This window comes from Symphodus melops (genome assembly GCF_947650265.1).
Source record: "Symphodus melops genome assembly, chromosome: 10".
Taxonomy (NCBI): Eukaryota; Metazoa; Chordata; class Actinopteri; order Labriformes; family Labridae; genus Symphodus; species Symphodus melops.
The window spans coordinates 15,742,437-15,886,615 of record NC_136700.1 but is presented as its reverse complement, the minus strand read 5'-3'; the positions used below and the strand labels follow the sequence as shown (position 1 = coordinate 15,886,615).

At 40.0% G+C, this 144,179-nt stretch overlaps 2 protein-coding genes and 1 long non-coding RNA gene across 3 annotated transcripts; 1 reads left to right on the top strand and 2 right to left on the bottom strand.

The window, feature by feature from the left end:
- The first annotated feature begins 6,705 nt into the window (after positions 1 to 6,705).
- Positions 6,706 to 8,769, top strand: LOC306830758. Its single transcript, XR_013780005.1, has 3 exons — positions 6,706 to 6,950; positions 7,224 to 7,533; positions 8,279 to 8,769. It is a non-coding gene; the product is annotated as an uncharacterized lncRNA (long non-coding RNA).
- Positions 8,770 to 38,695: 29,926 nt separating this feature from the next.
- Positions 38,696 to 117,950, bottom strand: si (sucrase-isomaltase). The gene is given in 49 exon segments (XM_079354665.1): positions 38,696 to 39,094; positions 42,726 to 42,899; positions 45,360 to 45,409; positions 47,452 to 47,540; positions 47,893 to 48,017; positions 49,319 to 49,375; positions 49,596 to 49,680; positions 50,446 to 50,594; positions 56,284 to 56,400; positions 56,948 to 56,982; positions 57,376 to 57,509; positions 58,788 to 58,926; positions 59,057 to 59,147; positions 59,241 to 59,357; positions 59,526 to 59,588; positions 59,714 to 59,827; positions 60,003 to 60,131; positions 61,330 to 61,455; positions 61,783 to 61,895; positions 62,481 to 62,577; positions 65,502 to 65,670; positions 68,623 to 68,777; positions 68,881 to 69,084; positions 69,175 to 69,324; positions 71,573 to 71,764; positions 72,262 to 72,311; positions 72,485 to 72,573; positions 72,840 to 72,964; positions 75,830 to 75,886; positions 79,263 to 79,347; positions 79,968 to 80,122; positions 82,514 to 82,630; positions 84,042 to 84,213; positions 86,315 to 86,432; positions 87,704 to 87,788; positions 88,419 to 88,532; positions 92,087 to 92,206; positions 92,464 to 92,595; positions 94,673 to 94,798; positions 94,951 to 95,063; positions 95,557 to 95,656; positions 96,022 to 96,193; positions 100,080 to 100,231; positions 100,505 to 100,584; positions 100,587 to 100,613; positions 102,222 to 102,342; positions 102,452 to 102,537; positions 102,992 to 103,115; positions 117,349 to 117,950. Coding segments are annotated over 49 exon segments (5,556 nt in total). The 5' UTR covers positions 117,433 to 117,950; the 3' UTR covers positions 38,696 to 39,016.
- Positions 117,951 to 129,014: 11,064 nt separating this feature from the next.
- Positions 129,015 to 135,758, bottom strand: slitrk3a (SLIT and NTRK-like family, member 3a). The gene is made up of 3 exons (XM_079354459.1): positions 134,919 to 135,758; positions 134,198 to 134,285; positions 129,015 to 132,420 (listed from the first exon to the last, which is right to left on the bottom strand). Exon 3 carries the CDS (start codon positions 132,360 to 132,362, stop codon positions 129,648 to 129,650), a length of 2,715 nt encoding a protein of 904 aa, XP_079210585.1. The 5' UTR covers positions 132,363 to 132,420; positions 134,198 to 134,285; positions 134,919 to 135,758; the 3' UTR covers positions 129,015 to 129,647.
- Between the last annotated feature and the right edge of the window lie 8,421 nt (positions 135,759 to 144,179).

Genomic DNA, 144,179 nt, shown 5'->3' with positions numbered 1-144,179 from the left:
GACTCATTTCAAGTTGTTGAAATGGAGTATAATATGTGACCTTTAATAGCAGCAGTCTTCTCGTCGTACCACATCACTGATGAAAGGGTTCTAAAGTCAGTCTTACCAGACAAAGTTGCACAATCAGATGCAAACTATACATAGCATAAAGAGCCCATTGTATTCATTTATTTGGCTTTATTTCCAGGGGATTGGGGTTAACTTTCTTTAATCTTATCTGATACAGGGGTTAAGGTGTTATTACTGCGGGCACTAGTTATCCTGTGTGCTTGCATGAATTGGTATTGGTTTAAGGCAACATTTATTCTCCAAGTCAAGTGTATTGATTTCTGGCAAATGTAATAGTTGTGACTCTAAAATGATACCTCAAAATCTTTCTTTATTGGGGTTAAGTCTCTGGTGATCCTTCTCCAGACAACCATATAGATTTTCTGATAAATGCAGCTTTTTCATCTTGCTTTCTTTTTCTATTCCCCCCACAGTTATTCTTTTTAGGTTGTGTTGGTTTCCACAGCCAGCTCAGACCACATTTCTCTGCATAGAGTGTTCGTTTATGATTATCTTTTCTTTTTTATATTCACTTGCCTCCTTGGTTAATAATTTACAAACTTGAGGAAATAAAAACTTTCTCAGCTTTCCTGACCAGACTCTGAAAGAGCAGTGCAGTGTGTATCAGCAACTTTTAAATCCTAACCAACGTTCAATTAAATTAGCTGAACTGGAGCCAGCTATTATTTTCTTTGAGAAAATGTTTCGCGTATTTCTTCGATGCAAACCTCAGTTTTGTTCCCAAATTAACTGTATTTCATCAGAGGAAAAAGGAGCTGAGTAAGGAGTGGGAAAGGGGAGGGATCATTGTAAAGAAAACAATGAAATGGAAACTGCAGACTCTGAAACAACATACGCACATGGACACACACACACACATACTTACACACACACACCACCTGTCTGAGTGTTTGGAGAACTATTTAGGCAAGTCAAGCAACGATCTGTCTCATTCATCTCCAGCGTAAACAAGTGCATTTGCTGACGGTCTGTTGGCTTGAGCTCTGGAGACTTTCAGTGTGTGATCAGTTGTTTTGCGTGTGTGTGTGTGTGTGTGTGTGTGACCTGTAGAAATGAGAGACAACAATGTGAAAGGAGAGGGAGAGAAGGAGACAAGAAAATATCAGTCTACTGATAGCAGGTGGCTAATTAGACCAAGGGGCACTCATGCCTACACTCCAGCATCTAAATACAGGCATGTGCAACTGGGACACATGGCCACAAAATACTGCAGCCATTTAGCGTTGAAAAACCAGAGTCTCTGATATGGATTGGATATGGATTTAGAGACGCTTTCCACACTAAGGCATTTTAAACACAGACACACAAATCAATCCGCCACATTCATACAGAAATCAATCCTCCGAATCGGTTTCTGGCTGTCTCTTCCTCTCCAACTCTGTCGCTTTCTCACACTCCCAAAGACTGACAAACACACACACACACACACCTGTCTTTAGTCCCAATAGGGACGGTACAGGAAGCCATGAAGCCAAACCGCAGCCAAGCGTAAACAGTCAATATGGTACAAGATTTCCAAACAAAACTTGCCAGCGTATATGTATCAGCTAATAAAATGTGTTTTATTTCTTCAGATCATCTAGGGTAGGATTTGATGGGAGCATTTTAACTGCCAATATGTGTCTAAATATAGGAATCATGAGTGAAAATTACAATGAGGACAATGAAGAATGAAGAAGCCAATTTGGAAAAAAAAAAAAAGATAAATGGTATGCAACCTCTTAGAAGTACCTCTCTGGCAGAAACAAAGCCTCAGTCTATCCTCTGTGACAAGACGACCTTCATTCTGTAATAATTGTCATTTGTCGCAGGTTTCCTTCGATGGAATTCACCCATGATTTATCTTTCTCAAACCCATACAAGCACACACACACAAGAACAAGTTACTGAGCAAATAAACAAAGAGGTTAGAGGCAGACAAAAACTGCGGGGTGAGGTCACGGAAACAAATTAAGATTAATATAGCAGATAGATGAATGGACTTGCAGAAATATTAGTTGTATTGATCAGTGTGCCTGAGGTCGCTGAAGGCAATGGCTCCCTCTCTGATTAATTCCTACCCAGACCCACTTTCACCTCCATGTATTCTTCTTGCACAGCTCCCCACATTTATTCTTATCTTTAACCTCAATTGCTTCACACCTAACCCCATATCTATCTATAACCTGCCTATTCCTCGTTCCCTCGACTTCCATCTAAAGCCCCATTAGTGTGATGCAAGCATCAGTTACACCTCACATATAAGGGGCAAGATGCACGTTCAGGGAGGAAAGGAATGAGTGAGAGGTATTGCTAAAGTTTGAGAGATTTATGCGTGCAAAAGTTTCTATCCGCAGTACTTTGTCTTAGAGTAAGCTGACCTTTTTTGGGATAAGTTTGCACCTTTTCACAATAGTTTGTTCCATGGAGTACAGGAAAAGCAGAACAACCTCCTGACCAACATTTGTGTTGGATGTGGGTGTTTGTTTGTAGTCAGGATGAATGAATGAGAATGTGCATTATTATGTGAGTGATATAGCTTTGGTAAATTAATGGAATCTGACAGTGGACAGGGTAAACCAATAGTAGATGAGGTACTTTGTTTCGTGACGTAAATAATCATAATTTCCAAAAGCTGTTGACCCTGATGAGGGTTAGTATGAAGATTGACTGACAGAGAACTGCCCCAAGCAAAGGAATCAGTTCCCGGTTTTCTGTTTGAGAACCAAGGCTTCAAACTTGGAGATGCTGACTCATATCCGTGACCTTCACACTTGGCTGCAGATTGACCCAGAGCATGTTGAAGGTTATGGCTTGATGATGCCAACAGAAATACGTCATCTGCATCAAGTTAAGAAGTGTTTAGGTCACTCTCCTGCACCAGGCTCCACCTTTTGAGATACTGTCCATAGAATACATATTGACAATGACTTGTGACAAGCGGAAATCCTTAACATTGGAAGACATGTTTCATTTTGTACTGAGAGCAAGATTTACACGTCACATTCACTCTCTCAAGCACATGTAGTAAAGTGCCCATCATCTACACATTGATGCCATGAAAGCAATTTGGGGTTCAGTGACTGGCACATGAGCTGGGATCGATGCACCAACTTAACAGTTAAGAACTAGCGAATGTACCACTGAGCCTCTCAGTAGACATACTGTAGCTTTCAATTCAGTTTTCAGTGACCAGATGGATCACAGCAGCCCTCTGTCATATGTATTGCCTGGTTTGCAGCTTGTTGTAACAGTTTAAGCCTTTTCCATGTACATACTTCATGTGCAGAATGCGTTTTTAAAATCTTCTGAACCCTACAACAACCGTTCAAGGATTATGGGCTGGTCCACTGTGACTGAATTTATTTTAATTCCAACTAAGTCTGTGGTTATGGAGTTAGTCAAGGTCCTTTTGTAGCACTTTGGAATAAAGTTCTGAGAGGTGGAATACCCCGATAATTGGATGTCTACCCTTATCCTCTCTTCTTGATAGTGAGAACCCACAAGCCAGTCTGAGAATCAAGCGCTTTACAAGCTATGAAACTATAAGTCAACTGAACTTAAGAAACAAATGACAAATCAATTCATTACAATGTGTGAACATACTGTATAATGAAATAACCTTCACATTTATAAGCACACTTAACTAAAAATATGAACCTTTCCTCAATCAGGTGGTTTAGCGCTCTGGCTCGGCCACTCTCTAACGCTATATGTGCCATGTGATAAGGCAGCATCGTGTTGATGCAAGCTTAGCGCTGTGTGAATCTTAGGGCAGTAGGTGCTTGGTTTAACAATTTTAAGATCACTATAACACGTATAATAGGAAGTGAAACACAAAAACTAAATGACAACCCCCTGTCAGGATCCAGCAGAAAGTCTTTCCCTTGCTTACTCAATAAATGGCAGAAAAATAATTACACAAAAGTTAGGTAATTTTCTGGCGAAAAAAAAAAAAAAATCCAGATAATTGAATTGAATTGGTAAAAGCAGTAATTATTGACAGTTTCAATTCATTAATACATGCAGAAACAATACCTGTATCAACTGGATACTGTACAACAGGCATATTCCATCTTTCAACTGTCTGAAAACTGTTTTGTCGTGAAACTATGTTCTTCTTACTGTCATTGTTGTTAACACATATTTCACATGAAGGAACATATTTCTTGTTTTTGAAGTCACAGGTTTGTTGAACAGAAAGTCTACATGTCACAATTTCTTTAGGAGCTGAGCTCCCCTAAAGGTCTGATCCTAAAATGAACCCTGGTCCCTGTATAGCTTTAACCAGATGAACACTAAAGCAAACACAAAAGCATTTTACAGATGGCTTTCAAATTAGCCACCATTGATTCAGAAAACACTCACAATTAGCTCTCTGCAGTTCCAGTTCAATTCCTGTGCTTACAGACATGCACTAACATGTAGAGCATTCCCACAAGTCCCAATGGATCCTATAAAACACAATAAATCCACCTTTAACAAACATATCTGTGGCTTTGTTCTGAGCATCTGCTTTAAACTTTAATGTGTTTTGGTTGCTGGTGGCTGTGTTCTGGCCTTTAGATTGCCTCAGACTCTACTGTTGTCACACTACAGAGTTCAGTCCAATATCTTTCCTCCCCTGGGCTGAAATACAAAAACCGTGTCAGGCCAATTACACACACTAAGACGCAAACACATAGGCGTGGAGACAGACACGGACTCTGATGCTCACAAAGTTGCACAACCCTACATTGAACAAAAATTACCGTACATCGAGGGCCAGGGTACTTCTAAATGAGATTCTAATTCTTAATGAGGTTTTTCTGGTCAAATAAAACAGAAAATCCATCAGAACTGACTCCACATGTCATTTGTGCACCCACGCACATAAACGCATGCTATTTTACTCACAGACTCTATTCAGTTAAGTGTCTCTAATGGCCTCCCTTTTTGGTTCATATCAATTAGCAACGCTTTGTGCAAGTGTTTGCCCTGACCTTTCATACTGAAACTCAGTGAGGCATGTGACTGTATGACCTGTCTGACAGCTTCAGTGGAACATAATGCATTTTTAAGTGTTCAACTCCACATGCTATGATTAAAGACATCTTTTCACTTAAAAAAAAAAAAAAAAAAACATCTATACATTCACACATTCAGACCAGTCATTACATTCATGAATACCTCACAAGTTGTTTTAAGGTTATGATATACAATTGCTTAAAAAAGGGTATAATGAAATCTAAACACAGACGCACAAGCACACTTATCTTTGGAGAACCATTATAATCCAAGTCAAAACGAGTTAGTAAAATATAATCATGAAATCATTGACTGGTTAATGTCCTATTAGCAAACTCAGTCGTAAAACTTTATCATACACATAGAGCACATAGATTTTTAAGACTCTTACACATACATGTTGAACACAAACAGAATGCAGTTTTTTTTTTTTTAACCAATAAGGATGTCTCACAGTAGCATTTAACTGCATGCTGTTTAAGAACAACGATATAGTCAGAGCTTTGACAAGGATTTAATGGAATCTGGAGAACTCCTTCTACAAAATACCTCAAAACAAAACTTTTTGCAGAACTTCCTTGTTAACCTTTGGAAAATAAAGGTAAATGGTAAACTCAAAGCCAACGCACCTACATTCCAACAAGTATTAGCCATTTTACTTCAAACTGGTCATAATTGAATTAAATAATGAACACGACTGCCCGATGCAGCAGCGTTTAGCTTTTTTTTAAAATAAATCTCATTATGTCTAATGCCACTCTGTGATGTTTGGATGTACTTATTGTAATTTGAATTAGTGATTTTGAACCTAGTTCAGGGGCGTTTCCTAAATTAGCGGCCCTACCGGCAAACGGAGAAATGCCAGTAAATCATCCCCCTGCACCGTCACACTGCTTGATGCGCTTACCAAGGTAAGTGGTAATTAACTATTTGTTTGGGAAAAAGTTAGCTAGCTTGGACTTGGGTTAGGGTTAGGGGTCAAATGTCATTTGATGACGAACACACATTCACCAGATCAAAGTTATTTATACGTCCGCAAGAGGTCACTTGACTGTAAAACATAAATATGGGTCATAATTTGACGCTTGCACAAACGACCAGTGGAGTCGTTTTTTGGTGTGGGACAGCCCACTCACAAACTGATGGCAGAGGCTGCTATGGAAAGTGTCCATCAGTATTAATCCATTCACACGCAGCTCAATTAACAAAGTAGCAGGAACAACCAAAACCTTCTGGTTAAAAGACTTGACCACAGATCCAGAGCCAGACCATGGACATTTCCTCCTTCAGATCTTTAGTTGTCCAACATTCTCAAAAGTGACCATTGAGTGTGTTTACATGGACTTAAGTATCACGGTTATGAGCCTTAGCCCGGTTTTGATCATACTCAGGATATTACGTTTTCACGCTCACAGAGAAACCTGGTTATTTATATTCCTGTATACATGATCAATGATAGTATCTCAGTTTCTGATTACTGCATCTTATTTTGCGCACGTTTTTTTTTTTTACAACACAACACCGCGGACATGTAGAAATAGAAAATACATGAGAACACAATGGCTTCCCTATATAGTGTTCTTTCCCTATATAGTCCACTCAATGTATCCCACAATGCATTTTTAAAAGTAGTGGAAAAGCGATGGTCACTAGCCGAGCCACATATACCATCATGCATTGCGGTTTTACGAGCGGAGAGTTTGACAGGGCTGCTCTCAGAGGATGTGACGAGTAGTGTCCAAAATGAGCTGCACGTTTGTAAAAACTACAGGGAGGAGAGGGTGAAGCAGCTGGAGACAAAAGTGTACTATAAGACGCAGCGAGCCGATGCTCTGCTGATACTGTTCAGGAAGTATAGTGAAGAAGAGGAACGTGATGATGACTGAGCAACAAATGTCAGTAACTTCACTTTTTTTGAGCATTTTTCAACTTGGGATGTCCGTTTTATAGGTGTATTAGTAATGTTATTATTTGTTTATCAAAGGTATAAATACAATACAATACAATAAACAGCTACTGGTGACCCTGCTAGCTGACATTAGCCTTCAGCCTTCTTATAACCGTAGCCACTGTTAGCATTGAAAGCTAACGTTTGCAGTAAATTGCATTGGCGTGTCACTGTAGTATTGAAGCAAAAAATGATTGTCACTTTACTTTATCCTGTTCAGGGACAGACGACAATGTAGCTCAGCTCATCCGTCTGAGGAGGGAGAAAGATCACCTCTTCAGCGGGAGGAGGTTTGCTGAAGCTGCAGGATGGGAGTGAGACATTTCATGTCATGTATTATTACATTGGAAGTAAAATGTTCTTGATTTGTAGCTGTCTAGTATGCTACAGTTATTAATGATTTTGATACACTTTGTGTAATATATTTTATTTTTTTCTGAAGAGTTTTGATAAAAGACATGGGCTTGGCCTACCAAGTAAGTCCTGCCCGGGCGGCTAAAAAATGGTAGAACCTCAAGAAGACCTACAAGGTTTGTATTTGTTGTATTTACCTGTAGCTCTGGATAATTGAATTAATGGCACTGTCTGTGGTATCAGAATGCATGGCTTATAGTTGATGTGTGTGACTGTGTGCAGGTGCTCAAAAAGCCACCGACAGGCAGTGGCACTGAGTCAGGGGAGGCCACTGCTGGGACATGGAAGTGGTTCTCCCGCATGGATGAGGCTATAGGTGGGAGGCCATCCATAAGACCTCCATGCCTCTGCATGGGGGAGACCATTTCCACGTCCCAGCCAGAATCCCCCGACCTCAGTGCCATCCGACACCGTCAGAGAGAGAGGGTCAGATGAGGCAGGGCCGGTGCCGAAGAGGCAGAGGCGGGACCTCCTGCAGTTTCTAGAGTGGAAAGGGTGGAAGAGAGTGAGGAGAGATGCGGCCAGGGTGGAGAGGTTAATTAGCGTACTCGAAAAATTTTAGAAAAAAATGTAAAATAAAAGAAATGCTTAATTGATTCAGTTTTGTCCTTCATCATTGCAACCTTGTTTGGGTCCGTCTATTATTATAATAACTAATAATAACATTATATATATATATATATATATATATATATATATATATATATATATATATATATATATATATATATACATATACATACATACATACACATACATGAATTCAACTGATAACAAAATATTGAATTAAATTATATTCATGAATTCAGCTGATAACAAAAATAAGGGGATTTTAATTAAATTGTTTTTTCTCAATCATAGCCATGATCGTTAAGTGCTGGAGGACTGTCATTTGGGGCTGACAGTGCAGCAGCCATGCGTTCCCGCAGCTGCTCCCCAGCCTGCGAGTCGAGCTGAAGCTGTCCCTCTCCATCGTCTGGTCCCAGTGGCTCTTCAGTTGGCTCTATGGTGTCGCCATCCCTCAGGCAGAAGTTGTGGAGAATGGCACAACAAGCAACCACCTCCACAGAGAACATAGGGCTCACTTCCACAGCCTTAAAAAATATGGATCGCCACCTAGTTTTCATTATGCCAAAGGCCCGCCCGATAACGGAATGGGCCTTTGCATGGTGCCTGTTAAATCTGGCCGGCACAAATTTGTTGGAGGTCATCTTGAGGTGGAAAGAAGATGACCCTGTTTTTGAGCCTGATTATGTTCTTTGAAACCCTGTGCACTATGTTGTGCACAGTGGACCGTGGAATTGCAAAGGCTCTGGAAACCACAAGAGGAGGTAGGAGGTGGCACTTGCAAACCAAAACAAAAAAACAAGGACCTCCAGATCAAATCCCCAACTGTGGTCAGATGGTGAGCGCAGCATGTCAATGAGATGGAGTATTGTGGGTCTGGAGAGGTGGAAGTCTGGGCGGAGGTCACTTTGGCCATCAAAATACATGGCCAAAACTGGGACATGGCGGTTCAGTCTGCAGTACTGTCTAAACTGTAAATAAAGATATTATAATAATATGATGTATTGAACTTTTATGTTGCAAAAAGGTACTTAGATATTACTCAATAGAACATTACTTGATGTGAGTTCTGTGGCTACAATACTGTGACATGTCTGAGTTTCCCCAGAAGGGGGTGTTGTCTGACACGACAACATTACATACTGAAAATCAGGATATGACGTTTATACCTAATAAATGCGAAGGACTAGTATCTTTTCACTTAGTTTGATTACGTCTTGCTAGTACAGAAACGGCAGCCAGTGTTGCCAGATCAGATTGACAGATTCCAGCTTGTGTTAACCACAGACCTTATTTCAGGCGTCTAACCACAAACCCATTCAAAATCCCCATTGACTTTTAGAGTTAGGAACCCATGGCGCTAAAATGCTAACTCACTTCCTGGTTTTTGGACTCAAAACTAAGCCAGTCTATATCCCAGGAATCTGTAATCAAAATCTGCAATATTCAGTGATGATACTATGCAACAAATCTTCAAGCCATGGCAATACACTGAAAGTAGAAATGCAATTTGTAGAAATTCGAACTGAATGAACTATGCATAGCTCAAATTTAAAAATGTAAGTAATGCAAACTCATATTTAAGGTTTTCTCAATAAATAACTATTTTTTACAGTAGTTCAAAGAACACATGGCTGTGCATTACACCAAATTGCTTCTCACATAAAATGTAAAAAAACAATCTGCACAGTAAGGTATACAGAAGGGCTTGGCCCTGCCTTCAAAACAGGGCCCGAAGTCTTTAGCTGGACTGGAGGAATAAAAAGCCCCGCTTCCAACAAGTCGTCTGGTATGGATCCCCAACAGAAGGGTACAAAACAATTGGAAGGTACGGGTCAGTAATTTGGGGATCTCTCCCGGCTTTAGTCTTTTTTAGACGCCACAAAATGTGTGCCATACCAAACTCAACCACTAAATACAAAACTCCAGAACCCTTTTATCCTTAAGAAAATAGACCCCTCTCTTTCGTAACCACCAATGTCCTAAATGACAATGATGATGCTAATGATACTGATGATAATGTTATTGACTTTGGTTTTGATGTTGATTAAAATATTCATGAGAAGCTGTCGATGTTGTTGTAGATGATGATACAAAAGAGAACGCACTGTGCACTGCCTGTCAGCAACTGTATCTAATCAAACTTAAAAATAGTTCTTACTTGATATTTGTTTCCCGCTTTCTTGATCCTTGCTTTTGTTGTACTGTCAAAAATGTAGATATTATTGAAATTAGTGAATTGTATAATTTCCTAGAAACAGCAGACACATAAGCTGATCCCTTCCACAGTGATCCTCCTCTTGCCACCTTGCTGTGTGCAAGAGGTTGCCAGTGGTAAGATAGCCGCCGTGTAGCTACGAATCCTGCATGCGTCATCTAGTGTTTGTATATATCTTGGTTGACTTCTCTTGTTGCATAGCTTCTGCTGTCTGAACTGTGACCTCCTACAACCCATGACACCTACGGCAACCCCAAAGGCGCAAAATATGTCAACACCTATGAGCAGATTTCTGTCAAACTGACACCAAAACACTGGAACATCACAACATGAGTTAAGACATGAATACACTTGATATCACCTACAGAAAATTTTCTGACTTATCAACTAACGGAGAGCATTCAGGATTGCATCTTTGAAATATGCAAGACAACATGCATTGTCCATTGCGTTTGCCATAATTACTATGCCCTACCCTATTTGTGCAAAATAGGAGAAAATGCAATGAAGTAAATTAGGAGCATTGCGATTTTACCAAGCCGGATAAAAATGCAGTTTTTCTGTATTTAACACCCTTGAAAGGAAGGCGTTAATCCAGATGCCCAGTGTTGTTTACCTGCAAAGCCCACACCAACCAAACTTGCAATAAATGAGGCCCTTTGAGTGGAATGACGCAAAATGTCATTTATAGAACCGAAGATTCTACAACTTACTTCACATTCCTGAAGAGACAGTGATGGGTCTGATCCATTGGTATGAACATGAGGAGGTTACTTCAAAGAAGGCCAATTGCTGCATCAAATACAGTCTGGTCAGTTCTAAAAAGACAGATTGTCAAGCACTGATGCACATAAAAGAACCGCTACATGCATCAAAGAAACGCAATTCAGTTAGACTGTCATCTGCTGTAGCAGACGGAAAGTGGCTGAGGAATAGATTGATCTTTGTCCAGCTTCTGCCGGTTTAAATAGACTCTGACACACAAGTCACATACAGACACATTTTCACCATTCATAGAGGTCAAGTCTTAAAAGGGCTGTTAAAGGAACCAGCTTGTGTGAAATAAAACATATGAGGACTTGAGGACTCAATCTTCAAAAAACTGGTACACAGTGTAAACACTATGCATGTAAGTTTGCCTGTCAATGTGTAGGCATGGTGTGTGGACACATGGCATTGTTATAATTGCTTTTCAGGTTAAATATACCGTATATACCATCACTGCCATTTATGTATTACAATTCTTGTCTCAGCTGTCTTGACTGTTGACTGTTGAGTGCAGTCATTCAGTGTATGTTAGCTCTCTTAGACGCTATCAAACATTCACACAAAATACAGTGTTGTTACAGCTGTTGGGGAGAAGGCACAGTAATGAGAAGGGCCCAAGGAAGAGAAACGTCTGCATTTCAATACATTGAGGAGCCACTATCATGAAAGTCGCACTTTGTGATCAAAGGTTTTGCTGAAAGAGAGGACTCTCAAGGGCTGTGTGCTGAATATACTCAAAGCACCTGCTTTTAGGTCACAAATAAACAAACACACACGCATACATAAAGTACAAAACGTGTATCTCATGTATCTGTGCACATTTGAAAATAAAATCAGAAAGAAAGATTGGCGAACTTTGAAGGTACATAGAAGTTCACCAGAATATATTCTACACGATGAAGACCTTGAAGAAAAGAAATTGTCAACAAGATGACTGCAAATACCTTTGAACAGGATATTCATCTTCAGAAAGCAAGCAGTGATTTCAAAAACACCACCTCCTAACTGTCAGTGATAAATAAGAGAAGCCGAATGTGACACCAAAGTCAGGTGAAACCATATTTTAGCCCTTCTTTTTAATAAGACAAAGACATTTTTTGTGTGGATGATAATTCATTAAAATACAAATACTGTTGTTAGATTTACTACTGCAAGGATGGCTGAGGTGCTGACAGGTCACTTACAGGTGACTCTGTTTTATCAAATCCAGATTAAAGCAGCCCTTTGACAATGCAACATAGCAGATATGTTTGGGCAGTAGAGCAGTCTGTAGAGAATGGGTTTGGAGCCTGAGGGTCGCTGGTTCAAGTCTTGGTGAGGACCAAAATATGGAAGTTGGATATGTAGCTGGAAAGGTGCCAGGGCACTTCACATGTACTACTGAGCAAGGCACCGTACCGCAACAGCTCTGACACCTATGTGTAGCAACACCACTCCGACTTCTGAAGTCAGTGTGGGGTTGCCACTCTGAACAGCATAAATATACGGAAAATTATCAGCAAGAAAAATAAATACGTTTAAGATACAGAAATATTTTGAAGTCTTTGTGTAAAATGTTGCACATTCTACCTTTTAACGGAACCTCTTGTTCTGTTTTTGTTTTTGTTTTTTTTGTTTATTGAGACAACCTATACCAACAGCAACTTCATGGTCTAAGTGATCCACTTTATGATGCTTTTAAATATATTTTGTATTATCTTTTTTTAAGTTTGTATTAGTGTCATTAGTGAATATTCCGTTGGAGCAGTTTGAATATACAATTGCAGTTTAGTTCACCCTGAACTTGCTTCTTCTTAGCACCGTCATGGTGGAGTAAGAGTTCATAGAATGTGTTACCTCCATCTTTTGAAAAATCTCAGATTCTTCCCAAAACATCCATGAAAGAGCTGAGGAGAAAACGTGTGCCTCTTCCCATTGTCAATCCAACCAGTGAAGAAATACTTCTGACTGCACTGGCTGGTAGAATCACGTCATTTCATTGAAACATAAACTTTGTTGAGATATGCATTTCTACTTTTATTCATGGGGGTGAAGTTGCTCCATATGTATTAAGAGTGAATGTTTTTCCTATTTCTTCCCTTCCAAACTTTTTATTCCTTCATATGAAATCACCCTAAACAAGGCATTTCCATCTGTTTGATGTGAGCGCGTCTCCCCGGCTCCCTCCCACTTCTTGCATCTTCTTTCCATATTAACAGTGACTCTATTCGTCAGTCTACCTTTCTGTGGAGCGAGCTATTCCTGAGGGAAAGCATGGCGCTTCAACACCTTGCTCTATCTAAGTTAAAAATAGTGCTCTTCAGCAAATGAAAAGGTTATCCAATTAAAAGTAATTGCCCAGGAAGAGGCATGGAAGCACTAGTTTTGCAGCAAAATAAATAAATAATGATGGCAAGTAGCCCATGGCATGTTATTGCATTATGCGGCATGATGTCCCCTCAATAAACACCCCCCTCCCCTGTCCTCCAAGTCCTCAGCCTCTGTTTTCTCATATTTTAGCATAAAATTGACACATCAAAGATGTTTCACTCTTAATTTAAAGGATGGTGTAATCATAACAAAAAGAAAGAAAAAAGACACCGTTAGAAGAAAGTTGAAGGCACATTTACAGACCCAAAACATCTAACAACAGTCATCAACATTGTTCATATCACTACCTTTCATTTATTTAAAAAAAAGCACTCTTTGGGAGTATTCTATTGTGTATGGGACTACAACACTTTTTGTTTGAACCAATTTCAATGTTAAAATCTTTTTTAACGTGTTTTTTTCTGAAGTAATCCAGCCAGTCCTTTAATTTATTCCTCTGAGCTGAACAATGCAAATCTTACAGGGGAGGTGGTAGGAATGAGTCGAGTGTTCCCTCCCCCACCACCCATGGGGTGTCTCAAAATGACAACAAACAAAACAGAGGGCTGTGATGAAGAAAGAGTTAGGCAGGGCAGCATGACTCCCATCTGTCTGTCGCTCCCCAACGATCTTCTGCTCCCGTTCATGACTGTGAGCGACTTCCCCACTTCTTAAACACACTGCGTTAACTTTGTGTTACAACCTGCTCGGCTGTCCAGTGTGCTTGACTCTGCTGACAGTGCTGTCAGCAGCCCAGCAGGAGGGACACCCCATGGTGCCCTGTGATTTTATGTGTGGTTCAGATAGCCTGTGCCCTGTGATTTTTAAAATTGAGGAGGGGGTACTCTTTGTTTCTGCTCTTTGTCACTGTGATGTTCTCACATCAAACACTAACAAAAAAGGGATTGTGAGGTAATAGACTAATAGGGGCTTATACAGGATTTAATGTGACACGGATGAAATTATAAAAGGGAAAAGATGGAAAAGTTGCAACAGCTTCGAAACAACAATATCATCGTGGATGGCTCCATGGTGAATGATTTATAGATGGAAAACTTTTGCATGGACACCATAAACTTATAAAGTCCCTGCAGCTCCAGTCATATTTATCTGCTCTTCCCTCTGAATTCATTTACTGAGACTGTGGCTACAATTCAGTCAAACCTAATCAACGTACAATCTGTCAATAAAGCGGAATGTGTTAACATCCTCCATTTAAAAAAAAACAACAAAAAAACCCATGATTGTTTCACATTATGGATTAGATTACGGTATGAGGTGGTAAAAATGTTTCCGAATTAAGATAAGAATCCTTTATTTGTCTCACAAACAGAAAACTTGCAGTGTTGCGGCAGCAAAGCAGGACAGGATAAAATTACACAAAATTAAATGAGATGGAAATATAAAAATGTAAAAAAAAAAAAAAGCATTAAAAATAGGTTTTATATCCGGATGCAGATCCAGATAATGACATCTGTGCACACTTCATAATCTATCTTCAGTGAAATCGTGGATGTTAGGTTTTTGATTGATTGAAGGATGTGCAGTTTCCAATGCTTTACCTTTTTCTGGAATTTTCTAAACACCCCAACACTTTCACATCTTGCCACCCTGCATGCAATCTCAAAAGGATGGTTCAATTCAATACAACAACACACTTTGAAACATTGTGTTTCTTGTCAATGTCGTACCTTTTACAGTACTCAAAATAAAGCAGACTAAATACAGTATAATCACTGTTCAAATCTGCATTAAGCATCAACTGAATTTACATCTTTATTGATATTTCACCTGACCCTGAACTGTGTTGTTAATGTGCAAGGCTGCCTCATGCTGCCATTTTCATTCGACAACTTTGGATGCTTTTATGGCCAACACTGTGTTTGCTTTGTTATATTGCCATGGCTTCTGAAAAGTGACAGATGGCTCAAAACAAACAATAGAGTGTGAAAGCACACACACATGCAGAACAGTCAGAGACAGTCACACTCCTATTTTCTCTCCCTCTCGCTGACACGCAGCATGATAAACAGGAAAAAAAAAAACAGCACTTAAAAAGTCTGGATCAATGTAGGTCCCATAATTTAGTTATGAAACAAAAACAGTGCATGGATCGAGTAAGAATGGAAATCTGTGAGACACGAAGACAGCCTTCTAATGTAAGGGATGCCAACGGCGAGCAGGCTGGTGGAATATGTGCGACTGAAAAGCCACAAACAATTGAAGAGCCACAAAAAAGCAAGGCACATCAAGAATAACAAGAAGCTACACCGAGAAAAGAAGAGGACATGGCAACGAGAAGAAAGGAATATCAATGGTGTCCTCTGTTCGTTCTCTGTGCGGAAGTGTTGTTGCCAAAAGTGGAACAGAGTTGTCTCCTCCCAGGTTCTCTGCTTCCCCCCCTTTTTGTTTCTCTCTTCCACTCCCACCATTAGTCTTCCTTTCTCCCTCTTGCCCTTATTCCTTTCATTTATCTTACTTCTTTACACACGCTGTTTAACTCTTTGATACTACCTTAACCCCCCACAATCCTCCTCCACTATTCCTATGCTACTTTCTTTATTCTCTTCGTCTCTCTGTTCTTTCTTATGTCTCTCCCACTCCTTTTTTTGAGTTACGTTTGCATTGTTTCCATCTTTCCCAACCTTCCGTCAATCATCTTTCTATCTGCCTCTCTTTCCACCCTACTGTTTCTTACCCACTCCATCAAGCCTGTTGCATTATTCAGATCTGCATGTTTCAATTCTTTTTCTCCCCTCAGCAGCTCGAATTCTGCTATAGGAGCCTTTAGGAAAGTTTATGGACTGTGGAAGCGTGCCATTTGTCCTGATTTGCCGTCAAACATCTGAGTGATGCCTATTCATAGTGACAGAGTGGGGTTGATGGGATTGTGAAAGGGAGAATAGAGGGGAGGAAACGCAGGGGGTCAGGAGGTCAGTAGATGTGTTGTTTGTATCACTCCCCATCAGTTACCTGTGCTTTTGCTTCTGTGTCTTTTCAACAGAGGATTTGCCCTTTAAATCAATGTGTGGGCTTCAAGATACATCTCTGGGATGTGTTGCGATGCGTCGTCATTGACTCTCTTGAGGTTATTGGGCATTTGTGTTCTTTCGACAGTAGACCTACTCACCCGGGTGACCCACGAAATCCCAGGTTGCATCCCAGCAGCAGCAATCCACTATGGAAACCCCTGAGTGGTTTCTCTGCAGCTTCAGTGATGCTATGTATGTCCCCCACCTTCAAAGTTTCAATTACACAATGATCTGCCAGAGCTTTACAAATAGAGCTCGCAGCAAAGCCTACCAGCCCACTGGATACGTTTGAACTGGAAGGATTTTTCTCATTTGTATACATGTGCAAAGGTTGAAAAAGTCCTATTCTGTTTCTCTCTTTCTGGTCTAACTGTTTGCGATTTGTAGGGGTGAAAGGGGGCACTTGTGACCTGAAATCACCACCTCACTGGATTGGCACATACCTGTTTCAAAATCTGCTTTCCACACACGCACATAAACACACTCACTGGTACACTAACATACCTTGCCACTTCAGCACCGTGGCCAGTGGCAGCTTCAGTGATATGGCAAATGCCAAGAGAGGAGCTTAACTCTCAGCACCTTGGACAGCGCTCACTTAAAGCTTACAGGGCATGTCCATGGTGTGTGTGTGTGAGAGAGAGAGAGAGAGAGAGAGAGAGAGAGACATGGGCCAAGTCATTTTCCTATAAGCTGCTGTGGCAGACGTGTTTTATCCTACAATACATGCTTCACGTTAGCTTTGTGCCTGGCTCTATGAGGCTGCTCCCTGCCGTGAAATGACATCTGGATGTTCTCAAACCGAAATGAGCAGTTGAAAGCTTAAATAAAAAGACCTGGATGTTGGCACTTTGTAGTTCCTTCACCTCCTCCTTTTGCATTCTTTGTTGTTTTACTGTGTGTGTATTGCATGTACTTTTACTACTGTAAATTTAGTTTTTCTGTCCACCTTGGGGCCAAACACTTTGCAGTTCTTTTTTGTGCTGCAGGGCACAATAGAATAATGAATGGATCATGAATTTTAGAGGCTGGGCTTCTTGGAAATTGATGTCTTCGTAGAATTTTAAGTCTCCCTAGTTCATGTCCTCTGGAGCTTCCCTGGTATGCTGAGATGTCCAATATGACAAAGAATATCACCAGTGGCCAGTTTAGGGTCCACTTTTAGCAGCTGTAGGCAATCGCAAGCTTCTCCATGTTGTCCACCTGCTTAACGGGCTCGTCCTGCTGCTCGTCTTTGCTTTAGAAATAACTGATGCTCAATCTCATCCTCTTCTTCAAATTCACAGTCAAACTCTCTTTTGTCACATTCTGAAACCTCTTCATCTACTGTATATCAGGGGTCTCCAACCTTTCTTTATCTGAGAGCAACTTTGAAAAAACTGAAAGTGGCGGTCACAACCTGGCTTGCTGGAAATGACAAACAACGGATGAAGACGAGGTTTACAAAAACAAAACGTGTTAATTAACAAATGACCAAAGTTATGAGGTGTGTTAATCTGTATAATCATTAGTGAGAGTTTGGGTGTGTGAAAGCATTCAACACCAACAAAAAGAATTAAATCGTAAGCAAGCATCGGTCCAGCTGAGCGATCATAGAGAGGGTGAATGAGGGCTGCAGCAGCTCTTTGTAGGTCCAGGTGCACCAGACCCAGGTGCCTCTGATCCTGCTGATGAGGAATGCCAGCACACCTGCAACAATCAGCAGCCAGACAAAGACTAGTGGCCATGGCCACAGGGTCGTCACAGTGGCCAAGAGCTATATGAATAGTGGGAAGAGGTGCTTTTAATGTCGTCAGATTTTTTAAATTCACACAGTCGGTCAACCTTCAGGCGAGCGACTAAGAAAAGCTGTCCACAAGCTACAGGTAGGGAAATTGTGGTTGACTAGTTGTGATAAGTTGTGATTTCCACACATTAACCCTAGGTCTGGTGCACCCGGACATCCTGTAAGTAATGTAACTGTGGAGGGGTGTACAGTTTGTATACATACATGTATGTTCTCCACAGAAAATGAGCCAAGGCCAATAACTCTGAGTTATCCGTTTTCTTTTGATAAAAAATGAAATGCATCCCACAGACCCAAACATATTAACCAAAGAAAAAAAAAAAAAAAAAAACACTAACCAACAAGTTAGGCTACAAATGTATCACTGTGATGAATCACAGAAGGAGAATGGTCATATGGTGCAGTTGGAAAAAGGAAAGGCTGGAATAGCTGTACTCTTAAGTCTGTTGTTAATACATGTGGTTAGCACAGCCTTCAAACCAGCACATGGGTTGTGATTCCTTTTTTGACTGTGTTTTCATAAAAGTCTGATTTTGTTGCTTATGTATTTTTAATAACGTTTTCTGTTCATCTTGTGCTTGCACTTGATGTTCCAAGGTTAGGTTTCGGCTGATACCAAATCAACAAGGGCTGTTGGAGTGCTATTGAGTCATATCCCTCAACATCAAAACCTTGTGTGGGAAAAAAGTCTGTATTTTGATTAAATCTGCATTGTGTGGGCCTGTAGCATAGTGGTTACTTATTTATGGAGGCTTTAGTCCTCCAAGCAGGCGGCCCGAGTTTGAATCTGCCCTGTGGCTCTTTTCCTGACCGTCATTCTCCACTGTCTCTCTCCCTAATTTCTGACTCTATCAACCTACTGTATCTCTAAACAAATTGCATTGGTATTTGCTCATCAACTCAATAAAACTCACAAATTAGCTTGTGTCTTGCATATACCACAGTCCCAAGAATAGCAAAGCCTTTATGGTCAATATTTCACAAACAAGATCAGCTTGTCAATTTGCCACCTTTATGATCAAAGTACCAAAGATTATTTTTTCTGACTTTAATTCAAAAAAGTATCTCAGAGTTCCTAAAAAGGGAATCAAAATATTGCCTTTTATGAACCACATCTATGGGGAGAATCCTGGGGAGCCCCGAGAGATCTGGTCTATAGGACCTGAAAATTGCTATAATGTTAAAAATGTTATCACATTGTACTAATTTAACTTGTCAACATATCCAATAATTAACTCTCTGTTGGATGTTTGTATTGCATAATGGCATGAACAATTATACAGTATTACTTCAAGTCTTAGACCTTGTCTTAGTCATGAGTTTATTTATACATTTACATTTGAACCTCTCTGTAGCGGCATCAATAGTTATTCCAGGCACATACTAATTACATTTCTCGAAAGAATGCCCTTTTGGGAATTTGGGCCCCTGCCCCACTGAAATCCTGGAAATGTTGACTCATCGATTTTTCTATGCAGTAACACATGATCATACTCAACAAATCAACCTTGATACACAAACCTTCTTCCCTGTTTTTTACCCTGCAGCTAATTAATGCTCAATATAGCAAAGCGCTATTCAATCAGTCTAGAACTCGTGAATGGAGTTCACTGGATTCCCACGCTTCACTTGCATCAACAGAAATTAGGTTTATTGGGCAGATTGTAAAAGCATGGTGAGTGATATTGACAGCAGACAAGTAAACAAAAGACAACAGTCCTAGAAGCTGAGAATATGATAGATTTTCCAAATTGTGAATCACGCAGATAAAACAGTCACTTCACTTTGATTGTTACACAGTGCTATGTTGTTTGTAGATCTGAAGACCAAATAGAGAATTAAATAAAGTCAAATACCTGGAAAGAATAGACCACAAATCTATACAGCAAAGGATCAAGGTATGTGGTTTCCTGTTCCAAACCTCCATACATCAGATAGATTTTAGTATCCTTTCATTTTCCTTAAATTCATTTTATGACAATGACCTGTAAATGTCACAGTTTAGCTAGTAGGCTAGCTGCTGCAAGTAAAAGATAGAGGTGTGTTATTCCAATGAAATGAAGTGAGCCAGCATAGCTAGTGTAAAAGAAATTATATATATATATATATAAAAATATATATCAGCAAGCTCCAACAAACTGATGCACACTTCTACAGCTCTAAAAAAAAAACGTTTAAGAAGTAGATAGTTTTGCTTATATGATGCTCTTTGCAGGCACTTTGTCACACACAGTTACACAGCCAGATCATATTATTCAAATTCACAGCTTGGCAAATACTAACATCTGTTAAGGCGTTTTGGAATCTCAGTATGACGCACAAATGTAATGTTAGTGTCTGTTAAAGGCCAACAAATTGGGCTCCTCGCCACCACGCCATCTGCAGGGATAGCGTGTATGATTGCTGCTTGTTCTATGCTTTATCCGCTTTGCATTGCACCTCACTATGATTATATTTTCTCTAATTTGCTGCTATAAGTCCAAGTTTGCAATTTCTTAACCTTCTTTAGGGTAATAATTAGTTGACAATAATGCTTGGATGAGTCATTTTTAAAGCCCATAATTATGTAGCTTAGGTGTTAGATTGTAATTTTCAAATCATGTTATTAGAGGGACTCTTTGCAATATAATATTTGTAATGAAGAGTACAGTAAATAGAAAACATGAACAAAATACACCCTGTCATTTTTTTAAAGTAAATATTAGAGAATTATAGACCTAATTGTTAATGTTTCGACAAACATGAAAGGACTTTCCTTTGTTTGACGATGATGTTTTTCACAACAGTACAGCTTGTGGAAAATGTAGAATTAACTCCTTAACAAATTGTCTCACTCTTCTTGCGCCTCATTCTTGTTTCTTCCTCCTTGTGTCTTTCCTCTACCGTCTCTATCACTGCCCATCTCCAGCATTATGCTAACAAGTTTAAAGGCTGCCTCCTGCTGTGCACAGTAATCCTTCACTGAAGCTGCACTCTGGTAATATGACTGCAGGGCCTGCGATTCCTCCAAAACCCATCTATAGAGCCCTGGGGTTAAACCAGGGTCACATAGTAGCTGTATGCACTTAAAGTGGTATGCAAGAGCAAGAGCATACCACATACCTACACGCAGATATCAAAAAAGCGCACAAAAACCTTTGTCTTATTGATAAAAAGTTGAGATTTGAAGCCGGACTCTTAAGCGTTTATTTTTATAATATAGTATTCAATTTACACACCCTCACAGCCATATATAGAAATAAAGCCATGCGCCACTAGCATTACAAATGACGCATGAAATAAACACACGTGTGTGTGTGTGTGTGTGTGTGTGTGTGTGTGTGTGTGTGTACAAGTTTTAATAACAAGAATAATAAGAGTGGCTTGAGCCCCACCAGATTTTTGACCAGATTTATTTTTAAACATCTTAATTTTATATTTAAACTATCATTTTGAATAATGCAATATTATGAACAATATATCACAGGTAATAGGAAATTAAACAATTAATTTCAAAATGCCTATCCACTGACACGACATTGAGGAACATTTTTCCTCCTCACTAAATAAATGGTAGATAAACCCATAGAATAATGATGTATAAGGTATGTCCTTTTTGGTGAGAAAATATAATGTTAAGGGTTATTTTAGCTTCAAGAAAAGTGAGTTGGTAAGGAGTTTGAATTATACATGGTGTTAAGGAGCATTACTACATGTGAAAGCAATGCATTCAAAATTCTGATATAATAACGTAAAAAAATGGCTTAACAAGCTGAATGATCTAATGTGCAGAATCTCTTCCAAAGTAACATACAAATAACAATTCATTATTAGTATGACCATCAGTAATACTACAATTACTCTTCATAGGTATTTCCTGTACGAATGGAATAGTATTGCAAAACAGGACGTTACATTTTCACCATGTGAACTATTCAGTGGTGTACTGTCGCTGTTATTGTCCTTTATAACATGTATGTATTTCACACATGTGAAAATGATTGTTTATGAAGTGAGTGGTTTAGTAGAAAGATTGAATAGGAACTCTTCATGTTGCACGTGGAAGGCTCAGTCAGTAGAGTCGGCCGCCTCTTAACTGTCCGGGCGTTCAGTCCATGTCCAATGTTTTCTTGGGCAAGAAACTTGAACCGGAATAGTTCCTGCTGCTTCGGTAGCTGTGTATGAATGGGTGTTGTTACTTCTGATGGTCACTTTACTTTGAAACCACCGCCATCAGTGTGTGACATGTGATGTGTCTTCATGAAGACTAGAAAAGTGCTATACAGTATAAGCTTTACCTTTTACCATGTGATTTCTTGAGCTCTCCTAAAGGTGGGATTCCTCAAATCACCCCTGCCATAAACAATCAAGGGTGACGATTGTCACAAAGTCAAGCCTATTTAACTCAATATACCTGAATCACTGTCCTTGAAAACAAACAACACTACAGTACTTAACACTACACATAACATTGTGTTCCAACATTCTTTTTCTTTTTCATAATAGAATTGTCTATTATCAGCTTTCAATATAACAATGACACATATTATACGTAAGGTTAGCAGCCAAAGTCATAATAAATCCATTCAAAAGGCTGATTTCTAAATGTGTGACCTCCTGTGGAACGGTCACAAGTTTTTGCTTAAACTTAAATACAAGCTCTCGTTCCAATTGTGTGGTCCTGTGACTTCAAGGGGCTGTTGAGGAAGGATTTGGTCACCATCCCCATCTCTAGCTAGCGTGGCTCTTATTTTCATCTGCAGCTGAGACAGAGGGGTTTATGTGATATGGGTGTTATTAGACTCCCCGTTTGAGGGAATGGAGGTGAAGGAAAGCAGATCCTGCAAGGAACAATTCTAAGTGTAAGTACAGAAGGCAAAGGCACCTTATGTAATGTACACAGACAGGCAATAAAGAAAGTAAAGGGCCACCACTTTAGCCTGCTAGCATTGATGGTTGTTATGAAATAAGAGTGTTCTTGTCTCTGTGATTCTGCCTCATACCTATATGACTCATCACGCGTCACCATTGGCATCTTGCCAGCTATGAGCTTCACATGAACATAACAGTTCATCTTTTTCACATATTTCACGCTCCACTATGTGGGTACGCATGCCAACTGATAAAACTCAAGAACACAGCGTCAAGGATGATTGCTTCCCATCCTGGGAGAGTGTAGGCGTGAAAGTCAGTACAGTTACACGTTCCTTCCGTATGTATATATGTAACGTATGTACACACATGAACAGGAACTCTTCAGACATTTTCGCAAAATTAGATGAAGTAATCCATAACTGGTGTCTAATTGGAGTCTCACAGCAGCAGTTCTATATATATATATATATATATTTTTTTTTTTAAATTATGATTTTCCAGGTCCATACCGGGGGCGTCGCCAGGTCATTTTTTTTTACCGGGGCTCGAGCCCCGAATGTTTTGAGGATAGCCCCGAAAATATATTTTGTTACAAAAGTCTTGGTTACATAACAGTCAGTCAAAATTGGAAAAGGTCTCTGTTAGGTCTGTGTCCGCGTGCATGCGTATGTGCGTGCGTACGTACGCGTGTGTGTCTGTATGCATGCGCGGAGCAAGGTCTGATTGTCAGTGCTGAGTGATTAAAGTTACGTCAGTGTATCAGACGGTGACTCAAATTTCAGCGGGAGATGGGAGTAATATTTACAAGCTTTGGAGATGGCAGACAGGGGACAAGCAAAACAATTATCTTTTCGGATTTTTCCGAAAGAGACGAAACGATAAGCAAAAGCTGTGAGCCTGTGTGGTAACGTCTCAGAGCTGATTAAACCTCCCTGTTGATTTGTATTAAGAATCATATTCGACTGTCAGTCTTTATGAGGATTTGAATGGAGGTGCGTTTAAGCTAGAGGTCGTCTGATCCAACAGCAATCTTCCTTTGTCTTTTAGCAGAATTTTTCACTTAAATCAGATATTCATAATATAAGTTGAAACTCACTAATTTTACCATAAAGTGTGTAGGCATTGTGAACTTGTTGCTCCTAAAAATAGGCAGATGCTCTACTACAAGAGTAATAATCCATCTGAATTTTAAACTGGATAAACTACTGGGTAGCCGATAGATCATTGAAAACGCCTCATATCAAGAAGATATTACATCTTTTATATACGATTAACTTTACAACCTGTAATAAGTTCTACTTTAAGCCTTCACGATTTCACTACATTTATAAATGCATGTTTTATGCTATTTCAGATATTAAGGCTTTAATCTTAGTAATGTTTTTACAGATTGATGACAAGTCAGTAAATATAATTTCAGCATCTTGCTGAAATACAAATAACACAAAAAGGAATCTTTGTTTATCTGAGAAATAAAAAAAAAAAGTCTAGCATTTTCTACTTTTTGAAAATAACACATCACTGCCCCCATTTCAGTTAAATTGGGCATTTGTTACTATTAAAGGAAACACTGTGCTCAAAACATAGGACAGGCTGGATGTTATTTACGACAGAATGAACACAAGATGCAACAACACAGGAGAGAAGCTGGGGCCTGAACTATAGTGAGTTTAACATATCCAGGGTCTCTTTGGGTGATCTGACTTCACGAACCCTCACATTAGAGATCGTGCTTCAACTTAAATGCTCTGGCACTTTTCCAGGATGAAAGATATCAGTAAACAATAATCATTAACTTAACAGACTATAGCTTAATGCTAAATCATGCAGGACTCATGAAGGGTCCTCCCCTCTCTTGATCAGCTCCTGGAGCTCCACGATCTAAAGATCTGATTGGTCAGTGGGTGGAGATTTTCACAGGTTGATCTCTTATCTCCATCATAACCTGCTCCGGAGCAGGTTATAATTGATCATGCAGCATCAGTTACTGTGGTGATATACCCAGATAACAAGTGAACGACCATCGTAAGACTGAAAACCCAGAGTTAACCTTGAAGTGACCTCGCTGACCTCAAATCCTGCTTCGTTGTCCAGGCCCAAGAACAGAGAAGAACAACACAAGATACTTAGATTGCAAATAAGGTGCCAATGTTTATAAAAGAAATTATCAAAATTGAGCATAGTTTTTGTTTGTTTTTTTTATTCGAGGGACATTTATTCATGTCTGGGCTAAGCCCCCAATCTCCTCAAACTCTTGAAACGCCTCTGGTCCATACAGTCAATGATAATACACGTCATATTTCTCATTTAGCTATATGTAATTGTAGCCTACGGTGAAGTATAACAGACTCAGTAAGCAGTACAAGAGCGCTTAAGGACCCATTAGGCATTCACACATCCAGTAACATATTACCATTTTTTAAATGATAGTAAATAAGAACAAGAACCTAATCAATAAACAAACATGTTGGGGTAAACCTCAATGACACACAAAAGCCGTCTACAGCGAGAATATAAAAGACCATTCTGTACTATTGTATAGATGTTTCCTTCATGAACTTATCACAGGAAAAACACAGCCACAGACAAATATATTTGAAGTCAAAGCAGGAGAGTATAGATGCCTTAGTTTTTTTCCAATAAAAAAACATCATCAATTGGACCCATTGCACATAATGACATGTTCCTTAACTGAAAGCCAAATGTCATCCGAAACCATCTATTGGCCTATAAATACATAATTTCATGCTATATGTATTTAGAATGTGGAGTTTCGGGGCAAGTGTATGACTAGGGCTTACTATCTATTTGGACAGCAACACAGGATGATGCAGAATTTTGGCCTGGGAGCTCGCTTCATCTAATGTCTTGAGTATAGCCCTGACAATAATGCCATTGCAAACTTTTCAATTTGGTTTATAACATAACCTAACAATTAGGAAACAGTGGCTGTGGCTCAGTGAGCTCAAGGTTTGAGGTTCAAATGTTTTTATTTGTCAAATACTCATACAGGATGCACAGTGAAATGTTTTTGTGACATGTACTGCACTACTGAGCTCAATTGAAGTAATGATAAAAACAGATAAAATACAGTGCAACAGAATTAAATACAATAAAGGCTATGGCTAATTTACACGTGCAATAGTTATGAGATCAGTGTGCAATAGTTATGAAGGAAGAGTATTAAAATAGATATAAGTTAAAACGAGATTGACAAGCAGATGTGCAAATGTTGAAGTTCAATATGGCCAGGTTTAAAGTGTTCAGAGTGCAGACTTCAGGGCTCTGATTGCCGCGGGGAAAAAACACTCAAAACACTCAGTCATCGTATCTCAATCGGAAGGACATGGGTTTGATCCGCAGCTCCTGCACTAACATGTCCGAAGTGCCCTTGGGCAAGACACTTCAGCCCGAATTGCTCCTGCTGCTTTAGCAGGGTGTATAAATATGCATGAATGGGATTAGTTACTTCTGATGGGCACTTTACATAGCACTCCCTGCCATTCAGTACGGGTGTGACATGCAGTGCAACATTGCTTTGAGTAGTCAGAAGACTAGATATAGAGCTATAGCCATACAAGCTCAAGTCCATTCACCATTTAACCCCAACCACTAATTCCTGCCCAGGGGACGTACATAGTGAGATTTGGCACTGAGTAGTGCCTTTTCTTGAATTTCCCGTTATCAATAAAGTATCTATCTATCTATCTATCTATCTATCTATCTATCTATCTATCTATCTATCTATCTATCTATCTATCTATCTATCTATCTATCTATCTATCTATCTATCTATCTATCTATCTATCTATCTATCTATCTATCTATCTATCTATCTATCTATCTATCTATCTATCTATCTATCTATCTATCTATCTATCTATCTATCTATCTATCTAGAAATGCTGGTTGCTTTTAGAAAGGATTTTGTAAGACCTTCACAATACTTACTATGTTGGTCAAGGAACAATTTCTCAATACTTCTTTCAAAGTTAAGTTAGGGACTTAATGACTCATATGCCACAAGTTAGTCCGTATTCTGTTCTTGCAACTGAGTCATTATTTCAAGTGCTGAATGTAGCCATGAACAACAAAGAAGCAACAGTTCTTTGAGCCTGAAGTTGGTGTTGGTGCAGAACTTTAGAGAACAGGCTGTCCTGCAAATTAATCGCGTTTCTTTGTACTTGCTTAATCTTGCTCATATTCTCTCTGAATATACAAAGAATTGTGTTTTTCAGATGAAAGCTTGTGAACCTTAACTTCTCTGCTTTTTATGTTGACATGTGTGAGATCCTGCATATGTGTGCACAGTGCCACCACTCTTATCATTCACGACGTGTGCCTCCTGTTCAAGCTCAGTGTGCAATTTTGAATCAAAGCTAAGCAGGTGTCATTCTGGCTACAGACAGATGGGAGACCTCATGCTGAATCCAGAATCCTATCGTCTCATCTGTTCCTCTCTGATCTCTCTCTCTGTTTGCCTTTCTATCCATTCTCATCCATGCATCAGAACGGGCTGGTGGTTCACTTCAGGGGCTTTTAATTTGACAATTAGGAATCTTGGGGGGTGGGGTATCCGAAACTAAAACAACTAAAACATTGTTTTATGGTATGAATTTATTTCCTAATCCAAAAGGAGAACAATAGCCAAAACTGTTGATTTAAATGCAGCTGTCTGAAATTAGTTGCAGGCCCCCTGTTGTGCAGGTAGGTGCATTTTGACTACCAAAAACAAAAAAAAAGAACCAACATTTGCTTCCAGTAAATTTGCAGCCATTGAAACCAAAATAATGAACAAATAATCCAGGCAACTGAGGGATGAAGCAAAATTTGGCACTCGCTCTCTCTGACCCATTAACATTTCATCTAGTCTTCCCTCATTTACACAATTAAAATAATTACATTATATCAATTCATGCAATGTAAAGTGAAATAAATGAATGACTAAAATATTTGCTTGCATTTAAAATGTTACACATTTACATGTACTTTTATTTCAAAAGAGAAAGTCGCTGATGCAGACAGCAATGTGACATAGTGGCTAAGACTGCCCCCTTTAAACCAAGAGCTTGAGTGATTGAATCTTAGTTCAGGCTTAACTGTGGGGGGAGGACACTTAATGTGTGTCCCGCATGCTTTTACATTATAGTCTGTTGAGTTAATCATTATTTTTTTAATGATATCCTTCACACTTCAGCAGAGACTGGAAAAAGCGCTGGAGCATTTAAGTTGGGTTTTTCAAAGAGCTTCTTATGGCTTTGGATTATTTTTTCATATGAAGCTACGTCTCCATGCCGCTCTGTTTGTAATAGTCAAAGTAGTAGCTAAAATATAGCTTCTCTATAACTGTTATACTCGCCACATGAACGAGTGAGAGCAACGCATTCAGCTCAGAGAAGAAACAGAAGTAATTAAAGTTGGTTCTAAGGTGAACCAACGACAACTTTAGTCTTTGAGAGCCTGTTTGTCTTGAACACATGCATTTTGATCAGAGTTTGTAGATATGACAAACTGTTGACGACAGACGCAGACAGCTTGTGATAGGTTAAATGAAGCTAACTCCGCCCTTTTACGTGAACGCTTTCGGAAACTCTGGGTTTACCTATCAGGTTGATAACCAGCTTCATATGACTGCTAAGCACGATCTATATGTCAGAGTTAGTGAGGGAGGATAACCCTGGGTATATGGAACTTGCTTCATAGTAAAGGCCCCCTGGAGTGAGCTGGGTTGCTGCACTATTTGCTGGCTATTGGGAGAGGTTCATCGTTCACATTCCCGGTTGGACAGGAGCCTCTCTGTGTAGAGTTTGCATGTTCTCCCTATGAATGCGTGGGCTCTCTCTCTCTCTCTCTCCTCTGGCTTCCTCCCAAAATCCAAAGACATGCTCGTTAGGTTAATTGGTAACTCTACAATGCCCGTGTGAATGTGAGTCTGGGTGGTTTTCTCTCTCTATACGTCTGTCCTGTGATTTACTGGTGAACAGTTCAGAGTGTATCCCACAGCTGCACCAAACATTAGGCAGTCCTCATTCATGTGTTGTGTCAGGGGAAGTGGCTGAAATGCTACACTCAGATTTTCAGCCAGCAACACATCCTAGAAAGAGTGCAAACTTGCACCAAGGAATAAGGAAATCATTCATCAGAGATATGGTAAAGAAGAGTGGAAAAGCAGGCTGGTTGGGTTATACACATAAAGCAGATCATTGAACTTTAGTTTTAACTCAAACTGCCTTTCTTATCCAGCTCTTCCTCTTAGTATACCTTCCTGCCGTTTCTTTTTTTCTGTTCTTTTCTCTTAATTGTCTTCTTCTTGTGCACACAAACTATAAATCTTTTCATTTTGGCTTACCACTGGCGGATTTCTTTCAGCTAGCATTCAGTTCTATACCTCACCTTTTATAATGCTAAAGCTTTTGTTCAATCTGTTAAAAAAACAAGTTAAACATTTCCCGTTCTTATTGTTCCTCGTGTGATCTGCACCCTTTCGTTGTTACTGTTTGAGTTCAGCTTTGTGTAGGTGTTGCTTTTTCTTGCAGCCTCGACCACACTTTCTAGAATGCTTCCCTTCCATCTCTGTTTATATTTTGAAAGTCTCTCTCTTTGGAAATGTTCTCTTTTTTTTTTTTTTTTTATATGTCTGTCTCTCTCTCACTCTCTCTCTCAGCACTGTCTCTCTTCTCCGCCTGATGAGGCCAGCCCCTCCATGGTGATGAGACCAACAGAGGGTGATTAAAGTGGCGTCTCATCTGGTGGGAAAACTGACCTCAATCAGCTCTATTCTAGCAAGAGGATGCTACCCTCCTCTCTTGTTTCCCTCCGTCCCTCATACTCAGTATATTCCTGACTCTCCTCCACCATCTTTTATTCTCCCTGACCTGCTCCCTCACCATGTCAGTGCTCCCCATCTCTCATCTCCTATCTCTAGCTTTCTACTCACATTTCTCATCTTCGACCATCCGCTTTCCCTGATCACTCTCCATTTGTCATCATCGCCACTATTGTTCTGTGATGGTAATCTGTCTGTCAAAGGAACTCTAACATTTTACATTATAAAGTATATGAAAGAATGTCTGCATAATTACTGTACACTGTATATCATTCACACAAAGGCTACTTGAAAAAAGTACATTAAACTAAAAGCACTAAACTACACTAAACTACATTCAGCAAGGCCAGAAGAGTCCTGAAACACTGTGTTTAAATGAGTAGTCAGATGAATGTGTTCTTCATCAAGAGAACTTGTGTGTAATAAAGGAGATTTAAAGATGGCACATACACACAAAAAAAGAAAAAAATCAAAATTATAAAGTTGTGAAAACACACCAAATACTGAATAACAATCAATCTGAATGCAGGAAAAGAATTTTTTAGAGCTTAAGCTTGAGTTAGCATCCAGACAGTGTATGAAGGTTTAGTTAAAAATAATAGCAATGAGCTAGCAAAAGCTTAAAAAAACAAAAACAAAAAACACTTCTGGTATAAACCACGAGCACTTTTGACTTTATATCTGAATACATATAATATTTTGGTTTAACAGGTACAGGTGAGGATATATCTGCAGACCTCTATTACCTGTTCTGTGCCTGTACAGCAATCTGTTTTTGTTTTTTTTTTCATTTTAAAATCTTTTTTAGGCTGACTTAACTCCAGGTGTAATTCTCTGATCTTGATGTTAATCTATTCCTGAACACGATATAAAGAAGAGCAACCCAGCATCTGTGTTTTTAAGTGTTGGATGGTTTAGCACATAAGCTTGATTATACTAAAAACATTTTCCACTGACTCTGTGAACCATGCACTTGAACACACAGAGAAGTAGCATTCTCTACTTCTTAGAATGGGAGCAGGTGAACATGATGGCCACCTTGTTCAAGTCCACAAAAAAGAACCAGAGAACCAGGGTCAGGACAGAAAGTAGTATTGTCTGTGGCTCAGTTGGAAGAAGCTTTGTCTTTCGACTGGAGGGTCTGGGATTCGATCCCCAGCTCCTGCAGCAACATGCCCTTGGGCAAGACACAACCCTGAATTGTTCCGCTACTACGTGTATGAATGAGATTAGTTACTTATGATCGTCTCACTACATTGCAACCCCTGCCATCAGTTTGTGAACACATGCGTAGTCAGGAGACTAGAAAAGTGCTACACAAGCTCAAGTCAATTTAGTGACATCTTGTTGGAGGTAGTACTGTTTTAAAAGGGGTGCTGAACATCCACAGACAAAATGTCTTTAAGTGTCAATTCTGTGGAAAGGTATGTCTCGGCAAAGTTGCAGTTTTCAGTCTTTGCAAATGTTTTGACGTTATACATGTATATTTTGTGGATGTGCTACACGTATGTATGATTATATTGTAGTGGTTGTACTTTAGGGTTATAAGGTCAGCTTCCTGAGGGCTCTCCTCTGTCCTCCTACCTGCCAGTCAGCACATATAGCTGGAGGATAACAACGATCTTTTGTTTATTTGTTTTAACTGTGCTGACATAACAGAAGCTGTGCAACCAAGGGGCTTGTTTGCTGATACACTACAAGGTTGGACGCTCCTATTGTCTGTTGCTCTTTGGGGTTATTGGGTCAGCTACCTGGGGGCTCTCCTCTGTCCACCATAACAAGTTGGTCTGATACTATGTTCGAACAAACGTCATTTCTACTGGAAGTGCATGACTAGCAGACATGCATTGACATCACTAACTGCATGTGGGTATCAAATAGCGTTTTTTGGTTTACTTTTTTTTTTTTTTTTTTTATACATTAGAGTTATAAGGTTGGTTTATTTGATCTAGTTTCCTTTTTTTCCATGTGTTTTGTTGCAGCACAAACCAATGTTCAGACTTCCCGTAGTCCAGTGAGCAGCAGCTGTGGTGGAGTTTCAGAGAAGGAGGAACATCGTCAGCAGGTCCTATAGAAATGTCAGCATGTCGAAACGTGTGCTGCCATAGCAACATTTATCGACCACATTAACAAAACACGTTTTCCCTTTTTTTTTTAGCTGTGCATTTACCAAGCATTAGGACTGTCTGCCTTTGCAGCGTAGTTGTGCATGTGCTTTAACGGTTACGTGTGTATTTTTACTCAAACATTAGCTCGCGCTCACAGTTGTGTGTGAAGCGTGTGAATGAATCATGTATTTGTCATTTTGCGGGGTTGATGATAATCTTAAGTGAAGCCAGGTGGCTGCTTTAGCCCTCTTGTTTCTGTGGTTGTGCTTTAAATACACACAGAGGACAAAAAGGGGAGGAACCTGAAACAAACAGACTTCACTGCTTTCCCTGTGTTCATAATTGGAAGGGATTATTTGTTCGTTTGTGTTCTTGCTTTTTGTCCTGTCCCCATTTTATCAGCTGACAGCGACAGAGTGCAGCTGTCACATGTCCCCTTTCATCGTCGGATGAGGCAAGCTCAGATGCAAAAATTGTAATCCTGGAGTCAGGGGCAGTGAGTTACACTCTTTATATAATTCATGTATAATGAGCCAGAAGTTTTGGTATAGTCTAGACAGTCAGGGTTAGAATGCATTTAGTGTAACAGCATATACTCACAAGGTCACTACTGGGAGAGCTTGATTTGAATCTTCAATTTCCTGGTGATGCCTCGTGTAGTGTGATTTGTGACATTATGCATACTATCTGGGGTATTGAATTACTTGGCCACCAGAGGCATTTGACTGGCTCTGCTGAACCGGAAATGATGCAATCACACTGGCCCCATATTCAGTGATATTTAAATCCTTTTCTGCGTGGATGGTCTAGCCAATTGGCAAATCGCTTTTCCTCCGTGCGTGCCCTTGTTTTGATTTGATTTGTAAGGAATCTTTTCTGTGAGTGTGTGGGTGTGCCGTTGTGCCATTTGATGTGATTTGTGTAGATGTGTGTGTGTGGCCATCCTTTGGTGTTTAATCCACAATCTGCTGTCTGCCAGAAAGAAATTATTATTTTTTTCCCTTTGACACTCTTTCAAGAAATAAAGCGTTTGCTCTCAAATGTCTATGTTTCATAAGTAGCCTTAAAACTTCTCCCAGTAAAGACATCTGATACAGCATTGTGTCCATTTTCCAGTTCCACCTTGTTGCTAACGTTGGGTAATGGGATGGTAAAGACTGTAATTGTAAAGCAAGAAAAGAAGCTCCTCTTTTTCACTTTACATCAGGTTATACGTTAAACATGTTACTGTTAATGTTATAGCTAATATAAATGATTTTTGGAGAGAAAATTCAATGTCAAATCAAAGAAGAAAATGACACAAATTAGGCAATGCAGTACTAAAACTGCCCATTTTAAGTTTTGTAATAGAAGTGTCATTCAAAATATTTTTTTCTGGTTTTGCAAACAAATGTAGTTTTATTGGGCTGCACGGTGGTTTAGTGGTTGGCACTGTTGCTGGATCAAATCCCTGTCAGACAGGGACCTTGGCATTTGCTTGTTCTCCCTCAGCATTCCTGGGTTCTCTCCAGATACACCGGCTTCCTACCACAGTCCAAAGACATGCTCGCTTGGTTAACTGGTGACTCTAAATTTTCCGTAGGTGTGAATGTGTGTGTGGCTGGTTGTCTGTTTCTAAATGTCAGCCCTGTGATTGACTGGCGAACAGTCCAGTGTCCACCCCGCCCCTCGTCCAATGACAGCTGGGATCAGCTTCAGCCCCATGCAACCCCAAACGAAGAAGTTTAATAAATAAATGGATGGATCTGCTTGTGTTTCTCTGTGACTCTACTTGGTGAGGTAATGTGTTTTATCTCTCCTGAGGCATTTTAAGAATGATAGCATAGATGATCATTATGATGATGAGTATGATGATGGTTATGTCGCAGTTACGATTTTCATGCCACCTGAAGGGGAAGCTTGAGTGTCGACAGATGTGTGTTAATGGTATTTTTTTTTAATTATCCCTTCTTTAATAAAAAGCTGTCAGGCTGCTTGCTGATTTGACTCTTTGGCCCTAACCTTTGATGTTGATCAGAGTACAAAAAAAAATAATTGCACACTTTTATATCTGCTTTCAACAGTCATTTACTTTCATGTCTTAATTAACTGTATTTGATGCACATTGCATTGTTGTTCTCAGTTTACACAGCCAATTATAATTCTGTTTAGCGTTGGTGGAAAGTAACCAAGTCCATGGATTTAAATAATGTATAGTATATAACTGAAGGGACAAAACATTTCTCAAAATCCATGCAAATTTAATTTCTAATGTCACGGTTAAAAGCCTTGTGTTTCCAGATGGATGCATCATGTGATTGATTTGTGAACGCAAGTACAACCTGGTGGTAAGAATCCATCCAACCATCAATCCATTTGCTTATCTGAGGTCCGGCCACTCCTCCCAGTCAGGCATGCCAGGAAAACATCCAACGGCATCCTAATCAGATGCCTGACCCACCTCAACTGGATCATGTCGATGCAAAGGAGTAACAGCTCTCAATCCAACCTCCCCCTGAATGTCTGAGCTCTTAGCCATATATCTAAGGCTGAGCTTGGCTGCTGCAATCATATTCTTTCGGTCAATACCCACAGTACATAGCCCTAGGTGAGGTTTAAAATGAAGATATACCAGTAAATCGAGAGCTTTTCATTCAGGCTCTTCACCCTCTTCACCAAGACGGTCCAACAAAACTGACCCAATCCGTCTGTCAATCTCATGGTCCATCTTGCCATCAATTATGAACAAGACCCCAAGATCTCCAGGAAAATAATCTCTCTCCACATGAAGGGAGCAATCCACCTTTTCACAGCAGCCCATGAAGGTGCTGATCCTCGTCCTCGTCCATCTGCTATGCAGTCAGCTGCAAACCGCCCCAATGTCTGCCAGATGTCCCAGTATGAGGAAATTAACAAACTACATCATCTGCAACAAGCTGAGATGATACCTTGATGTTCCCCAAACAGGAAACATGTCTGACTATGCGTTAGAGATGCCGACACAGCTTTTAATTTGGTCATAAAGTGATCAGATAGCTCATAGCAATGGCCCCAGGACCCCATAATCCTGCCCCCCCCCCCCCCCCCCCCCCCCCCCCCCCACACACACACACACACACACACACACACACACACACACTTCCCCCCTAGAGATATGTTTGTAGGCCTCCTCAAAGTCCAATTAACACAAGAAGCCCGCAAGGGTAAAGAGCCAGTCAACCAACTTACAGCCAGGGGGAACTCGCTAGTTGTAATGTGAAATTGTAATAACCTCAATGTGATTTGACTCAAATGAAATTGTGGAATGATATTTCCTCAATTACAACATGATGCAGGTGTTGTTATCTCTACAGTTTATTTTTAAGACCTCTATTTGGAACCTTTTAACAAAGGGTTAGAGGTGTATTTTCCAAACAGAAATGTTGCGTGAAATTAAAGTAGTTAGCTAAAAACAGAAATCTAATATTGACTTTAAGGGTACTGTTGCAGCCAGGTAAGAAATAAAATAAATGGCATGACAATAACCACAGGATTTTTCAACAACCAAGGAAAGAAAGAAGAAAATAAGTTCTACTCAAACTGCCAGAGGGGGAATATTTTCTTTTTCAATTACCTCCACTAAGGTCTCTTACATTGTATTTCTTTTCCCTCATCATCGTAGGATTCTTTCAAGATTTTCATTTTTTTCTTGGTCGAGGTCAGTAAAACTGATGTCCCTTTGATGCAATGCAGGAACACAAATTGGTGTAGACTCTCAGCGGGTTGGTGTCATTGGCTGCCCTAAATGAGCGTCAGATTAGAGGAGGTGAAAGGAAAATTGCATTGTTGAGGTATGGTTTCAAACTTTTGTCTGTGTGAGTGAGAGTGTGCGTGGGAGTGTTATTAAGATGTATTTAGGAGAACAAGGAGAAAAGACAGACAAGAAAACATTTATATTCACAAAATGCTTGATGATTTTCTTGCATGCCCTGAATCCTGCTCCCATCAAAAGGAAAGTGCTGCACATAGGAACAAAAATGACATGTTCTACTGGGAGTCTAAACAGGAAGGTCTAAGACGCAACTATACCAGTTAGCAGTACTTCCTGGACATACAAGCTAAACAATAGCAGTTACTGTTGGGAAATTAACTCTTTCATTTTATTTTTAGTCATAAAATAATCTCTGTGATTATGGCTCAGGGGATTCTGAGAAACCTTTTAGTGTTGCACAAGGAAGCTGTCGAATATCCAAAGTTATGCTAATGACACATCATTTTAAATTAAATAATTTCCATACCACCTTCCGCCTTTTTTGAGTGTACACCTAATAATTATTGTGTACTTTAAAACCTAGGATATAATACCGTTTATTCCATTCTCAGACTGTGGGAGAAAGCTGGAGTCGCTGAGACTCAACAATGTTTTTCACTTCTTTCACTTAATAATCTAATAATCTATAATAATTATTATTATAGATGTTTAGCATGTGACTGTTAAATTACGATAGGCTGCACACACATGCACAAAGCCAAGAATCTTGTAATTTTTGTAAAAGCACAATGCAAGGTAACACACACACACACACACAGCAGTCCCATCTGAGTCTTTGAAGTTGTCAACGCTTCCATCTCTCTCTCTCTCTCACACACACTTTGTTTTATCTCTTTTTTTCCCCCTTTATCTGTGACAGACTTGTATCTGTCAGTCAACTGAGCAACAAAGGCACATTGTTTCTTCAACTCATTTGAACAAGCATATTGTTATGGGTGCTCTTTGAGAAAGTTAGAAAGAAACACATTGATGTATCGACAATAAAATAGGAACGAGAATGTCTTTGAAAAGTGTCGCACAACATCAGTCACAAAAAGAGAATAGAGCATTTTGAAGAATTTTAAAATGATTGGAAGTTTGTGCCATCACTAAAGTGTTACCTGAACTTTTTTGGACACTAGATGTCATTATGTCTGAGTGATGCTGTTCCTTTGAGTCAGACTTCAATATCAATAACAAGATTACTATCTCCATGACCGTTTGTGGTTCTATTTTCCACATAAAACAATGTATAATGTCAATGTGGATCCCTTACATTGTGATGTATTTGGCAGATTACTCTCATATACTATTATATTGAAACCATGGACGACTGAATAGTGCATGCATCAAGTCATTTTGCACTTTTAAGTTAAGACATGAACACATTTGATGTCTTCTTGTTGTCTCAGAAGAAAGCTGGATTTGATTTTCCCCATGGTGTTGTGTGTTGAGGTGGTTGAAAGTCATTTTGACAGGAAAAAAAAAACAAACAAACAGGCAATAGAATTTATTTTCAACAACAACCAGCTTTAGACTGTAAAGTCAGAGGGCATTCTGCATCAAGCTTATCTCAAGAGCAAGATCAGGGATGTAATATTTTTATACTTGAATACACGTCCAGAAATCACAAGTGTGGAAGAACAAAAAAAGGCCTTGATTGTTTCACTGTTTTCTCTTCTCTTTTAATATCTTCAAGTGGCAGTGTTATGACTTCAGTATGATTCCACGCCCAGGAACGCTGTGTCATATCACCAGCTCAATTAGTCCTGCTGCCTTTGTTTTTTTAAAGTCAAAACAGAAAACGTTGCCTTTCAAAATAAAATATTACCTAAACAATGGGGCTGGAATAAACCATCACAAATCCTTTTTTTGTGTGTGGAATAAAATCCCAGTAACACGCAGAGAAAAAACACCAACATCAGGCATTCAAATCGTGGAATGGCGATTAGCGTGGGAATCAATCTGAGGTGCCCCTGGCTGGATTGATATCATTACATTCACTGCAGGCTGAATTATGAATGACTGTATCATAATGGGGTGGTAATGGGATGAGACAAAGCACAGGTAGACGACCTGCCGCAGGTGAGAGCTATTATTAGTCTCTAGTCTCTGGCTCGGCTACACGCACATATACATGCGCACATAACTGCTTGCATATGTGCAGCTTTGGGATCACTGAGAGCAGTGGCACTAATTTTGTTTAACAATTTTAAGCTGCACTAAATAATTCCACTTAGGTCTTTGTCACTGTGACTGAAAGGAATCTATCAAAGTGTCCTGTATCTCTTAAATCAAAGTATTCCCAATGATCAAAAGCACAATTCTGGAGATGCTGCATGCAGTTTCCTTCCACAGGTCATTAGTTCTGGGTGTTTGTTATTTTATTCAGGACACCTGTTCACTCTGTGCACAGCAGTTGGTTTGCCGCTGATGCCTCTGTGCGCTGGAATAAAAGGCCACAACAATCTCATAAAATGTCTCACTCTGCAGGTAATGTGTTTCAGACACAAATTAGGTTAACAGTTCTTTCCTCTCCTGTTAAATGGATTATGGAGCAATGACAGCAAACCTAAAACCGTAAAGTCAACTTGCATGTATTAAAATGTGCGCTACAAAACAGGGCACTCTATGAAACCCACAATTTTATTTCTCTGTAAGGTGACCTTGCATGTCATGAAAGGCGTCCTTAAATAAAATGTATTATTAGTGTCTTAATTCTTAACAGTTGTATTTTGAACGTTTGTCTTCAAAAATGTAAATTAATTAAGTGAATGAAAGTTAGAACATGATACTTGTCTCCGGTTGCCTGTTGTTTCGACTGACTTCCAAACCCTGTAAATTTCATGCTGTAAAATGTCAAATAGATATTTTTAACCAATATTTAAATCGCAGCTCCTGCCATCAATACGGGAATGGGAATAACGTCATTTGAAATAAAGAAACGATAAAGAATTAATACTTTAAAAAAAAAAAAAAAAAAAACAAGCTCTTAATTAAGTCATTGTTTTATACTGTTTTTATTCCAAACAAGAAAACAAACAACCCAATTAGTTGTCTAAAACTCAAAATATAATTGACTGTACTCGTCTTTATGGAGTGTTACATCAGGTTAAATTGCAAAGTGATGCGCAAAAACAAACTGTTTCTACTAGTGCTGTGACATACAACCCCAAGAATAACAACATGCAGCTGTAAGGCTCATCTTTTGAAGTTCCAAACAAAGCAGTTCATTTATTTTACATCATCATTTCTTGAAAAAGATCATTATGTACAGGTATAACAATTATTCACCAGGAGAGAACCTGAACTACTCATTTGATCAGCCGCTGGTGCTCCATGTCATGGAAAAGGGTTGATACACGGGGACAAACTTTGAAGTAGCATCCACAATCAGCTCCTACGGACACAGGGAGAATACAATGTATGTTGGCAGTGTTTCCTTTATAGTCCACAAAGTTCCACACATATAGTTTTAACATTCATACAAGACTGAAAGTGATCTGAGCTGCCTAAACAGGCCTCAAATACAAGATTCAGATTAAGGCGACTTTATTGATCCCAGAAGGACGATTCAGTTTCACAGCCTACTGAAGGAAGAATGTGAAAAGTATTTCCTCTGTAAATATCCCTGAGTCATATCTGTCTACAATGAGTGAGACTCATGATACCCACTGTGACTTGATTTACAGCATGTATAAACATGGCCAGCTCATCACCTTGTGTATAAAAGCTGAACAAGTGAGGGACTAGAGAAAAGAGGAATAACATCTACTCTACATGTAAAGTCAAGCACAAACTACCGTTAGCCTGCTGACACAACAACACAGCTCGAGACATGAGATGTGCTGTTGTCGCGTACACTCAGTTGCTTACACTCAGTCGCTTAATTATGGTCGTTCCAATTTGACAACAACGCGAGGGGGCGAGGGAGTTTGAGGTTTGTTTCGGTGTCACGCTGGTGCTCAAGGGCGACATCTACTAGATCCAAAAGTCACGCATTCTTTCTTTTAAAGGAAGTGAAGACAATATTAAGGAAACAAACACAGTCACAGCAGCATTCTATTACATTCACATGCCAGTAGCAACAGATCAATGGGGGGACAATGGAGGCCAAATGAGAAGCCAGGTATTGCTTCTTTTTTCTTCTTCTTTTTCTTTTTTTTTTTACATAAATACACGGCAAAAAATGATTCAGTGAATTGACTCATCAATAAATAAGCCTCATATGTTGCTTAAAGAACTGACCATAATCAAATCAAGTTATTCAAGTTGTTCAGCATGCAACAGCCTGATAGCTAAAGGTTAGAAAGAGTTGGCGTATCTGCTGGTTCTCCTTTGAAGGGCAAGATAGTTTCAAGTCATAGCAAAACGCCAAATTATCAACGGGTCTGAATGTGAGTGTGGCTAACAGGCCATGTTCTGCATCATGCAGGTCTTTGTTTGTTTGTTAGGAGCTGTACCCTAGAGCTCAGCTATTCTTCCTATAGGGTCCACATGTTATAATTCTTGCAACGCTTGTCCCTGACTTTTCCCCTATATAAACCTGAAGGATGAAAAGGATGTACATAGACGTGTTTTGTAACTTCCTTCAAGAGTCATGTCTTCCAAATATGAGACACGTGGAAAAGTACTGAACCTTTCCCTCAGCTATTTTATGTTTCTTGAATCCAATTCAAAAGGGACTAATCCTATTTCTCCTCCTGCCATATAAACAGCATGGGTCCCTGGTAAAGTTAAACAAGTCTGCGCTTATTCATTTGATGAGATATTGTAAATGACAGCTTGAAGAGGCCTATATAGGTTCAGAATAAAACATTGTGTGCTGCGCTCGACAGAAATAGCTCTCCTACCTCACTGTATTTAAATGACACAGCACCAGCTGCTTACTGCTCCTTTCAACTTGTTACCTTATCAGACAATACTTAAGGAGATGAATGGATTGTCTCACACTGAAACACCACTTATTACCATGCCCACACTGTGTCATCCCCTCGTTCTCCTTCTCTATGCCCTTCTTCCCTCCCTCTACCCATCTTTCATTCTCCCTGTTTCTCTTTCACCTCTCCTTTCCTCTCTCCGTCTGTTTTCTGTGTCCTTCCTTTCCTCCTTTCTAAAGATGGACTGCCTGTCTTTCATTATTCTCTGGCCAATGCCCAACACAGACACTCTCGAAACCCCCCCACAACCCCCCACTTTATTCTGACATTCTTCATCTGCAATTCTTAGCGTCTCTGCTCTGTCTGTCTTCTCCGAGAACAGCATAAATCAAAAGCTTCTCGGCTTTTTTTTTTTCAGCTACGATTATTTATGGAGCTGCTGCCGCAATCATTTTCATGCTCCCGATAAGTGCGCTGAGTACAGTACACAGCCTAGGCAGGAATATTTTATCACAGGCCAAATGAGAAAACAAGAACACATGCTATCTTCTTAAACTTGGCCCTTTATTCTGCTTAACACTTGTTGTAGCAAACGTGTGCAGCACCCATCCTCAATATAAAATATGTAGTTCACTGTCAGATAGCTTCTACCAGCCCTCCTCCCCCCCACCAACTTTATCCTGGTGTGACCTTAACTCTAATACTTTTAACCTTGTCAAGATTTTAAAGCTATCTCTCTCTGCGACCTCACAAAAAACGTCAGCTGTCTGACCTCAGCTAAGTCCTCTGCCCGCCTGAAGACGAAAATGCCTTTATATGTATGTGTGTATATATATATATATACAGACGTGTGTGTGTCCATCCAGCCCAAAAAATGTGTGTGACTTTTGGAAGCCAGGAGCTATTTTAGACAAATGTATCATCATGTAGCAAGTGCTATAAAAGGCCACATGGCATAGCCTTGTGTATATCCCAAACCATTTGCTATCATTTTTCCCCCGCTTAACCATTGGAGGAGATGATTGAGAGCGAGCAACAGGAAAGTGACGATCATTTTACACGAGCAGCTTTCAAACTGCTGTCCTGAGTAGAGTCTTTATTACAAAACAACCCTGTCAGGGGGATGCAGAGTTGATTACAGCTATTAGATGACAGAGTGCGGCACAGCAGGGGCCGGGTTGTGAACCTGATGGTACTTATTTTTTTATATATATATCAAAGTGACAGTTTTTGACTGGCAGGGAAATGCTCCATCAACCTGAATGCTGTGTTGTTTTAATGAAATGTGTGCATGCAGCGATGAATGAGGCTCACTGAGCTTCTGTATGATGTGAATGTGCAAAGTGAAGTGTTATATGCAATGATTTCATGCATGTGAGACAGTTATTGATATTTTTTTTCAGCATGCTAAAGCAAACGTCATGTATGATGGGATGCAGCATGTACACTGTCCAGTTTTTTTTTTTTTTTTGTTCTAGGACACTCCTCAGTCTATTATTTATGATATAAATGATCAGTGAGTGGGGCGCCAGTTCCCTAGTGGTTAGTGCGTATGCCCCATGTCCGGAGGCTGTAGTCCTCCTAGTGGGCGGTCCAGGTTTCGAAACCATTCCCACATGTCATTCCCCAGCATCTCTCTCCCTGATTTCTGACTCTATCCACTGTCCTATCTCTTCAAAAAAGGCACAACCAGCTTTATGAAAAAAAAAACAAGAAATGATCAGTGAGTAATACATTGCAGAAAAAAAGTTATAATTGCATAACAGTGTCTATGAATCTAAAGTTTTCTTGTACTTTATATGCTGTATTGAAGATAATGCATGATGTAGTTGGTTTAATTTTAAATAAAACATGATACATGAATAGGCACACTATTTCAGTATGCTAAACACCATCAGTCAGACTGTGGCATTTCATTTACGTTAAGAACTTTTACTGTCATGGACCATTTCCTGCAGAGACCATTAAAAACACGATTCTATCCCTGTTAGAAATGTAGTGTAAGATAAGATGGACATGACCATTTTATGCTGTAATGGATTAAAGCTTTACTGCACACAACATTGATCAAAAAAAAAAAAGTTTGTCTTCAAATCAATGGCAACAATGGACTATTCATGACTGAATGGTGACATCAAAAGCTCATCTCACCTGAGTGTCGAGGTTGTGCGTTGGGGTCAGTGAATGCACAGTTCCTGCTCCGTCTGTGAGTTCCACCTTTGTAATTTTAGCAGTGCTCACTCCCCACACCTTCACCACGCCCAGGGTCAGCTTGTCACCAGCTGCAACTAAGCCATTGTGCTCAACCGTATTGTTTAGATTGTTCTGGAAGAGAGAAAGTGACGCAGAGGTGAGGGTGACACAAACAGTTAAATTTAAGTTAAAACAGAAAAGTTCAAACTATGTGAACGTGGCCTTGCCCTAAATGTCCAACTCTCTTACAGAGATACACCCAGACAAGCACGTGCACAAACACACACACACACACACACACACACTATTCAGATAGTTATCCAAAATGGCATACGATCCGCTAATCTGCCAGACAGCACTAGCCTCATTGCCCAACTTATCCTCATCGTCTCACATCTGTCTGTTCACACATACACACACTCAAACGTGTGTGCACACAGGCACACACACACACACACACACACACACACACACACACACACACACACAGACACTCTCAGGCTCTCTTTCTCACTCTCACCCCCTTTGGCTGTCAGATAGTGTGCCTGTTTTATAGCTGTGTGAAATTGCTTTGGAATGAACCTGATGGTAGGCAGAGGACAGCCACAGATGTTTGGCCATGCTAGCATTTAGTGGGTACGTGTGTTCTTTGGATGTGTGCATGTACGCATGCGTATGTGTGTTTGTTTGAATGGAAGCTAAATAATGTGTGACTGTGTGTTTTTTTGTGGGCTTTTACTCGCCTAAAAAGCATATAGGGCTGGCTTAGTTCCATTAGTGCCAGTGATTAGAGTGCCTGCCATGACTGACTCAAAATGTGATCAAACTATGGTCTGGTACAAACTCACTTGGAAATTATCCAGAGGATTAATGCACATAGCATAAAGGGCCCCTCTTTTAGTTAAACATTGTCAGCAGCGGAGCAAAGTACAGCACATTGTATATTGAGTTTTTTATATACTGTATATAACATTCTAATGTAATATCAATACAGCACTACTGATTTGGTGGCTTGCTGTCCAAATTTTCAAAATGTCAACCTCATGTCTGCCATTTAGAACACATTCAATACTGAATTATAGTGGATTATAAACACTGATATTCAATCTACAGGGTAGTCTTACTGATCCCAAAGTCTTTGCTTTCTACTTAATATAAATTGTATTTTCATTTACATTCAAAGCCAAAGCTTAGGTTGTTTTGTATGTTATTTTGTAATCTGTTTTCCTCCCTACACAACTGCACAAAAGCTACACAACTGCTTGTTTTGTTCTTGTGTTTGAGAAAAGAGCTTGTCAGTGTAGACAGCACATTAAGTGATACTGTGTGCCAAAACAAGCACCAGAGATGCACTCTGATCTCCATAAACACTACCACAGCTGCTCCACTCCAATCACCTCGATGCGAGAGTGTTCTTTTGGAACCATAGAAACATTAAACAGGTGTGTGCAAAACAAAAAGCGTCACACCTGGTGGTTATGACATTGTGACTTCATTAGGGATCTTTGCTTGGCAATGGCATTATACAAAAGGATTTTTATTTTTACTTTTACAACTGGGGATTTCGTTGTTAGTATCAAATTCTACATATGAACTTGGCAACATCTAACATAATGTGCCTACTTTGTCACATCGCTTCTTGAATAATTATGTCACCATGATATGGCGTTGTACACTAGATGAAATTGAAAATACCAGACAATGTTAAGAACGCTCTCCCCTGCATCACTTTTCATGTTGCCTTTAGAGCTGAGAAAGTGTCATTGTTAAAGGTCACATACTATGCAACATTTACTTGACCATGTTTTGCTAACACTAATATGTGTACTTAATCTGTCTATAAATCTCCCGTGTATAAGAAACTATAAGAAAAGTCCATACCCTCCATCTTTTGCCTGTTTCAGTTTTCAGTAAATTTGTGCTCAAACAGGCCGTTTCCCTTCATGACATCACAAAAAGCAGTAATACCTCCGCCAGGTGGGTGACACCCCTACAGCTAGCTATTTGTTCCACCCTGAGTCTGACTTCTCACCATAAACAATAGGACATGGAGCAAGAAAAGCTATAAGGCACATCCCCTTCTAAAGAGGGGCTTGGTCAGACACAGCTATTTAGCATTTAAAGGTACAGACACAGAAATGGCCTGTTATGAGCAGGGCTAAAATAGAGGGGGTCAAATGCTTGTGTGGATTTTTGGCACGAAACCTCACACTCATGTTTTTAGGAGTTCTGAGACTTATTTAAACTTGTTGAAAAGGAAAACAATATGTGACCTTTAAAGCCATTTTATGGTAGTTACAACTGTCTGAAACTAAGTTACTTTTAGGTTCTTATAACAGTGATGTTCCTTTCTTGTTGGAAACCACAACTGATTTTAACTTTGCTAACAACAACTAACATACAGTTTTTGAACTGAAGATTTTGTAAAAAAGAGAAATCTTTGAAGTTCTTACTTTTTTTTTTTTACTAACTCACTAGTTTCAAACGATAATGACAATGAAATGCCATCATTCTCTAGTCATTCTGCATTAATAACAATAATGGTAGGGAAGATGCAATGACACAAGGCATGCATTTAGCCCTTGAACTCACCTCTGCTGCTTTAAAGGTGGTCAGAAGATGTTGTTTTCTCTCAACTGTGTCTGAGGAGAGAAAATAACAGTAAATTAAACACAGGGTGAGAGAAAGAAGATGGAGGAGAGATAATAGGTGTGTAATGACTAACAGAGAAATAATGGAGAAGTAAATAAAGTAGAGGCCTCGCGGTGATTATATCTCAACCTGTAATATAAATAATCACTTGACTTGAATGAGTTAACAAGGTTGCATTGTTGAGTGAACACTGGATAGTTGCATGAATAAACAGAAAGAAAGAAAAAACAGTCTAATGAGTGACAGCTAGACTCCCCCCACACTTTGACTGATCACACAGCATAACTTCGACTTATCTGTCCTCTTGTAAATGAGCAAATAATAGAATCAGGGGAGTTTGAGCAAAGGACTGGTTAAAGGAATGAAGTTAAATGAATGAGAGGATAACTGATGAATGAGTGACTAATGCACAGTGTGACTGACAGCAAAGGGAAACCATCTGAAGTGAAACTCAAACATGCAGGAACAGCAGATAATGCAGGTAAGCAGGAGAGGCAAAGCAAACAAGAAAGACACAGCGAGGCTCGGCTGCAGACAGGCAGGGAGACGCAGACAGGAGAAGCAAGCAAGCAGATAAAAGAGGAGTGATGGAGAGCGTATCTCCAGGCAGCGACACGGAGAATTACTGTAATACTTTCTGTCACTCCCCTTCTCTGTCATCCCTCGTTCTCTCTCTATCTCTCCTTTCCTCTTTGTCCCAACACAAACACGCCTTTCATAGAGGAGTGCATCTCTCTCAGAGGCACTTCAGAGGCCGATTCTGTTCGTATCTCAGTGCACGAGAGGGAGGGAGAGACAGAGAGAGGGAGAGCGAGTGAGACAGTGCAGAAGGAGCTTTGATGTCATTTTCTGTCTGTCTGATAAAATCAATGAAGAATTACATATTCAGTGGAAAAAAAACCCCAATGTGCTTTCTCTGATTGTACATTTGTTTAGGATATACTGGGATAAAAATAATCAATGGATCTTAGTTACCTAAACTAAAAAATCTCTAAAGTAAAGCCAATTCATTATTTTTTTTGACACAAAGTTAGTAAGCACCAACTTTCACATTGGTTTTGGTGGGGATTTCCAAAAACCCAAATCCTGAAAACATTTTTAGAGGAAGAATGTGCAACTTGACACATAAAAGAAAGTTGTTTCCTATTAAGATTTCTGTAAGTCATGATTGTCGACAATGAGTAAGAAGCACAAGTCCCACTGGCTGTGTTGTTGTCAGAGCCGTGTTTACATGGATGAGAGCCGGCTATTCCCCGTACGTTTGAAAGCCGTTTAAGTCAAGGACCAGAGGAAAGAAGAATAACGTACTAACTGCTTATTTGAATGTCACATGATCATTTTTAGATAATGGTCATTCTTTGTAAATTTAAATGCAATGTGACACTACATGCTAACTAAAGAGAGCAGGCATTAGCCAACAATGCGGTCTGCAGGCAATTACAGCTTGAGCCAGCGACTACTTTGCCAATTGCACATGCTCGACCTCTTATGGAAAAAGCAATACTACAATTCCTCCCCCGAGGCGAGTGGGTCTGGAGCTATGTCGTGGAGGAGGGTGGAGGCTTCAGTATGGCAGAGGCGTCCCCAAAAAGCAGTTTGTTTTGGTTTTAATGCTGGTGCTCAAAGGCAATCATCTGCTGGATCCAAAGTGGCACATTCTCCCTTCAAAAACGACTTACGGCACTCGATGTAAAGCTTAGGGTTTGTATTGTATTGTCATTTTTATCATTACAATTTTGATTGTGATCGTTGAGTTTAGATGAAAGGGGTTCACCAACAGACCATATAGTTTTACATTGCTCGCAAGGCAACCATGCTATCTACCGTCAATGATTTTCATGAAGAAATAAACCTATACTAACTAAAGCTAACAGATGTTCACCAAACTCTCTCTTCCAACAAACTCAGAATTGCATTTAATGATCAGTACCTAAATACACATGTTAAAACCTTTACGTTATAAACATTGCATGAAGAACCTTCTTTCGGTATGTGTTTTGGATGTTCATATGCTGTATGACCCTACACTTACCTATTCCTTCTCCGTCGTCCCAGAAGAAAGAACCATGGGCAGTTCCAGAGTCGCTCAGGGCGACGATCAGTTCTAGAGGATTCCTCCGACTGAAACAGGAGGGGTAAAGAGGGTTATAGCAGATTGCTAAAGGACAACATCTATTTATACCCACTGCTGAGGACAAATACATTAACATTCCTGCTGGGAGCATCCACCTGATCTCACTGCTACAGGAGCACTCATCACCCTCTAACTGTCTTTCTCTCTCATTCTCACTTTGTCTTTCTTTAGCACCCACACCCTAACAACCATAGGTGACATTCATTTGGATTGGAGTTGGTGACACATGGCAACACACCGCTGCTGAAGCTTTGAGGCAGAAAAGGCAGATAACACAAACTAAAAACACAGGTTTCTGTCCTGTGGTTGTCGGGATTTGTCAAATGTGTGTACACTTACCTTTCAAATGTATTTTTCACTCCTTTTTGCATGGGTAAAATGTATCCCCCTCTGATGTGAAGATTAATGTGATCCAAAGGTGTGGGCATTGTGACCACTTGACCCCGCACTCCCACATATTTGGCCTGATGAAAGCAAAGATAATTATAAAAGGATAGCAATAATACTGGGCCATTTGACTTTTAGTCCTTTCATTCAACAGTTCCTTTGTGAGATATTGGCATTTTAGGATGGTAAATCACAAAGCACGCAGTAAAAAATGCCACATCTATAAAGGCTGCTTGTGAGACATTTCAGTGATTTATGAAACATCCAAAGAGTTCTTTGCAAACTTCTTTTTTCAAATCCAGTATTTTCCACTCTGTTCTTGGACCTTCCTTGAACAGCTTGCACATTTCTGTGCTGAAAAGACAAGTTAAATGGAGATAACCACTCCTCTCCTCCTTCCCTTGCCAACATTTATACTGTTGTTTCCGTTGTTTTGTTTGGCTTTATGATGCTGTCAGGTGGATGGGGAGTCCCTTAGCTAGAAGGAGATAAAGCAATTGGATGGTTGTTTTTGTAAGTGTCTGCTGTTGTTAAGCTGAAGTTTTGGTTTAATCATCTAAAGCCTACCAATACTGTACCTTTTTTTTTTTAAATAAATCGTCAACATAAAGCATATATTGTAAATTCAGTGTTTAGAATCATCCAAAAATAATGAACTAATGAAGCTTTATAATAACTACAAACAATGTCTGTTTATGTTTGAATCAAGCTGCAACCTCAGGAGTTGAAAAATGAAGCTATTTTTTTAAGTATAAAAAAACCTGCATTTCCTTAAGTGTCCACTTGAGGCTGCTTCCAAAGGCCAAAGATTCCCTATAAACCCCCTGTTAGAATGCCATTTAATAAAGGAAACATAACCATGTTTAGAGTCTGATACTCAGAACTTTAACAATTTCAATAGATATTTACTTTATTCGATTGACAGAGTTGGATTGTTTTTTTTAAATTATGGCCACCATCATTGCTATGTTTTAACACAACTGTCCCTGACACATCCATATTTTATACAATACATTATATCTTATCAGTAAGTCCAATTATGTTACTCTTTCAATCATATAAAATGGTATAACTGTAAGTGCTTTTGGGTTGAATATGTAGCAGCACTATTGTTAAATATCTGACACAAGTTCTCCTGAGAGACAACAATAATGTTCACTTAAGATAATTTATACTGCATTTAAAATACTATTGATTTTTTCATAATTATTATTCTTTTTAAGAGATTTTAACAATATGAAAATTAATTATTTTACAGTTGTTTTTTTGTTAATGTGTGTTTGATTTCAATCTTGTTGCCAAAACAAATACCTAAGAGCCAATTTATGAGGCACTTTTGTTTTCATGTGTTCTTTGGTGGTTTTGTACATGGACTCACCGTGTGGTAGTCATACCAGCGTGCATCAGGAACATAGGCATCCACATGTCTGGCTCCCTGTTGATTACAACGTCAGTTTAAAAAAAGTTTAGTTTATTGATTTAGTGGTCAGGGATCATGTACAAAAAAAACATTAATCTCACAGAGAGAAAAAAAAGTTGCTTTGTACCAAATTATAGCAGTTTGTTAATTTCCATCTGCAGTCCCCGGGCAGGTCGACTTTACTGTATAAATTGCATCTGTGATATTTTAGAATGATGCTTGAGTGTGTGTTTACCTGGTCGAGGGCAGGAGAGATAAGCAGGGCAGGTCCCCACAGGAACTGCTTGTAGATATCCCATGTGGTTTTATCTTTCACAAACCTACAACACATCAGAACAGACACCGTTAAGTCTAATTGAAAATGTGTTACTGACACTGACACTCTATCTCCTGTGTCCTCAGCAAAGACGACAATTCAAGTACACATTTAGAATTCAGTGGTTTGAAGATGCAGCCACACTCAGCCTGCCAGGTACTTAATTACCATCTGTGACTTTATAGGACTCTTTTAAAATGAAGAAATATGTCTTCTTTTGCATTCAGTAGCACATATTTACATGTTGGAGCTGTCAAGTTCAGCCAAAAGTAATCGGTGGTTGGTCTCCAGTCTCAGGAGACAAGTGCCTTGCCCAAGGGCACATTCTTTTTTTTTTTCCTTTTGGAATGCAGCAGCACTGCCAGGGTAGGCATTTAGATTTTTTCTTAGCTTGTAAAAATAATTCAAAATGAGCAAATAAAAGTGTTTTCTCACATCAAACCTAACAGCTGTAGCTAAGAGAAATTGTAACATTTTGACAACTTGCTGGAAATGAGTAGGGTGTTTAAAGATAGATGCTGCAAATGTGCTGATGCAATTAAATGAAAGCGCTACCTATTTGCTTTTTTTTTTTTTCTAGAAGCATCCACATGAGGTTTTCTGCATACAAATGAGAATCAATGTAGTATAATATCAGTGTATCCCTCCAGGAAATCAAAAGAAGAAAAAATAGATAAATGATTTGATTAAATGATTACATATAAAGCTTGGAACATGATGTTAGGCTAAAAGATAAGCTGTGTTTGTGTGTGTGTGTGAGTGCATTTACTCGTGCAGGAGAGGTCTGACGACTGTGTTTCCGTTGGTGTGAGCCTCAAACATCAGTGTGTAGAGGTAGGGCAGCAGGTTGTAACGGATTTCCAGCACTTTCTTGGATGCCTCTGCGAAGACGGGACCCCAAGCAACGGGATCTTGTCTCTAATGGGAAAGAATAAAATACAAATTATTAGGTTATTGTCATGTAACATACATGTTTTTTAGAACGCTTCAGTCTGGAGTAGAAACAACTGTGGCTCACAGAATTTGGTTCTTAGGTTACATTGTCATTTTGGCTTGATCTATTCTTTGGGGTTTTTAATGGCTACAGCTTAGTCCGGTGTTCAAGTTCATATAACAATATTTTGCTAATTTGACTGAAGGTCACGCTGTTTCTTTAAGAGTAGAATGTCAAACAAAACAGCATCATTCTTGAACTGTAATGTGGTGGCTGAGACTGAGAATCGGTCATCTTTCAGCTCAATGAATCTTGAAACACGGGACATGATGGAAAACTTTCCATTGTGCCAATGGGTGTTCATATTACATGCTGTGTAAAAGCGCTTTGATTCTTATGAAGACCAGTAAAGCACGATTTGTCATTTAATGTGTTACAAAAAAAACATATCCCACTGTAATTTAGTTCTTACGGAACCTAATTTATCAAACCCGACTTTTTGAAACTGAAAAAAATTATTGATCGTGGCCTGAGTGGGTCGTGCGAGCTTCTCCAAATCCAATCTAGAACATGGCAGTGCCACACTAAAGTTATCCATAACTCTCTCTGAACTGTGCTTACAGCTACTACATAAGGTCATTTATTTTTAAAGGCTATAAAGCTGGACTTTGCTGTCATCAAAACATTTGCCGTGGAGTGCAGTGCATTTTTTTTTTTTTTAATTTGAAATTACATAATTTTTTTTTTTTTCTTCCACACCAGTAAGAGTTTGGAGCAATATTCCCTGAATTATTCATTTGAAAAGGTTACTCTCTATTCCAGCAGAAAGGTTGCTTGGAGTTGTTTGAGGGGGTGCAACAGCAAAAAGCACAAATTCATGAACTGTATCCACGGGCTGGGCTGGCTTACACGTACGAAGAGACAAGTGTGTAGTGTTTGAGTGAACAGATTCACTGTTTTAGAAGATATACATTTCAAAAGCCCCGTCTATGGTTCATTTCCCCCGCTACAAGTTCAGAGAATTTCAGACATGCGGAGGAGAAGTCAGTCGAGTATGAATGCATTACATTTAGACCTGTCTGTGAATAAATGTACACTTACACACAGCTGCGTTTTTCTTATCTTGGCAGCGTGTCTGCGCTGTTGACTGTTTCCTGTCTGGTTTTCAACAACATGCTGAAAATGAATAACTTTGAAACTGATAACAGGCAGGAAGGCAAAAGTGACAACAACACTAACTAGCTTGTAGCATGTCTTCCAATGGCCCATGTGCTGTATTTATACTGATGGATGAAGCCATAAACTCCTCTTTCCCACAATGTTCTGACATTAATTTTAATTAGCAAAAAAGTGTTGCATCCCTTTGAGGGACAAGGGCAGAAAAAGAGGACATGGTGTACTGTCATTTTCTAGATATGGGCCAATCTAAATGAATGAGCTCATTTCCTGAAACTGTGGTGAAAACAGCAATCAGTCTGTTAGTGAGCACACACACAAACATCCACATGAGCACTGCGGATCATGAATATTTTCAATTGAAGCGTGTCATCACCATATGCTCCTCCCTATGATGGTGTGTGTGTGTGTGTGTGTGTTTTGGGGTGTACCTTATTTGCATAAGATTGCGTGTGTGTGTGTGTGTGTGTGTGTGTGTGTGTGTGTGTGTGTTTGTGTGTGTGTATGTGGTTGTGTTTTGGGGTAAACTTCTGCAGTACTGCAAGTCTATGAACCTTGTACATTTTTAAAAGAGACCATGAGATATAATCTTTGTAACGGTCACAGAAACCAAAGAAAGGACATTATTTTCACAGCTGCAGTTTAACTGGGTCAAAATTGATAATAGTTATTAACAGTAGCCCAGTGGTTACTAAGTGCAGGCCTAACAGCACATGATTGAATACCTAACATTTCCATTATCTTATGACCCCATGAGTTTACCAGATTATCATTTAATTTTCTGAGGAAATTTACAAGCAGTAATTATCTAGAAACCCAGGAGTTCTTCTACCTTCCTCATTTTTTTTTAGTTACCCTCCTTTCGCACCTTCATGGTTCCCAATCAGCTGTGTTCACCGGAAAGTAATTACCATGCTAAGTTGTGAAAGTTGATTGGAGTGGAGGATATATAAAGAGAGTGGGAGTGAACAAGATGAATCTCAATGAGTGAGTATGAGCCTGTTTTACGTTCACAGTGAGTCATTTTAATTTAAAGAAATGAATTTAAAGAACAGCTAACGTGGGTTGGCACAAAGGACCCGGTATCGGAAAAGTCCAGCCATATTTTTGTGTTGACTTTAGGTCGCTTTGCTGCCTAATTCTAGTTTGGTTCATTTGAATATGTTTAAATGTATCAATTTGTGCCGCAAGTACAATGAAATGAAGAATACGAAACAAATAGGAAGTGTATGATTTTTTTCTTGATGAGTTCATTGTTAACCTTTACTGGACATCAAAAGATTTTGTTTACTCAAATAAACCGCATTCTTCTTTTGGGCTCAGTTGTCAAAGGTTAAATTCGAACCCCAGCTCCTGCTGCCACATGTCCAATGAGTCCTTGGGCAAGACACATAACCCTAAGTTGCTCCCGCTGCGTCAATAGTGGTGAATTAATGTCTGTAATTGGGATCAGTTGCTTCGAATAGTTAACTTGAGTCAGAATAAGATATGAGCGCTACAGAAGCTCAAGTCCGTTTACCATTCTGGCTTCTCCCCTAATTGTCTTGGAAATGTCATAACGATGAAACCTCTCATTATCACTTTTGTTCTTCAGCAGGGTTTACATCTTTTAGCTTGGCTATAATCACAGGAACTTTTGAGCATTTAGTAGTATCTTGTAAAATGTAAAACTCTGAACAGAATAGTGTCCTCAAAACTAACTCTATACTTTTAAATATTCCTACCAACAAATCTTGCATGACTTGACAGTTATACCACTGTCTGTCAGGCCCTCCAGGTAGACTTTTCATCAGCGGAAAAACCGGAGGAGGGATTGATGAAGATGTGCAAGCAGGGAGCGCCGAAGACTGAGAAGCAGACGCAGAATCCATCTTATGAATCCATCTTAGTTTATTGGCACATTTATGGTGGCGAAAAGGCCTTGTGACACTCACTGATGGCAGCCAGATATGTATGTGCATGCATCCTCGCACGCGCACGCAGGCGTGCAGGAAAAACAAGGTTATCTGCCAGTGTCAGCCCCTCTCATCTTTTCCATCTTCTACTCGGTTTTTCCTCTTCATTTATCTGTCTGAAATCGACTCCCTCTCCCGATCTCATAAACCTTTGAGCTTCTGTTTTGCAATGCAGAGCTAATATTATAAAACAGGAAATATGTTTGGATGACAAATATGTTCCTTTGGGTGAGGAACAATATGAGTGAGCTGAATAAGACTACTCTGCTGAACCAGCTTTTGGTGGAGGAAATATCCTATTGTTTAATTAATTTTGCATTGTTCAGATTTTACTGGAGACACTGCAGTATATTGCTGTGGCAGTGAAATTGTCTCAAGGTCAACACAGAGAGTTGTCTGAGGGCAAAGAGACACTCGGCGTGACGGAGCTCTGGGAATGACTCTGCAAAAAAACTCTCCCCTTTCTCTCTCTCTCTCTCTCTCTCTCTCTCTCTCTCTCATTCTCATTCTCATTCTCGCTCTCTCTTTTTCCACTGTCTCTGACCTTGCACACCTTCCATTCTGGTTCGGGGTGTTAATACTTTGGTGTCAAACGCCTTGTTAAGCAGACTGGAGGTTACAGTCACTAACTGTCAGATGATTGGGGAATTTTATATGGCTGACTGGAAAAAATAACACAGTTTTTACAGTAGACTACACAAATAGCTGACCTTGAGTCCCCTCTCTCCCATCCTTCAGACCTCTTGTGTATTCCCATAACTCTCTCACATTACCTTCCTGACTCGCACACAGGTGTTTCAAAATTGGTAGATAGTTTTTTTAGCCTTGTCCCAGCTCTGACTTACTTATGATTACTGTGTCAATGGTGTTTGACTTGCGAAACGGGTGTCTTGTTTTATTCCCCACCAATTTTATGCATCATAATTCGTTCCTTTTTCTTTCATTGCGCCAATGAACTTCTCTCCTTTAAGTGTATTGTCTTGTCAATATTTCATTTGTCAGTCTCTCCTGTGGATATCTTTACTTTTCTCCTGCCAATTTGCCCTTCGATCCTGGTTTCTTTTCAAGTCCCCGACTTTTTCTTTGCAACTCAAACTGTCATTCTGAACCACCCTCGCCCGCCCTGTGTGTGTTTTTTTCTGTCAATTCCGCCCAATGTTTAACCACCCATTTAAAAGCCATTATTAAATTATTGGAATCATGGTGTGTGTGTGTGTGTGTGTGTGTGTGTGTGTGTGTGTGTGTGTGTGTGTGTGTGTGTGTGTGTGTGTGTGTGTGTGTGTGTGTGTGTGTGTGTGTGTGTGTGTGTGTGTGTGTGTGTGTGTGTGTGTGTGTGTGTGTGTGTGTGTGTTTGTTTGTTCAGGAGGGTTGTTAGGTGCTGTGCATTGGTGCCCAGATCACCTTGAGAATTCAATTATATCCCCACTCCATGCGTTTAAACACACACACGCACACACACACACACACACACACACACACACACACACACACACACACACACATATTTGTGTCGTGTCTAGTGCTGCAGACTCCAGTGCAGCAAAAGTTCGCCCGGTGGGATCGATCTCCGGACTGACATTATTGGATTTCTCAGATGTGTTCCAATGCTGGAAAAGGTCACCGCTGGAATGAATGCAACCAACACCGTAGCAGCAAACAGGTCTATCTTTTTGTGTTTGTGTATATCAGACACAGATTGAAGAGAGCCAGGTAGGGACAGCAGCTTATTGTAGGTTGTCATTTTTGTTTTGTAAAGTAAATGAAACCCAAGAACATGCCGAGCTTGCGGTCATTTGAAAGTACATGTAAAATGGTATTTAATTTTTTTTCTTAAATATTTAGAGTAATTACACATTTACTAAAGCTATTTTGGTTGAGTACTTAAATTACGTGAATTGTTTCCAACAGATATAAAAGTCAGATAAGTCCATAATTATAGGTTCCTAACAAGGTGTCTTATTGTGAAAGCCTCCACGACAGAGCTGGCATTATTGGCATGTTTAATATTGCCATGGAAAGACCTGAAGTTATGTCAAAGTCTACGACATAAGGAAGAGGGAAATGCTACTGAAAGCTGTTGCTATATATAAAGTTGCTATATATGCTGCTGTGATAAAAAACAAAAGAGTTTCTTATTGTTCAACCAATTCCAGTTTTAAAATAGCGAGGTTGTAATAGGAGAGCTCATTTCTATCTCTGTTTCAATCTGAGGTTATACTGAAACCATCTGAGGTAGTCAGAAATCTGATGCTTGCAGCCAGTTTTGTATGTCGCTGATGTGTTCTGAGGAACGACAGAAGCAAGAATGTTCTTTGACCTGTAGGTGCACCTGAAGCTATTTCCTGGAAATATCTCGTACGCATGAATGAACAAAAGACACTGTGGATTTATTATTATTATTTTTTTTGATGAAGCTGAATTTGCCGTCTGCAACAAACAAAAAATAGCTTCAACGAAGAGCAAAAGTGAATTTAAGTTGATTTACACACCAGTACGTCACCATATGTTTTTTTTTATTTCTAAAAGTTTTGAATCCACTCACCGGGAAACCCTTGCCATTGTGGTTGCGTGCATATGGATAGAAGGCACCCAGCTGCATCCAGCGCAGACACATCTCATACTCAGCTGGGTTAAAGAACCCACAGATGTCTGCCCCGGTCTGGAAGAAAGGCATAAGCAAAACGTGTGTGACACAGAGAGAAGACGGTGGCTACATTACACCTGGCTGGGAATTATGATACTGTAACACTTCTCTTGCAGCAAGGCAGAAGTGTCCTTCAGCATGACACTGCAAGAGTGAGGGATGCTTATCTGACCCTGTGGCTCCACTAAGGGCATTTAAATACTTTATAACACAAGGATCGATCATGGGTATTATTAGCCGGCTTAGGGAAGAAACATGACAGTATGTAAATGAGGATGAGCTGACATAAAGTGAAAAAATGAGCCAAGGCACTTCAAAAGTTACATTTAATAACTACTCAGTTCATTAGATTCTCTTTTTGATCACGATGTGCTTATGCTGGGCCTCTCGGTTGGGTCGGGCCTTGTAATGACATGCCTCACATTGTATCTGGAGATGTCCTCTGATCAAAGGGTCTTACAAACAAAATAACATCACTCAGACTGCTGTAATCTACTTAGCGAGGACAAGGTCACATCAATAAGATTATGTGTTGTCAAAACTGAGATCAGATGTTACTTACGTAAGGAATGCCAAACAGACTGAACTCCATCATGCCTGCAGAACAAAGAGAGATTGCGTATTACGCCAGATTAAAGATTCCTTTCTAAATGACATAACAACCTTCTTTTTGTTTTTAATGACCCGTATGTTATGAGATTACTGGTCTCTGTGCAGACTGGCATCAGGAAACATCGGAATCCAGTTGTATCTCATATTTATCTGTGTAATAAGTGTCAAGTCAAGTCAAGTCAAACTGATTTGAATAGCGTATTTAGATTTTTTTTTTTTTTTTTTTACCAAAGTCTAGGAAACCAATAGAGAAAGACGTTTAGATAACAAAAGGGAAACAGGAGTTGAGAAACATGTGTATACAGTATATCTATATGAACGTTCATACACATGCCCACATTTGCATTATATACAAATACACACAAAATCTAAATCTACCTATAATTGATTTGTAAAGCTGGTCCCAGCCGGAATAGTTGTCTCCAAGCCAATGTCCGGACCATTTGCCGCTGGAGGGGTAAGTGGACCTGGTCACCACAATGCCTCTTTTACCCGTCACATCCAGCAGGGCGCTGCACAAGAGTAGGTAATGGATTTATGATGCTATGTAGAAACGACACAATGGCGTACACAAACCAGCATCATGTAGAATGTAAAAGTATATCCTCTCCCTTAAATTCAGTGCATTCATTTTAGATGTGGACAAGCTGATCAATTGGGATTGTTAAATTCAGCCCCGGTGCTAAAATGAAACAATTCCTCAGACAAAGCACCTAGGCACAAGGCCCAAAGGTGCAAAGCGTTCCCAGGCTTTTCTCTTAGTGCACTCTGCAATCTGTCCTCCCTGTGGTGAGAGAAAAAAATGTCCCACAAGGACCAATGTACTCTAACATTGGTGATTATTTATTGAAAGTTTTAATGATACCATATTTCTGTGGATAGCTGGAATGTATCTGTTATTTATTCCACATGGCTGTATTTTCCCTACAAATGCATTTGCAATCATAGTTTCTGTGCTTCCTGTTCTATTTTCTCTTCACCTACAGTACATCTTATTTGACTGTGTTCTGAAAATGTAAGGCTGTGATTATCATGCTAATTAGTCTTTGTATTGCCTCCTGCACCACACTAAATTTGGACGATGCGTATCTGCCTGTTTATAGCTATTGTTCGGTGTATTATTTTTTTAACACCAACAACCACTACATCTGTGTATGTTCCAAGCAGCAACCTCCATTCTTGAAAAATGAAGCCAATGCTTTTAAGTAAAAACAAACATCCTGCAGTTGTTTGAGTGTACTCTCGAGGCTGGCTCCAGGAACACTAGAAGTCATATACTGTACACATAACTGGCAAAAAAGCTATTTTTACGACATAATAAACATGTTAACAGCCAGGTACAAAAATAAAATAGGTCTGGTTAATTATTGTCTTCATCGGCACGCAGTGTACAGGGGTTGCATTTTTTAAAAGTGGCTAAGTTTTGATTTTGAAACTGATAAATGTTAGCCGTAGTTAGGTGCATAGCTGACATGATTGACAGGTGGGCATGATGTAACAGTTTGTCAAAAGGCTTTTTATGCTCCTCAGCCTGTCGTTAAGTTGACTGAAAGTTATCGAATGAAACAGGATTTCCAGAATAGTGACAGTGGAGCTTCGGAGGGGTGTCCATTAGTATTTACAGTCTATGGTTGGTTTCTATTTGCGAATGTTAAAATAAAGTGAATACCTGCTCTTTTGATGGTGATATAAATATGTATTTAAGTTTAAAATACCAGTGTCTACAGTTTAGATTTTTAAAAAAAAATATATAAAGCAGGTTAGTACAAACAACAGTCATAATCCCTTACTCGTATGTGGGCTTGGTGTGTGACCAGCCGTAGAGGTTGTGGACGTCATAGTGTCTGACTCTCTTTCCATCACTGAGAATCTGCTCGCTGTTCATGCACAGAGTCTTGTGCTTTAAGCCAAGATGTTTAGACTCCAGGGCTTTTGGACAAAAGCACAATAAACAGTCACAATGAATTATTTTAAAGCACACTCCTACTGTTGGCATCATAGCTTTATCATCGTATTACACAATAAGGAGGACAAACAAGAGGAATAGCGTGTGTCTTACGTGGCATATACGGAGGGAACTCGAGGAGTTGATTGCCAAGGCACTCCCCGCCAACTGTGCCGTGGACAAAGCTGGCAGGCTCATTCATGTCCTACAGACAAACACGGGGAACAGGAAATGAAAGTAAGGCAACGTGGAAACAAAGTTCACCTTTCATGTTGTTATTTGCATTTGGTTCACTCACAATCCAGATGCCATCAAATTTGGTGACGTTATTATAGAAATCCTTGATCTCTCTGTGCCACCACTCTGCTGTTGTATTGCGGAAGAAGTCGGGGAATGCAGTGTATGCCCTGTATTTCTAAAAAAAAGCAAAGGTCATAACATTTTTTAAAGGTTAACAACTCAAACAAGACCTAAAGGGGCCACACATATATACATGTATTTTCTTCAATGCTGGTTCTGTTCATTAACAGCTATATTTGGGAATACTTTATTATATGTAACGGTACTAAAAAATATATTTTACCTCTACTTGGCTATCCCAGTCCAGAGAATCGTCCACTGTGACATTGGGAAAATCTGGCCACACCTGCAAACATATAGAAATGATCATAACAACAAAAGTCAGATTTTACACTCTTATTTTGAGGTCTCAATGCCAAAACATTTTTAAGCATTTTTACATGTGTTCTCCAATATCTGTGCTCACTTTACCTTCCCCCACACAATTTCATCACTGAGCTCTTTGGGCCATTTGATGAAGACATCCGCAGCTTGACCTCTCTCAAAGGCAGGGTAATATGTCTCATTGCCGGAGATGGCTGGATCCTGGAATATTTAATGACATCTTATGCAGTTATTGCATATGGAGTAGTAAAAAGTGGTAGTGATGTAACGTTTTGCCCGTGTAATATTTCTCTGGCATTGGTTGGGAGTCATCGAGTTTCAAATCACCGGACAGTGTGTGTATATGTGTGAATAGTTTATGGTAAAGTAGCATTACCAGGATGAAGATGAACCTCATGCCTTCGCTCCTCATGGTGTTGACGAGGCCAGGCAGTTCTTCAAACTCTGGGTCCAGAACAAAGTCAAGCTGGCGGTCCATGTAGTCAATGTCTGCATACTGCACATCCTATAGCAGACATGTTAAAGACATATTTAATACTTATAGACAATAAACACCAGACGCAAACACGATTTAACCCACACGTTGAAGTAGTCCCAATGAAACAGAAACACAATACTTGTATAGGTCCTCTATTTGTGCTATACCTATGACAAGGTCACGGTAAGACAACTTTTTTATATTTCCATCCATTGTGCATTTGACCTTGGATAACCCTGACTCATACACAGTGTGAAAGTAATTAAGTTCATCTGAATGAATGGTTTCTCAGGGAGAAAAAAAAGATCAGTTCAACAACATGGGAAATAAGAATGACTATTTTTTTTTGTTCAATGTCAAATGATTATGGACATGGAAATCAAAACTGTTTGTCTCAAGATATGACATTTACAGAACTTTATCTTTGCTTTGTGTGTCTGCATAAGTTTATGTTATGCTAGCTGATCGGAAGGCTTGGTAAGTCGATGCACATTGTGCTTTTTTATTTGTGTCAGTAATGCACAAAACCTTTTGGCTTTAATTTGATTATTGTTGGAAACGTGTATGTTCTACTCTATTATTATGCATGGTGCACTTCTGTAGACTCTGGTTCCACATGAAGCATGGTGCCATGATCAGATATATAATTTTGTGTGTGACTCAACACAAACCTCAGATTTTCCAGACAGAGAGCTGTATTGTTTTGTACAGCTGGAAATGTCTAGAGGCCGCAAAACAATGGAATGGATCTAAAATGGAATTATAGGTCACATTGCATTTGGATAAACTGAATGTATCCGGCACAATCCTTGAACTAATGTTTCTGTTTTGCTTCATCCCAATAACTTCCTTTATTTGATTTTGATTCATGAAGTTACTGTCCGGATACAACAAATCATATTATTATGAATACGGGCAGATACTGGAAAATGTCAGTTTCACTGAGTGCATTTAAAGAACATAAGGAATATTTGTTCAAATAAATGCAAAATGGTAATAGATACATGAAGAACAAATCTGATGTGTAAGCAGTGCCAACATTACTTCCTGTAATATGTGTTATGTTGGGACACATTTGTGAGTTTCTTGATATTTTATTACAAAAGACTAACTGTTTTTACAAAAATGATCTTTACAACAAAATGGGAAAACTTGAGATGTAAAAAAAGTACGCAAAGAGTAAATAAAAGTATTTATCACGAGTCCTGATATTTAAAAAACTTACATAGGGGATTCCGGCTGCAACCATATCTCTGTATAGATCTGATATCTCTTGGGCATTGGCATAACCATAGCGACAAAGCTGGAACCCAAGGGACCAATAGGCAGGTAAAACAGGTCGTCCAATCAGCTGTTAAGAAGAAAAACAAACAAGGAAGTCAAAACTGTTGAGCACAGAAAAAGTTGTTCTGCCAAAAAAAGGGGACAGCGTCCATAAAGTGTTTGTTGGATTGCATGTGTGTGTGCGTGTGTGTGTGTGTGTGTGTGTGTGTGTGTGTGTGTGTGTGTGTGTGTGTGTGTGGGGTGTGTGTTTGGATAGGCTAAATGAGAGAGCGCAATGAAGCGAGGAACTCCCAGCTGCTGCAGTCCATCAACAGCGGCCCAGGGCCAGAGACAAAACACACACGAATGCATGCAGTTGCACACACAAACAGATCAAAAGTCCAAAGAAACTTACCGCAGTGTACTGTTGCACCACAACCTCAGGCGTAGGTCCGAGGACCATGTAGAAATCCAGGATCCCTCCAAGAGTCCTGTAAGTTAAGGCTGGAGTCGGCTGGAAAGTCACATCTGGACACACGGAAAATATGATGTTTATGACAATTAGTGGTTTATGTAAGGTGGTGTGCATGTGTGTCTATGTTTCCTTAAACTGGGAGGGAGGAAAATAACTACTTAAACATTTATTTTTTATTTTTTCACAAAAAAAACTAAAACGGCAAAATAACACCAAAGTAGTTTGGACGCTTTATTTGTACATCTGGTAGTGAAATAGCTTTTTTGAGGGATACCGGCATCAGTATTTCTGCTCATGAAAAAAGAGAATATACCAGTATGTTTATAGATGTGTACACAGTTTGTATTGATGTTCATTATGCAAACATAAAAACATGATGATGAGCAGAGTGTTCTTATTGCAATGTCTTGACCTTACATAAGACTCTCTATCAAAGCACATGTGCTCAGAACATGCAGAGTGGCCCTGTTCATTAATACATAAGAGCTTTCTGTTTACGTGTGTGTATTTGTTTGCGTGAGGATTGTTGGTTTCATTTGAATAATGGGGTATGTGCATCAACTGGCAATCCATGTTTACGTCTCAGCATGAAGTGGGTGCCCTTATGCTTTGCTTGCTTGAATGTGTGTCTCGCTTACCCATGGCATTGCTGTTTAGGAGCAGCACACCGTGAGCATCGGCAGTGTTCTCAAGGCCCATGTAGAAGGGATGCACTCCATAGCAATTCATTTTGTACTGTAGCAGAGAGACAGGGAGCAGGAGTAACAGAGGATCAGTGACTGTTGGTTAGATGACTGATTTGTTCTGAGATTTCGTCTGTTTGTTCTGGATTTCCTTAACACCTGAAAAGGAATTTCTCATCAGGGTTTTTGGGATATGACAACAACGCAGCCACACTGCGCTTGTTCCCAATACTGTCAACATAACACGACAGTTCTCCAAAAACAGGAAACATTTTTCCTGCAAGCATCCTCTGTGCAAGTAAATGTGCACTGACTTCTTACAAATTAATAAAAAATGTCCCAGCTTTGGTTTGAAGAGCTCAATAAAGAACTGGGACGTTATTTTGACATAAGTTGCTTCTGGATACTATGATATAATCGGAAAGTTTCTGCATGTTCCAACAGAGCATTAACATAAACGGCAGCTCTGCTTTGTTGTGGTTACCAGCCTAAGATTTGATCTCATATTTAAAGTCCTTTCTATTTTTGCTGACAGTCTATCAAAGGTTAATAAAAACCTTTTCCTGTAGAGATGCTAGTTTTTAATTGCTTTGATTGATGTTTTGCATACACAGCTGTATAGTTAGGTAACGCGTCCTGTTGTTGGTTGAACGATCAGAAAGCTGTTGTTGTAGATTTTTGTCATGGATTGGATCAGACAGAAAAAATTGTATATAGTTCTAACATAACATTTCTATTGAGTCTTTCTGATATGTGCACCCTCATTTCCTCTCCTGGTAGACTATACATTGCTCCATATTATATAATATTTATACAAACAGTTAGATAAACCTGAACTCCCTTTTTATAAAAGTACAACACTGTAATATTAGCATAATAATAACAGTCTTTGATTGCCCACATGATGGAAAATAAGGTAAAACACACAAAACCTTATTTTTTCTGTAAATAATAGGTTTGCTGTATTCGTCAGACAACTGACACCGGGGTTTTGATCCAAACAGATCAGAACTTCTGCCTTTGTAACAATATGTTGCCCTTTTGTGAGAAGCTTGAGCATGTGCACTTTATGATTGTCCTTTTGCAAAGTGAGGGTCCCATTGTGTCCTTCAGTGTTTAGACGTATATGGAACACGACAGACTGGGCTACGAGGAACAGATAGAAAGGTGGCGGGGGACAGGAGACCTGCCACTTTCACATGTCAAGGCCCTGTAAAGAAAACTCACGGGCACGTCACACTCCATCAGCCTCTTCCTCTTCTGGTTCATGAGAAGTGGTTAAACTATAATACAATAGCTCTGAGGAGTCGCTTGGGATGTTGGAATGCGTGCTTTTCGTTCTGAGTGCATATGTCCTTGTGGCCTCGGATGCATGGTGTTATGGCCTAACTTGAGAAGAAGAAAGGTCATTGTCTCGTCCACAAACACAGAGTGACAGCCACTGAGCGTTCTCTGGGTCTCTCTCTAAGGCTCATAATAAACGCACATGGACTGTCGCAGCCCAATTACGCACTCTTACACATGACACACAACACGGTTGATGACAAAAAATTATCGCCTCCATTGTGTACAACAGAGTAACATTTTTCTCAATGCTTGCATTGTACCAGAGTTGGCTTTGAGCTGGCTTACAATGGCAGTCCCTCGATCATCATTCCAATAGAAGTCATCCATTCATGTCTAGGTGAACTGTATGGCTTTGCTTGAACTCCTCATTGCCTTGAGAAGTTATTGATAGAACTGTCAGGGCCTTTATCTATTAAAGGGATACTTCACCCATTTGCATGAAGCTTAGTATCATTAGAAACATGGTAGTAGTGTTGAATGGTCGTGAATCCAACCCTCATTTTGCCCTGAGACGAGAAAAACGTTTTTTCTTGCATCACATGAAGAAAACTTTCAAGCAAAGAAAAACACATTTTTCTCGTCTCAGGGCAAAATGAGGGTTGGATTCACGACCATTCAACACTACTACCATGTTTCTAATGAAACACAGTTTCATGCAAATGGGTGAAGTATCCCTTTAAGTCTCTGCCTCCAGTGACCTCTGAAGACAGCTGTTCAGATATGTTTGAACAGTGATCTTAGCCTAGCTTATAAAAAAATATATTTATTTTACCAATACTCTCATTAGCACATGCTAATACTTATGGGTAATGATTATCCACAAGTATGTGCAACATACAACTCCATTCTGCTGCCTCAAAGTGCTGGTGGGTGATGTGGTATACACTTAATGGAATTTATTCCAAATTTATTTTACAAGAAATGCAAAACCTATGACGGCGTTAGTTTTTGAACAAAGTCACTTTGCGTTTTTTTGCTCGTCTCTGTTGAGGTTTCGATAAACCAATCACACAATATACATCCTGAACATCCTGTGATCCATCTGCTCTTTATTTTTTTAACTAATTTTCCTCCACTTTTCCCTATATTGCACCCTCGCTCTAATTCCCTTGCTCTCCGAGGGGCCCCATAACACTTGTCTGAACCCTGTGGAGCATTCTTGACAGCTCAGCAATTAGGCTTAATAATGCTGATGCAGGTGGAAACATCATCCTGTCTGGCCTTGACACCAGCAGGGAAAACATGATGACACTCCATAACTGCCGCTCACATCAAGAGCAACACATCAAAGTGACACCAATGTGAGAAAGACAAGTTCCCATACTGAGCAGAGAGGTTGTTTACAAGTCACCTCTGCAGTCTCTGGAGGGTCTGACGTTAAAGACATCCACTGCAGGCTGCTGTGGTTCATGCTCCGTAACAAGCTCAATACTAGGTTTGATGGAACATGCCAATGCTTTCAAAGGAAGCTCTGCTGTAAACAATAATTTAGTTCGAAGTCAAGTTTTTTCTATTGAGATCCTTACCAGTCAAACATCTTTTCAAACCGATAAGATGCCAGTAATCTGTGTGTTGACAGTGTGAAGTGTTTTTGTGAAGTCTCAGTATGCGCTTAAGTGTGATACTTACACCAGGAGGCTGGTCCTTGGAGAACATGCCCCAGGTGTGATAGTTCAGGTTGTGCTTGTAGGTGGGATGCTCTGTCTCTCCAAAGCCGTAGACAAACTCCGATGACAGTCGAGTTGACACTTGGATGAACATGTCTGAGAATGTGAAACCTGGCACAGACGAGTCCCAACTGTGGAAAGCAACGGGGGATTAAATCAGTGAGAGATGAAGGGGGGGGGGGGGGGGGGGGGGGGGGGGAATTATTGTCAAAGAAGGTTATTCAGTACATGTTTGACACAAATAAGCATAATAGCCAGTGCAGGCAGGAACTGCAGGCATCCCTTCAATATACTTCATACATTTTAATTAGCAACATTTCAAATGACACTTCTAAAAAGAAAAGCTTAACAACAAAATAATGTCAGCCTGGCTTGAAGATATGCTTTTAAAAGACTCAGACTCCCAGCTGCCTCATGTGACATCATCGTGACTGCTGAACAAGAGGAAGCTACTTTAGGCGCTAATACATGGGGTGAATTTTTTCTCAGCATTTCTAACAGTGCCAGAGGAGTGGCGTTTTCATCTTCCTGTGAGATTAAATAAACAATGGTATCTTGCATGGTAATCATTGAAGAGAACGTTTATTCCGGGTCTTATGTTATTGTTTGTTAATGGGAGCATTTATTTTTTCCAAAATGCACTTGAAGTTGTTGCCCTATAGGGGAGGATTTTGCATTGTGCTTATGGGAAAATAAGCATGGCTGCGTGGAACAGACATTAATTTCACTTATCAATTAGGACATATCTATGTGCTGTTTAACCCATCTTTTATTGTTTAGGTTAGTTTGACCCCAAATCAATGTGTAATGTCTTGACATCATTTTAATTTAAAGGAGATAATTTAAAGAAGACCATTTTTGTTGTTAAACTCTGTAGCACTTTGAGATTCACAAATGTAAACTGCTTTACAAAAAAACAGTATTATTGTTATTCTTATTCTTATTATTCTTATTATTACCACTGGGTAAATGTAAAATTAACATGATATGTTTTCAATGTCCTGTACAGATATTATACACGTTGGTGTTCTTTCAGGATCTTTAGCTGTATAACCCTTGTGTAGTGTTAGAGCTAGGTTTCTTGTAAATAAAGAACTGTCATGTGTTCTTTACTGATGTTCTGATGATGATGATGTGCTGTATTACTTTTAAAATCCCTCTCAATCTTTGAAATTGTGATTGTTTTGAACAAACCGACCCCAAACACACAGTTCTATATGTTACCTTTCTTGATAACAGAAATGTTTTTTTTTTTTTTTCATTCTAAATCTAAAGGGCTATAAATTCAACGAACAAACGTAAAGTACCTGACACATAAACATGGATACCATTTTAATTTTCTGGAGGTTTAAATTGCTGTGGTCAAATTGACGTCAAGGGTAAAAGGTGTTCGTAAAATGTGCATGCAAAAGGAGGGTTAGATGTTTTTTTTATCAGGCAAATGGAAGCAACAGAAAAAAACTAATTAAAACAAAGATGCCCATGTTATAATTAAATGACATAACCTGTGGTTAATATGATTACCTTAAGGATTTTTTTGGTTTATTTTATTGTTTGGATTTATCTTTCTCCCTTTGTGTCAATTGTTTCCAGGTTAAGTTTTTAGCATTTCCTGTTTTATTTTGTCATTTCTTATCTTCTTTTTTGTCGCTGCGCACATTGTCAAGGTTACATTTCCCGTTTTATTTTGTAGCTCTTGACCCTAGTTTTTCCTGTCTTGTCTTACTTCCTCTGTTTGTCTGGTTTCCCTCCCTTTTGATTGCCTTGATTGTCTTCACCTGTGTCTTTAGTCTCAGCTGTGTCTGATTACCTCTGTCTCCATATAGTGTCAGTCTCCCTTTTCCTCTGCTTGCCAGTTTGTCAGTTTGCCAACCACTTACCTCCCAGTGATTTCTCGTGCCTCTTTTGGGACTTCAGAAAAGTAAGCCATAATTTCAAACTGTTAGTTTGACAGAATATTTCAGTTTTTGTCATCTGCAATTTAATATTCATGGGTTGAAGTTTCCTTTATTGGTACCTTGATAGGTACATTTGTTGTGCAGACAGCAGATTGAGTTTTTTCAATAAGTACACTACATACTGTAGAATGCAAAACTATACAAATTTAAGGTTAAAAAGACCAGACAGGGGAAACCCCCCCCCCCCCCCCAAAAAAAACCCAGCATTGTGGATTACATCAGGTCATGGCACAGTCCTTACAGACACCCACTCGAAGGTCTAGAATATCCTGGTGTAGTTAAGTGCATCATCCTATGCTAGCTTTTTTACGTAGCGCTGTAGCTGCTGGTACAAAAGTGTTTTGTTCTCCCCTTGCTAGCAACAAGCCGAAACTTCACATTTAAGAGGTGAGAATGATTGGCTCCAGTCGCTTATTTTATTTCATAACCTGACAAGAATACTGAACTGGTCCATAAAACTACAAATAGTCCCATTCATAAAATCTATTTTTCTAATTATTTTTTAAAATTTCTGTTGCATTCTTTTCTCAAGCTTTTGTTTTAATATATTTCTGTTTTTATGTCTGTAAAGCACTGAGAATTGCCTTGTCTGAACAGTGCTATATAAATAAACTTGCCTTGCCTAATTTCCAGAATGTTTCAAAAGTCCCTTAACCTATTTAAAACAATTACATCTGTTTTGTATGATTGTGTATGACACATGTAACATAATGGGAGATATAATTATTTAGGGCTGGCAAATTAATTACAGCTACAGTATTGACTTGTTGATATTCAATGAGGAAGGAACGTTTCCGGAAAGATAACTGTTTTTTTTTTTTTTTTTAAACATTTATTTTGTGGGTCATTCAAAGGCAGATTGAGCGCAAGAGCAGTGACCCGCATACACATTAATACGCTCCTGACACAGCAGGAGGAGCAATCGTCTAGCCCAAGGACACATCGCACATGTTGCTCGCAGGAGTTGGGGATCAAACCCTCGACCTTCCGGATGAGAGACGACAACTCTACCAACGGAGCCGTGGACACCCCTAATAGCATCAATGAACCCCAAACTCATTGAACTGAATAAAAATAATGCAGAAAACAAAAACAAAAAAACACTTGTACTGTACAAGTACTCACATTTTAGTTCCTGTACTTTTCCGAATGACCTCAATGCCAAATGGGTTGTTGATAACTCGGACCTTATACAGCCTCCTGGTCTCAACAGTTTCAGGTACTGGAGGTACTGAAAGCGGCACTGGAACCTCAAAACGATCTGTGGTTGGGTCCCATATCTGGAAAGGGAGGAGATGCAAGTGTGTGACTTTATTCATATCTATACAGACAACAAAAAGTCTGAAGAAAGACACTGACACGCATAAACCAACAAAAACACACCTTGAACTGCAACATGTGACTGCTGTGGTAACGGATCTCAACGCGGAGTGTGTTGACGTCTGGGGAGCCTGGGTAACTGCTTCTGTACTTGTTGTTCCGAGTGATATCGACTGTAATTCCTGAGTCAGTTTCGTCGGATTTTGTAATGCTGTATCCGTAGTCATTTGGATAGAAGCACCATGGAACTTTTCCAATGGTGCTTTGCTGAGTGGATATAGAGAGAGAAAAGCAACATTTGGTATGGTTGAATGATAGAATGAAGAAATACTGCACGCACGTGCATATGAAAGTTACCTTCCAGATGCACCCTCTGGCCTTGCACTTAGCCTCATCAGCATCATCCTCTGGATGGCAATCAAAGCGTTGATACTCCTCCGCCACCAGTTCCCAACGCACCAGATATGATTCCCCCAGAGTCAGGTTGAGGCCACGCAGGAATAAAACCTGTGTGCATAAAGGGAAAGATGGGGGGGAAGTAAAAAATGTCGAAATCCAAAGATGCCAATGTGAAAAAATTCTTCTCAAGTTGCAGCCTTTTTTTTTTTTTTTTTTAAAGATTTGTTTTTGGCCTTTTTTGTAGAGGGAGAACAGTGGATAGAGTCGGAAAGGGGGAGAGAGAGTGGGGAGAGACATGCGGGAAATGGGCCACAGGCCGGACGCGATCCCGAACCCGGGCCACCCGCGCGCGAGGACTGAGCCTCAATACGTGGGGTCGCGCGCACTGCCGCTGCGCCACCGGCGACCCCAAGTTGCAGCCTTTTATGCAAGTAAGCCCAGACACACTTCCTTGAAAAGGAACTTGGGCTTGGTGTTGCGTGTGCTATCAATTAAGACACAGCTGTTAACTTCCCTCGCTGTTTCAACAGCCTCTGTTGGGAATTATGACTCATTCTCACAACAAATCTCGGGGAGCCCCCTTCACTCTAGACACTACAGTCACCATCTGAACCATCCTCAGCTGTTGAGGGGACTCCTGAGATTTTTGTCAGTGTCTTTTTTTCCCTTTTCTTTTTTTTTTTTTTTTTTTCGAAACTATGCTTCAGTAATTCTATTGTGGGAAAAAAGCATCTTGCACAACACACAGTTTTGGATAAAAAGAAGGAAATGCTGCAAATGGAATGGGCAATGGTATATTTACAGGCTTTGAAGGGAAGAGGAGGAGAAAAATGAGGTCAGAATAAAAAGCACAAGGAAATAGAGGCATAAAATACTGGCAGCGTATAGTGTTCTATACAGAACTAATCGTATTTGGCGTCTGTGAACTACATTCAAGGCCCAGGCCCGACAAGACTTACAAAGACTGATGGACATGACAAGCCAGTGTTTAGGTTTAACAGCACATTTACCCTTCACCCCCAGGAAATGATTAACTCTCCGACTGATTTGATAGATGCATGCTTGTGTGTGTGTGTGTGTGTGTGTGTGTGTGTGTGTGCGAGACCAGTGAGACCTTGAGAATCTACACAGGCATATAACCACAACCACACACACAAAGCAAATCTTTCAACTATTAGTTAACTAAACCTCCTGACACTTTATAGACTCTCGCCTCTTTGCTCATAACCTTGTGTGGAATGGTTTCTCTCGGCCCTCCTCTTCATTCTTATTTTTTATCTGTCCTCACGCACACTTACACACTCACAAAGAGCGCTCACTGTTCTCGGCTAACATTGTTATCATTTCTTACACTTAGAGGCTAACCTTGAAATTTACAGTAATGGTTTCACGTTTGGTTTTATTGAAACAAATGGCAGATGCCAACATGAATAAGCAGGAGTGAAGTCATCCAGCCTGAGTCTGTCCTGCATCTGTGCAGGAAGGTTTTGCTGTCAGAGTGGCGTTGAATGAAGTATGCATATTCTACACAAATCCCAACTTTGCTTTATTTTTTTATCTTTTATTAATTAACTACCAACACTTGAACAATTGATCATATTCTATTTTGAAATTTAGAATTCTCGTCTAAATTTTAACAAACAAAATCATGCATATAAATCACATAAAAGTCACACAAAAAGTAAAGAAATTGTTGAGTATTTTGGTATTTGGAATTTCTTTGTTGAAAATGTTTCTTGGCAATAAATCGTATATCGTATATGTTTCAGGTTTTGTAAGAAACATGCATTTGTGCAATGAGCATCCAAGATGGTTGTGAGTTGTGCCCATGAAAAACTTTCCAAATTGTCTTAATTTGTGTGTAATATTGTTTGTCCATATACATTTAGCAGAGCATCATTTATCCCCATCTGATGTATGGAAGATCAATTTCAAAGATATATTTGGGTCTCTTTAAACCTCCAGAAGGAAATCAAGAGTCCCCAGATGCTCAATTCTTTAAGTTCATTGGCATGTAACAACCTTTGTTAGTTTTTCCATGTTGGGTGGAAAGGGTCCATTACAATTTATTTTTTTTCATTCACATCTGCTGCTGCTGGATTGTGAAAAACTGAGATTGAATTGTAACACCAAAGTTATGATCTGATCAAGTTGTTGATTTTACCCTCTATTTGAATCCAGTCCTGGTGTAAGTCGTTCATCGCAAAAAAAAATCCTTTATGAAGTCATTCTACATTGTTGTGAGTGATGCAACTCTTTCATTTCTTAAATTACTTCCCTTCATATTAAGTAATGAATGATTGCTCTACTTCATTTTTTCATTTGAACTGAAATAGTTAGAACTGTGTGTGTCTACCTTCTTGTTTACGTCATACTGGATGCTGCTGCTTGGCAATTCGGTGGTAGTGTTTCCATGCGATCCAGTGCCAACATGAGTCACAGAGACGGATGTGGGTGGATCAGTCACACCGAGGACAGTGATGTTCGTGAACTTAATGTTTGCTGGGTCTTTGTAGCCAGCGTGTGTCACCTGCATCGTCAGTACCCCCTGTGGATGACACAGAATTAATATGCTTAACTCAACCTTCAGAAACCGCAAGTTCTTTTAAGTGGTGACAGACTGACATGTTAAAACATCTGAGAGATGAAGCCCATAGCAATGCACACCAGTTACAGCTTCAGTCACTTGCTTCTATCAGATATACTGCTAAAGCAACTAGCTTATCAACTCCCAAAGCTCTAGTCCATGAGTCAAACAGCTGTTCCAATGGATTTTCTGTCACTCCACTGCGATGCTAGCATACAGAAGAAAAAAAAAAAAACATCAGCATTCTTACATGCATGCAATCCTGAGTGCTGTGGAACATGCAGTACTTGATCTAACAAAGCTTCCGGCGTGCACCATGGATCAATCATGCTTGGTGCTCTGAACTGGGGGAAGTCTGAAGCCTCTGGTGGTTTTGAACTATAAACTTGAGTTTGGATCAGAAGAAATATGTTGGCTCGGTTTAAAAGATGGTTGTACATTCGTGCAGGGAAACTTACATAAACAACGGAGAACTGGTAGTGGATGTGGTTGCCGGTTTTAACTGTGTCTGTAAAAAGAGTAAATGTGAATGTCATTAGTAAGACAGTGTGCGCAGAACAACAGTGCTACAATGCAATACTCATTAAAAAGCCTGTGATGACTCGTCATAACATAAAAAAAACCCTTCATTCCGACACACACGCACACACACACACACCAATGTTTGCACACACACATTACCTCTGGAATCTCCGTCATCCCAGAATAGCTCCCCAGACGCCTGGTTGTTGTCATCAAGAGCAATGATCAAACCCATGGGTTTAAGGCGACTATACCGACACACAAACAAACGCAAAAGCAGAAACACCATATGCACATGTAAGCAGTACTCAGTGCATCAAGGAGGTACATGTGTGAAGAAGACTCAAACATAACAGGATATAAATATGCTTAGATAAGTGAGCATGAGTTAATCCTTGGCTGTGCCTTTGAGTGTCTGCATGATAATATGAATGTAGATCACATGCAATTACTGCATATGAAAGATTGATATGATTCACACTATTCAAGCCTATATTTGTGTGTATGTGTATACCTGTAGGTGGTGGTGACATCAGGTGTCTGTGTTGGAAGGATTGCCCCTCCTCTGATGTGTAGGCCAAGCTTGTCAGCAGGCAGATGCATATCAACAAGTGTGTTGCGCTGTTCGACCCGTTGCATCTGATTTGGTAGGACAACAAAATCTATTATTGCAACACAACACAATCCTCTCGTCACCCAATTGGATATAAGGACAGAAGGCTTAATTTTGCACAAGCCTGAAGTGGAAAATACTAGTATTTGTTCTTGAATGAAATTGCAGTTTTTAAAAGAAGGTAGATGTTGTTCGAGTCCCCTTCAGTTTAAGAAGACAGTGTGTTTACTGTTGTTGTTCATGAATCCATTACAAGTCGGGGCCTCTAGTCGAACTAATACGCCAGATGTTTTCAAAGCGGCTTTACAATCTAACACAAAAACAATTGAATAACGACTTTGATTTTTGGTTGACTTTACCTTCACAAGTGGCATCAATGGTACTGCAGCATTTTTTTGTATCATACTAACTATATGTACATTTTTCTGCCAGTGGCCTTTAAATTAAAACAATAACTAAAGATGAGATCAAACCAGTGGGGAATCATGGTTTTGTTTCCTGTTACTCCACCTCACCCCAACCCCAATGAAAACAATCTACACTAAGTTGTAGAAAATAATAGCAGATCCACGTATACATATATTTATGGAAAAACAGTGGATTGCATGTTGTATATGGATGGATTGTAAATGAAAAACAGAATATGGGGAATTTAATTTAATATAAATTGATTGTTAAACTATGGAAAAGGGGTGGGATTAAATCATTTTGAAACTTCTTCCTACTCCTTTTCAGGCATATCCTTGTTCATCCATTTTAATTAATTAAGATATTTTGGTGCAGTAATTTCACATAATATACCTTTAAGTTGGAACTACTTTTATGAGGAACAAAGTTTGTGGACAGAGTAAAGTGGACACTGAGATTTCTAAGGTGTACTAATAAATAAAGCATAATTTGTCTTTTCATATCGAGGTTTGCAGCTGACATGAAACAAAGGTTTATTCATAGGTGCAACACGGAATGCAAAGTTACAAGAGATGAATGAGAAGTCTTGTTTTGTAAATTGGGTAAAGAAACCATTTAAATAGGTTATTTTTCTGCTTCGTGTTCTGGTGGATTTGATGTAGCGTAACACATTTTTTACAAGTTCATTTAACTAAAGTGTTGAGGATGCAGTGACTCATTCACTTGATGAATGACAAAAAAAGTGTTGCTTTTGACAAGTTTACAATAAGATCTCTGACTGTGCTGTTTTGCAAAGCAGCGCTTCAGATGAGAAAGACAGAAACACAAATTCCCCCCCCCCCCGCTCCATCACTCATTTCTCTGAGGGCTCTGATAGAGAGCACAGTTAATTCCAGACCCCCTGAGGACAGACTCCTCAGACCAGCCTCAAACAATTTCAAAGTCTCTCCCTCCATCTTCTCTCATTCTCTCTCCACCTACTTCCTTCTCCTGTTATTCTCTCTAGTGGTGATCTAATTATTTTTTTTTATCCCATTTCCATCCTCACCCATAGAAGTGCGTGTGCATGTACCATTTTTATATAGTGCAGCAGAGTATCGCCGAGTGTGTGGGCTAGAGTTAATGGAGCGTCTACAAGCAATTTCAGATCTTATCACGCCCTCATTGTCTGCCTTAAGGAGGTCTTCAACAGCCTTGTCTTCTCTTCTTCTCCTGATTGCTGTTGGCCAATCCTCCCATCTATTCACTCCTCCACATATGGTACATGCCCCCCCCTTTTTTTTCCTTCTTTTTTTCCGTCCATCTTCCCTCTCTATATGTCATGGACTGTCCATTCCCACTTTCTCTTCCTTCATCTCCAATCTATTTTGTTTTGCTCTATCATCCCACCATCCTCCATAACTACCTCCCTATGTAACCTGTTTTTCATGGTCATTTACACTACATCAATACACCCCACTATCCTTTCAACCATCCTACCCAGAAAATCCCTGGGGACCAACCAGGACAAGGGGCCGGCAGCAAGACAGCCAATCTAATCGTTCATCTGATCAGTGGGCACTTTACATCACCACTGTGATGCCCAAATAAGGTCCCAAAGGAGCTCAACACCTCTTTTATCTCTCTGTCAGGGAGATAGTCTCTCTCCTCTCTTCCCACTCCCCTCTTCCACTCTATCTTTGTCCTGACTCTCGCTCTTTCTTATCTCGTGTCTGAGTCTCAAACAAAGAACTCCGGGCAAAGACTTTCATGTGATACATGTGATCCTTTGTGTGTGTGTGTGTGTGTGTGTGTGTTTGTGTGTGTGTTAATTCCCCTGATGTCACATAACACTTTTAAGCCTGTTTGCGACATTTCTGCTTAAACAGTGGGCATTGATGTTGCAAATCAATTAGAGACACCTGTACAATCAATGTATTCAAACGCAGTAACGCTGCAATTAATCCTGTTTTGTTTACTTATCATCCCATTTTCTAGTTTTCAATGCAATTGGCTTTGGACGTATACTTTCTAAAAACTGTGTCGTAGATGTTGAGTCAACTCTACATTTTGTTTCATGCCTTGTGCTGACGAATCAGATTATATAACATTAAGACATGTTGTTTATACATCATCTGCCTTCCTCATAAATGTAAATGGGCTGAGGAAAAGAAACGCCCACACTGTTCTGTTTAATAAAAAGATACAGCAAGCGTTCCTATATTGTCTGGTAGAATTGTATGGCCACCATACAGTATAAACAAAAACAATTATGATGTTTACTTCATTGGGAGAACAATAAGCATCTGGAGTTTAATCTAAAACATGTAGGCATGTATTGTGCCTGCTGTAAGATTATGAATTATCCTCCATGTATTGTAAAACAACAGTTTTACTTGATGCAGTTCTCATTTCAATGTTATATTGATATTTTGTATTTTTGAGTATTGTATTTGGTAACTTCTTTTGTTGTCACACATTTAAAAGGAGCTCAACAGTCTTACCGTGTCATAGTCGTACCACGCGGCGTCTGGGATGTACGCTCGCACCATGTCAACACCCTGCACAGAACAAAACAAATTATCAGACGAGTGTCCATATTTGATTCACTGAATTTCATAATTTTAATGTTTTGAGTTTTTTCTTTTTCTTTTTTTGCCACTACATCTAAAAATCCATGGCTCTGCTCCGTCATTTACAGATTAAAATGTGTCAGCTCTGTGTTTATCATGCTAAAGCATGTCTGTGTTAGATTTGTGTTTCTGTAAGTCGGACCTGTTTTTGACACATACAGCGCTTAGGATGTTGTAATAGTATAACCCCCCACCCCCCTCCAAGGTGTAATACATCACAGAGGATGGCATGAAAATATCATACTGCTATAAATCAGTAACCTCATAATAAAGAAGAAATAAGATAAAAAGTTTCCATCAAGCAGGGTTATTTCAAAAAAAATGCCTATCATCTGATACAAAGTTCCCACAAAGCCCTTGTGACATTTCAGCATCAAGCAGCAACTGATATGTGACAACCTTTGATGGCTTAAGGTGGGGGACAGACAGGAGCAATCAATAGATGAGCGCCATGCCTTTGATAGCCTTGTCACTTCCCCGCTCTTTCTGACAAGGCCGAACAGAGCGAGAGAGAGGAAGATAAACACAGAGGGCGCAGCCAAAGAAAAGAGCAAACCACAGGTCCTTCTCAAAACCTGACCGAATAGTGAAATACACAGTGTTGTAGCTGTGCAGGCCATGGCTGTCTGTCAAAGATACTAGTGGCACCAAAATCAAGCTCTTTTACTCTTGTGTTCTCTCTCTACAGCTGTCCTATTTTGTATTCCTCCAGGGCCTGTTATTATAGGAACAAGGAAGACGGTGGAAGGCAAGGAAAACAAACAGATAAGAGAAAAGAAAAAGGGGAACATTTAAACAGCTGCAGATTTAAACATTTCAAATGCAAAAGCAAGAAGTACTTAAGCTCAGTAAAATTTGATAGAGAAATATGTCTCCAATGGGCAGCTAAGTGAAATAAATGATATAATGTCCCCTTAGGAGGGCAAATTTGCAGTTTGAGGCAGATCACCTGTTACGGCCTGGGGAAATAGATGCTCCCCCTCTACCTCGTTTTCTGGTGTCTGATTTGCTAACGGCGCCAATCACTCACTCTGCTGACAAATGCGAAGGGACTGCGGGACTTAGCACTGCTGCTAACTGTGATTGAGAGGGACAAGGCGTGAGGCCTGTATCCTCATTTAGAGTACTGAAGCACAGTTAGCCATGAGGTAAGTTTTGATCAGTTGGGCCAAAGATTCATGCTGGCAGAATGATCAGATGGTAGATGAGGGCCAGAGAGAGATACAGAGGTAAAGACAGAAAGGGGGGAGGGGGGGGCATATGGGATGAAATGAAACGGGATCACAAGGGTGAGTTGACAGCAGCTGATTAAGAGAATGCAGATGAGATAAGGGAGCCAACGTTTGATGAAAGGATACACTAAAAAGAAAAGGGAGTAGCGGGCAAGAGGCGGTAGAGTGGAAACATGGATGAAGACTAGAGGGGATGACAGAAAGAGAGAGTGAAGGAGATCTACCCCAGTTTATCACCGAGATCAAGGTTAAAGCACTGACTGATCTGAGTGAGAGAGCGGGAGCATCATTAGAGCAAGGGAGAGGCAGGTGGACAGACCAATAAATAGAAAGAGACGGATAAGAATAATGAAAGAGGAATTTGAAGGAAGGATGTGAAGGGTTGTTAAAGACCCAGCCGGTGACCTTACGGGAGTAGCTGACACTATCTCGTCATGTGGCACTTCACAGCCTGATGCATCTGGAACCGATAGTCGGCACTCAGTTCTTAATGCCTGCACTTACCCTGGTTTACACCACAACACCACAGCTCAGCAGTAACCTGTCACCACAGTGGATGGACATTTAGCCACCTCAAATCTTTCCTTTTGAAAGGTTTCTCTTTTATGTAGAATAGCTGGAATCTTCGGAGACTAAAAAGCTAATGTCATAGATAAAAAACTGCTCTGTTTCTGTAGGTGTATTTTCACTTCTTTGTTGTGCGTGCATGAAGACCCCTCTGGTCACAATGACAAGAAAAAAAAGACTGTTTAACCCTGAAGTACAAGTGATTGAAGAAAACGTCAAAAAATGTATGAGACGGCCTGACTCTTGCTGTGATTGTTCATGGCTAAAGTTTACCCGTTTGATATTTCTTTACCTGCCATGAACTCCAGTTTATGAGTCAGAGAGAGGTTCAGTATGAAAACCTTGGTACTATTGATCAAACAGCATGTTGAGCTTTGGTTTTTGTTGATGTGAACCTACAAACTCAGGTTGTCTAACATTCAATATCATGTTGGTCCGATTGATTTCAACTCTCTCAAGCAGAGGGGGAAAAAAGGTTTCATTCTAACTCAATATTACACTCCTTACATAGATGGAGGATGAGTGTGATGTGTGTACAAAAATTCAATAAAAAAATTTTGTCACCAAGTTTATACAACAAACTTTCCATTTATTCATGGATTTTTTTTTTGCACCATAACAATCAAGGTCATAGTAGTAAGTCTTTGCAAGTCGGTTTCTCCTGCAGTCATTTCCCCCCTATTCAATTATCAGGCCACTTTGATGCAGAGCACATTGCTTTAAAAGGGACAAGAAAATGGCTGCGTGGCCATAATTGGTGCCAGCCTACATGTATAACACACCCACTAAAAATGGTTTTCAGTGATCTTGACAACAACAGTTAGGGGTCCATGCCCCTGGCATGATGACCTTTTGATTGTCATTTTTGCTGTTTTTCTTTTGATGCACAAATTTAACAAGCAAACTGTATAGTCACCTCAGCTCATACCTCAGGGCACTGCAAGCACAACACCCCCCCACCCCCCCCGGTTTCTTTTTTTAGAAACTTGTCCACACTCACATTGATGTTTATCCCTGGCCCTACTACGAATCCAATTCGCTGTCCACGATTCTCTAATTCGCAAGAGGCCACGCTAAATTGCTTATTAATCAGGCCACTTTGACACGACCGCAATTGCTGTGTATATGCACACATACACATGCAAGTGCTGGCACGCACATTTAAATGTACACACAAGACATGCACAGTGAGACAAACATGCACAAGCACATATACACACTTCTATCTACACTTCTAATCTGCTAGTAATGAGGTCAGTGCTCTCATTAGAGCTGAGAGAAAAGAAGGAGGGTATGAAAGAGAGAAGAAAGAGGGATGAGAGGAAGGGAGGGCAACAAAGAAAATCCCATGTCATGTTCTCCCAGTGGAGGTCAGAGTGGTTGTGTATGTATGTCTGTGTGGGTACGCGTGTGTGTGCGTGTGTGTGCGTGTGTGTAAGTGATTTGCGTCCTCCGCAAGACACAGTATTCTGTAGTAGTGCATGTGCGTGCGTGTGTTGGCTAACCGGGTCCAGTACAGGTGTGATTAGCAGATGTTTTCCCCAAAGGAACTGGCGGTCCACTGTCCATGTAGCGCTGTCAGAGTAGAACCTAAAGCATGACAAAGCAAAGTATCGAATTGCTAACTTTTTCATTATGTTCTGACAACCAATCAAAAATTCACAAAACAGCCAGGTCATTTAATTGAAGTTGAATTATTTCAAGATTGTTAACAATTAACAAACATTTTGAAAAGAAAGGAATAAGACATAAAACACTTGTTTCTGTGTGGAGGATGGGATGCCTGTTTTCAGTATCTATTCCAAGATCCATACAAATGCAGGTCGGCCAATATAAGATTAGTAAATTGAAAAAATCCCAAATGACTCCTTTGTCATTCTTTATACTAGCCATGAAAGGCTTTGTTTAAATAATTGACAGAAATGTAAAGCTAACTTTAGCTTGAACTCACAGCTTGGGCCACAAGTTTAGATGTTACATGTCAAACATGGAACAACTCTGATTTAACTGAAAATTAGACGTGGTTGGTGATCCACATCTTAAACATGGTCCTTTGTGACAAAATAGCTGTGCTCATCGCTGATACATTTTAGTAGGGAGTAAAAGTTTAGTTTTAGTTTCCCTGCTTTGAATCTTCAGCTCTGGCTAAATCAGTATAATAGTTAGTATTATCATGCTTTTAAAGAAAACACACAACAATAATGACTTACTCATGCATGACAGGACGCACTACAGTCTCTCCTGTGGTGTGGGCTTTGTAGAATAGTGTGTAGAGGTAAGGCAGGAGTGTGTAGCGGATCATAAGGTAGTGTTTAGATGTTTCCACCACTGCCGACTCAGAGCCATAGGCAGCTGGATCCTGGGGCTGGAGACAGAAAGATTCATTTAATGGCTTGTGATAATGGACACCAAAGCTGAATAAGAATTCCGAGACAGGTAAAATGTCTTTTAATCATATGGGGCCAAAGAAAAGGTGATTTTGTGCTGTTAAAATAGGTGAAGAAAAATGGAGGCACACTTGAGTGAGAGGAAAGAAAAGGGTGAAGTAGAGTGGTGGCAGGGGCGAGAAGCTTAAGGGGAAGGGGTAAGAAGAAAAACAAGGAACTGTTAATTTCCATTTATTTTAAAAACACCAATTTATTCATAAGGTATAAGTGGACATTAACCTTATTTATAATGATTAAAGTGGAAAATGACTTTACATAGGACTAATCTAACAGCCAAGTTTGCCCAGAAAATGAGCAAAAGGGAACTTGAGAGAAAGAGGGGAAAAAAAGAGGGTGGAAGTGTGAGAAAGAAACAGAAGTATGATTTAATTTCTGTGATAGTGGAGAGTGAGAGGGTGATTAGCTGCTAACTGGCCGTGCTCCTCTCATCTGGCTAATCATTTATGCCCTCGGTACCTCTGAGAGTGCAATAAGATCTGTGTGTGTATGTGCGGGTGCTTGGTGTACATGTTATGGGGGATGTGTGTGTGTGTCTTGACTAGCTTGCATGGACGTGTGATGAGATCCATGATTAGTGCAAAGCAAAGGTCACACATTAGCTGTCTAGTTTAGGGAAAACAGTACTTCAAATTCATCATCATCATGTCCCTGTCCTCAAGCACATACACCCCCCCCCCCCCCCCCTTTTCTTTCAACACAAAATGTTTCTTAAGCCCCTCCCCCCTTACCTCCTTGATTCCCTACCTAGACACTGTTCTATTTTTGAAGCAATGATGAGCATGGAAATGTCACATGGAGAATGTCGAGAGAGCAACAATTTCCATAATTTTCAATACCGGACTCTGACTTACTCTTTCGAGTAATTTGTGTTCATCCACAATAATAACACAGTATGAAACATCAATATAAACACTTTTGTAGCCTCAGCAGGTGGTTTTCTCCTGCCTCTCCATAACATTTTCACTAATTGCATGTATAGCGTCCTTTTTGAAGAAACATAAATGTGGCTCTGATTTAATGATAGTCTAAGTAATCTTTAGAGCGTACCTGTCGATAGCTGTTGTCATTGTGAGTCTCTTCCTGTTAGGCCTCAAAGGCTTTAAAATACCAGCTTTGTTGGTTTTTTTTTTCACCGTCTTTGTGAAACAGTAAATAGCTGAAGTGTTATGCATTTGGATGTACAACAAGCAATGTATACAGAGTTTGAATGGTGTGTTTCTGTTTTATTCTATTATTTATTCTATACTAAAATTGTCAGAGAAACGCTGTAAAAAGATGGATGATTGCAATCTTCATTTAATCCTGAACTTTATTAAAACAAAGTGTACCTGTTTGCTCTTGGTAAAGTAAGCTAATGCTAGTGTGTAAACGACACACTATGCTCACTAATCATGATCAGTTAACAGTTCTATTTAAAATAGCATTTAAAATAAGGCCTGGCCACGATTGGTTTTCAGATTTGTAACATTATCCTAGTCGGTTGAAATTAAATCTGTATGCTGCTCGAAAAGATCCTAGAAAACTCATTGTACTCTCCAAAGATCTTAATCGCAAAAACTTAATGATATTATTTAAACCATTGAGAGCATATTATGTTGCCAATACATAATTCTTCTTCTGATACCAAACATTAAATAGTCACTTGTGAATAGAATTGCGACAAACTCATGCAAGCAAATGTTAGCTTGATTAGCTGCTCAGTTACAGGTCATTATAACACTTGTGTTTTTTCCATCAGAAATGCGACTCTCACTTTAGTCTGTCTCTGTTTGGAAGAAAAGACCTGTGTTAAAAGTGCATGGGTTATGTACAATGACTACAGTCTTTTACCTGCTCTTTTGTGAAGAGTCTCAAGATAACATTTATTATGAGAAAGGTTGAATGAATGGTTAATAACAGAAGATTGTTTTTTTTTTCTCCTGGAACTGGGCTTCTAAGCAACATTTTACTTCAGGCTCAGGTCTTTCAATACCCATAGTAACAACAATGAATTTTGGGGTTAGGGGCTTGGGGCAACTCACTTAACCCCAAGTTGCTCCTGCGTAGTCCAAAGACTAGAAAAGAGCCACACAAGCTCAAGTCCATTTACCAGTCCAGCAGCTAATATACTCTGTGTTAAACCCTATTCAACATTTCAACTGCTTTCACTTTATAACAAACTCATAATTAAGGATAAAGAAAGACATCAATATTGGAGGTTTTATACCTGTTATAAGAAGAATATACCCTGTACACCAGACAATGAGGGTGTAATCCGTAGATAGGCTATCGGAATATTGAACAAAATGCAGAAAGCACCTTTACAGTACCTTGTAGCCTTGAGCGTTGTGATTCCGGCTGAAGGGATAGAAAGCGCCGACCTGCATCCAGCGGCGACACAACTCTTCACTGCAGTCGTCAAAGAATCCACAGATGTCAGCTCCAATCTGAAACACATGAGGTGAAGATAGCTTGACATTTACATCAAACCTACAGCATATTTCTATAAAGGTCTTAAATGTTAAAATAAATGTAGTTGAAATCTTCACATGGCTCGCCATTTGACATAAACCACTTACAGGGGGGTGCAAATAGAATCAAGTAGCTCTGTGTATGGTCATAATGTCAAACCAGGCATCCCCAGTAGGAACAAAATATAACTTAGCTTGAGTTTCAACAGTCTCCTGCAGTAATACAAAATGATGCAACAATGTGATAGTTGCTCACACGTTGGTCTTTTGAAATGTCTTACTTGACAAGAATTATTGGCAGAAGGCATATGCGGGCAGTGATCTTTATTTACATTAATTGCACCACAGAGTCCAAGAAAGAGACTCGAGTCAAAGGCCAGTCCACAGAGACTGCTTGCTTCCATTGTTTACTACTGGCCACAGTACAACAGACTCAATGGGGGGGATTGATCCAAATCCCATTTCTCCTGCTGTCTCTCTTTCTGTCTCTTTTTCTGGTTTCCGTGTGTGCTAAAAAACCTAAAATCCGCTTGACAAAGTCCCGCCAGGATGTAGTTGGCATCCGTAAGACCACCTGAGGTGCACAGCTGGACAAATGTGTGTGTATGTTGGTCTGCATTCGACCCCCTGCCGTTTTCTTACCGCAAGTTGAACTACATGCTCCACAGATTCAAACATATCCAAGTACACAGTCTAGAGTGTACTTGGGTACTGACTAGCAGTGTGTGTATCTGGTCCAATGCATTTAACAAGCTGCTCTTCCTACAAAAAGGATACATGTGTTTCCATAGTTTTTGATGGATCTTATTCCAAATATTCTTGCCTGCCCCTCTGTCTCCACGCTTATGTTGGAAAATAGATCTCAATTAGCAGCTGAATTCATTGTAAAAGGATGACAGATGCCTGAGAGTGCCAGCACAAGATATTAACTAAACTATCACACAAAAGAGCTCATTCTGGCTCTCGCTGAGTATTTCAGACTCAGTTAGATGGTTCTTTTTTTTTTACAGAAGAGCTCTACAGCTTTCAGCTAATAGCACATCCAACAATTTAATAAAACCACTTTTTAACCAGAAGTCAGGAGGCTCTTGGATGTCTGGTGTTTTCTTTCTACCCAAATTTTGGGCAATTAAAATCAAACAGAAGAAAGTTCTTTATGATAAATGCTAGGAAAATATCAAATTTAAAACGGCTTGCAAAATGTTCCAAATTGTCCTTTTAAAACCAAAATTCTTTCAGTAAAATTTGAATCTCAGTAAGGAATGTAATCAAATAATTATCTACACAGCTCTGTTAGGACTATCATCACACTGGCTAGAAATGTCTATGCAACTTTGTCTTATCATCTTTAAAATAACATGTGCACTTTATGTGAGATTTTACTCACATACGGAATCCCAAAGAGTCCAAACTCTAGCATGCCCGGGATGGCCCATTTGATGTCGTTCCAGTTGGCAGCATTGTCACCTAGCCAGTGACCCGAATACTTTCCCACACCTGGGAAGGAGGAGCGGGTCAACATGAGGGTACGGTTTCCTCCGAAGACACGCTGCAGAGCTCTGTGGGATGGAAGGGATAGCATCAAGGAGAGACGCAGAACAAGAGGGGGGGAAAGAGGGGTCAAAAGATAAAAAGGACAAGGGGACTCAGAGGGAGAGGATGGCTAAAAGAACACAAGGGAGAAAGAGTTTTAAAACACATACACAAGAACATACTGTGAGGGCAAGATGAAGAGATAATGGATGGGGACAAAGCCAGAACTGGTAGTACTTTTCCTTCCCCATTATTCATTATTATTTTGTTTGATGAGGGAAATCGAAGCATCGATTTCTAGGACAATAGAAAGCCCTGATGATGTTTACAACATGTGTCTCCTGCCAATAATACATTTTAATTAGTGGGCAAAGGGAGAAGAAGTAGGAGGGAGTGAAGGAGACAATGTAACCATGAGCTATCCATAACAGAGTGAGTCGGTAAATTGAATTTGGCAGACTTGTGTATAAGGGTGTCCAGTGAATGTGTGTCCCTTTTGTGCGAGTATTTGCAACCGTGTGTGTGTGTGTGTGTGTGTGTGTGTGTGTGTGTGTGTGTGTGTGTGTGTGTGTGTGTGTGTGTGTGTGTGTGTGTGTGTGTGTGTGTGTGTGTGTGTGTGTGTGTGTGTGTGTGTGTGTGTGTGTGTGTGTGTGTGTGTGTGTGTGTGTGTGTGTAAAATGTTCCTTCTGTGGTTGTGGCAGGAAAGGAGGTACCAGTGAGTGTTTAGCTGGGCTCTGACAATTTTATAAAAGTACAGAGAAATGTTCTTTTTAAATGTGAGAACACAGGTTTAAAAGTACCATTATGAAATAATCTGCAGACACTTTGCGACCTCATTCAGGGGTAGTAAAGACATACCTGAAAGGTTACATTGGCATTATATTCTAATGTAATGATTACTATTGGCATCTAAAGGTACATCTGGCACTCATGGTGGGATTGACTCCTCAAAAATTGCAGCTGATTTTTTCCCACAAGTGAAAAAGGTGATGTAATACTTTTAAGACTGATGCAAGATTTATAAAAACCCATTGTTGAAAATGGAACGATCCAGTTGTCTTGGCTAGGGCACCATCTTTTATCAGTCTGTGTATGTTTATTTAATTCTTTAGTTCACTTTCATGGCAAGTTATTTCCCATCAGCTGAAAACCTATTAGTGCAGGTGTGTGCTTCCTTTCTAATTGACGCAATTTCCCATACCATCACCATTAGAGCAAATTACAACTCCAGCAACTGATGCCAACTTTTAGCCTTGTGTGAAATGAGTAGCTAAGGGCTTTGAGACTATAAAATGTGTCTGCACTAAGCGAGATGTAAAATGCAGCTTATCTTTGTGATGTTTAAGTGCAACACTCTGTAATGTGCCAGGCTTCCACAAATGTATTCAACTGACTATAATGACTTCAATTTTATGATGGTCTGTGAGGGAGCCAAACTTCTACACCTCTCCAATTTTGGGTTGGGATTAGAGATTATCTACAATTCTTCTGGAGCTGAGTCACACAACACAATATCATCACTGGGATTATTTGTATGGTATATCCACAAGATGAGGTATATCTGTTTTCACAATGCACTCGGAATTATGCAACAATTGAATAGTTTTCAATGTATAACAAGCCTATTATTTCTATTAAGGTTTTTAATGGTTCAAGTGGCAATAGTTTTTCTGCCATGATATTGATCCCATAACTTGCTTTTGATTTCCTCCCTGTATGTTTGCTCAGCTAATGGGTCTTTAAACTGACCCAAAGTCAGACTCAAGGTAGATCTCCATCCACTAACTCTCTTGGCACTGGACCCATTAAATCCAATTTCTGCACTCATAACACAGAATCTAGAGAGCTCACATGCCGTGATGTACCACAGGGCAGAAGTCACAGCTGCACTAAAAGGACATATTTATCTCCTGCAATATTGCACACTAATTACATCATTCTGTTCTCGGACCAACTTTCAGTGACCTTTGTAAAACATTTCATTTTAAACAGTGTATGTAGAATGTTTCAGATTTCGCGATGCAAATCAGATCTGCCAATATGTCATTAATCTGGAGGGGTTTGTTGCAAGCTGGCCTCCAACAAGAACCGGGCTCAACTGCCATAACTTGTTGTAAATGCACTCACTTTTCAGTAGCCAGCACCATAGAGTAGCCGTACAGACTGTGAACATCATAGTGGCTCCCCCAGGCCTGCTTGGAGTCCATACACAGAGTCTTACTGTACATCACCTCATCCAGGATCTCTGGGGGGGAGGAACAATGAAGAAGGTGAAGAGGAGGGGTAAATTGAGTAGTAGTATGGAATGAATACAAAATATCGGATGCAATAAGGGAAGCAGAGAAATAGGAATGAGAGTGAACAGGAAAGCAAAATAAGGACATTGATATATAGAGCAATAGGAGGAGAGAATGAGGATGTGAAGTAAAGAGAAAAAAATTGAGGAATTGGATGACTGGTCCAATAAAAAGGTGGCATCAGGGGAGCATGCCTTTTCCAGTTATGATCATCTTGTCTGAGACACAGTTTAAGTTAAAAAAACCAAACAAAAACAGACAAACAAGTCGGTTCCAAAATTCCTCACCAGGGACCCACTATTTAAGATCAGCTTTTGCCTGGACATGAACTTACTTTGAGTTTTTTTGGAGAATTTATCAACTTATGCCCGGGATTTGTGCTACAAACTGCAAGCCCATGATACCGTCTGCTTGTTTCTACAGTTGCAGTAGAGCATCATGTTATGACTGAAAGCAGGGGCAATACAACAGTATCATCAATTCCAATCAAGCCTCTTAAATGAACACAGATACGGTGATATTAGATTGTAAATGGCATATGGACTTGTGCTTGTATAGAGCTTTTCTAGTTTCTGATTACTCAAGGTGCCTTAACACCACAAGTCACACCTACACATTCACACCCAATGATGGCAGAGGCTCCTACAATATATAAAGTGACCATCAGAAGAAACTAATCCCATTCCTACACGTTCATACACCACCAACAAAGCAGCAGGAGCAACTTGAGAATCAGTGTCTTGGTCAAGGACACATCAGACATACTGTTGCTGGAGCTGGGGATCAAACCTCCGACAGAGGCGCTGCTTGTCAACAAGCAAGGCAGGCAACTGAAGGGGGCCCCCAAGTGCTTACAAATATAAACCAAAGCATTGACCTAAAATGTGCAAATTCTGCAGTGACAGTAGGAAAAAAAAAAAAAAAAAAAAATCTGACAGCTCTTTCAGCACTAGCTTGCATCATTGCTGTCAAAACCAAGGTTTGTATATGACAGTCAACTAAGAAAAATGAAGGAGAATTAGCCGTCTACAGGAGAGAAAAAAGACGGCTAAGAGAAGTAATGTTGATGATGAATGCTGATTAGAGGGCCCCAAATGGATTTTTGCTTCGGGCACCTCTGTTTGCGAAACAACTGACTCCTCCAAGTGAGCCACAGCTTCCCCATGACTGTGTAATACATTTGACTTTTGCTCCATATATGGAATAATATGAAACTTACTTGGCGTGTAGGGAGGGTAGTTGAGGTTGTTATCAGCACAGCCTTTAGTAGACCCTTTCTTAAAGTTAGCAACCTCATTCATGTCCTACAAGTGAACCAGAAAACAATGGTTAATAAAGCCCAATTGTATTTTTCGAATTTTCGAATTTTTATGAATTGAAGCAGATCATTATCGCCAATGGTTGTAACATTTCTAACGTGCAATAACAGCATTTGAAACCAGGATTTCTGGACTTCCTTGTTTTGTTTTTCATTGTTTAAAGAAAATAAAAGCTTTCTACTCTAAAAACATGACACACTAAAATTAACATTTATTCAGATCCAAATATTTTACCCTCAATCCAATTTTGATAAGTGGGTTGGTTTGTGCAAAGGTCAGTAAGTTATTAAGTAAAGTAAAAGGGGAAATGGTGATTACTGCAGTAAACAGCTCAAGTAATGAGCGAAGCGAATCGAAAAAAAAAATACAGCAGAGGAATCATTAACAGTTTAATATGATTCCAGCCTGTTTTTGTGTCAGCCTGTTTGGTGCTTTTCAAACCACAGTGGTGTAATTGCTCCTGAAAATTACAACAAAATGTAAGCTCACTGCCCTGGTATGCAATAATTGGCTGCAGCGTAATGTCAGTTTCAGAATTTTCGGTAAGTAAGAACCATAATTGAATACACATTCCTCATTTTAGGTTTTTACAAAAAAAAAAAAAAAAGGACTTACAATCCAGAGGGCATCGTGTTTGATCTCCTGGGAGAAGCGCTCATACTCATCAACCCACCAGTCGATGCAATTTTGGCTGGTGTAGTCTGGAAATACAGTCTCTCCTGGCCACACCTGAGAAGGCAGAGTGTGTGAGATGAATGTGTTTAAAAGCACTAAATAGTTTTGCAATAAAACCCTACACACTTTTAGCTACACACTCAGCTTCCTGATGATTGTATTCCCCTTTTGTGGAATATTTTTAGTTTCAGCTGTAAAAGCATCTAATGCAGCCGCATGTGAATTTCAACTGCATGATGCTCAACATGTAAGCAACATGAAGGTGCATCAACAGATAAGGGTGCGTAGGTGTACTGAGCTTCACAAAAAGCTAAAAGTGTGCCGATGGAAATGTCGGGGAAACAGCTTAGGAGATGTGGAAATGACAACGAAGCGACAACAGAAGACAAGAGATGAAGTAAGGGAGGGGGCGGGATTGATGAGAGAGAGGGGGATAGAGAGAGAGAGAGAGAGAGAGAGATGTTGAAGAGCAGAACAGAGGAGAGGAGAAATCGATAATGCAATAGAAATCTCTAGACGTGACTGTGTGTTAGAAGTCGTCCTTAATGACATGTATTGAGAAAAATGATTAATCCACCCAGAAAGGCAGAGATTTCATTTGTGTGTGTGTGTGTGAGTGCACATTTCTGTGAACACTTATGTCGATGGAACACAGTAGATATTAAATCTCAAGGTTGCTCTTGCTAGCTATCTTTTACCTTTTACTTCCACTGCCAATAACTTTACAACCCGGTTTGTTGCAAAGACATGAATCACACTCCTGTTCGCTCACATGTTCGCACACATGCCCGTGCACACACCTAATAGATTTACAGGCAGATGCTTTTGGCATGTGTTCAGAACTTCAAGGTCAGAGCTTATTGACAGTCCCGTCGTAGTCTCCATCTATTTTTATTACTTTCTGTCTTCATCAATACATTTTTTCTGACTGATGTTTCCAGCTGCTTACAAAGACTGACACGGCAGTAAACACCTTCAACAAATCTGCTGGCATTTGTAGCTGTGTATCACACTCTAGCTTATGCCTGTCCGTCTGTCTGTCTGTCTGTCTGTCCGTCCGTGCGTCCGTCCGTCTGTCCGTCCTGTTTGTCCATTTTGTCCATTTTGGTGTTCACCTGATAATCTGCCTTTTGCCTCTTGTCTCTCACTGCGTCTGCTTTGCTGTGTACCTCCTTGTCACTCTACCACTCAGAAAGACAGCCAGTCTGTCTCCCTGTACATTACTCTGTGATCTATTATTTGTGACTGTCAGTCTACCTGCACCTGCCTGTGTTACTGTCTGTCAATCCTTCCTTTAAAAGCAACATAAACTCCTTTCTCTCCAGCTGCTTTCGTTACCCCCCATCCTTTATTCTTTTTTTGTTTGTTTTTTTTGCCTTAAGAGTTCCATGTAGAAATGCATGAGGTCATGTCACGTTTTCACTCGTGCACTGATACATATGGGGCCACCAGGAAAAGCTTTCATCCATATCTTTGCAAGCAATTAGCCATCTTCGATGCGAAATAAAAGCCAGGCTGCCGTCTGTCTCTGTGTCTGCTTTATCACTGAAACAGCTACCATAAAGGCCATTCTGCAAAGACCCCACTGTTTTCAAAACCAGAACACATACATTCATATGGAAATAAACTAGAATCAATTATTATTACACACATGCATGCACAGACATAAAGCACAAACAACCAAGAATAGCTTCTCATTTACAGAAATGGATACACACAGATGCACAAACAGACTGACTTCTATTCCCCACTCTCGCCCCCCCCCCCCCCCCCCCCCCCCGCACACACACACACACTTAATCCCTGGTGCGATGATGCAGAACATTTTAAGATTAAACACTAACGCGGAATCAATGCATATGTTTGACCTGTTATAAACGGCATGAAAAAGCGATTAGCAAAGGGACTGAGCCTAATCGTGTGGGTAATCAAAGGCAACACTATAAAAGCATCGGTGCAACAGATTTTTAACCCCCCACCTCCAGCCCTCTCTGCGAAAGAGCTATTTGTTTAACACTTGCTCTGTGGGACAAAAGAGAGGATCAGAAAAATAGCATAGTGCAGCCTTGATATTTTATCAGGGGATATTACAGTTTAAGACTTCGGTGAACCAGTCCACACATGGGGACACAGGGAATGCATGTAATGATTGTTTGGGTTTTTGAACTGATCAAACTCAAAGACTTGGCGGGAAAGCCTTGTCCTGACCTTTGATATGGTGTATTTTTTTTTTACGAGTCATGGAATAAACAATAATGAACAGCTATAGCAAATGTATTGCCAAAATAAAAACGTAAACATGTATAACTTATTCATGCTCTCAATGCCTCTATGTAGCTACTGTTAATATTTTATCAGGCTCAAACCTCCTGAAATCATTATGAGCACAAATGTCACAAAAGCTGACCTTTTACCTCATGACAGCGTTGTACAAAACAAAATGTTTAATTGTTAATAGAGTCACGCATGTGCTGGAAAAGCACCTAACAATTTATCGACAGTAGGACCTGAATCCATAATGTATTGTCTGTAACAAAGGCTGACAGCATACAACCGTTACACCACATTGACTTACGAGGCATCACCCTTACCAACCTAATCTTGATCAAAATTACATTTCACCCTAAATTAGTTACCCTTCACTTACATAGTAAGGAGTAGATTAGTTACATGCTACACGTTTCTACAGAATCTAGTTTTAGAAGCAATCTGTCTTAGTATGGTTAATGGACTTGAGCTTGTAAAGCACTTATACACCGCATGTCACGCCTATGCCAATTTCAGGCCAGTGACCTTCAGAAGTAACTTATCTATCTTATCTATCTAACAAGCATATGCCCCAGTTGTGGCTGGAAAGGCGGGCGATGAAACTCCCAACCTTCACGTTGAGAAACGACCAACCCTACCAACTGAACCATAGCCGGCCTTCCTTGATATGAATATCATATCATGGTGATCTGACAGACATAGATCTTACGAGTAAGCACATTCCTGCAGATACTACTGCTAATGCACTGCCACTGACTGTTTTTCTAAACCATATAATATGTTGTATTTACTGTGACGTAGTTAGACTGCTCCTTATCCAACATATATTACATTTCATATTGACACTTGAGGGTCCCTGCTATTTTGAAAATATTTCCATACTAAAATCAAGAGTCTCGGCATAAAAGATGCATTTCCCCCTTTCAACATTTTCACATCTTTTTAGGGGGGGTTGCATGTGCTTTCAACATTCAAGGTCATGAGCTACACCACTAATCCCTTATTCACATTTGACCTGTTATTGCAGCATTAGGGTTGACCCATGTAGACGTCTTGATGTATTTTTATTTTTTAAGATTTCTTTTTGGCCTTTATGCCTTTATTATAGAGAGAGGAAGGTGGATAGAGGCGGAAATCAGGGAGAGAGAGTGGGGAGAGACATGCGGGAAATGAGCCAGTGCGCCAGCGCGCCCAATCTTGATGTATTTTTACAACTATATGACAAACCACTTGCACAAAATGCAGATATAGACATGCACACTGGATGGAGGGTTGATACTGAGAAGGCCAGAGTAGGAAAATCTGGGGGTATATGTGTCTTGAACCAAAAGGAAGCTCACCTCTCCTAACAGAGGAGTTTTCCCATCGGATTCAGTAACCCAGGCATTCTTCTGTGTGCCACGGTCATAGGCCTCATATGGTTTGTTTCCTACTCTCTTACTGGTAGCTATTGCAGGGTCCTGGAGAGAAAATAAAAACAGAAATGCTGGATCAAATGAAGAAGACAAAAGCCCATTCACTACAAACTGCAATGCATGTCTCCCTGTGTCATCAATGTTTTAATATTGGAATGTACACAATCCTTACTGATTGATGTAACTTATCCAAAACAGAAATGATAGAAAATACAAAACACAGCTTGCCTAAAGGAATTTCTTGGACAAGTGCACTTTTTTTTTTGTTTCAATGTAAAATACACTACCAACATAGATCTTACCAGGATGAGGATGTATCTCTGCCCCTTCTCATGAAGGTATTCAGAAAACAGAGGCAGCTCGCTGAACTTGGCTTTGTCATATGTGAAATCTTTTTTATCCTCCATGTAGTCAATATCCGTGTACTGAATGTCCTGAATGGAGAAAAAAATGCTGTACATTTGGAATTTTCCAATATATTTTCAGCAAGTAATCTTTTTTTTTTTTGCAATTAGACGATATTTTGGAAAACCAGAATGTTTGTGCATGTATAAATTGACGAGTTTACATCCAAAGACATGCCTTTTGATGTCCAAAGCATATTTGGAAATTCAAAAATGCTGGCATGGCTTTCTCATTTGCATTTTGCATGAATAAAACAAGCACATTTAAGTTTGGTAATACCTCTTAAATATACCCAGTCATGCTCCCTATTCTGTGCATGACTCAAAATTCAGCGCCTTCGATAACACTGCAATTCATCATCCTATCACAGTAAATTCCAGTCTCAGCATGGCTAATGAAATCACTGCTAAGCATTTGCACTGTGAACAAATGTGTTAAACTGCTAGCTTGTCTGTTGACTGACCTTTGCTGGGCAAATCACAGGTTAATGTGCTGCTAAACCTTTGGAGGAAGATAGGATTGTTAAAACATCTTTCTTTCTTTTCTTTTTGGTCAGGGTGTGATTTTTAAGCTTGTTCCCTGTCTGTCTGTTGTCTGGCAAAGTCTACTTCATATCACTAGAGCAGATGGTTTGGATGGCTCTGCCAGATCCTTCCTCTAATGGTAATCAGCTCCAGACGTATTAGGGAGAATGTGATAATGCCCTTTGTGGTCTATCTAATGGTTATCAAATATGTCCCTGAGTACGGCAGGAGAGGAAGCAGCTGCATCCTAATGTCTTTTTCTATGAAAGGAAGATTGGAGATTACCAGAGTAAAATATTGATATGGGTATGGAATCTGTTTTTGTTTGATCTTTAAAAAAGGCAGAGTTCAAACTGTGTCCTTGATTGGAGCAGTCTTTGCTGAGTTAGGATAAGAGTTGAAGTGTTTTATGAGGGCATATAAAGATTAAAGCTAAGAGTTTACTTAGCAATTAAGGTAAAGAAGAAACATCAAAACCTCAGTGTCGTGCGTGGAATGGACTTTCCATAGTTACTAGTTGCCGGCTTAGACGGCAATAAGCCGTGAGGCTCATCCCTGACAAAATGTCAACCTGAACTGTTATTTATCAAGTGTCTCGGAATGGAAGCGCCTTTCGAATAGTTTTAACATTCAGATCAGGATGAATGAGATAATGAAAGAAACTCGGTCGATTGATCTTTGATCAGCACTAACATTCAGCGATGCTTGAAAAATAGTTGTCCCGGGATTGAACCTGTAGAGCCCGGCAGACTCTTCATTATTTGACAGAAAGCTGGATTACCCCGTCTAAACTAAAGGCCATCCCTATCACTCTGACTGTCTGTCCTACTCCTGCTTCAACCTTCATATCACGTCTGTGCAGATAGTGTAGCGGTTAAGGCTCTCGCCTCTGGAAACACACCGCAGTGCATGAGTGGTTCACATTTAACAAGGTGTGCACTAGGTGAGCGATCGATTCCGTTTTGCTTTACCCACACAATGGTACCTATACCTATATGGATATGTATTTAAGAAATACCCCACAATGTATGCATAATACACATAGTCACACTTCAACAAATTTGTTTTGGAAATTCAGCATTTCTCTTGAAAAGGGAAATCCTTTGTTGTCTTAAAATGTCAGACGGTAATTATCTGAGTCAAATACGTAGATATGTTGCATGCAATCACTTGACCAGATTCTTTTTTTCAGAACTTGTAAAGATCGTCAATTAAAGCAGTCTCATGGCTTAATTTCGCTGACTGTTATCTCAATAACAATCTCACACTTTTGATGAATAGGGTGGAGTCAACAGCTTTCACATTGTCACGGTACACGTATTGCGTGACTGGAAGGGAGAGCTGTCGCCACCACCTTACAGCAAGTCTGATATGAGTTTAATGTGGCTTTTTATTGGGAGTATCAGCACAGTATTAACCCAATCTGATGAGAATTGATATGCCCCACATTTACAACATACACTTCAGATATTGAATGTGAACGTGACAAACACGAGGACATGTGGGATTTACGATATCTCAAAGATGGAACTGGCCTTATTACCTTGAAGACACATTTTTTAAAGCAGACTGAAACACTTACATATGGGATTCCAATAGCACGGTTCCTCTCAACAGTTTTCTTGACCTCATCCAGGCTTCCATAGTCCCACCGAGAAAGCTGGAAACCCAGTGACCAGTAGGGAGGAATGACGGGTCTGCCAGTGAGCTACAAAACACGATAAGACTCATTTTAAATTGAATAACTTTGCCAAGGAAACCACTTTGATATAACAGAGTGCTAGAAAAACCTGCCTTAATAGAGCTGTACAACGTATGAAGTAAAGAACGTTTTTTTTTTTTTTTTGGTTGCCATCTCACCTCCAGGAATTCCTGCACCACTTGTTCTGGTGTGTCACCAAAGAGAATGTAGAAGTCAAGGACTCCTCCAATAGTTCTGTAGGTCACAGCAGGAGCGGGCTGCAAAGTCACTTCTAAAAAAGGAAGAAAAAAAAAAGACACCAGAGATGGAAACTCTGCCAACTCATGTCCTAATACCATTCTGAACTATAAATCACAACTCCTTAAATCCCCCTCAAATAGTTTTGCTCCTGCAGCACCTCTTTCCTGAGAATATTGCTTTTTTATTCTTTTAGGACTGTGAATGCTTCCATCAATCTCCTTCTAAAGAATAAAACACAAATGCAATATTTCCTTAGATTGGATGAAATGGTTTACTTTAATCTTCAGTTTGAGTTCCAGATGTATAAAACGTGCACTTAGAGCGCTGTAACTGTGTCTGCGTTTGAATGTCCACGTTTTTCCTTTTGTCTCTTCTCTTCTTCTCTTCATGTGCTCTCTTTTTTCAAAACAGGTAGTTGTGCTTCCTTGTACTTCTCTGAAGTCAATGGCTCTGTTCTGTAAAACACGTGTATGTGTTTGTTTCTATGGGCTATCACGTGTGCTTGCATATGTATTTATCTTTACCCATAGCATTGCTGTTCATGAGGAAGACCCCGAATGACTTTCCACTCTCATCTTCCAGGCAGAGGAAGAAAGGATAGTGTCCATAGAGGTTGTGGGATCCCTGAAGGGTAGAAGCACAGACAGATGGATGAAGGAACAAATGGTAGAGGTTGTGACGCATACGAGGGATGCAGGAGACTTATTGAGACTGAGGGGTTGACTTCACCATCTAATCAGCTTACAAGGCCTTCAATTACAAACCCTTTGGGAAAGAGAATTACACATGTTGCAGGCACATGTTAACATGCATCTTGCGCATGAACACACGCACACATGCCACGTTGAGACCTGTCAAGTCTTAAGCCTTTGAACACACATTATGCCTGACACACAGCAGAGTATTATTAAGATTGATATGTTTATTGGTGCAGACGCATTTCGAAGTGTGCACAGCGTTGTCTTCATGTACGTGTGTGCAATCCTCACCCCATTTGGGAAAGCATCTCTGGTGAAGATTGGCCAGGTTTTCCAGAATGTGTCATGGCGATACTGTCTATGCACATGCTCTCCCAGGCCATAAATATTATGGGATGGAAGCTTAGCAGACAGCTGAAGATACTGATCAGCAAACACCAGCGGGCCCATTGTAGTGTCAAACCTTCAAATATAAAAATAAAAAAAAGAGAAAATTAAAACGCAAGTCACTACCGGAAGGAGTGAAGACGTGCGAAAGAGTACAGGTATGGTGGGAAAGAAAGACCAGTGGAGCGAGAGAGAGACAAAGAGGAGGGAGAAAGAAAGTGAGAGTGAGATGCAACGAGAGGAGAGAGTGGGAGTGGGAACAAGACAAGGACGTGTGGAGGAGTTGAGTTGTAGAAAAAAAAAAACAGAGAGAAGGCAGACCATCCCATCAAGCTCTAATAAGCCCTCAGGGTAGCTTTTCTCCAGCCTTCAAAACAAGACGTACACCAGTGGTTGAAATACTAAGCCTAAACTCTAGACGAACAAAGATATCGAGTCATCATGGATAAGTACAGTTTATGTATGCGGTTAATTAAATGAAAAGTTATGCACACAAATGCATGAGAGAAACACATTTCTAGAAATAAACTACATTTTGTAAATAATTCAAATTGAATGAAGAATGACTAGACAAACTTTTTTTTGTTACGAAAGGAAGCATCCACACACTCACCTGGCAGGTCACGAGCTGGCTGTAATGGTAACCCAAAGTTCATGTGCACAAACACACATTATCTCTGTCTGGTGATAAAACGTTGACTACTTGGAGGAAATTATGCCTGACCAAACAACTCTTGATAACCTTTCAAGATGTAAATAGAAATTATAGTTCCCTTAACCTTATGACCCAAATTTATTGACTTTTAAAGTGATGCTTTATTGGTGATAATGAAACAACAAACAGTTGTAAAAACATAAAGTACTGAAATCAATGTTGCTCTTGATAGCAATAATGACTTGAAGAGCAGGAAAAAGCACTTTAAAGACCTTGTTTATGCTGTTCAAATTGTCTGAATCATACAGCTTGGCATCAATGATTCTGAACTTCTAAAACACCTTCAGTTATTTTGACTTGTAAGCCAAATGCTTAAAACAATATCCTGTAATGCAGTTTTGTATGTTGACACATTTTATGCATTTAGCTTGTACCAGCTGTGAATGGTAAATGGACTTGAGCTTGTATAGCATGTCTTTAGTCTTATAACTACTCAAAGTGTTTTAAAGTCTCTGACACATCAAGGAGATTGTTGGTCCCAGTTGGACTGTTGATGAGCAGTCGTCGCCCTAGTTTCAGCGCTGTCTGGCTCCGTCGCAACCCCTCCGCTCACATTGACCTTTTTTTTTTTTTGCCCTATTCAACATGTTGAATCAGTGTCTGCAGTCATAAAGAGAGGTTTGGGGAAAACCCCTTCAGCGAACCTCTATCGTAGCCATGCGTTCACCCATTAATGTGGTTTCTCCTTATTTGACGCCTCCGGCTCTTTATTTTTTCCACTAAATGACTAAGGGCTGACAACGCCAGTGCCATTCCCAACTTTTTATCAGACGCTATTGATCAGTAACCTACCTATAATACTACTGGTTCACGACAACAGGGTGAAAATGATATTCTCGTATGATAACAATGGACTTCCGCCACCAGCTGAAAGGAGAGTTATTTCCTTTCAAGCATGCACAGAACGTGATGGGTGGCCGTCCGCTGTAGTCTTTGCGGTGTGTTCTTGTGTAGTGCAACTTTTTTGGCCAAGACAAAGGCCAACATGAGGCGATGCCACACTAATGGAGAAGTTTGAGCATCCGTAGCAATTAATCCATGCATACACATGCATACATCACAGCGGGAGCAATTTGCTCTGTGTCTTGACGCAGAGCACAGGGAACATGTTTCTGCAGGAGCTGGGGGTCGAACCCCAACCCTTTTGGTTGCGAGACCACCGACTCGACCGACTCAACCAACTGACCCACATCCGCCTCTTATATATATATTATTTCAAGTGCAGACATTTAAATTTGTTTGCTCATCCTCCTGTACACCATACCATCAAGAGTCGTAGTATTGACAATTGTGTTCCCATGCCCCACTTTTATGACTGACTCAATGTAGTCATTTAAATTTAGGAGCACCTTCAGCTTTTTGCTGTCACGCATTAAAACTGCCTTGATCTTCTCCCAGTGATGGACTCAATATTGGTCTCTTGGTCGGTGGTGAAGGTGTTGACCGTCAATTACGGTTGTGAACGTACTGTAGAGCAAGGGGGAATCATTGAGATTTACATAAATGGCCTCATAAAGAAGGGTTATGAGGGCAAAGTAAAGTTAGAGCAATTTGATTACTAAACAACTAATCTTCTGAACAGCTTCTTCGTCTGGTTGAAGGTCATTATATGCAGAGTTGAAAAACAGACAATGCTGCGTATTAGTGACGCAAAGATTATGAGAGTAGCCAGAGGTCATCGTGTGATGTAACCACATTTCACAAGTAATATGAGGTGGTCCTTTTTTTACTGTGGACAATTAGATAGAATACTCAGAGGAGATAAACACTTCAAACTGTTGATACGAACACAAAGAGCTAGTTTCTAATGTTTGATCATATCTGCACAAACCAAGCTCAAATGTCAAAAGAGAAGCAGTGGCTTTCACCTTTCCAGAAAAGAAACCTCTGAGTCATTTAGCTACGAGATAAACGTTTGCCTTGTGAGGAAATGTGTCATGCCCTGTAATTGGCAGTCAGCTTTGATTCACAACAAACAAACCACAGTGATGTGCTGAGACATTATTAGTGTTGAAGTCATGATTATGGTACATGCATCATATCTTAGAAGAAATACAAAAAACTTGGAGTTGTGTTAAAACCTCCAGGTGCCATATCCTTTATAGAATCAATAATACAGCTCTAATGCCATTAAGTGTTCAATATGAAGCTTGTGAGTAGAGATGCACCGATCCACTTATTTTCAGTTCTGATACCATCCTAATACATGTTCTGATACCGATTCCTGTTTTTTTTTTTTTTTTTAAGAATAACTAGTACTGTTGTTTTTAGGAGTATCTGTAAGGCTGCTCAAAGCTGTAGTAAACCAAGCATTGCATATTATACTGGCTTCACATTAAAACAGGAAGCAGCAACAGCTGCCAGGTTTTATTTTCAAATGTAATCTTTGAAACCAAAGTGTACAAGTTTTACTTTTGTTATCATTTACTGTAGAAGGAGCTGTTCCATCTTGTGTGAACATCATCATGGAGACAATTTGTAGGCAGAGTCTGAATGTCCTCAAAGTGAGACTTTGTAAGATTGGCAATGTTTCAGATTTCCAACCATGTTTTTTGATAGGTGATATGGATCGGCTGTGTCGGTCCAAAATCCGACGTTAATTACCTCAATATTGGACCCAATGCCAACATAAAATCGGATTGGTCCCATCCCGAATTGTGAGCTGTATGCCCAAACATACATAAACACTGCAGTATCACTGTAGGGCTCACAAACTGGCTTGTATTGACATGACTATAGAATTACTTAATGCTTTGGAAAATTAATGTGAGCAGGAGCTACATGTCATCAGGAGGGATGATAAGTGATAATGGAATTTGGTCAGTGTCTCTGACATGATTTCATCAAATAAATCAATGCAAATCTATTGACAACTCCCAGTTCTCAGTTCTACAACAAACTGTGAGAGCGGTGGATAAAAAACTGTATAAGAGTAGCAAAATGTCAAACACGGGATTAAATATTCAACAGCTCAGCTCATTTTATAATATTGTTTGCAGCACTATGGCAGCCTCTAGAAAAACATCATGTGTACAACTCGGACCACAGCTTTTAGTATGCACTTGATAGTGTTTTCCATTACACTAAGCTGCAACAATAATCTGACTAAGAAATACAAGCATCCCTCTAAAAAGGTGCAGCTATACATTATTGTGTACCCTATGTTATTAGTATAACATGTGTTACAATGCAGTGCACACAAACTAAATACAAGGACTAACATGCAGTACATATAGTTTGCACTCACAGGACTTTTTTGTTCTCCTTCCTTCGCACAGTGAGTCCAAAGGGCTTGTTTGTCAGCTCCAGGGTGTCTGTGATGGAGCTGGTAGGAGCACTAGTGAGACTGCTGATGTGCTCGTGAGGGACCTCAAACCGGTGCTTGTGGGCATCATAGATCTGACGAGAGGAAACAAATGTACGGGCAGTGTGAGCGTGGCCTTATTTCTCGTGGTCATGGTCAGACTTTGTTACACATTTTTTTTTCTTTTTTTGCTGTGCAGCATTGGGGTTAAATATACTCTAAAAAGAACTGCTTTCAACATAAATTTAACTAGTGTTTTATCTTACAAGATGATGGGGAGTTAGACATTTGGGTGCAGCAATTTATGCGTTAAACAAAGACAGACAAGTAGACACACAGAGAGACAGATAGTGTTCATAAGTGTATACCTTAAATCGTAGTCTTTTGTCTGTCTGCATTTCCGCATGAAATGCCAGTTCCTGCACATCAGCCCCAAATAAAGATGGGAGGCCATTCTCTTCAGCTTGGCTTTAACAACTGCAGCATTTTAAAAAAAATAAAAAAAAGAACAATATCAACAGCTGTACATATATTTAATGTTGCTTAACACCCTAAAATAAAGACTGAAAGACACAAATAGAGCTTCTCAAATGCTACAGTACATATTTCAGCAAAGGAGATCATGTCAGTTTTATGTTGCCTGCATTTTGTATCCAATACTTGTTCTTGATGTTTCACAAAAATGTGACATAAAACCAGTTGCACTGTATTTTGCTAATTTGCGTTTAAAAGGATTATTACATTGCTTTGGTACTCAAACTTATCCTTCTTACACAGAGTAAGATCAGGAGATGGACACGTTGAGATAAATATGAAGCTAATGCTCGGGTGAGCTAGCTTAGCCAAGCCTAAAGACTTAAACCGGAACACTGCCATTTTTTATTTTTACATTTTTACTCAATCAGAATGCAATTTAATGTGCCTACAATCACCTTACTGCTGATAAATCTACCTATAACATCTGGACTATTAAATGTTTAGAAGAAAAGCTCTAAAGAATAATTGTTGGATAAACTTTGCAAATCTTCTCCATTCAATGATCAGCAACTCACAATTCTCAACACTCTGTACCTTACTGAACATATACCAGGTAAGATGTGAAGGGAATTCACTCAAGCACAGATGTATTCTTAGGTTATTCATTTACCAGTGAGATCAAATGGTACAGCATGCTTACAGAGCCTACACAGTCCTCAAGTGCCTCTGAGCTAAATGTGGGTAATTTGCATGGCAGCTATACAGAATGAGCAGATCCACAGCAGAATAAGTGGAACACATTTAAAAGAGTTAGACTTTGAGAAGAAGTGAGCTCTTAGGGAATAACAAAAAAAAAAACCTTTATCAATCCAGACAGATGTTTTGTTGTTAAACATGCTACACACAGGCACACAAAGGCCAGAAAACACAAACAGGACCTACAGACATGCATTAGTTGAGAGACATGGATTGAGGGGGCTGCCCAGGGATTTTCACTCCCAGCAGCTAGAGGTTCCAACTTGAACCGTTGTCCCACTAGCTCCCAGCACAAGTCCCGACAGACTGAGCAACTGTTATTCAGCTCTACACTTCTTGTTTTATTCCTTGGTAAATAACATCTAACCTTTATGTAACAGAACAAAAGATCGATTGGGTTGTACCTCTACATTAATTATAAGCATTTACACTTCTTTTCAAGTTCACCACTTTTAAAATAGTTTTTTTCCCCATTTGTTTTTATATTGTTATTGTTTGACATTCATTTTGACTGCCTTGGCAGTGGCTAAAATTTAAAATTTCCAACAGAACGGATCTTCTTGGTTGTACACAATAACTGAGTTCCATATGACAGTGAAATCAAGCAGAAAATGGAAAAGCCTGCATGCTGCAAAAGTCAATCATGTTTTCTGATATGCCATCCATGTCATATTTCACAAAAACCAAGCCGTAGGCAAAGTGAGTGAAAGAGGGGAAATGATGGTAGGAAGACAGACTGACAGATTGAAGGAATGTGGAGCAACTAAAATTAGATAAATAAAGAGAAGCCAAATGCTTTCATCAGCTGGCGAGCGCAAGTGCAGGGTAGAGTAAGGGGAAACAAGGATTTACCATGAGCACTGGGATGCTCTACTGATTCCACGGTGTATCCATGGTTGGTTGAAAAGAAACACCAGGGAACATTTCTCTCATCCAGTGGACCCCAGCAACATCCGCGCTTCTCACAAAGTTGCTGTTTAAGTAGTAAAGCATATGTGAACTACTTAATAGCCATTTTGTTCAAGGTATATATAAAACCTTTCAGTCAAAAATAACTTTAAATCATTGAACATGACTCATACCTTAGAGGCGCCGGCATCAGGAAAACAATCTACTCTTTCAGCCAGAGGAATGTTGGGACACTGAGGAACAAACTCTTCAGTCGTTTCTGCAAAAGAGTAAAAATTCACCCAGAAAAAGTCAAAGCCAGAAACCAGTGATTGTACCATGTTATATTGGCACAGAGTCTATGAGGTGGTTTTAAAATAAACATATGATGATGCAGTCAAATATGGTCTTATTCACCTTGCAAATACCGTATGCTCTATTACTTCTTTAAAGATTACCTGCTTGAGTCTTTGCAGTCACTGCTCTGAACAATTATACTCAAGTGTTTCTAGGACTTATAATTGGCCTGCTAGCTTGCATATGACATTTTGAAAGTTGCCAGAAGGCTTTGTTCTTCTCTTATGGTAGAGAATAGAAATCATGAACAGGAGGCATATTGTGAGGGTTCAGGGCTAAGGTGTTTCGTTGTGTTAAAGTCAACCTCAGCATCTTTATGTATTCATATATATATATATATATATATATATATATGTATAACATAAATATTCACCTACCATCTTTGAGGGACCCAGGCTCTCCAGTCAAAAGCAGAACAAGGAGAGTGATGGCTGCCACCGACATCAACACGAACATGACTATGAGGATCACCTCCAAACTGGAGAAGCGCCTTCTCCCCATCTAACAAACACAATCACACGTGCACAAACAGTCACAGTGAGTGATTACCAAGGCCAACATCATTAACACCCAATAATGACACCAAGTTTTCTTAAGGCAAGGTCTCAAAGGTCTAACAAACTTCCCTTGCTTAATGAGGCCCAATGGCAGGACATACACATTCTCTCACAGAAAGAAAACAACAACCAAAATATGTTAAACAGATCTGACGCACACATATTTTCCTTGCATTAACCTTGGACTCCTGGAAAGCTTTGAGAAGTTGAGATTAAAGACATAATATAACAGTTAGGGGAAGAAAACAGGGAAATAGAATCAGGGCGTTGACAAATCTTCCAAACAGGCCAGGTCTAGCTTTTTCAAAGGCACCCATCATATCACTTAACTAATTAGGCTTCACTCCAGTGTACTCTCAGAGACAAAAACAAGGTGAATGTCTGGATGTGCATGTGTATGTGCCGATATGTGTCTATTTGGCTGAACAAGAAGCTTATAGCCACCAGGTTTAATGTGCTGTGAAGAGCAGGCCAGGGAAAAGAGAGAGACAGACCAAAGAGAGAGACCCCCCCCCCCCCCCCCCCCCCCCCCCCCCCCCCCCCCCCACACACACACACACACACACACACACACACACGTCCACACACACTCACTAAAAAGTGCCTGCAAACTTGAAATGTAACACTAAGAAACACAGGCAGAGGAAAAATAAAACACACTGACACTACCTATAAATCATTTAGATATGTACCTGAAAATAGCTTCCCACAATAATAGCCCATCATTTGACTTCTCCTATATTACACAGTCATCGTGATAAATGTGATATACCCACAATTAGCAACACACAGGGGCACTTTGTGGCTTTACTGCTGAGCCTCCCATCAGTACAGGAAATTCAGAATAGTATTCGATATTCCGTTTGAACTTTTACTTGACACCTTAAGTTCAGTGGTTACTCTGAGAGATGTCTTTAAAAAGTAATGTAGCCCAAGAGAAGGTTTGTAATCTGTAATTACATTCAAGACTGGAATAGAAAGTGTGCATCAGTGCAGAGTAGCTGTGGAGAAAAAAAACGAAAAAATCTGGCTACAAATCAGTATTCAGAGCCCTACACAGACATCTGTTCTTCAAGGCTGTGTAGCAAGTTACAATGAATTATTTACTCCTCTGGCAAAGAGCTGCACATAACCTGCGTTATCATTAACAAACTTTAGGTGTCCACTCAAATGTGAATTGAACTGCATAATACAAACACCTGCAAGCTGCAAAACGTCTTCAAGACAGGTTTTACTGCAGTGCTTTCAGATTCCTCAAGGTAAATGTTTAGATTTTCGGACATTGATCAAAGTGTTATCAAAAATGAATCCCGACATCATCACAGTGAAGATAATCCACCGTCAATGTGGACAATCATGCTGTATCAACAGACAAATAATCTATTTGTAAAAGGTTTTTATTTATATAGGGAATATCTGAACTACAGATCAAGTCATTTTTGAGTTGAACAAACATCCTGCAACTGCAGTCTTACCTTGGATCTCTTCGACGGTCAGGGCAAAGTGCTCCTGAGTTCAAGTGAGATTGTGTTTTATAATCCACAGGATGTTTTGTGGTCACAGGGGCTCAGCTCTCTTTTACTGCTTAGACTGTGTATGAACATGATACTATGTCTGTTTGTGTGTGTGTGTGTGTGTGTGTGTGTGTGTGTGTGTGTGTGACAGTCTTAGCATGCACACCCTAAAGCTATAAAATGTTGGATAACCATCTACAGTGTAAGGAAACAACTGCAGCCTAAATCCACATATCAGGTTGTTCCGATCAATTCTGCTATCACGTTGATTTCATTCTGCTTATGAATGTATCTGTGCGTGCGTGTGAATGGGTTAGCAAGTATTTTTATTATTATACCCAGAGATAAACTTGTATTTATTGTTGGTTAATGAAGGTTGTAAGTCAGCACAAATCTTTACCCCACTGTGTCCCAGTCATGGAAGCACCTGTGCACACACATAAAGTTGACTTGTTGCAGAAGAAACAATAAATTCTTAACAGCGTGTCAATGTAATATAGTTAGGTTAAAGGCAGGGTAGGTAATAATCTCCAGATACACTTTTTAAGATTTTTGTTGAAATTGTCTTTAGGTCCTGACAGTAATTAATAATTCATTTACTAAACTACCTGTACTTGACCCAGCTTATTACAAGGCTAGATTGAAAATAAAATAAAATACCGATGGATTTTGAAGGACTTTTATTGTTTAAAAAAACAAACAAACAATCACATCACCACAAACTGGAATAGTCCTTTGGCATGTACGCTTTGGGCGGTTTAATCATGGTTCTATCTTTAAAACTTTTAAAAAGAGCCATCTTAGCTGTTATTACTTACATTATTTGAATATTTACATAAATGGAGAAGCTAGCAAGAACACGTGTTCAATCATTAAAACAACTCAACAACGGTTTGCTATCATCTTGAAATCATACTACAGGGAACAGCTTGATGGTCATTAGACGGCTTTTTGATTCTAAAGCACTTCGATGATCAGCCTGGTTCAGTGCGGCATCCTTAGCAAAGGTCTCTACGCAGTGGTCTTTTACGGAGAATTAGCTGACATAAAAGAGTAATTTCAAGCAACAGAAGGAAAGCTTCCAGTCAGTTTTGTATTTGTATGAACCATACTGAACTGCAGGAGTGTTTATCACAGTTCAAACAGGGAGACTTGCCTGTGTGGGTGAAAGAGCATTGATCTGTTTCGGGTGAGTGAAGGAGCAGTATGTGTTACTCATTGAGGACGATACAACAAGCGTCTGGTTGGTTATGATTCATTCATGCATTTGGGCTGTGAGTTATTTGCTAATGTTTGTTGAGCTGTAGCTAGTGTTACTAAAAGCTTCAGGGCAAAGGATTATACTTATTTGGGCATTTGTTGGCATTTTGCCTAAACAGCTTCATATGCATCGCCACGTGTTTCAGACCTGACCCTGATTTACATTTTGTAAAACCAAGACATTGCCATTTAACAGAAACAAGTTCAGCTTATTTTTTTTCAGTTTCAGAAAATTCTTCTGGATTTAGGCAACTTACTTTACATGTTTATGATCTAAACACACTTACATGACAGAAAACTGCAGTTAGTAGCTTATGCTATTCTTCTTTTCTCTACTCCTTTACTAAAACAGCCCATCCATGTAAACGTGATGTAAACAAGGCCTGACAACAATACACCTGGTTGGACTCACTTATTGTACAGTCAGTCAGTGAGACATGTATAGAGACCACTGTATACTTGATTGATTGATTGATTGATTGTTCAACATTCTTCCTTTTTAAGAAGTTTATTGCGACAGTATGTTTAATCACCTTTTGTTCTGATTAATGGAGATACTCTGCAGTTATACATCAGATTGCCAATTATGTTAAATAAAAGGAATTGGAACCCAATGAATAGCTTCTCAAGCATTCACAGCCAACACTTTATTAAGGAAGACAAGTAAACGCATCATTGCATGTGCTGTATTGTTTCATTGCAGACCAACTGTACCTGCAAAATTTGAATTTAACTAGTGAATTGTTTAATTAATTACTTAAGTAATACTTACCTTCGTTGGGATGCAAGTTTTTTCTGTATATTCTTCTTTTCCTTTAAATAATATTGTTTGGTTGCCAGTGCTACTCATGGTAGCTAAGATGAACAATTGCTATCCGTTTGTTTGCAAAACTTCTGTCATTGGTGAATGTTACTGTAAAGCTCTGTGCTAATACCTGCAGTGCATTGTAAAAATAATATTGTTCTTGTGCAACAGTCTGAGAGAATTAAGCGTTTTATGAGTTTTTAATTTTTTTTACTTTGTCTTTGTCTTGTGACAATGCTCAGCAGGCTTTGTTGGGTGAAGACAGATGACTGCACAGTCTGCAGTGACACCTACACAATGCCACCGTCATCATCATGAAACAGGTCAGCAGCAGAGGACACTACCTCATCTCTGGTCCTCACACATGTGGGACTTGCTTGGGCTTGCAGAAAATCAAAGCAGGCAGTGCACTTTCAGCTTTCATGCAAATAGTTCCCCTGTTTGCCTTGAGATTAAATTCAACAGGATGTCATATTTAAGTCCACTTGTACTGTAAACATGGTGTCAAACACATTAAGATTCCTGCTCTCCTTATTCAAACTGCCCAGGAAGAGCAACACTCATCTGTAGGTAAGCACCTTGGGCTCTTGTGGAGCCTTAAAAGCAGCTGAACTCCACACTGTTGATTAAGTTTGTCAGGCTAGAAAGGACTGCAAATCTATGGCTTAAATTGTGTACGGTTTCTCTGGCCAGACATCCATCAATGCCAATACATGCTGTAGTTCGGTGAAGGCTTCAGTCCATGTCATCCCCATGAACAGAATGGAGACGATCAGCTGAATGAGCTTTTCACTATCTGGAGACACAATCATCCACTCTTCCAGCTTAGAGCTTGATTGCCATGGGTGACACAATCGAAGGAGCTGAGATGAGCTGTGGGTGAGAGTGTGTGAGTGGGTCCAGATACTGAAGGTGAGACTTCAGTGTAAAGACAGGGTTTCATAGGTGTCCCCATAATTTGGCTTGGACACCATGTGTGAATCAGTGACCGAAGAAGTCCTATGTGTATGTTTTTTGACATCCAAGACCTTACCTGATCAGTCTGCTCACTCTTTTCTTTCCTTACAATCCAATTCCACTCTGCCACTGCCAATTTCAGGTGCTCTCCCTCTAGAATGCAGCGCCAGCCCATTTCAATAGAACAAACTGAAATTGGCAATTCACTCCCCTGTATCGATCCAGTCACTTTAAAACCTGGCACTCGACATTGAGTGCTGCCAACCAACCAATTTTGTGTGTGTGTGTGTGTGTGTGTGTGTAGGTGTGTGTGTGTGTGTGTAGGTGTGTGTGTGTGTGTGTGTGTGTGTGTGTGTGTGTGTGAAGGGACACAAGTAGACAATTAGCACAGGGGTTGTTTAACCAGTTTTACATGAACCACAGTGTACCATGAAGAAATTGAAGCCATTCCTATTCAGTTTTCCAAAATGTTTACAAAAAGCATTTAGAGGTAGAGCACATTTTGTGATAGCTTACTTTATTTTACTGTCCTTTTATTGTTTTTTTACTCAATTAAAAAAAAGTCAAGCGCAATCCAGATCTCCCCCCCCCATACACACAAACACACACACACACACACACACACACACACACACACAATTACTCCTGAGTCTGCTCTAAAATGTTCTATTCTTTGATAAATAGCAGGTTTTTCCCTAATTGACCATAAGAATATGAAGTTATGTGTTATAATGCATACTCTCAATATAATGCTTGAGAATAAACACTTTTTTTGGTGAATTCGCAGCCTCTACATTTAAATTTTTCCAAACAAGCCTCTCCACTTATTGTGACAAAATAATCACCATGCTGTTGAAGGAATTGAAGACTTGCTGCTGCTCTGTTTTCTGAAAGAACAGACTTTGTAATTTGTTTGCACAACTAAGTAATTCCTAACCAAGACAGAAAGAGTGCATAAACCACCTCATCCGTCGACCTCGAGTTATTGACAAAACCTTAGAAGAAGTTTTGTTTGAACACAGAGGGCTAGCTTGCATCTACGTTTAAAGGCAGGGTTGGTAATTTGCTCCAGGTACACTTTTTAAGATTTTGTTTTAAAAAACTTAATCTGTAGCATTTGTAAGGATGTAAAAACGTCAACCATTATCTGCCATGTGGTACCAATTTTGAAGGAGCTGAAAGGGGAAGGGGTGGGTGTTAGCCATAGACTGTAATATTAATGGACAAAGCCTGAGTGATTTCAGCGATCTGTTTCTGGATGGTCATCAGTAGCCGCTGCCATGATGGAAATCCTGTCTCAGCCTCAACCCTTTTGAGAAACCATTACATCGCACCCACCTGTCAATCATGTCAGCTATGCGCTTAACTATGTATAAATTCAGCCCCGTACAGTGTGTTTCAGTGACGACAATAACTTGTCAGACCTATTTTGTACCACACTTTAAACACTTTCATTACGACTACAAAAACAGCTTTTTTGCCAGTCATGTGTATGTGACTTCCAGTGTACCTGGCACAAGCCTCAAACGGACACTCATTGAACTGCATGATTTTGCACTTTCACATTGGCTTCATTTTTCAAGACTGGAGGTGGTCACTTGCAGTAGAGGGAGCACTGAGGGATTCAAACCATGGTAGTTTTTGAAAATTACCAACCCTGCCTTCAAGTGTGTGAAAATATAGTAATTCCTTTCGAAGGACAATGCAAATTATTCTTAGATGAGACAATTTCTCTTAATTCTTTAGTAACCACCTTCCTTTTTTTTTTTCTTTTGCTTATTATTCGTTAGCTTTAAATGACGTGTTCTTTCTGTGGGCCAGCTGCATGTAGGGGCCCATGGGGTTATTACTCATTAAAACACTAAAAACACATTTGTTGTTACGCAAGTTAAATGTTACATGGTTCAAACTGTTCTCCCCCTCTCCTGGAATAGTACGTGCCAATATTCATGTTAAAAGTTTTTTAATGTTAAGGTTGAATTTAGCCTGTAAAATTGGATTGAATAAACGCCAGAATGTGCACAACAATCCAGCTGCCAGGAAAGAAAGGTGAAGAAAAAGGAGAGAGCTGACTCGAACATTTGACCCAAATAATGACTTGAATGTTTGGGTTAGCCATTATCCTATTGATCCAACATGCATGCATTGATGTTATTAAATCACATTTGACGATGGGCCCATTTGGTAAGCCTTTCAGGGCCCCAGTTACATACTTAATGTTTGGCTTCCTTAAAAAGAATCTCTGGCAAAGGATGGCAACATAGAGATGTGATTACACTCCATGCACACACGATACTCAACATCATTTAGATAGCACACACATTTTTGTAGCTGGTGTTTGGAGCTTTTACAGTGCTGACAGTGTTTCAAACATTGCTATAGCAAGCACTGTCAAACCAAACAAATGTGAATAGGGGAGCTTTTTGTGCTTTTATTGGCATTTGATTTTTGCAAGTGTGATTGATCTCCAACAGCATCAGCATATAACCCAGTGTGTTGTAATTGTTCTAGTGATAGAAAAGGGAAACCTCTTCTTCTTGGCACAGTTCAGCTGCTGCCACAGGGTAAGGTTTAAAGGTGGGAAATTGATTTTTTTTGCTTCCTGCACCAAGAAATTCTGTCAAGGAGTTGGCAACTTAACAATGAACCGTCCTTGTTGATACAGTCATTCAACCTCCGAGGAGACAAAGTCATCAAGCAATTATACTGTGGTGTTGCGGTTCTATCCTACTCACTCTCCATGTTTCTGTTGCACCAATGTCTGCGCAAGCCATAATATGCAGGTGGCCCATCTAAGTGTTCCCATTATGCAGCTTTCCCCATAAGCATGGCACAGATGTTAGACCCCTATGGGGGAAAAACACCATAGTGAATAAAGAAGAAAATGCAAATGCACTACTTTAAAACACATGCACACACACCCACTAGGCCTCTGCTGCGTCATTTTGAAGAAAATGTGTTCCATCCATGCTGTTACTGTCTGCATCTTTGACATCCCATACCCCAACACACTCGCACATCCACACACGCACGCACATTTAGTACCTTAATAAAAGGGAACTATCCAGCTATAATATCCAAGTGAGGATTTGTCTTCCTGTTAATTTTAAAAATACAAAAAATTAATACCACATTTACTTGTGATATTACTTCAAATGTGCCCTTTGGTGAGTGTGTAACAGAGTCCACTGTTAGATAGGTATGCTAGTGCACACACACACACACACACACACACACACACACACACACACACACACACACACACGTAGCTTACAATTGTTTTAATGTTGCAATCAAGCGTTAACACTGTGCTGGCCCAGGTTAACCTTTAACCACTGCTTTATTGTATGTGTAATAGATCTGTATTCTTATTTATATTCAGTTCAAAGCTCACTAGTACACTGTACATGTGCTACTTACTATCTGTAGGAAAAAGGTCAAAGTGTGAAAATGGCGCACAGTCCTTTTCACCATCTTGATATGAGCCATGCTGTGAACCGTGACCGTGTGAACTACTGGGAGACTGGAGTTTAGTTGAGTTATGGAATATTACACAGGAAGCAGAGACAATAACTTTACTCTCTACTTTCATGTATAGAAGTTTGAAATGTAGGCTACAGCTTCTGATTATGGTCTAAAAGTTATCAGAATGATTAAAATTATTTCAGATTCTTCTGCTTAGCGATGAGGAAATGTGTGCCGTGTGTGTGTCTGTGTTTCACAGTGTGCAGTTCTTTCGGATTTCATATTTAATGGCTAATATTATCTGACAGCTAATTATCCAAACTTAAATGTGCTGATGGTCGCAAAATGTCTCTCCATTAAAGGGAAAACAATGCACAGTGAACTATAAATAATAAGTTTCTGCTATTGTTTTTAGTTCCCTTATACTCCCAATTAAAAGTTGTGATGATTATTTATATAAAAGGCACTTCTCTTTCTAACAATATTTATATTCTGGACCTGAACCACTCTCAGAGAGAGATTCAGAGTAAGTGTAGATAGATCTATGTTGGTGAAGATACTGGAAAACACATTAGCAGAAGTCGATGTAACCAGTGGACGATGCTTGTTTTATGCATAATGGTTGATGCGAATGGATTAAACAGGAAAGGGGATCACCAGATTACCAGGTTTTAACTACATCATTGACAAACTGCTGGAGAGCTCCCTCCTGAGTCTCTGATGTGCAATTGATCCTTTCTTTCAGTCTGCCTGGGGGGGAAAAAAAGTATCTCCCAGGTGATTAAAAAACGTGTGACTCTGTGACTGAAAAGATAAATAAATAAAAAAAATCAGTCTTGTTGCATTTAGTCCCCATCTGCATCCAGGAACACACATTTCTAAACTTTATTTCTCTAGTTGACATTTAGTTTCATTGTTTGACTCTGCAGCTAAATCCTTTGGAACGTTTGCAACATCTTTACACCCTAATCGTGTCTCTGCCTGTCAAGAAAATTCAAAGAGGAAAAGATCAAAGAAAATCCTCAAGAATCTGTTTGACGCGTCACTGAGACTCAGGCTTTCTGGTTCAATGTGTTTTATAGGAGTTCAATCGATTGTGTCTATTCACACATTACTATCCACAAATGCCTCTGACAGTTTTTATGATGGTAGGATTTTAGAGGTGGGTACAGTTAATAAAAAATAGTAACTCTGTTGGATGTTTAAAAGATTGAATCCAAACACATGACATCCATAAAGATCCACGGATTGCTTCAAAATGTCTGCTGCTGTTAAATTGTTTTTTTCAACACTAATTCATTTACTCTGACCTTTTGTTTGGCACCTCATGTGAACAGCCAGGACAGACCATTCCACGACCAGGCTACTTTAGCTAACGAGAGCCTGAGGAGAAACACGACTTCTTTTAGCAGACTCATCTCTTTGGAGAGTCAGGAACAAATTAGGTCATCTTGAGTTGGCAAAAGTGAATTCAAGTCCTAAAAATTACGTTAACAGAATTAAAATGTAATGCGAATTAAATGTTCCGATAGTAATTTTTCAAACTATTGTTGATTAAAAAAAAAAAATTAAAAAAATGGAATATAACCAATTCATGGTTAACAGATATTGTTTGCTCAGCCCTCTACATTTTTGAGTAGGCATCTTTACTATTCTGTCCACCTTTCAGAAAAATGCAATACAAGCACTTTTCAGATATCCACGTTAATGTGTATCATTAGTCACAGAAATGAAGCAAGCATGCAATAATGGTTATTTGAATGTTTTAAGCTGTGTCGACTTCACATGCATGCCGGAGATACTATCATGTTTATAATCTTACAGACGTGAAGTTTCTGTTGTACAAGCTTCTCCTTTGCTCTTCGGAGAAATGCCACCAAAGAAAAGTACAACCCAGTCTGATGTGGTGCTATAGATTAAAAAAAATAAAAAAATGTTCTTAGTACAGTAAAACGTCCTTTAGTTAAGAAATAAAAAGTTCAGAACATCAAATATATTCTGGAAGAAAACATGCTTGTGAGAGTGATTTGGATGCTTGATAAAGAAGACAATAGTGTGTTTGATTCGTGTTTATCTTGCTTTTGCGTTCTTGTACTGTTCCGTGACAATAAAGAAACCTCCTCCGCACCATGATCCTGGAATTCATCGTGTCATGTAAACAGGGCATATAAATGTATGTATGACACAATCATAAAAAAATAAAAAAACTTCAAACTGCGTTTAAAAACGTTTTTTAATTGGAATGTGATAAGTGATTTTAAGTCGAATTCTAAATGCAGACTTAACTAAAGAGAGAGCTGTTTTTGTCCTGTTAAACAATTGTATGTGTTTTTAAACAACTTTAAAAAAGCATATTGATTGTATGTAAACAGTTATCAACAGCCTATTTAGATTTAACCAAGGGATATTTAGCTATGGTTTTATCTATGCTTCCACAGCACCACAATGGACTCTAATGAATAAATCATTTTTTTCTGACATGCAAAAACAAAACACTGCAGCGTATGATGTCGTTAACCAAAAAATTGATCAAACTAGACTTCAAAACCACTAAACAAAACAATTTGAAGTTTTGTACCACAAGATTCCAATTTGCTCCATTTGTGATCAAATGAAAATCCTCATTTAAAGTTTAATTTGCTTTTTTTTTTATCTCTCTTTCTCTCTCTTGCTCTCATCAGCCCTAGAGTCACGCGGTACGGGTAGCAACAACGAATTTCCTTGTTGCCAAGGCAACTGAGCAGGGTGAACTTTTGTCAGGTGCCAAGAGCTTGGTGCAACAGAATAGTTGGTTAGTGTGTCTGTGTGGGTCATGTGTATGTGCATGTGTGCATATGCATATACTCTGTGTACTGTGTGTGTGTGTGTGTGTGTGTGTGTGAGTGTGTCAAACTTACACACAGTGCCACTTGTGAGTGTGAGGGTTAGCAGGGTAGGAAGAAAAGTGCTTGCTTATCTTTAAGGAAGACTGCAAATCCCCCTCCGGTCTGTCACTCTCACTCCTCGGGCTGCGGGATTCTTCTTCCCTTTCGTTTTCAGCCCCTCCCACTGTATCTTCAATTATCAGCCTTTTCAGAAACGCTATATTGCCGCACACTTCTCCCTACCACTGAACATGACGCAAAGGGACTCCTAAACTTTAAAGAACCCCTTTTCTACTCCACCTGCTCCCATGTCTATTTCTCTGTCTTCCCACCCCAAACTCAAACATGATAACTTGTGTGTACTTCTGTGTGTTCATACACCTACTCTCCTCCCTCGCCTTGTGCATGATATGCTGAGTCTTAGCTCTCAAAGAACACTCTGTATTGATCTTTCCAATCCTCCCTCATGCTCTTTCTGTCTTTCTCTGCTCCCTCTATCCACGATCCTGCCTTCAACCTGCTCCTTTCTCTGCAACCTGCATACTCCGCTAATGACCCCGTTGCTAATTCAGACGCAATAAAAAGTTATGGAATGTCTTTATTTCATCATGACTGAGATGACAATTATCAAAACCTCTTAACTGGGAGTTAAAAAGCAGAAGGCTTTGCAGCTGGAGACTCAAAATAAACTTTATGAAACATCTCCGGGCACAGCGACTGCATGCAGAGTAATCCGAAAGATCTGGTGGTAAAGCATGTTTGTATGATGGTTTATCCGTGTGTGTGTGTGTGTGTGTGTGTGTGTCCTAAATTAGGTGAATGACTTGTTGTTGCTGTGTGGCTCGGCCTGCCAACACAGAAGCACTGTCTTTGACTTCACTTGATCAGTATGCAGCTCATCTCTGCATCACTGTCCTTGTGTTATAAATACTTATGACACACCCACAGACACACACACACGCACACAAACAGAAATAAATGCACACACCGCATGCCTTTTTTGTCCCTGACTGCGTAGCTGCCAACCTTGTGGTATAAATATAACATGTTAAAAAAGCCCCCCCCTCCCCTCGCCCCCCTGCTCATCTTTGATTCTTTCTCTTATACACACACATTCGAACACACCCACAAATGCTCAAATATGTGAACACACACAGCATTCTCCTCCAACACACTCTTCAGGGTGATAAATAAAGCAGTGCGAGCTCAGCAGTAGCCCTTTGCCATGTCAGGTTTTTTTCTGATCAACTTCAATCCAGGGGAGTGGTTCAACACTACAACACTAATCTACTATGAGATACACAACATGTTGCACACACACATGCAGGGACTTCTCTGATTCTTCACGTAGGGGAGCTTTACAAAAAATCATTATATGAATCTGAACGAATCACATAAAATCAATTTAAAATGAATTACACCTTTGGGTGACTCTAAACGAGAAGACAGCATCTTTTACATTTTAATCAACTTTGCCAAACTGTAATACAGGTAGCCAAAGATGAAAGTTGAATTTTGGAGCATGGTTTGAAAAAAAAAAAAAAAAAAAGTAATGTCATAAAAGTGTTGGAGCAGTATCAGAAGTGAATATAAATTGGAAACCTGCAAGATGATAAAACTGGAATGAGAAAGGTGCTGACCGTGACTTTGATGTTCCTTCAATTAAGGTGATGACAAAGTTCTAAATTAGAAGAGCGACCCCAAGCTTCTTAAATTTCATACTCTGAAAATACATTCATGAATCGAGCTCACTGGATATGTCCTGTCATTCTGTCAAGTAAAGACAGAAGTCACGAACAAAGAGCTTGAAAAAAAAAAAAAAAACAGTAATAGCCACTCACTGAGGCGTGCACTTTTTGATGACTGAGTGACTCACAGGCAGTCCCTGGACTTAAAACCTCCACCACATACCAGCCGATGGGCTTCATACACTCGTTCTCACATTCATGCACATGCATGAAAAAATGAAAATTTGACAACCGTGTTAAACATTATGCACATTTTGGTTGTTTTTTTTTCTTCCAAAGTTGGACTGTATGATCCATGTATGCACTTTCCCACACACACAAGTCATTGATGCATTTTCAGAGGGGTCTGAAAATAGAATTCAAGTGTGACCCTGGTCACACACACACACAAATGTATAGGTGTTTGATATGCATCTTCAATTTCTTATCTTTTGTTTCATAATCTTTATTTAAATTAGATATTGTAGAAGTATAAGATAGGTTTGTAGCAACATATGCTCCTTTTTGGACTCTATTATGTAACACTTAAATTCAGAAATCCCATCCTCCTCTTATCCACTGTTGCATGCTTTGTACTTTTCCCTCGACTGCTCCAGATAGCCTCCAGCTTTTGGCCACAGCCTCGATGTCAGCCCTCTCTACCCTCTCAAAGACCCTGGATTTGTTTACTCATGCATGCTTGAATGCTAATATGTCCGGTTAAGAATCCAAAATGCAGAACAAATAGGGGATGTTTTTTGGTCCCGCGACATCTTCCCTCTCAGTTTCCACCATAATGTTGACCATGTAAACACTCTGAGCGATTTCACTCATGCATGATAACAGGGGCTAAGATACAGTGTGTGTGGGGGGGAATTATTTGATATAGAGGTTTGGAGATATTGGATGAGGATAAAGATCTGTTTTATCTTTCAAGCACAAACGCATGTATGAGCTTAAAAAAATCCCCGAAGGTAATCAATAATTTTCTGCTCCCTGTTTGACTCACCAAAGATCACTGCAACATGAATGCTCGCTCGAAAAAGTCATTAGAATGTAATGTTGGTTTGTGCATTGCTTAGACCACCACACTTACATTCCATGCATATAGGATTATATGTGTCAAAGGGTTAATTGTGTAAAGTAAGAAGCATTAGGATTAAATTAAAGGTGGAACATATTCCCTCAAGATAAGGCTGTATAATTTGATTAGCTAACTAGCATTTAAGATGTATCACAGGGTTGTGATAGAATCTAATGCTTTCATGCTGTAAATGGGCAGTACATAACAACGATACAATACCTCAGCCAGACTGACTATAATAGAATATGACATTTACTCTTATAAAAAAGGATCATATAGTGTGTAGAATTCATGTTTTTTTTTTTTTTTATTCCTTAGTGCGCCACCAAACACGTCCGAGTGAAATAGTGTGACATTTTCTACACTCATTCACTTTCTTGCAAGAGTTAGATGTGAAGGTCCACACCACTCTTAAATCTGTCTGTTAAATGTTAATCTGCTTCTGTAGATTAGTAGAGTTCAGTATTCGGATACAGGCATGGGAAGCAGGCAGTAGCTTACTTGAGCAAAGAAGAAGCCAATCTCATATTTGAGACGTCTGCCATCAGTGTGTGAATGGGTAGGTGTGGGTCTGTGTGGTTGCATATAAAGTTCACTTAGGGAGAGAGGTTAGAGAAAGACAGAAAGGTAAGAGACTCTGAGCAGTAGCCGTAGAAATATTCACTAACTGAAGTTATTTGTTGGGTATTCAATCCTCTTTTGAGGAGTCGGGGAGAAAGCAGCTGAGGAGAGTGAAGCCGTAAACCTCTTTGTTTCTATGAGTTTAATGAGCTACATGAAACAACTAAGGATAAAGAGAGTGTTCATGATGACTTCTTCAGTCTTTCACGAATGTGAACCTAAGGCAGACAATATAATTAATGTCAAATTTTGATGGATTATTATGTACATATGTGTTGGTTTTAGTGTATCTAAAATACTCAGTCTGTAGGGACTTGGGTTGGGAACAAGTGAAAGTCCCAGCACCAAGAGCAGAAAATGGTCTGGTAGGAGAGGTGCAAGTCCACTTCCTGAGCACTGCCAAGGTGCCCCTGAGCAAGGCACCGTACCCCAACACTTTGGAGCACTTGCTATGTGCAGCGCCCTTCCTCCCCAGACTTCTCCATAAATGCATCTTTTGGCCTGTGTGTGTGTTTTTTAAACTGAGTAAATTTCCCCTTGCGGGGTTAATATATATATATATATGGTTAGTATAAACTATAAATTATCTATGTAATAATAAAAATGCCAAAAAACATTGGAAACAAAGAGTATAACAGGGATATTCTTTCTCGTGAGAAAAAGCTTTGGTCGTGAAACACGGTATAGTTTTAACGCTTTATTAACAGTGGAAGTCTTATTATGGACATACAAATGACTGTCATTACAGCAAATGTTTGAAATCGTCTTTTTGCTGTCAGTCAAACTGAAAAAAATCATACAATCACTCCAGTTGGTGCAATCTCTACGTGGGATAAACATATTTTCTCCCATCTTCATTCAAACCTCCTTCATAATTTGTATTACTGATCTCTAATTATTAAGTTTAATGTTTGCTTCACCCGCCATTATTCCTGGCCAGGCCAGAGATTTGTCTCAAGGCTACTCTGTAGTCATCGGCCAGCTTCTCTGGCCTCTTGGCTACTGCTGCTTTCAAACACCTCTAAAATCATGACACATGATACGGAAAAGAAGGAGGGGGGGAGAGATGAGGAAAAGGATGAGGTCAAAGTAGCAACAGATGATTTTACAAGTGCAAAGGATGAGGGCAGGGAGAAAGGAGAGACAGAAAAACAAGACCGTGAAGGAGAGGACAAGGGGGGCCACCGCTCGCTCTATCTTTCTTACTTTCTTTTACACACACACACACACACACACACACACACACACACACACACACACACACACACACACACACACACACACACAAAACATACACCCCATGTCTTTCTGTCTCCCTGTCTCTTACATCAACCTGCCTGCCAACCCCACTGACCTGGACGATCTATCAACCACTGCTGCAGCTTCAGAGGAAGGAGGGAGGGATAAGGATTGGAGGTGAAGGAGAGAAAGAGTAGAGTGAAAGAGAGAGCGGTCAGAAAGAAGGGAACAGGGTTCATGTGCTTCTTCCAAGATAAAAGTGAACAATGGACAGGCTGATAAAAAGGTTGTGGTTGTCCTCTGCTCATTCTCGCTCTTTCAACTTCTTCTCAGCTCTTACCAACTGATTGCCTCCATTTCATTGCACACGTAGAGAACTGATGCTAGCAAAAATGCTAAACGCTCCAATTAAATAAAGCATCAGTCTCTCTGGACAAATCATCTCTGACATTTTTTTTTTTTTTTTTAGCACAAAATAATTTGGTGTAATGGCCAGTGAAAATTATGATAAATCTCTGTGTGCAGTACCTCACATCCAAGTGCTGTTCATTTAGAGAGACACTATTGCATCTTTACAGTTCACAGTTCATCATCTTCTCCAGTCTGTCCATTACCTGCTCCTACTCTCCCTTTTAACATTCAATCATTCTCCAGAGCAAATAATTCATGGAGCCCTGAAAATGACTCAGCCGAGGCAGTTAAGCATGCTCCATACATCAGACATTTAAAAATAGTTCCTACCCTTTTTCTTCACCTTTTCTTTCCCCTTCCGTCGCCACTAAAATTAATTTTAGTCATCTCTAAAGGTGTCTATAATTCCACTTGTCTGCGATGTCTACACTGTTTATCTCCCCATCCTCTCTTCTCCTCCTCCTCACCTTTCCATCTCAAACCTCTCCCCCCTGGTTTTCTTATCACACCCTGCCCTCTCCTCTCGCGGCAAGATGGAGAGAAGGAGAGGGGGGAAAGAAGAGCAGGGTGGAAGAGGAGATAGTGCAAAGAGTGACAGCAGCTTATGGCGAGAGGAGGAGGGGGCTTTTTCCCTCCCTTTTTTTCTGTCTCGCTTTCCAACTCTCTCTCTCTCTCTCTCTCTCTCTCTCTCTCCCCCTCTCCCTTGTGCTTTCTCTCCCTCTCTCATGAACATACACACACCCCCACACACACATAGCAGGGGTCTCTAGTCTTCTATGTCTGCTTGTGTTTCCTTAAGGGTTCTCAGCTTCACTCACACAGCTGAGATCTGTCGGTTGCTGCCCTCCCTGCCTGACAACTATGTGCACCTTGCATGCCTGGCTGTCTACACACAAAACAATCACATAAGCCTGCAGGGAAACACGAGAATACACACTGACAGAAAAAAAAAAAAATCTTCTGAAAAGTAAAAAATAAATAAAATGAAATATACAATGCACACTTGCAAGCAAAGCAGGCATGTAAGACATGCATGCTGATTTGCAAAACCAGCACCCATACACAGCCATGCAGTGTGCTAAAGCAAAGATCCTGCTTTTGTCCTGCCTGTGAGCATGAATCAGCATTCTGCCTGAATTATAGGGCTGCATTATGGATTCTCTCCGCAACCCACATACTCTCTAGACATTGTTGAGGGAAACAAACACATGCACACAAGCACACACAACAGGGGCAAGTAGACATCAGTGAAACCTTTTGAATAACAAAAACAAGTGCTTATAACGTCTTTTTTTTCCTTTGACAGTTTTTACACCAACACAGGAATTACATGCTCCTCCTACATTCATAACTTGGCCATTCTCAATAGTAGTTCTCTCACAGCCTGTGTTTTTGAGGCATTTATTATGAAACGGTTTAACAGATTATGTGCCAACAGTCACAGTGTTATCTCTTGTTTTTTTTTGTGCTTTGGAGCAAAGTAAAGAGAAGGCACAACACCCCATGAATATTCATAGATGTGGGGAGCCATTTTAGCAGGGAGAGGGAAAGGCAGACGTGATATGGATCAGTACATTTTAAAGAAAAAGATATAACGTAACAGATTTCAGTGCATCTCATCGTGAAACATTAATTAACAGTCAGCTGTCACTTTAAAGACTGAATCTAAGTGGACTTGAGCTTGTGTCGTGCTTTTCTAGTCAACCGATCACTCACAGCATTTTCACACCGACCCATTCACACACTGATGGCAGAGGTTGCTATCCCATTCATGCACATGAATACAAGATTTTTCATAATACTGTTCATATCACTAAGTTTGTACTTATCTCATAAATGTTCAGCAAAACTGTGTAATCCTCGACAACTTTCAGATTTGTGACTCTCCTCATTACCTATAGAAAGGCATACGCTTCTGTGTGTTTGTGTGGGCGAGTGGTGATCCCCTAAAAACGCACAGGCCCTAATTAAGCTAACTCCCGTCCTGTCGAGCTAATGCTAACAATGCAAGTGATCCCTGCTCATTAGGCAAAAAATCTCCACAAATCTCGCCAACACTCTGCTGTAGAAGCACTTACAGGAGCCCTCTCACTAGCACAACAACAGATCCACATCATTACGCACAATCTACATACACGCACACAATGACACGCAAATACACAGGCAAGACCATACACACATACAGTGTGCAGACTTTATGCATCATTATGCTCCCTAACAGAGCAGAAATGTTTGGCTAACATCATAACATCAGGTCAGTGGGCGAGGACATGCCAGGGGTCTGTCTCTGAAGGCCGGATGGCGCACACACACACACACACACACACACACACAGAAACACAAGACATAACTGGCTCTTAGCATTACAATATGGCATGTAGGCTGCAGTTTCATTATGATCACCAAGCAGCAACTATACAATGAAAGTAGCTTCCATTTTCTGAAATTGTAGACACAAGTTTGTGAGGTTCGGCTGAAAACCCAGTCTCAGCCTAACTGTCAGTCAAGCTAATGACATGCTAAGAGCTGAAGCGGACGCACATTTTAAGCATCTTGACATTGCAGCCATCTGTGAGTCATGTCACCTACACACCTAACTATGGATAACACGTTTGTTTTTTTTTAGAATCAAACAAGAGGTGTTTTCAAATAATCACTGAGTCGTTTTATGTACCAGGCTGTAAACCTATTGTAAAAACTGCTTTTTTGCCAGTCGTGTATATGTGACTTGCGATGTTCCTGGAGACAGCCTCAAGTGGACAATTGACCAACTGCAGGATTTTGCACTTCTGTTGGTTTAACTTTTCAACACTGGAGGTTGCCTCTTGGTTGTGCTGATCAATCGTTTTCAATAAGGAGCATCAATGAAGCTCCAAGATGTCTCCATAGTCATCACTTTCCTGTTTATTGGTTCATTATTTGAAAACACCTTACATATTCATTTGAATGCAGCCCTAAAAAGTACACCTTTGCAGTAATGTCCCATATCATCCTTCCCTGCTTCGTCTCTGCTGCTTCTTCCACCTTCGTTTGCCCTCTTCGTGTGCTTCTACCATATCCTGGGGCTAATGGATGACAGCAAGCTGATTGTCAAACTGGAACCAGAAACAAACACACACACACACACGCACACACACAAATACACACACACACACACACAAAGAGAGAGGGCTGATTGCATCATAATGCTAACACAATTCCATGCCACACATTGTGGAACTTTGAAGTAATTTTTCATTTTTCGAGAAAATCTGTAGGAGGAGAGAATTATGTGCAAGCTAATACTTATTTTATTTATACTGGTGACTATGTAAAGGGTTAATATTCAGCTCGGTGTATCATATGACTTGACCTTCTAAATTCAGCTCTTTATCACATAGACCTTGCTAAATAACCAATCACATCACTCAAACATGTATCCCATTACCAATCATTCATGGTCTTTCCTGCACTATGTGTTGCTCTTGTGCAGGTCTAGTGTGGGTTCTTCTGACCCCAAAAAATACAAAGTGACTAAAGCAGCAAGCGTCCGCTGCAAAGGATTGACAAGTGTGTTCTGACGAAGAGCAGAATGTGACAGTCCCAGTCCTCATCCTGCTGACCTGCTTCCCTTCTCTTTCCCTCTTCAGGGTTTCTGCTCTTATTTTGTCTCTTTAGTCCAACTCCCTACCCGTTTGCTAAATCTTGGTCCAGCACAGCAGTGCGTGCAACACTACATTACTTATATTTTGTTTATTTTTTTGTTTTAAATTTAACACTCCCTTCAATCTAAAACTGCAACAGAATCTAACCTCCTACAGGCTTGTTTTATTTGTCAGGTATGCACTTTCAATAAACAGAAACATCAGCTACACAAATCACCAGCAGGTGGCCTTGACCAAGGAAACTATTCAAAACCTCAGAGGAGCCGGTGAATGTCAAAGTAGTACAGGCACAAAGAGACACCTGAATTATTTTTCTCTTGCAACATTTTCTCCCAATTAAACCTCAATGAACATTTTAGTAAACAGCTTCAATGTGTGCGTTACTCAAACCGTTTCAGTTCATGATACTCTCTCTGACAGATGAAAGAAAATAAGAGCATCAGCTCCAGATTTGTCTCAATGTGTACGTTTCCACCATTCAATCAACACTTTGCAAGCAGCCAATCATAAAGTAACCTTTGAGCTGCAGAGACTACATATAGCGGATGTCAAAATAAAAGATAGACAGTGCAGTTACCTATTAATAAGACCCTTATTTGAAGCCGTTTGGCTTTACCTCAGGTCACTTGTAGATTTGATAGAGCATCATCGAAAAGCAATGCACCTGGCTAACCCATCCAAATAGCACACACATGCATCCACAACACCATGCATGTATACACTGTAGATTTGACCCCAGGATGCATAGCGCAGAGGCGATCAAAAGGGGACAACAGGTCAGCTGTTTGCTACATGTATGTGTGCTACATAGCAAGAGGAAGCATGGATGGGTGTGAAAACAGATTGGGATGGTCAAGATGAAGCAAAGTGTGTGTGTGTGTGTGTGTGTGTGGGGGGGGGGGGGGGGGGGGGGGCAGAATCTGCATTGATGAGGGAATAAAACTATAGGGGACAAATCTATTTCTAAAAAGAGACACTTGCAATATGCAGAGGATGCAGATGATTACATTCATGCATTTACGTTGCATTTGAGAATAATAAAAGAGAAAGAAAAGTGGACCAGCTCATTGCTGTTAAAATGCAGGAATCAAGGTGCAGACAAAGTGAAGTAATTTTAACGATGAAGCACAAAGTAGGACCCACACTGCGGAACAAAGACAGAGAAGGGCTATTCAGAACACCATCCAGGGACACCATGCTCCATATTTTACTTTATGAAAGTATGCCTCCCCCTCTCTCCACTACTCTCCTCCACTTCCCTTAATGAGTGATAACACAGATTGCTGATGTTTCTTACTGAAACTAAGACTTTAAAACAATGCTGAGCAGCACGAATGACTGCAGCTTTACCCAACTTGCACATTTTTTTTTAATTCTTTTTAGACAGGGCGGAGGACCACAATCTCCAGGGAACCAAAATTCACAAGGCACACTGTACAACCTCATGACTTTTACGGTGCACACGGTAGCAAAAGTAGCCGAGGGTTGAGAATTACCTTTTTCTTCTCTTTCACACTCTAGTTCTCCTTCTGCAGCCCCTTTTCTCTCTTTTTTCTCCTCCCCTCCCTCCCCATCCCCCCTCGCTCTTTTTCAACATAGCGGGTCAGTCGAGCTCCTGCACTGCAGCATAGTGATGTTTGAGGCTTTCTCAGGATTTCTGGACTAAAGAAACTGTCCCAATGTGAGCAGCTGTCTTTCCTCACTGTTTTTCTGTCGGCAGCTGGCCCCTGGCTTTACACTGTAACATACTGTATGTTTCTGCTACTGATCAAATTAACATTTTATTTATTATTTTAGTGACATTTAGTTCTGTTTTTTGTGTTTTTTTTTTTTTTAATAATGACAGTGTGACATACAACTGCTGCAGTATGCAACACAGTACCCATAATAAATGTAGTGCATGTGTACAATATCAAAGACTGCACTTTTCATCTATAAATATAGCCACAAACCGATGCACAGCATTTTAGTTCACCACAAAGAAAAGAAGACAAAAAGTTGTGCAACACAAACACACGTGCACAAAGAAAGTGGAATGTGACTTTCTGAATGCAGCACCTGCAGTTTACTGCAACTTCAGCACCATGGTCAGAGACAGACTGGCTTTTTCAGCAAACTGGAGATAATTCCCTTATTCCCAAATGGAGAAAGCATATAAAAAAACATGCAAACGCGCACACACAATGCAAAAACTTAAGTGCTTGCAACCCTCCATTAGTTCCTTTATATAGTGATCTCTCTCTCTCTCTCTCTCTCTCTCTCTCTCTCTCTCTCTCTCTCTCTCTCTGCTTTGGACTTCCTTCTTGTTTAATTGGACAATTACAGCTTATTTTGGTGACAAAAGAGCAAAATAAGAATCCCTACTTTCTGTAAGAGGCACATCCTTCACAATCCTCTCCTGACAACTCCATGTTCTCTCACCCTTCCCTAAGCCTCTTGTCTGTGCTCCCCCTCCCATCAATAGTGCTCTCAAACTGATCCCTTTTTTCCCATTTTCTATTCCTCTGACTGTTCACCCAGTACCGCCTTCCAAATCATGTTTGGGCTAACCAACATTTTCAAGTACTGAACTAACACACTTATGGGGCAGAGAAAAACACGAGCACAGAACCTCATAGCAAATGTGCACTTTCTTCAGTTCTATCCATCCATCTGCCAAAATGACGTGCATATAAATGCACGTGTACACAAGAAACCTCATAAAGGGACTGAGAGCCGACGTCGCCCTGCTACTATCTCACAGGAAAGACCCAAAAATATTCAGAGCAAAAATGCTGGAAGAGAAAAAATAGCATCACACCACACATGAAACCTCATCCCTGGAGACCACCTTAAAAGTGTACCACTAATCCACACAGTCATCCAGGTTTCTGCCTCCACTCAACATGTTTTTTTTCACCAACAACAAATGGCTTTAGTGGAATGGTGTGAGAGTGTAACAAACTATTTCCTGAAAGGCTTATAATACCCCTATTAGATCTATTAAAGCAGCCAGTTCTAAACAACTGTCTTAACATGTTGGTGTTTACAAATGTTTCGCTGTATTATTACCTGCATTATGTTTTCATTAAACTTTTAGATTCACGCCAGAGGAGGAATATGCCAAGCTTTCTTGCAGTTTCACTTCCAAGTACAACAAGCAAAACCAACTCAAGAGAAAAGCTACACAAACAAAAATTGGCATACAGCAACTTATTGTGTGTTTGATTTTAATATGTATCTCCTGATCCGTGTAGCTTTCGTAGAACATAATTTATCCACCTTAAGCCTGACAACAAAATATATTTGAGTAAAAGCAGCACATAAAGGTAAAAAACAAATAATACAGTATTTTTTTTTCCAGATTTCAAGATGTTTTAAATGGTTGAAACTAGAATTGAAGTGAAGAAATAAATAGGCTTAAGGAAGGATTCAACAGCAACAGCAACATTCAAGACTGGAAACAGAGAATAGACAACTCAAAATCAGAGCAGAAAAAAAAACAAGCAGATAGCACATAGAGAGAGGAGAAAGAGATTGCAGGGACGGAGACAGAGAAAGCCAAGGACAGAAAGAAAAGGCACACGCTGCATTTACCGTGCTGAAGTCTTGCCAACGTACAAACCCCCAAGAGAGAGTTCTTGAAGAAAAGGTTAACTCCACTGCAAAATTCAAATATCACTGAGATAATAGAAGACGATTTGGACCAGCAGCTCATGTTTACATTTCCCACATAAAAGAAACATTTATCCAGCCTCCATTTGTTGCCCCTATCCAATACTCTACCAAGGTATGAAATTACTTTGAGATATTAGTGCAGGATAAAAGGAGGTTTTATTTGGGTAAAACCACTCAGCATTGTATAATGGGATAAATGGCCTACAATCATTTATGAAATATAATGGAAGGTGGGTGCCAAGTTTGGAGGATACATGGTTACCAAGATATGGGACTATAGCAAAATCATCAATGATCCAAAAAGTTTATTCATGTATTCATTTAGGAGCGGGGGAAGTGGGGAGGGTCGAGGTTAACCAAGCAATTCATTGTATTTTTAATCAAACTAAGTGCACACTGAAAATGCTGACCAGATAGTCTAATCTTTTGGTCAGTGAAAGTAAGGCTCTGTGTGTCCATGTGAGTGTGTATGTAAAGGTGTTTAAGCCCATAAGGTAAATAAGATAAATTAGGTTGTGCAGTAGAATATGGAATACAATGATGTGAAAGTAGTAAACAATAAGCCTTGACATTATGCCATCATGCTTTAAAAGGCATTATATGAAGGTCGCTTTCAATCATTTGGGCAACAATAGTTGTCACAAAAACAGAACAATTAATAGAAAACATGATAAATGTCCATATTCACAAATAGACTGGATCATTGATGATTAATAATGGAGATGACACATTCACTTGGCTAGGACTTCCAATTTAACTGGGAAGTATGTGGTTTGCTACATGTCTTCCACTTAGCATAAGCTGACACATAAGAGACATTTTAACACCCAATTCTAAAAGTGCGGTTTACTCTGTCTAGATAACCAAGATGAATCAAAGCAAATTGCACATAATGGTCATTTTTTAAACAAAATAATAAATAAAAATTAAAAAATTAAAAAACTCACTTTTAAAATTTCCCTTCAGGACAATGTGGAAAAAAGTTGCGCAGTTTTGACACCATGTTTGTTCCAAAGATATCACTAATCTTTTTTTTCTTTTCTTTTCTTTTTTTTTTCAGGTTATTTGCTCCCAAAAATAAACCATTTCTAAAATTATGACAGCAAAACAAAGTTTAGTTATAGCTGCTGGACTACTCAAGAGTAACACTACTGGGGATTCAATGCAAACATGTCATTGTGCAACCATATATATTTATATATAATATATCAATACGCAAAAGCATTATAAAGCCCCTCCAAAATGTTCTTTTTTGAAAATAAAGTTTTTATTTTTATTATAGAGCTGCTTTATTCTGCCATGTTCAAGACATTAGGTTGAAATCAATCATGTGAAATAGGGGAAAAAAAACATGAAACAGGTGAAATTGCGCTGAAATGAATAAAAATATATTTTGCAACATTAAGGTGTAATATAGATATTTTTGAAAACAATTCATTAAAATACAAGATGACCTCTTAAGATAAGCATTTGTGCATTACTTTATACTGTAACTGCATCCAATCTACTTAATACCTATTGAACCTGAACACTGTATGTCGCCCTCCAGTGGACTCAGTCCACAATGCTACTTCAGAGGGAGTCCGAAAAATTAGATGTGCAAATGAGCTACTCCGTATGTCTTTTTCATTGCCTCCCAATTACAGTTAGTTAGCAGACATCAGCATTACCCATTCAAATAATTCAAACTGCAGCATGCCTCACGGATTTTGTATATCTTGTGATATAACCCACTTTAAAACCAGCAGCAGTTACTTCACGTGATCTGGCACTGAGTTTAGACTCCATCCAACTACGACCAGTGATGTAGTGGTAAATAAAGATTGTGCACTAGGATATCCAGCAGGGGCAGGATCATAGGACAAACTAAATATAGACAGAAAAATAGATTTTCTCTGGAGAAAAAAATAAACCAAAACCTTTGCCCTAAAACATAAATTACTTTTGCGCTAATCCAAAAATAATGATCTGAACAAAGATTAAATGTTATTGCCCTCGACTGCATGTTTCACTCTATTGGTTCTGTAGCTATTCATCCTTTTTCAGCAGCTCTGTCTCATGAAAGTTGGCCACTTCTCCAACATGCCGTTGAACCTAGACATCAAATACACAGCCTATCAGTAGCGCTCGACACAGGTTCCCGTGGCATCAACCCTTTCATCATTTGATTGAAGAGTTTGTTTTATTAAGAAGGCTATACCAGACGCATAATCACTATACATTGATTTAACATTACCTTTACAAGTAAATTCTTCACTGAAATTACAGAATAAATATATGCACAATTTTCTTCAAATCTTTGTGAGAGAGAAAACATTAAAAGTGCTTCCTACAAAGCCATTAGTGGGTGACAATGGGGAATCCAGAAGCAATGGAAGGGGTGGGGGGGACGGTCAACAAAGTGCGTGGAAATATCCAGAAAACCTTGAGCATTGTCTTATAATAATATTCACAAATGTTTTACCATCCGTACGTCGGTGCATCCTTTTTACCAGAAGCACCCTGATATAGAGAAAAGTCCTCATTAATAGTAATAACCATATTAATAAGATATAAAAATTAAATAGAACACTGAACTGTAAATGCGTTGCAGTATCTCTGTTCATAATGAGTGTGATAGTTATGAGTAAATCCCCTCACTTCCTGCAATGAAGTGAGTGCATGCAGCAAACTGCAGTTCATTTTAATATATCGTCTTTTTTTTCTCTCTTTCCACCATTGCCTACAAACTGTATGTGCACGGCCTCCAGGTGTTTGTAAATCCTAGTCAGGGGTAAAAGGAACAGAAAGAAAACCCCCAAGTCAGGGAGACGTCCAGCTCCCGTGTGTCTTTCACACCATGGTAACTCCATTAAAAGGGGTTTTAGAGAGAGATGTACTTTAGGATGTTTTGTATGTTTTTATTCCCCGGTGCCCCTCTTATTCCTCTTTTGCTCTCTCGGGCATATAGAGATATTTATATAATATAAAAATAACGGCTGTTGACATTGCTGGCTACTCTGATAAAAAGGCACTTCATTGAAATATCTGAGAATGGCCTCTCCTCCAAAGTGATTTTTTGGGGGGACTGTGTTGTTACTGTATAATAATATATCTTTTTTACCATGCTGCTTTTTCAACTTATTGTTTTTTTTATATTGGTTTTGGGAGATTTTGCTTTGAGGGTGGCGAAGTGAATGTGTTGATTTTGTGTTTTGCTTTTCTTTTCCCCCCCATGGACTTCAGATGTTAAAACCGGTAAGATTTTTCCAAGACTTCGAGGTAATCCGGCTTGGTTTGAAGTTTGGCCCTTAACTCGAGGTAATCACTTTGGGACGGGTCAGGGTAACAGCCTTTCCCCGCCGTAAAAAGCAATGTCTCCTTCAGCCGTGCATCCTGCTGCAAATCTGGGTACTGCATGCCTGGTGGATGCGCATGCGCCACATGCATGTCCTTTAGTTTGGGAACTGTCCCATACAAACAGTCTACAAAGCCCACCGTTGGTGTGGGCCTCTGACTGTCAATTACGGTAGGGCAGAGCCCACCGTTCTCATGAAATCCTGCCATGTCAGCCGTGGTGTGGTTGACTGTGACAATGGTGTTGAGTTGAGAGTTGGAAACGGCCAAGGTCCACTCTCTATCTTTCTCGAGCAAGGTTCTGTAGTTACTGTTGCTACTGGCGCCATTGTCTTTCTTCTCTGAAAACTGTGCTCTGTCATCCTCAGCTATTTCTCCCTCTCTAGGCTTATATATGGGGTTGTTACACATCTGAGTCACAGGGTGGGGGATGTAATCATAAACGTGACCGTGGGCATGTGTGTGACTTGTGTGATTGTGTGTGTGCATATTGGGTGTTGGTTTCTCTGGTGTGCCAGCATTGCCGGAACTACTCTGCCTTGGTGGGTCCTCAAAGATCCTGCATTGCATTTGGATTCCCGTCAGATCTACCTCCGAACGTTTCCGAAAGGGTAGCTTCTTCCTGCGACGTAGAACAAAGGCAAAAAAACCAGCAGCCACAAACACAGCAGAAATGAAGAGGATGAGGAGGCTGAGGATGAGGACTGACAGTGGGACAGCCCCTCTCCCACCCGCCTCCCCCATATTAGAGCTCCCTGTGGTGTAGTCATCTCCTCCAGGCTGAGCCGGTGAAGGGCCAGACGAATACTTAAGCTCAGGACAGATGACCTCAACCTCAAGAGAGCGCAGGTCCTTCCCAAAAGCATATTCAGGTGTCTTGCAGAAGACATCTCCAACCACGATGACTGAGGAGAGTTTTTCTATCCACTGTTTGAGGGGGATGATGTCACAGGAGCAGTCCCAAGGGTTCTGGTGGAGGTCAATCTGAACAATGGAGGTCAGATGCTCAAGAACACCATGCACAGGCATGGAAAGGAAGTAGTTGTTACGGAGGTTGAGGCGTGCAAGGTTGGTGCCAGCGAAGGCATCAGTGGGGAGGGAGCGCAGCAGGTTGTCGTTGAGAAAAACCAGCTGGAGGTTTGGCATTAGAGAAAAGGAGTTAGGTTGTATCTCACGGATAACGTTATACTCAAAGTAAAGATAGCTCAACATCTGCAGCCCACGAAACATTCCAGGGGTGAGTCTCTCGATGTCATTCCCATTGAGATATAAACTTTTCAAGTTTGGCAGGTTGATGAAGGCGCCCTCCTGAACATAGGATATCCTATTATTCCCTAAATGCAGTAAATCCAAACTTGAGAAGTTCCAGAAATCAGAACGGTAGATTTTCTGTATTAGGTTCCCACTGAGATACAATTTCTTGGCATTGAGAGGCCGGGGGAGGAGCTCAGAGATGTTGTGAAAGCCTTTCTCTTTACAGTTAACTGTAAGTCCTAGGTCATTAATGTGAAGGTTGCAAGTGCATCCAGATGGACAAATTATTGGGATTGGAGGCCTTGTTTGGTAGCCAGCAATGGGAGGCTGGTTGATGCCTGGGTAGACGCTACGAGGGGTTGGTGAGTTCTTTGTAGGCCGAGGTCGTTTGGTAGGCTTGACGACTCTTTCCTTGTATTCCACAGAAGAGGCTGTGTTGTGAAATGAGGAGAGCATAGAGGAAGGTTTAGTTGGCCATGTGTTCTCATTGCTAAAAGGGACCCGGGGAATTCCCAGCTTGGCCTCAATCTCTGCATCAGAAAGTAATGGGCAGAGCTCGCTGCGCTTGATTTCCCGTAGGTCTTTCCCATGTAAGTGGAACGGGTACTCACATGTGATCTCCCCAACTAAAGCTGTATAAGGGATCCTCTCCAGCCATGTTTTCAACTGGACAATCTCACACACACAGTTCCAGGGGTTCTCTTCCAGCTGGATTTCCATTAAGCTCCTCCCAACATACTCCAGCGTTCCTTTATATGGCAATGTCTTTAGTCTGTTTCCTCTTAGGTCCAGATGAGTGAGTGACACAGACCGGAAAAGATAATTTGGGAGCACAGGGATGAGATTGTCATTTAGTATGAGCACTCTTAGTTTGTGAAGGTGCCTGAATGCACCACTTTCAATCCGTTTGATAACATTGTAGTCTGCCTGGAGATATTCTAAACTCTCCAAACCCAGAAAGGTGTCATTCCGGAAAACTTCAAGTTTGTTTTCGTGTAAGAACAGCCGTTTGAGTATTCCTAAGCCGTTGAATGCTCCAGCATGGATATCCTGCAAGGCATTATTACCGAGGTTAATGGATATAGCGTTGTTAAGATGGAGGAAGCTGTTAAAGTAAAGCTTCCTCATCGAATTTCTCTGCAGGTTGAGCTTGAAGGGCCGACTCCAAATCTGGGAGATCTGGCTGACATTTGTAAATCCTTTACTGTCACACTGGACGTGAAAAATGCCCTCTTTGACCTCACAGTAGCAGGGCTCGAAGCAGGGCTCGTCTATCTCCTCGGAGTCTTCCAGTAGTGGGATCGGCGTGGTCCATCCTAAGGCTATGGTGCTCAGCAAGGTAACCCACAGCATCCTTGCTGACACCACGGGGATGAAGTTTTGGCTCCAGGGACAGAGCCACTTCACAGCACTACAACAGAGAACAGAGAAAAGACAATGGAAAGGGAGGAGGATGAAAATGGTGGGGTGATAATAGACAAACAAGAACACACACACACTCAAAGTGAGGTATAAGTTAAGAGATAGACAGACAGAAGGGGAAAGAGAGAGACAGAAAGGAGGCATTAGTTTCAGCAGATTAGAAGGCAACTTTGAAATTATTATATAATAGAATGACGTATAGTTCTGCTTTAGATGTGCAATATAGTTGGATATTTTAAAGTAAATATAAGCCAGCACACTTGGAAGGGCAATATGATACTCTGCTACACAAACAAATCTCTGCATTCAGTCTGTTAACGTCAGTATGTTGAGGGAATCGCCATTTATTATACAGCAGATGTGCTGCTAAGGTTTCAATAAATCAGCTCAGAGATGCTTATCTCTGTGAATAAACGACGGCAAAAGCAAGTGGGCGAGGTTAGTGGTGAGGAGACAACGTCCCTGTGCTGTGTTTATTACATAAGGGGGACCTCAATCCCTCTTTAGATAAATGAGAGTCCAGAAAAGCGCGGGGGAAATCGAGTAGGTGCACCGAAGGTCTGACGCAGGAAGAGAATGAGAAGGAAATGGTGTCAGCCTGGTGACCATTAGCGGGATGAGATGAGGACTGTTGAAGGACTTGCTGAACATCCCATCACATCAAATTAATTTCAGCATATGTATATGAAATCAGAAAAAAAAGAAAAGATATGATGGTTCCATTTATGCTTTAACGCTGCAGAGGCTGCTTTGAACCGTGGAAAGACGTCAGAATCATGTCAAAATGAAGGGTTAGGGGTTATGGGGCTATTCCAAAAGGTCCGATGATTCTGAAGTACATAAAACATCCGAGACATTTTTCCTTGGCGATTTCTTCTACTTAAATACTTAACATATACATTGAATAAATAGGAGAATCTACAAAGCTTTTCGGTGTAACTGAGTCTGTCCTATTACAACAACACAATCAAAACGTTTATTTCTAGCTTTCCTGATTGGTGATGCCATTTGATGAAATAGTTAAAGGAAAAACGGCACGTGAAAGGCGCAGTGGGCGAAGAAGTTGCTCCAAGACGCTCAGATAAAAGAGGCTGTGTTTGAGTGAATCCAGCCGGCCTTGAAACAAATTTGGACGAATAATAATACTGATAATAATAATAATGATAATAATAATAATAATAATGATAATGAGGCCCGTGAAAGTCCCTTGTTTAAAATGAAAATGAGGGGATTATCGGAGATCTCGTTCCCGTGATAAGTGGGGGAAAAAAGTCAAAATTCAAAAACCAACGCATTAAATATCTTTTCTGTAGGCTGTGACTTCGCATAACACGCACACACTCACATGCATACAGACATGCATGCACGGCGCTGTCCGTTCATTCGACGGTGCTGAAAATCCAAAGGAGAGGCGCCGGGACAGTCTGCCGTAGAGCCGCTCTCCAAGGTGCTGAAACCAAAGCCCAGCAAAAAAAAAGCAAAGTAGAGAGGAAAAAATAGAAAATATTGAGTAATCCTCCTAAAAAACTGGTGGTAAAATATGAAAAATATCCTAGAATACGAGCTCCTCAATGCAAAACGAACTGTTTTCATTCCCCTTGCCGTGCATAATCCTCCAGGATTTATCGATCCCGCCTCCACGGTAGAGATCAAAAAGCGCAGATGCGAGGTTTAAAAAAAAGTCAGATCGAGATTCAAACAGTTGAAAAATAACGCGCTCCATATCGCATTCCCCTGAGGTGTTTCAAAACAGTTGATATACGTACTTAGTTTAGTGGGATTCCAACTTCACATATCCTCCTACGGTGTGTTTCGTTGTCGCCCGGTGCGTCCCGCTCACCGTCCGATGCCGGGCTGCGAGGAAGAGGCCAAGGAATCGGGGGGTGCCGGAGCCGTCAAAGGAACGGGAGAAAATGAGAGAGAGCAGGGCATTGAGGAGGGAGAGAGAAAGAGATGCGCATGTGAAAGAGCCACGGATTCAAAGCCAAGCTGGGGAAATTCTCCACAGCCCTGTGTACTTACATACATAAAAAGTGGCACATTCCGTAAAAACAAGAAACATATTGCAAAGCTGAATTTATATTAAACAAAGTTATTGAGAAACGTTGACATCTGACAATCTCACTTGCATCACAACAAGAAGTCGTGCTCACCATTTACTGGAATTGAACACAAAACAATGTTGCTGTCAATACAGCACAGACAACAGATAGCTTATTGAAATAAATGCCAAGCATAATGCAGTATAGCCTTCCGTCGTGACATTGGCAGAAGAAAAAAAAACGGTGAATAAAGAACAAACGGCTATTGATCAGACGACTGGATCCCTGCTATCCGTTATCCTGCTTACGGAGATGCTTGATGTTCCCTTTTAAGTCCATGGCTTTGCAGAGACATGAGCATGCAAACACACACACACAAACACACATCTGCATAAGATTCCCCATGATACACTTCAGAGCAGGCAAACATTGCTTAAACACTCACCTTAGTTTGGTAGTGCGATTGGAAAGCATCGGGAAATAGGACCACTATGAATCTTGTTAGATCTCTCTCCCTGCTTCTTCCCTCTTTCTGTCTCTCTCTCTCTCTGTCTCTCTCTCTCTCTCTCTCTCTCTCGCGCTCTCTCTCTCTCTCTCCGTGGCTGAGGCAAAAGAGAGGAGAGAGGAGGAATGAAGACGTGATAGGAATGCAATCTCCCCCACTCTTGCTCTCCGGTGACTGACTCTCTCCCTTATTTCTTGTCTCTTCTTTTTTTTTTTTTTCAAAGCAGTTTGCTTAAAATGCAAGTCCTCAACTTGTACCAGTCCGCTTCCTCTTCCTCCCCCTCTCCTCCTCCGCCGCCGTCGCCTCCGCCCCCCCCCCCACCCCCTCTCGGGCGAGCGATCAACAACTGTGCTGCCGGGTGAGAGTGCTCCCGTCTCGGTTTCAGGACCGTATCCCTGTCCGGTGCAGCGATAGCAGGAGTGTGTGGATCATGTTGGCGCAAGGTTCAGCTGGTACCTTTTGTTTTCTTTCTTTCCTGGCGTCCGTTTCCCTGTCGTGCGTCAGAGAGGAGTGAGGGACTGAGCCGGGGAGGTGACGGCGGGAGAGGAAAGGGGTGAGAGACGCAATAGCGAGAGATCTAGCGGTGAGAGGAGATGGGGAGGAAAATAGTGATGGGTACGGTTGCACTATAGTTCTGGGTGCTGACGAGAAGAGCAGAGGACGCAAAGTGAAGAGGAGAAGGCGAGAGGATCTCCGGCTTTCTTGGCGGCGACGCGCACCAAGCCAAATAAAAAAATAAAAAAATAAAGTGAGGGAGCGCGTTGTGCAGGATGGGTGAAACTGCCAAACCTGTAGATGATAGCAAGACTTCTCTCTCTCTCTCTCTCTCTCTCTCTCTCTCTCTCTCTCTCTCTCTCTCTCTCTCTCTCTCTCTCTCTCTCTCTCTCTCTCCTCCCTCTCTCTACTTCATTTTAAGCATAGAGATAAATCTCAAAATGATCACAATGATAACAAATTCTTCTGCTGAGGGGAGTTGTCTCGGTGAAGCGTGGATCTGGCAGCCCTTAACCTGCCAGTGCCTCTTCTGCCTTCTGTGGAGACGAATAGGGTGGCCACGGGTTTCCACAGCAAGCAAGGGGAGAGGCAGGGAAATAACGAGTGCTTCATCTTTCCCCACCGTTTGCTTGCCTTCCCCCGCCTCGCCTCCAGCGGGCAACAAAAGCCCGTGTAGTGAGCAGCGAGCAGAGCTAGAGCTCACAAGCACGGCCATCCATCACGAATTGCAGCTCTTGAAGCTCTACAATTAGTGGGGGGTTATCTCATTAGAAATGTACTGTCATCATGTGGATTCTTAAAACAATTTTGACATTAGAAATGCGTGAAAACGGCCATAAAGTATTGTTATTAATACTGCACCGACTTCACCGGAGTGTACCTTATTTCTGTAAACAATATGTTGTCTCTAGCCTGAATTATAAAGCTGTTTGCACATCTCAGGAGAACCATAAACTTGTACAAATGGCAAATAAACATGATGACAAATAAAGAAAGTGAGACAGGTAAAGAAAGTAAAACCAACTTTGCAGAATTATTTTTTTCTGTGACCATTTAGAGATAAATCAATCCATCCATAAGTAACTCAAGCCCCCTAAGGGTCTGAAATACTAACACATGGAATGAAACTAATGAACCCATAATATCACCAAGACATTACATTGTGCAAAGATCATAAAAACAACAAACTTCCAGGTTATTATGTAAAATAAAGCATAAGCACCTTTGATAACTTGAAAAAAAAAGATACTTTTTGAAGTAATGGAAGTGAAAGGGCAATACCAGACCATGTGATCAGAGCATCTTAAGAAGCTAAAATATGCACTGAAGAAGATACGTGATTCCTTTAATCCTCTTGCTCTGAAGTCCTGATTGTTTACATGCTATACCTTCATAATAATTAATGGTAAAAGCACACATTTAGACACAAGGTAATATACTGGTCCATACTCTGTGATCTCAGAAACAATCCACAGTGGTTCCCCTGTTGTAAGAAAACCTAAACCCTTTTCACAGATACGGAAATCTTCTGAAAAGCTCAGGAGATTTTCTGTCGGGACTTTATGTATGAACACAACAGCAACATTTTTTATTTCAGATTTTACCCAGAGTTTCTCCTGCCAGACCCCTAGATTTTTTTCCTCAGCATGTCCGGAAGGGCTGATGTGACAGCGCAGCAGCATTTTTCTTGAGAATTTACCTTGAGCCAATAGGAAGGAAGTGACATTATTCCCTGTGACCGCTACACAGTCCAAGGAGTGTCTGCTAGGGACCACTACGATTTCTGTGTGCGTAATTAAACTGCGGCATTATGTTTTCTGTTTGCTTGTTTTGTTCACAGCTCTTTTGTGGATGCTGTCATTTAGTTGGGCTACACATATCGTTGATACACATAGCATTGATAAAAAGGCAAATATCAGCTCTATTAAGTTTTGCTTGTTATACAGACGGTTGTTCCCTATTCTCTGGAAACAAAAAAAGTCAGTAAGCTCCCACTTACAGTCTTAAATCAGCGTGAGTATTGGTTTGTCAGTGTTAAAACTTCTAAATTTGCTAATAAAGGTAGTAGAGATGTTTTCTGAGTATTTACAAATGTTGCTTTGCTGTTAGCAATCTCTGTTAGTTGCTATCAGAAATAATGTCCAGGTATGTACAGCTTGACATTATTCATGGCTTTGTCATTTATGACAAGTATTGACATTTTTTTTACACTGTTACTATTATTATTGTGTTGAAAATCGATGACTTACCTGAAAACAAGGTACAGACATGGTTAATCTCAGCTCCATAACAAATCACATAATCCCCTGATTAGGAATATTGTAAGAATTAGGATTAAATGAGAAAACCATTATCTCAGTTGAAACCTCTGTTGAGATGACATAGTCAGGGCGAATTAAATACTGTATGATACATGATTGAGATTTAAAACTGTTGCTCATTTACAAAACAGCACCTAAGGAAGCTAAGAAGTATATGTGTTAATACATGTAATGCTCTCTGAATCGTTAATGACAAAGACACAGAAAAAACTAATAACAAAAACGTAACTAAAACTAAGCATTGTCCCAAAATACTAAAGGAACTAAACAAACAGACCAGCATTAAAAACACAAAGTCAAACTGATATTAAAAGAAAACACTTGTAAAAAGTCCCCAAATACTTTAATTTTGATCCTTAATTAAAGTCTTTAATCCAAGTCTACCTCTCCCCCCCACACACACACAAACGCACACTACACTCTGCCAATGAAAGGCACTTGTTACAGCCTTCGTAACAGGGCTCTTGGAATTTTCCTCGCAGAGTCCCTCTCCAACATTAAGAAACATCTAAAGACTTTGCTCTTTCATGAATACCTACAAGTCTACTGTAACCATATTGGTGCTCCTGACGACGATATGTTGGATGAACAGAATTGTCATCAGAAGCTGTTGATGTTGTTGATGGTTATGATCTATTTAAAAAAAACACAGGCATTGCCTCCTCATCCTGCCTTTTAGACTTAAAGCTGTTTGTTAGCACTTCCTCACATTGTTTCCTCCTCTCGATCCATGCTCGTGTTATTCTTACTCTCTGATGAATGCAGTTTTGGAAAAAAAAAAAAAAGAGTCTGCTAAAGGGTCTGAATTTCTGCTACTTATTTGAACGAGTTGCTATGTGTCTTTTGTCCATGTGTTGTATACACATTACAAAAGATACCCACACATGTGACCATATACACGCCCAATTGCCCCTCCCCCCCACAAACAACAACAACAACAAAAACGTGCAGTGGATGTGAGATTAGAGAGGAATGTTTGGTAGCAGCTGGTGGTCTGTAAAGCTGCCATTCTTCTTCATAAAAAGCCATCATTCACCCCTTCCGCCTGTCAGCTAATGTCAGACAGAATGACATAAGGCCACTAACTCTTCATTTAGTTCACATGACATGGACAGGCCAGTTCGTCACTATGAGGCAGGACTAAACCTTAAGATTATAGATCGGGGCTAATGAGATTATCAGTTAGGCTTTTTCTCTCTGAGTGACATGGCAAAAATTGGACATTGATCTGTTTGGGTCAGGGTATGACAAGTGTCATGCCAAAGCTAAAGCTTGTAAAAGGAAAATGTTGGCAGGAAGCGACAAAAACAATGTGGGTATACCAACATATGTTAAAGTCATGAGCAGTTTATTTCCACAGCTTATAAAGGGTACAGCTACTGTATTTCAACATTATTTTTGGGAAAAGTAAAATAGAGACTCTCTTCACCAGTGAAACACTGATCTTTCGAAAAAAGAATCAAGGTATTTTTCACAAGACTACAACGATGGTCTAATGGAAACACTTTGTATGGAGAGTTTTGGAACTGGCAGGCTGGTCATTTGTCTTTTTTGTATATTTTTTTCTGCTTCTTTCATGCATATTTTTTGTATATTTTTTCCAACGGAAGAGTGTTCTATTATTTATTCTATCTTGTTCTTCATATTGTTACTTTTTTTTGTTACCTGCTACATTTTATTTTATTGCATATGCTGCTGGAACCTACATTTCCTTGAGGGAGTCATCCCAAAAGGATCAATAAAGTTCAGTCTAAGTTGTCTGTGTTGGAAAAACAGAGTTGCAACAGATGTTGGTGCAAGATCAAGAGCAATCTTGGCTAACTTGGAGAGCAGTTGCTTTACAGAGCATCTATATTGTCATTTGGTTTTAAGAACTTTAACACCAGCCTAATGAGACCTTCAATGGGAACAAGATAAACCTCCAACAAAAGGATTCAGAGGGATACAAATGGGCTAAACCAGTGGAAAAGCTGCAAATGATGTAGAAAGATCCATCCCACAGGCAGACTTGAACAATGTTCAAAAAGGAAAAAAAAAAAAATAATCTGTCATTTGGATAACATAAAGTAAAATACAAGTACAGACATAATGTTTGACTGGTATGTCTAGACATTGTAACAGGCATTAAAGTCAACTCGGACATCGCTGACCTTTGAAAGTCATTGTTGCATGATGGAGGGACAGCAGTGACACTCTGTCATACGGACAGCAAGCAGCACTGTGTGCAACAGAGAAAGAGGCGGCTGCGAGTGCTGCTCAGACACAGTCACACTCCACAGTGTAAAGAGTCAATAGCAGCAGCCATTCAGCAGAAGGGTCACAAACGTGCAGTACAGCTACAGAACAACACTGTTATTTATGTATAAAAGATAATGTTGTCTATCTGTTGATATGATGGCATGGTAACCATTCCAGTGAAATGGTTCAAGTCAAAAATATCTGGTTGCAACAATACTTTAATAGAAATGGGTAGCAAAGAGTAACTCATCCTTTTAATGGTTGTAACTTAAAATTACCCTCTCAAATTTACATTTATCTTGTTTTCTGTTAATTGTTGTCATCTTTCAAATTAAAAAAAAAGTTAAACGGGGAAAAAATAAGTTTGCTCTTCCTCCTTTTTTAAAATGTCACCCTTTGAAACTTTCCATTAAACCGCCGCCTTTGCTTTTCATCAGTAGTTTCAGTGACATGTCTCATGCCGACTGCCCGAGTCCTTTGTTGACTGAAAAGGATTGTGGGAGGACAGTCAAATAATTTGCCATCTATCGGTCTGTCTATCTATCTGTCTCTCCTCTTGTCAGTCTGCCTGACTGCTCGGGAGTCAATTCGTCTGATTGCTGCTCTGCCTTTCGTGTTGTCCACTTACACCCCCACCTGGCTGCCTGACAACTCGACCGCTAGTCTGCCAGTCCCTCCACCTGATGGCGGGCCTGTTGTCATGTCTGTCTGGCTCTCACAAAGGGCTACTATCTGCCGTATGACTGTGCATGGGACTGCCTGATGATATTCATGGAAATGAGATTATCAGTTAGGTTTGAGCTTGTATATATATATATATATATATATATATATATATATATATATATATATCTTATCTAGTCTTCTGACTACCCAGTTTCCCGAACCCTCACACCACAGTTCACACGCTGATGGCAGAGGTTTTTATGTAGAGTGACCATCAGACAAAGCTAATCGTGTGTATACACACCACCAATGAAGCAGCATGCACACATTGGGAGTAACTGTCTTGTCCAAGGCCACATCAGACATGTAGCTGCAAGAGCTGGGGATTGAACCCCAAACCTTCCGAGTAGGAGACAACCAACTCTACCAATTAAGCCACAGACGCCGACAGCAACTATTTGTTGTTACTTCTAATTCTGAACTTCACTTGATAGAGCAGCATTATTTGCCAATATTATTACCATGTGTTCAGTCACTAGTTTGAGTTACAGCAAGATGTTGTATTTCTTGGAGTAGATCTGTTCACTTACTTAGAGAAAATAATGCCTTTGTTTCATAGTTTCCAAGGCGCATAGTTTGTTGATGTTTAGGATCAAGGGATTTAGGCTCAAAAAATGTAAGCAGAAACGACTGGACAGTGAAACCACATAAATAATAACAAACTCAACCAACTATTTTGTACACTAAATTCGGGGGGGTTGTGAATTCCATTGTAATTAAGAGGAATATAAAAGGGGTGCCGACTGACATCCATAAAAAAAGCAAGAGCTTGGGTAAAAAAAAGGGCATTGTGGGGACACCGAATTCAGAATCTGCAGCCAAGTTTGTTTTAAAAGATTTGACCTTGGTGGCGCAGTGGTTAGTGCGTGTGTCCCCTTATATGGAGGCTATAGTCTTCAATGTGGGACCGTGTTCAACAGCTTGTGACTCCTCTCCCGCATGTCAATCCCCACTCTTTCTCCCTGATTTCCATCTCTGTCCTTATCTCTTTTAATAAAGCTCAAAAATAAATTTTGGAACAATTGGCGTACGCTTTAAGAAACAGTGGCTGGAGATCATTGACTTGAAAACCAGACCTATAAAGGGGTTTCTTTGAGAAGTTCAATTCATCTTGATATTCAATTTGAGCAATGTTCCCTTTTTTTTCAATAGATGGGGGAGATAATTCTTGGCGGAAATTAAGCTAAACCCCCTGTGCTCCTTTTAATATCAACCAGACTGTTTTAAGTTTCTATTGTAAAAGTGGATACTCACAGGATTAGTCACTGCAAATATACTCCTCTGTGCCACAGAATAAGTTAAATGTCACACTGGGATTCGCTTTGGTGAACATTTCCAAGCTATGAACTCTGTGTGTGTGTGTGTGTTGGCTGCTGCGCTGCACTTTAATGTGGTCACGTCGGGGTGATTGGCCCAACAGTGTGAATGAAGTTCAGGACAAAAGAGCATCCAAATATAATACCGAGACAAGTGCTCTCCCTCCCTCACTCTCATGCTCTCTCTCTCTCTCTCTCTCTCTCTTTCAAACACACGCCGACAAACACACACACTCTGACATTGAGAGGGACAAAGTCGGAACGTCTCATGAGAATATTGCATTGTAAGGCCATATAGTCTCTGCTTTGACCTCAGATAGCAGCATATTGCTTGTCATCGAAAAAATAGTATTACTGTTACTGAATTTTTTGTGAAGAACAAAAGAAAAGGCAGGGAAAAGTGTACCTACATTTTAACGCCATATATGGCTTCTTTGCAGTAGGTAGTAGAGGTAGTGTGCGTGCCGTATAATGCAAAAGCAAGGTAAGCAGATTGAAGCAGTTAATAAGTTTGATCTGCTTTGGGTGACGAATAATAGTGGATAATACTTGTATAAATCCAATCTGTAAAGCAATGCCTCTCACAAAACATTGACTTTTTTGATGAACATTCACCTGGTCAAGGAGCTGATTCAGCTGAAACAACTGGATTCTGGTTAACTACCGGGTTCCTTAATTCTTCCCTTGACCCTGAGCCTTTGTCGGTAGGGCTCAATATGGAGCTGGCCTAAAGATTCTGGTTCTGTACTGGGCGCCTGATTTCTTAACTTAACCCCCGGCTTAAAGGTTCATCAACAAGTCCAAGGAGAAGATTTAGGGGAGATGTCAGGAGAGTCTGTTTCTCTGCTGAGCTCCTCAGTCATAACCACAACATGTGAACTGAGAGGCAAGGAGAGTAGCTTCAGCTGGCAGGGATCAAGAAGAGGATGCAGCAGAAACTGGCTTATGGGAAGGCTCTTGCTATAGCCTGGCTGATAACTCTGTATATTTTCAGATTGGCAGTGAGGGCAAGATGTTCATCAGTCGGTATGTCTGATGCTCAAACTGCATACAGATGTGGCCTACTGCTTAATCACTGAAGGTTTTCAGATTATCCTATTCAAAGAATTCCAGAACATTTGCTTTTGTAACACTGAGCCCCAGCCTCTGGGAGATCCATGTTGAGGAAAGTGTTTTGGGGGAGGCAATCACAGGCTCTGTAGAACTTTTGGAACCAAGTAAAACTTTCTAAGACTACCACTTGTTGGCTATACAGTTAGGTCCTAGAGTCAAGAGTGCCTTTCTAACAGGATCTGTACGTAGTTCTCAGCCCTGCTGGTGATCCTTGGATGGTGAAAGAAGATGGATGTTCACCTCCCACTCCAGCTTGAGAAGTGGCCTTGAGACATTGTTATCATAATCCTCCGATTGAAACAGAGAGCATGGGATATGAACGGGATTAGCTATTTCTGATGGAAAATGTACATAGCAACCTCTGGCATCAGCTTGTGAATGGGTAGGTGTGACATGTGATGTAAAAGCTCTTTGACTAGTCAGACGTCTGTGCTGTACAAGCCCAAGTCCATTTATCATTTACCAGCTGCCAGAAGAGAAAAGAACATTTAGATGCTGTTACACTAACCTGAGTCACCTTCAGTTTTACAAGAGGCCAGAGCATTAATCTGACACAACATTTAAATGGGATTAAAATCTGCGCTCTGACTGGTCCATTCCATATAACCCTACTTTTTGTTCAATTACCATGAAGCTACTGTATGCTTTAGGTTTTTAACAATTCTGATTTACTTTTGCACTTGGCCTAACGTTCTTTCAAAGTTGGTGTGATTCAAAGTTGAATCTGTGTTTTTGAGCTGGTCTGGTCGTGTCAGTTGGTCATTTTAACATTGTTTATTCTCGTACTATGCATTTTGCTTGATGCTAAGCATGGGTTCTGTACCAAATAAATCTACTTAAAGCCTATCTGCACAGAGCAGAGTTCCTTTGAAAAGAGTTGGATGCTTTCTATTCATGTTCCATGTTGTCTTGATCTGATGGTGTTTTAGACAAGGAATTCTTCCTCTTTGCACAACTGTGAAACAGGTTAAGGACAGTAGACACATAAAGCA

Coding starts and splice junctions, on each gene's coding strand:
- slitrk3a (XM_079354459.1), bottom strand. CDS start 132,362: ATGCTGTGGGTTACCTTGCTGAGCACCATAGCCTTAGGATGGACCACG.